Source organism: Papio anubis, chromosome 3, assembly GCF_008728515.1.
Source record: "Papio anubis isolate 15944 chromosome 3, Panubis1.0, whole genome shotgun sequence".
In the NCBI taxonomy this organism is placed as follows: domain Eukaryota; kingdom Metazoa; phylum Chordata; class Mammalia; order Primates; family Cercopithecidae; genus Papio; species Papio anubis.
Window position 1 is genome coordinate 126,256,007 of NC_044978.1, and position 116,321 is coordinate 126,372,327.

Below are 116,321 nucleotides of genomic sequence, written 5' to 3' on the forward strand. Positions count from 1 at the left end.
TTTCATTAATTCTTAAGAGAGACCTCTATTATCTATTTCACTAATGAGTCTAAGTTTGCTTTACTTTTTTTTTTTTTTTTTTGAGACTCGCTCTGTCGCCCAGGCTGGAGTGTAGTGGCCGGATCTCAGCTCACTGCAAGCTCCGCCTCCCGGGTTCACACCATTCTCCGGCCTCAGCCTCCCGAGTAGCTGGGACTACAGGCGCCCGCCACCTCGCCTGGCTAGTTTTTTGTATTTCTTAATAGAGACGGGGTTTCACCGTGTTAGCCAGGATGGTCTCGATCTCCTGACCTCGTGATCCGCCTGTCTCGGCCTCCCAAAGTGCTGGGATTACAGGCTTGAGCCACCGCGCCCGGCCGAGTTTGCTTTACTTTTAATTGAGACGGGGTCTCACTATGTTGGCCCAGGATGGTCTTCAACTCCTGGTCTCCAGTAATCCACCCACCTCAGCCTCCAAAGTGCTGGGATTACTACAGGCATGACCCATCACGTCCAACCTAATGAGTCTGTAATTATTGGTCTCATTAAATTTGCACGTATACATGCATTTCAATTGATAAGGCACTACACCTTATTCTTAATTCCTTTCCTATTTTGAACAAAAGTCTCCTTTTAATCTGGATTTCTTCCTCTTATTGTCTGTATTTAAGAATGCTTGCCTATTTCATCTTTGTATACTCTACCCCAGCAATACTTTGCATAGAGTAGGTGCTCAATGAAAAAAACGCATCATCCAACCTTCAAGACCTGCTAATAAAGTATTTACAACATCCTTATTCCAAAACAAATCACACAATCTGCCCTAACAGCTCTGAAAAGCCAAGTGACTCTGAGTCCATAATGGGACAATCACATTCACACTAATTTTGACATAAACTGGGTCAAAACATTTATAACATACCTCACCAAAACCACCAAAGTACTCTCTTATTTTCTCTTCAGGTGTATCTGGAGAAAGGCCACCAACAAAAATTTTTTTAACCGGCTCTTTTGTTTTCATGGCTTTGGCCCTTTTAGGATCAATCACCTTCCCATTCAATTTATGTTCTTTTTGATCCATGACCTAAGAAAATTGAAGTTTTCATTTAAAAAATATATATCTTAACTAAAGTTCAGAGAATATTAATTTACTTAAAAGTAACTATAAATACAGATAATGCCAAGCATGTGTTGACTTGCTCAAGATTAAACTGTCAAGTCATGGTGGTGATGCAGTATCAACTAACATATACTAGTGTTTAAATCTAAAGGTAAGAATGGTAGGACATACACAAATTTAGCCAATTACTAGATAACCATTACCTTTTAACTGCAATATATACAAACATGACTGCTACTTCCCTTTAGCCCAGGATCAAAATAATGATTCAGTTAAAAGTTGCTTGCCTAACAGAATTTCAAAATATGTACTTCTGTGAACTGTTAAAACACATCCTTTTAACTAGGCATATTTAAATCTATAATATCGTTAAAGTTAATTTCAAAATTTAGCAGAGCCTGGAACCCAAATTATTCAGGAAACAATTCCTGAACCTATCTCTATCTTCATAAAATGTATTGGGGCAAGAAACTATTTTCTTCCTTCCTATACTATCAAGAGGGGGAACCACAAATAGGCAAACTCATTGTATCAAACTATCCATATGTTAATATTTTATATTATTAACTGATCAGAACACGTAACACACTACCTTATCTACACTCTCCGATTCTTTAAATAGCACAAAGCCAAAACCCCTTGATCGCCCTGTGATAGGATCTAACTTCAGAGTGCAGTCTACAACTTCACCAAATTTGGAAAAGTAGTCCTTCAGATCTTTCTTTGTAGTGTCCCAGCTAAGGCCTCCTATAAACATTTTCCTGTAAAGACAAAAAGCAGTATTAAAATGCTTAAAAAAAAAATTGCCTTAAATATTATCCACATCAATAACACACCTTTTCCAAACTGCACCAGTTTACTGGGCAGTATATTAAAACATCATTCTTCCTACATAACCACACATCAGGAACATCATATTCCAAAAAGCTGGCTTATTACTGCTGCTCCCGGATAATTACAAAATAGTGAGCAAGCAGCAAACTAAGTCTTTTAACTTGCTAAAAGATAAGCGTATACCCAAAGTAAAAATACTGTATATAAAGGTTTTCCTTAGATTACAAATTAAAAAGTTAAGAACAAAAAAACAGAATCTTAGCTTCAAATTTCTCTTCCAAAGTTCATTAAACTTGTTAAAATGCTATGCAGTTCCCCACTGATCTCAGCAACCAGCATTGGTGTCTATGCTGAAGCTCCTTTTCTATGTTAACAGTTCTCTCATGAACAAAACTCTTAGCACATAAAATGGAAAATTCTACATCTCACAATTAAGTTGTGAACCAATTTTTTTGATGTGCTAAGAGTCCTTAAGACAAAAGTAATGTGCAATATAAACAATTTAGTGACAATTATCCATTGAAGCACAATCCACTAATTAACTTAGATGATTCATTTACAGTAGAACCTCAGTTAACCAGCAATAAAGTATTTAAGCCTTTAAAATGCAAAAAGTGATGGATGGTAAGCAGAAAACCACCAAGACACTTTAAGACCAAAGGTATATACTCAAAATAAAAGATTTTAAGGTGAAATCTTACTAACATTACAGCAAAACACCAGAAAGTTCAGATCTGGCAGCTTTACACATGCTCCCTTTGTGCAAAAATGAGTAAATAAATAAATAAATAAAAGGCTACCCTACACCTAACCTTCTTTCAACCCTTTAAAAAGACAGGACTGGAAGTTTTTAATTTTAAGGGTAAACTGTCAGAATTTGTTATGTAATGGCTAAAAATGTCACCATGGGAATCAAATCAGACTTGCTCAGCATTTTCTCATCTTTTTAACTGGGGAGGGGTCCTGGGTGGGGACTGGGATGTGACACCAACTCAGCTCCATAAAGAAATTAAACGCCTTTCATTAGGAAACATCTCCATCTTGTGGGCTTTTAAGATATTGCCACTAAGGCCCATTCTTGGAATAAAAGGCAATTGTCCCTTGAATTAGGGTCTTTCTTCACTTCCTCAAAGACACCTGATTAACTGAGGTGTTACTGATCTTACTATCCTACCACAGTCCTGTTTCACTTCTAATGACAAAGCAAACTTTTAGTGCAGAGTAAGTCCTAGGTATATACTGCACTTCCCACTTCAGGTTAGCTTTTCAACTCACATGTATTCTAGAGCTGGGCCATTTATATGCTTAATATTCAGGACTTCCTCAAAGTTTCCAGGCTTGAAGTAGCATTTATTAAACAACTCTGGCATTTTATAAGCAAATGAACAAAAACACCCATCATGTTTTGTGTGTTTGAAATGTTTATTTCTTGCCAATTCCATGGAAGAAATTGGAGTTATTTTCTCAATATACATTGTCTTTAATTTGAATAGTGTGTACCTTTTAGTATACAATCTTTATTTACATAATTTGCTATAAACGCCTTATTTTTAACTTACAGGTCCAGAATACTTCCTTCACAGACAGAAGTTATTTACCAACATTCACCCTGTAAAGGTGAGGACACTATATTTTTAATGAGAAAGAGAACTGACTATAAAGCAATGACCTCTTGCTAAGATGCCCATGACAAGTTCCACCAACAGAAACAACTTCAATTGAGATTTAACTATTAAATTACCCTTTCCGTGATTACAGAAATTTCTCAATAATAACTAACAAACTTTGCAAGTATTTCAGCCTGAACACAACAGTTCTAACAAAAACATTTTTTAAGCTGTTGAAAGGCAAGAAAATTCTCTGTCTGGTCTATTCAGATATGAACAGAACTAGTTTTGATTTTATTTAACCAAAAAGCAATGTTTATATTGGGAAAATATCCTTAATTTAAAATTATTAAGAAACAAAACAATTACAAAGAAATAAAACACCAAGAATAAGGTATGTGGTATTATTATTCTGAAGCCCCAAATGTTTTTCAGACAAGCAGCAGATTTTCTTAAATACTACCTAAGCATCATCAGCTGGCCCAGCAAAGTGCTCTCCAAATGTACGCCCCACCTTTAGTATGGTAGTTGTTTAATATGCCTACCTTAGAGCTACAAGGGTTCATTAAAGATGCCTTCACTCCTAAACTAATAATCAAATATCACTTATCCAGAATATTAAAAACTTCAGCTATACAGCACTTTTGGAGAATAAGGAGCCAGATATTATTCCACCTCCCTTAAAGCACTGCCTGCCTTCTCTTTTCCCAATTGTTTTTAACCTTCAACCATTTGAAATGAGATTTTTTTTTCTAACAGCATCACACTTTCCTGCCTTCTTATACTTCAAATACAGTAATCATAATTTAACACTATGGCTCAGTCATCACTATTTTGCTAATTCAGAATACGCACAGGGTCTTCTAAACTTAGCTCCAACTCCACCTCATTTCTTCACAAGTTCTACTTTTCATTTTTGCCAGATCAATCACCAGTTGCTGTTCTAAAATGTCTCCCTTCCATTTTGTAGAGTAAATAGCTAGCGCTCAAACTTTTCAAATTCTGTGTAAAGTAGAAGTCTCTAAGCAAGCACCTAAGTGGCTCTTCTTTGAGACAAATGTATTAATATTGTGGCACACCAAGAACACTCTGGCTTTTCCTTCTGCTCTAATTTAAAAAGGATGCTGTTCTCAGGCTATGCTTAGGCTTAAAAAAAAGGATGCTGAACAAATAGTTGAATATGCTACAATGAACATAAACTGTACCAATTCCATTCCATCTTTACTAAATGGAACATATTAATTCCATTCCATCTCTTTCTGGTTTTGGTTTTTTTTTTTTTTTTGAGACAGTCTCACTCTGTTGCCCAGGCTGGAGTGCAGTGGCACAATCTCAGCTCACTGTAACCTCTGCCTCCCAGGTTCAAGTGATTCTGATTTCTCAGCCTCTGTGGGAGGGATTACAGGCTGCACCACCACGTCTGATTTAGTTTTTATATTTTTAGTAAAGACAGGGTTTCCTCTCGTTGGCCAGGCTGGTCTTCAACTTCTGGCCTCAAGTGATCCGCCCGCCCCAGCCTCCCAAAGTGCTGGGATTACAGGCGGAAACTACCATGCCCGGCCCCAAACTCTATAGTACAGTGAGGAAAGATCTGCTAATCTTAATTATGGATAAATGGGCACTTAGTCTCTACAATGTTGGCATACATGCTCTCCCTCAAACTGATAGCATAAGGTAATAATTTTTTATATATATATATATATTTTTTTTCTTTTTTAAACGGAGTCTCACTCTGTCACCCACGCTGGAGTACAATGGCATGATCTAGGCTCACTGCAACCTCCGCCTTCTGGGTTCAAGCAATTCTCCTGCCTCAGCCTCCTAAGTAGCTGGGATTACAGGCACAAATCACCATGCCCAGCTAATTTTTTTGTACTTTTAGTAGAGACAGAGTTTCACCATATTGGTCAGGCTGGTCTCGAACTCCTGACTTCGAGATCCACCCGCCTCGGGCTCCCAAAGTGCTGGGATTACAGGCGTGAGCCACTATGCCCGGCTAAATTATATACATATTTTGTATGACTTATCTTGCTTTTAAAGCACATCTACTGTCTCTCCAGATTACCTCTGCTGCCTCGAATACAAAGCATTTCATATTGCTGTCACTCCTACGTAAGTGCAAACACTTTCCAATGAAGTAGACAGAACTTCAGAAAATACGCTAAGCAGCCACGTTAAAAACAACCAAGACTTGTTCAATTAACAACAAAGATGGCCCCTAATGCTGCAATAAAGTTTAAACTTCGATCCCTTAGTTCTAAGTGAATCAATTCCAATTAAAATGTAGGACTTCATCTACAGTATTTTATTAACATAGCTGAATTTCTTAATCCTAGCTGTGAACTAAATACTCAGCACCCCAAGGCTGAATGTGGTATTCAGTTTAAAACACCTACTCAACAATGTAAGTCTCCTTGCTTTCACATTGGCTTACACCAAATTGTAAAATTAAATGACAAGCATAAAGTTATACAACTCAGCATAGATGACTATCCAAGTGTTATGTAGTATCATTCAGGAATTTAGACTGTTTTGTGGGACATTTTATCATCTTTTAATGCAAGTTTAGAAGCAATAAAGACAAAATGTTGGAGTTTAAACCCTACCCCTGACTTTTTTAAAGACAGGGTCTCGCTATGTCTCCAGGCTGGAATGCAGTGGCTCCGTGACAGCTCACTGCAGCCTTGACCTCCCGGGCTCAGTTGGTCCTCCCACCTCAGCCTCACCAGTAGCTCAGACTACAGGTGCCCACCACCACACCTGGCTAATATTTTTGCATTTTTTCATAGAGATCAGGTTTCACTATGTTGCCCAGGCTGGTCTTGAACTCCTGGGCTCAAGCTGCCCACCTCAGCCTCCCAAAGTGCCGAATTCCAGGCATGAACCACTCCACCTGGCCCCCTGCCTCTTACTAATTTGTGTAACATTAAGAAAAAAATATGAAAGTCCAAGATTGTCTGCCCATCTGTAAAAAGAGCATACCTCAGATATTCGCAGAGGGTTAAACTAGTTAACACACTTAAAGGACACCGAATAGTCTGACACACATCCTAAATGATTGACAAAAGTTACTATTTTGAAGGGGTAAAGCATTATAAGCACTCTCTAAACATAATTTAATGAAGCAAAATTTTTATTTACTCAATGGCTTAATTTTTTAAAACTGCATAGGCTTTATAAACTTTCCAATATTAAAAGGAAAAGGCCACAATGAGTTTTATATAAACATATTCTAATATTTTCAATGCTGCCAACCTGAAATAACGCAGAAATTTTTAAATAGTTGTGTAAAAAATATATATTAAAAACTAAAAAGTAGGTGGTATTTCAACTAAGACCTTTTAAATGTAGCTTCTAAAATCACCTTGATGACTTGGTCTACCCTACATTTATGCCAGTAATTTAGTAAAGAATAATTTAAAACATAAAAGGCAATATATATGGAGCAATCCTGGCTGCTGGAAAATGTTCCGATTTAATAATCCTGGCCTTTCCCCATCAATAAACTTATTCTCTGGACTATTTAGGTCACTAGGTTTTTAACATTCCCAGTCAATACTAAGTATTTCATTCCAAGATACCTCCCCTAACAAGTCTTTATCGTCAAACAACTTATTCAAGGTAAAAAGTTAACCATCATACTCCCAATTTTGGAATAGTATTCTTTTTGTGTTCTATAACTTCATTTTTATTTTTTTAGAGATGAGGTCTTGCTGTGTTACTCAGGCTAGCCTCGAACTCCTGGACATAAGCGATCAGCCTCCTGAAGTGCTAGGATTATAGGCATGAGCCACCACACCCAGCCAATCCTTTTAACTTTTAAACTTTTTAACTTTTAAAACACTTCCTAACAACTTATGATCTTACATAAGTTTATAACAAGTTCTGACAGTTTAAAAAATATAACAGAATGTCAACCTGACACACATTTCAGGTGTATAACTTAAATGACCAATCACTGTCATCTTTTAAAGTAATGTTACTCAGGCACACCACTAATCCTTACTGAATTTTTCCACTATTTTATCCATCATAATTATTCTTCTGAAATCCTAAAATGACAAACTAAAGCTAAGTCACTAGTTACCCAAGGGGAAGGGAGGAAGTTACAATACAACTAGATAATATCACACATTAGGGTATTTTAGAAGTTGTATAAAAACTACCTTGGGAGAGAGCTAGACAAGCTTTCATCGAGTTCAAATACTAACCAGCCTTTTTAGATCTGATCTGGTATATAATTCATGAAAACTACTTTTTTGAGACAGAGTCTCGTTCTATTGCCAGGCTGTGGTGCAATGGTGCAATTCTGGCTCACTTCAACCTCTGCCTCCCAGGTTCAAGCAATCTTCCCGCCTTAGGCTCCTGGGTAGCTGAGACTATGGGCGCACACCACAAGGCCCACCTTTTTTTTTGGAGGGGGGGGGGGACAGGGTCTCATCTTGTTGCCCAGGCTGGTCTGGAACTCCTGTGCTCAAGTAATCTGCCCACCTCAGCCTCCCAAAGTGCTATATTACAACCGGGAAGCACCGCACCCAGCCCACTTTTTAAAAACTATTTAAAACTAATCAGACATTAAGGTTAGCCAGTAACAAATCTTTACCAAAAAAACACTTTAGTCAATAAAAATATAAATTTTGGTATTATTTCCCCATTATTAAAGAATAGGTATTCCTCTCCCCCAGCTTTCTATATGACGTTTTCAAGGTAAGTGTGAAAAATTCTATTTTTAATTCAAGACTAATATACAATGGACCAAACATTTTCAAAAAGATTTCCCTGTGTTAAATCTCATTAGCTCACACTTTAGAATGAACCTAACTAAATGACTACTAGAAAGCGAAGTTGAAAAAATAAACATCTAATAAATGAAACACAACATTTTTTGAGGGAGGGGGACGGAGTCTTGCTCTGTTGCCCAGGCTGAAGTGCAGTGGCGCAATCTTGGCTCACTGCAACCTCTGCTTCCCAGTTCAAGCTCTTCTGCCTCAGTCTCCCAAGTACATGGAACTACAGGTGCCCACCATCAAGCCCAGCTAATTTTTGTATTTTTAGTAGAGACGGTGTTTCACCACGTTGGCCAGGTTGGTCTCGAGCTCCTGACCTCAGGTGATCTGCTTGCCTCAGTCTCCCGAAGTGCTGGAATGACAGGCATAAGCCACCGCGCCCGGCCAACAAGACAGTTTTTTAAATAAACTTATTTTTCTTTTTTTGAGACAGAGTCTTGCTCTGTCGCCCAGGCTGGAATGCAGTGGTACAACCTTGTCTCACTGCAACCTCTGCCTCCAGGGTTCAAGTGATTCTCCCGCCTTCGCCTCCTGAGTGACTACAGGCGCGTGTAACCACACGCCTGGCTGATTTTTGTATTTTTAGTAGAGAGGGGTTTTGCCATGTTGGCTAGGCTGTTCTCCAACTCCTGACCTCAGGTGATCCACCCATTTTGGCCTCCCAAAGTGCTGAGATTACAGGTGTGAGCCACCACGCCTGGCCTAAAAATAAACACTTTTTTTTTTTTTTAAGAGACCAGGTCTCACTATCAGAATGCAGTGGCTCCCCTATAGCTTCCTGCAGCCCTGAGCTCCTTCCTGGGCTCAAAAGATTCTCCTGCCTCTGCCTCCTAGGTAGCTGGAACTACAAAGCACACCCCCAACACGTTAATTTTTTTTTTTTTTTTTTTAAAGAAACGGGTCATACTATGTTACCTAGCTGGTCTAGAAATCCTGGCATGAAATGATCCTCACACCTCAAGACTTCTGAGTAGCCAGTGATTACAGGCACGAGTCACTAATTAACTTTAAATGCTTAATCCAACATCTCCCTTTTTTCACTTCACTACAAGGAAGCAATGACATCTTGTATGTTTACATTTTAAATAAGCTCTCAATCAGCTTTGTAAGGTAAACTCCCATTTACCTAGAGGTTAAGGAATAAGTATTTTCCTTAACCTGAAGGTTAAGGTTCTGGTTAACTGAGATTACTACATATTCACAATTCTATAAAATTGTGTATTGGAAGTCAATTTAGGTATCAATGTTGAAGTCAGAAAATGATTTGTACCTTGGTGAATTTTTAGAATTTTCTTATGTTTTAAAATCATGTTACTTTTCAAAAGCGTAAGGAAAAATCTGTAGGAGATTCATTCCATGACATTGTCTGTTGGTTGCTTTTTGAGTATATTTTCTCATGGCTTCATCTATCTTACTCATAAGACTAAATGGGGAGACAGACTTCCTGGCTGTGTGGGCTCTGTGCTAGTCTGAAGTCTAGATAAGCAGGAGTTTACAGTCCAAGACCCAATACTTAAACTGTCACCTTGATTACTGGACAAACACCACCAGTAAATAGGAGTCTTCCCTCCCCACCCCCAAATATTCTTAAATACCTAGCTCCAATGTACAATATAATACTCCAGAAACTAAAACATGCTTACCTTTACTCCACAGGAGTAAATCACTGGCAGTATCAACTATTAGGGCACTGGATAAATACACACAAGCTATGAAAGCAGGCTATGGAGTCAATCTTCCTGTGGTGAGCATTGTTTCCAACACACAGATCAGCAAACCAAGTAACAAACATGTTGTATTACCTGAAACCATACTGTTGGAAGTGAAGCAACAGAAAGAGATCCCACGCTTTCAGCATCCAGTTCAGTGCCCTATCTACTAAAACGTTGAAGCAGAACTGAAGTCAAATCAAGCTTGGACTAACACAAGTTATGTTTCACTCCATTTGTAAATGTGCACACACTTGAGGTACACAGCTTCAAGTGGAATGGAAAAAAAAAGTTATTACTCTATTCCTTTTTAAATGCTTTTCAAGCATGGCATGTATTATCACTTGAAGGCTAAAACTAATCACATCCTTCATGTCGGCCATAAATCACACACCGAAATAGTATACTCAAAATGTTCTCGTATTAGGGCAGCCTTACCCTAATATTATGTGTTAGGACGATGGCAGAGTACCCAGGAAATATTAAAAACATAACACTGAGTTTGTAGAAGGGGTCACATGGCTTAAGGGGAAAAAAACCCAGATTTAAAGCAAAGTATGTGATCTCAAAAACTACCACTGAAAAACTTCAATGACATTCTCCAATCCCAAACTTAAAAAAGCAGATGATTTAGTATCTTTCATAATAGATGAAAATTTACAATGAAAAGTACTTAATACTCCTCCCCTAAACAGTTCATCTAAAGATCTGGGGGCATCAATTTCTGGAATTTTTAACTCAGGAAATTTGTCAAAGGCTCCCAAGAATGCTAACACTGAGACCAATCTACTCAGGGTCTCAACTTTACTACATACAGTAAACCCAACTCTACTGAATCAAAGACCAGTAAATTTGGCATGAGACTACTCTAAAAGCGATTATTTTACAAACCAAACAATGTTCAGATTGCCCCAGAAGCCTAAGGTATAAGATCATAATTTCAAACATTTAAAGCAAAAACAAGAGCCTAGTCTTTTATAATTAGACAGGCGACAACCTACCACAGGATTCACAAAATTCCCAAATGGGAAGAATCACACTTGGGCTCATTATACACTAACCGTTAATAGGACCAGATCTACTGTCCTGTTATTAAAGAAGTATTGCTGGACTTTTAGCTGATAAGTGAATGGGGGGACTTTTTTGCTTCCTACCCAATCCAACGCAGGAAAGTCTATGTACCTACCTTGTAAAACTACCTCAAAGTTAACGCAACATTGTAGTTTCCATTGATTTTTAAATTTTAAAAACTCTGCCCTCAGATAGCTTGCTACATGGCATGTATATTTTGCCAGACACTAAGTAATTTTAAAGTACCTACCCCAAATGAACTGCAGCACTGCAGAGAACAGAATGGGTCCACACCACAAAGTAAAACGAGAAATTTCAATGCTTGTAAGTAAAAACTACTGACGTTAATGTTGGAAAGAGTAAATCAAAGTGAACTCAGGAGGGCATACTATGGAAATAATTACTGATTCTAAAGTCCCATAGTAAACTGTAGAAACATCCACTAAAGGTGTAACAGGCATGCCTTCCTAAAAATAGCTGTCCATTCTTACATGCAAAAGGAAAAAAACCTATTTCTAAAACCAACTGATTTTTAAAGTATTTTAGGATGAAACTGTAATCACTTTATTCTCAGACTTGTAGAAGGAAATGCACACAGAACCGTGTTTAAGAAATTCAATTTGGATACTGTATTAACCAGTCTTATCCTCAATATTAAGGCTATAAAACTGTTGCCCTTTTAATATCCCTCAAAATGGGAGAAAGAGAAAGGGACAGATATGGTGGCAAGCGCAGACACCCAAAAAAAAAAAAAAAGAGTCTGAAAGTTTTCATTAAAAAAGAAAGCCTTAATATCTGGAATACGATGGGGCTGCATAATTGCGCAGTTAAGAAAAATCAAGTATTAGATCCCTTAAAAATGAGGACTACATTATTTTTAAGTGTAATTCTAAAATCAACCTGGGTAGGCCGGGTGCAGTGGCTCAGGCCTGTGATTACAGCACTTGGGAGGCCGACGCGGGCGGATCACCTGAGGTCAGGAGTTCAAGACCAGCCTGACCAACATGAAGAAACCCTGTCTCTACTAAAAATACAAAATTAGCCGGGCGTTGTGGAATATGCCTGTAATCCCAACTACTTGGGACGCTGAGGCAGGAGAATTGCTTGAACCCGGGAGGCAGAGGTTGCGGTGGGCAGACATCACACCATTGCACTCCAGCCTGGGCAACAAGAGCGAAACTCCACACCAATTTTATCTTCAGTAAACGACAGCTGGTCACTATCTAAAATGTTTATTAACTATGAATATAAACATTTCTCCATTTTTCCTGAGATTATTCAAAAAAGTTGTAATATTACATCATTTTAGGTAGCAGGACAAGTGTAATTACTTGAAAGAGTCAAAACACTGACCTTCAAATTTAAGTTTATGATCATTTCAAATTACTGGAAACAATTACATGAGATTCAATGTACATAATGGAGTAATGTCAAACACAGTCATAGTTTAATCTTAATTTGCTACTCTTAGCTAGCAGTGAAATCGGGCTGTTAGTGCCCACCACTCACCAAATATAGGGAATAACATTCATCGAAACTGTGACCCCAGTCTTTTGTTTTCTCTTTTTTGCTTTTCCCCTTGCCTGTTTCCCATCTGCTTTTTCTCCAACGTAAAGCTGGACAGATTTCAGTGGATGAGACTACAGTAATAAGCAAATCTTTAAATGTTACCCTAAATGGGCTCTTAAAATAGAATGTAGCTTGTAAAGATATAAGGTAACTGCCTGCAAGTTAGTGGCCTTCTACTCTCCAGTGGTGGTGTATAAACCCCTGAAAATTCAAATATAATCCTAAAGGCAGAAAGACTTGACATTTAGGGGAAGGGAAAGGATGGATAAAAAGAACAATACTCAACCTACCAGCCTCCAAAGAGAAGTCATGCAATTGTGAATACATGTCAACCAACTGTTATTAATATTCCAGCCAAATCACACTGAAAACAAAAAATCTGGTAAGAGCTGTAGTGGAAAGCCACATTAGCCCACCTTTGAATGGTATATATATACACACACACACACACACAATTCTTATGAAAAGTCTATTTACAAATATGGTAGGTAAAAGACAAACATTTTTCCATAATACACAGTGCTGCTTAAAGAACTGCTTCAGACATCTCCAGAATATTTCAGTATAACATGCATGACATTTTAAACACAACATTTTATTTCAAGTAGTCTTCATATTTAGCCATTAAACTTAGAATTCCAACAAAAATATTTTTCATCTTAAATCAAATGCGAAGATTACAGTAATATTTTTTCTTGCTCGATATAAAAATATCGTTACTAATTGTTTAGCTTGAATTGCCAAACTGCAACTACATGCATTACCACAGACCAAATACCATGTAACGGCATCAGTTTTGCCCAAAGATTACACATGATGCCTAAAAAAGTATATATCCCAGGTACAAGCCTACTGTATGTACTATGGTCTAGAATTTCCTGGGGATCAATGGGCAACTAACCAATACACAGCCTCTGCATATTATGACTACTGAAACCTTTATAATACAGAAATAAAATTTAAAAGTTTTACCATTCTTCCCGCTGTGCCGTCGCTGCTTCAGAGTGTCGTGGGGAGGAGTTTGAATGGCTAGGGAATTAACAACCGGTACAGCAACCAATCAAAATTCTAGTTTTAGTTTTTGACACTGTTAGGGTTAAAAACTTTAATTCATTTACACTTCAACAGTAGGTAACTATAAAGTCAGCTGCTTTGCGATTTGAATTATCAGGGCTAACAGAAAGCCTGCCCCAAACAGGAAGTTATACAATTAATCATTTTGGTGCCTCTGTCCAAAGAACAGAATTCAGCAAACGAAAACCAAAATGTTAAAGATTTTAAGTTTCCAAATATCTAACATCTTCCTTTCTCAAATAAGCTATATACAATTCGAGTTAGATCTGTTTAATTTTTAAAAGTTTGTTTCCCTTCCCACCACCACTCCCCCAAAACCAGCACTATCATCAAACAGCCTGACAAGAATCTGCCTAGGCTGGGTTTAACCCTATATTCCAAAGTGCTTCTCCCCTCCCCACTCTCCCTCCAAATCCTGGACTCTTTCTCAGTAAAGGGAATCGTGTTTTCTAACACTGGGTTAAAGCGACATCTTACTGTTATATCCATCAACATCTTTCTCTTTACAGTTTAAAAAAAAATTCAGACACACACACACCCCTCCCCATTACAAAAAGGAATGGAAGCGTGAACCCACGATCATCACTCAGTAATCGGAGCTAAGAAAACTCAACCAAGAACCCCGATTTAGTCCCTCCTGCAAACTCCCGTATTATGTTCCCAATCCCAAATGCTGCATTTTAATACACTAAATGCAGATTTAGGTAGTATATACAACTGTTATTTCAATCAGAGGAAGCAAGTTAATACTAAGAAATTTGCACCAAAAAAAAAAAAGTATCCCACAGCACAATACAGGATTTGCTTCTCTTAAGAGGACTATAGGCCTCCCTTAGTGGGCGGGAAAGAGAAATCAAGACAGCAAAATAGGATCCTGGGCACCGGGAAAAAAAGGGGACTGGAGGTTGTAAAAAATTAGGTTGCACATAAAAAGTAAGTTACAATCTGTACTAATAGTTGGGGAACCCAATAGCTGAGGGCGCGAAAAGGGTGCGCGGTTAGAATAACTCAGGGGGGTGGGGGAAGGGTAGACACTAGGCCGGAGATAGGAACAGCTCCAGTCAAGTGCAGGCCCCATCGACTAGGAACTTAACCTGAGCCCGCGGAGCAAAACCAACGTACCAACAAGAAAGTCGCAACATTTCACCGGAGCTCATTTGGTCTGCACGTCAAAATATAGGGCCTATATGAACATGCCATTGTGCGATAGCGTATGGTGAAGAAAATGAGTAAGTCCTTAGGCAAACTTATTCAAAATCCCAAGAAAACATTCGGCCTGAGGCCGACAAGGGAGAGGCAGAAGTGGACAACCTACGCGTTCCCCAAAACATGCGCTTATAAACAATCGCATCGTTTCAGGATGGTGGAGAAGCACCAAATAAACCTTAGCAATACAAACAGGGAAGCTTTTTGTGTCTCTCTGCGTTTTTATGCCCAAGACTTTAGAATTTGGGAAAAAGAGGTGACAGCATGGAAAGAAAAAAAGGTACCCCTCGACAGGCGGGAAAAAATCCTGGCGGCTAAGTCGGTGGGAGGAGACCCATGGCGAGGGAGGAAAGGAGGGCGGGCCGAGGAGCAGCATGGTGACGGCTAAAGGTGGAAACGTGTGTGATGGGGGAGGGGGGCGATAAGCAGGCAAAGGAAGGAGGAAATGAAGGTCCGGGGAACCCAACATAGAAAAGGGGACACCAGAACAAGAAGGCTACTTGGGGGCCCGGAGAACGGGCTGAGAGCGGGAACCAGGCCTAATGGCGGGGGAATGAGGGGGAGGGGGACTAGTTGGGCCTGACTATCCTGGGCTGCCCCTTACTCACCCTTCATCCTCCTCGTTCTTACTGGCGTCAATCTTCGCCCCCTCCGACTCGGCGCTGCCCCCTTCAGTGCCTCCAGACGCGGTTCCGCCCCCGGTCCCGGCTCCGCTTCCCGCCGCCGCCGCTGCCCCCTGTGTCGCCGCCACCATGGCTCCCTCCTGCTCGCCCGCCGAGCCGCCTACCGCCGCCGTTGCCGCCGCCGCTGCCCCGTCCCCGCCGAACTGCTCCTCCGACATAGTGCTAGTGTCTCCGCCGCTGCCGCCGAGACTACACCCGCCGCTGCCGCGAACCGAAACTAGCAGCAAAGTAATCCCCGCCGCTGCCGCGCGCCCGCTCTACCTCGCGAAGCACACAAGACAGGGAAGGCGCGCGCGTGGCTGCAAAGGCTCCTGCGCCTCTCCCTGGCCTGCCCCCTTCGCCTCCCACTCTCGCGCGGCGCACACTCCCGCTCTCTCCCGCTGCACTAAAAAAGAATAAGCACCAGCGGCGGCCGCTCTTGCCTCCTCCTCGCTTTAATGGCGCCGCCGCGGACCACCTAAAATGGCCGACGGAAGAACGGCGCGTCCCGGTCACGTGATGCAAGAGCGCGCCCTTCGCGCGTCCCCCCCACCCCTCTCCCCCTAGGTTTTTTTTTTCCCTTTCCTCTTCGGTCCCGCCCTCTCGCTCCCCTTTATACCTTCCTCTCACGCTCGGCGTCGCACAGCCTGTGGGGGCCTTTAAAAGGAACCGGAAGTGTCGTGAGCTAAGACGGTCGCGCGGGGACCATCGAGAACAAGGAGTGCTGTTTCGAAGTAGCGGCTAGAGGGGCCCCTGCCTCCGCCCCCGCCCTTCCGAGGATTCCTGGAGTCCACTCACCCCTCCCCAACACTCCAGTAGCAGGCGGGAGCAGCAGCATCAGGCCGGGGTGTGGCTGCACCTCCGCGAAGGCGGCAGTTCCCCGTGCAGCTGCGGCGTTCAGGTGGGGGAGGGGAGGCTCACACCCTGCGGCGGCTTAAGCCTGGATGTACGCACTCGAGGAGGGAATTAGCCCTGAGATGTCAGCCCTGTGCCCCTGGCTCTGTCCACCCGGACGCCTGCGGAGCGCCAGGCGCCGCAGCGGACCGCGCGCGCACTGATTGCCGCAACTCCTCTTCCTGCCGTCGCCGCCCGGGACCGGGTGACATTGAGGTTTTCGTCTATCGCCGCTGGGCCGATAGGGCTTCTTTTTAAGATTTGACTTTCCGAGTAAGATTTTTGTTTGCCTGCTTTTCTCCTGAATTTTTTTTTTTTTTTTTTTGGTCGAAGAAGCAGGTAACTTGCATATCTTAAGGAAAACATCGTTTTTGCTTTGCTTTTGTTGTTTAAAGATCCTAAAAGGTACCGTGATTCTTTTACGTCAATTGGAAAGTGTGTTAAATCAAGGGTTCGCTTAATGTTCTTTAGTCCTACATAGGATATATAAATGTCGTGAGTCATCTTTACGAGCTTTATGAGTTTGTGTTCGGGTTTGGGTTTTTTTGTTGTGTGTGGTTGTTTTGTTTTGTTTTCTTGTAACACCGTTAGGCGTTTCACTAAATTACTAAATTACTTTTTATACACCTATTAAAAATTCCCGATGCCTCGGCTGGAGACTGGATTATTCGGGTCCTTAGAAGAAAATGAAGCTTTTAGGTACTTCGGTAGTCAACAAATAATTATTTGCCTGTTTAGTAAGTGTTCGGGCACGGGGGAGACAAAGACGAGTTTGCAGAATCCAGCAAAAACCTTAAGAGTTTAAGTATTTGGGCCGGGCGCGATGGTTCACGCCCATAATCGCAGCACTTTGGGAGGCCGAGGCGGGCGGATCATGAGGTCAGGAGTTCGAGACAAGCCTGACCAACATGGTGAAACCCACATCTCTACTAAAATTACAAAAATTAGCCGGGCGTGGTGGCGGGTGCCTGTAATCCCAGGTACTCAGGAGGCTAAGGCAGGAGAATGGCTGGAAGCCGGGAGACGGAGCTTGCCGTGAGTGGAGATCGCACCATTGCACTCCAGCCTGGGCAACAGAGCGAGACTCCGTCTCAAAAAAAAAAAAAATTAAATATTTGTTTTTCCACTGTAGTTAAACGAATTTGTATTAATTGGGCACTATCCAAAAATCTCAAAGGAAGATTATAAATAAGTTTTGTTAATCAAATTAGTAGAATTTACATTAAAGAATAATTAAAACTTAAGAACACAGGTCAAATTCTGAAAACGTCCTAAAAATATAACTTACCAAACTCCTGTAATAGTCAAGTCATGTAAAGATAATACCAAGAATGTTTATCTTAAAGTGGTAGTGACTCCACATTTGTCTCCACCTGCCAGAATATTAGCAAAGGATAAAGTGGGTATGGTGCTGAAACGTATATTCCTGGTTAGAAACAACTAAGATGATTGACTGAAGGGAAGTCTGTTTAATCTTTCTGGCTTCAGGCAAGGGTAATTATCATTTATTTTGATCTTAAGATATCATTAGACGTACCCACCTTTTGGTAATAGTGACTTTTCCAAAAGGTTCATCTTGATTTCCCATGTAGCTTAGGAGCTTCTGGAATTCTTAGAATTTATGTCAAAAATTCCAGACAACCTCGGAATGATTTTAAAGCTAACAACTTTACTATATGCTTTAATGAGGATGTATGATGTCTATATCACCGATAGCTCTTCATATTATGGCCAAGATCTCTACATCCAGGATGTGCTCCTGCATCTACGCTATATTCCTCTTGGAACTCACTTAACTTCTGGCAGACGTAGTGACTCACGCCGGTAATCCAGCACTTTGAGAGGCCAAGTCGGAAGGATTGCTTGCCTCCAGGAGTTGGAGATCAGCCTGGGCAACACGGTGAGACCTTGCCTCTACAAAAAGTCAGAAAATTAGCCTGGCGTGGTGGTTCCTGTTGTTCCAGCTACTCCGGAGGCCGAAGTGGGAGGATCACTTGAACCTGGAAGGTGGAGGCTGCAGTGAGAAAGGCAGAGTGAGACCCTGTCTCAAAAACAATTGTTACTATTTATGTGAAGTCTTCCCAGGCTTCCTGAGGCAGAATTAATCATCTCTTTTCACAGCCCTTTATCTTTACCTCTGTTATTCTTAATTGTTTTCTACTAGACCATGAGTTCTTAAAAAACAGAGTGTCTTCTATGTATCCCTCCCTCCCTAACACACTGTCTCTCTCTCTCACACACACACACACACACACACACACAGCAGTAATATATCCACACTATATAATTGCTAGTTGAATTATTAAATGACAAAATACTAGGTATGTCCAACTTGCTAGGCTAAGGGGCTTTCAAGCACACTAGGTGTTCTTCCAGGGACTTGAAAGTCTCCACACCATCTCATTTCATCTCTGGCATTAAAAAAAAAAAAAAAAACCGCTTTTGGCCAGGTGCTGTGGCTCATGCCTACAATCCCAACACTTTGGTAGGTCAAGGAGGGAGGATTGCTTGAGCCCGGGAATTTGAGACCAGCCTGGGCAACATAGCAAAACCTGTCTCTACAAAAAATTTTAAAAGTCAGTTCCTGCCCACCCAGGGGTGCGTTGGGTTGTGTTTAACCCGTTTCTGTTGCCGGGTGTGGTGGCTCACGCCTGTAATCCCAACACTTTGAGAATCCGAGGTGGGTGGATCACTTGAGGCCAGGAGTTTGACATCAGCCTGGGCAACGTGGTGAAACCGCATCTCTACTGAAGATACAAAAATTAGCTGGGCATGGTGGCACACACCTGTAATCCCGGCTACTGGGGAGGCTGAGGCAGGAAAATTGCACGAACCCAGGAGGCAGAGGTTGCAGTGAACCGAGATTGCACCACTGCACTCCAGCTGTGCAACAGAGTGAAATTTTGTCTCAAAAAAAAAATTACCTAGGTGTGGTGGCCTGAGCCTGTGGTTCCAGCTGCTCAGGAGGCTGAGGTGGGAAGATTGCTTGAGTCCAAAATTCAAGGCTGCAGTGAGCAGTGTGATCATGCCACTTCACTCCAGCCAGGACGACAGAGCAAGAGCCTGTGTCAAAAACAAAAAACAAAACAAAAAAATGCTTCTTCAAATGACTTGCTGATTGATGTATGAAATTTCTTGAGAATTAAATAAAACCGTTATTAACACATTCATAGGTAACAATTAATTGTTTAAGTGGCTGGAGATACTGTATTGGACTTGCCCCAAATGCTAGAAGGAAGCAATATCCCCTGTCAATGTACAGGGCATGAACTGTTCCACTGCTTCAGGAGGTTCCCAGTGTGTTTCAGATAACACTGAAATGCTAGATCATCATTGAATTTAGCCTTCGTAAAGCAATTATTCTCTGCAGCAAAAACTAGAGTTCTTATAAAAGGCCAAAAATGAAGTCCATTTGAGAATTAAACTGGAATCACTTTTACCTAGAACAAGATGCGTACACCTAAGCCAAGGAAATCGCAGTTTTCATCTGCTAGATGCACTCTACAAACGCAGCAGGAGGTTTCCCTATGTTCAAATTTTTAAAGTATTAGTAGGATATGTATGCCAGTTGGCAACCTGGAATAAACAATGTGGAAGAAACAGCCGAAGAACCCATTTTTTAATACAAGGTACACATACTTGAGCTGCTTCTACAACCATGTTAAACAGCCTATAACCTATCTGGACCTATTTGCAGAACACCTTCAGTGGGATTTAAGCGTTTTGTTGGAGAGTTAGTTTGTGATTTTACGTGAAGTGACCAATTGCCCATGCAGTGAACATTCTCTGTCATCTGCCTTGGTTATCAGGAAGCTTCACTTTATTCAATAAATAAAAGCCCTATCAACTCTGAAAAGTCAGGTTTTACTTCAGCAGTAAAGTGTAATACTGTAGTCAGTTCTGCTTACTCATGAGGATGTCACTAGTTTGCTTTTAGATATCGTTTTTTAAAACCTAGCTAAAAGAATTCAGACAAAGCTGATCACATGCCTGTAGTCCCAGCTACTCAGAAGGCTGAGGGAGGAGATTCCCTTGAACCCAGTAGTTCAAGCCCAGCCTGGGCAATAGAGTGAGACCCCCATCTCTTTAAAAAAGAAAAAAGAATCAAATAATAAGGAAATACACTGCTCTCACTCCAGACCTACATATCCAACTGCCTATTTGACATCCCCACTTGAATGTTCACAGGCATCTCGAACTTTAGATGTTGAAAACTGAACTCTGCTTTCCCTACAAACCTGCTTACTTGGTCTTCCTCTTCTCAGTAAATGACATCTCCACCCACCCATATGTTCCTGCCAAAATCCAGGGAATCATCTTTGATATCACCCCTCCTTCACCCCCCACATCCAATCAATCACCAACTCCTCCCACCTCCAAAATATATCTTGATTCATCTAAATTTTTCCTAGAACATAAATACTGGGGTAATTTCTAGATAGCTATTCACATTCAACCATGCAACACATTAATGACATGTACATTTCTAGTGCTGGGAAATATAAATGATCAAAATAGGCAAGGTCTCTGGCCTCATGGAGCTGACATTCTAGTGGCAGAGACAAAGGACAGACAAAATAGATATGTAATGTAATTTTAGGAAGTGATAAGAAGAAAAAAAATGCTAGACATAGGGTATGTGCTATAGGGCAGTCAGAGGAAACTCTTCAAGGAAATAACTTTTCAAGTAGCACCCTGAAGAAAGTAAGAGAGCAAGCCATATACTTAACTTAGGGAAGACTTTACAAGGCAAAGGGTACACTTGAGGCAGGAGTGTGATTTGTGCTTGCAATGAAAAATGGAGTCCAGTGTGGCTAAAGTGAAGGAAAACAAATATAATAGATCATACCTGAGAGGTATCCAGTAATGAGGTTACTCAGGGTCTTGTAAACTGGTTAGCACTCTACTTTTATTATCAAAGTCATGAGAAACAATGGAAGGGTTTTGAGCAGATGAAGAACATGACCTGACTTTAAGTGGAAGATTATGGATGCTGTGTGGACAGTGGACTGTGGGAGGACATCAGGGAGATGAGTTAAAAGGGCACTGTCATGAATGGACTTTTTTTTTTTTTTTTTTTTTTTTTTTTTTGAGATAGGATCTCACTCTGTTGCCCAGGCTAGAGTACAGTGGCACAATCATGACTAACTGCAGCCTTAACCTCCTGGGCTCAAGTGATCCTCCCACCCTCAGCCTCACAAGTAGTTGGGACCACAGGTGTGCACCACCACACCTGGCTAATTTTTGTATTTTTTGTAGAGGTGGAGTTTCGCCATGTTGCCCAACCTGGTCTTGAACTCCTGAGCTCAGGTAATCTGCCTGCCCCGGCCTCCCAAAGTGCTGGGATTACAAGCGTGAGCCACCGTGCCAGGCCATGAATTGACTATTTTTTTAGCCTTTCTTGGTTAATTTCTTCTGAGAAGACAAATCTACAAAGAGGGTGTTATTTACACGTGGTCATGTGACTGTTTTTCCTAGAAAGATATTTTTCTACAAAGAAAAATGCTCTAATGACAATAAGGAATCATTCAAAATTAAATAAGACTTGAATTAATATATATTGATCATATTTCCAGTAAAAACTCAGACTAGTGTTTTCATCCAATGCAATATTTTTTGCTTCATTTTCTACCCCTTTCTGAAGTTCTGGAATGAGATTTTGATTCGCTACCGCAGGTAGGGTTTGTTCATAATGTCACAGGATCCTTTGGGTGTTGCTTTGCCAGCTGAAAACCTCTGCAGTTGGTGGTTTAGCCTCTGCTACAGTTTTGCTCACGCCCTCTGGGCATGAGCTTGGCCCAGCAGGCTGCACTCCACTTGCACTACCAGCCCAGATCTCATGCCTGCCAAGGGTGAGCCAGGCACGGAGCAGCGAGGGGTGTGTGAGTGAGTGATGCAGTCCGGCCACTGTGTACAGTCAGGCACACCGGCTGCTACAGCAAGGTCGGCAGCTCCAGGCACCAGCACAGGCACTGGCTCCATGCGAGGCTGCAGCTGGACAAGACGTACTGCAGGTGGTTTCCACTGCAGGCATCAGCGTCTGGACAAGGGCAACACAGTGGCACCTGAAAGCTCAAAGACACCAGGAACCACAGAACCCCAAAGGGGGTGTTACAGCATGTCACAGCCCTAGCCCAGAACCCTGAGGTCTGGGCTCCCAGAAGGGTCACAGCTCTTCTCTCTTGGCACCCCCAGTGCGGAGAGTGGGGGGACATATTTCAGCCCATTTGTGTTACAGCTCTTTCAGTCCTGCCACCCTGCTCCAGCCTGCAGCTCCTGGACTGGCCCAGCTCCACCACTGCTTACCATTGTGTGGGGCAGCTGCCTAGTGCCAGCAGAAGGCAGGAAGGCTATAGAGTTACAGCTCTGACTTGGGGAATCATGAGGTCTGGGCCCGCAGAAGGGTTGTCACTCTTCACTACCACAGTCTGGGAGAGTGTCACTGCCCGCAGCTCGGTGAGCCAACCAGAAAAGTGTTATAGCCCCTTTAGCTCCCACCCGCAGCCACAGCTCCTTCCACTCCCACCATTTGGCACGTCCCAAGTTCTTGTCCTACATGCAGGAAGAATGAGGTTATGCGGGCAACTGGAGGGTAAGCAAGGCAGAGAAGAGCTTTATTGGGAAATCAAACAGCTCTCAGTGGAGAGGAGACCTGAAGTGGGTATTTCCTATCCGCAGGCAGGCAGTCCTGACCAGGGTCTGAGTATCCAGGGTTTTTATGGGCTCGGAATGGAGTAAGTGCATGCTGATTGGTCCATGGGCGGGAGGAAGTGCATGCTGACTGGTCCATGGGCAGGCCTGGAAAAAGGTGCCTGGCCTATCCAGCCACTTTTAAGGTTCTTTTAGCTGCTATGTTTATAATTGTCCCACTTCGTTTGCGGGAGTTGCAGTTCAAGAGAATAATTATTGAAAGAGAATACAGAAGAGTCAGGGTTTTCAGATTAAGGTTCAATTTAGAAATATTGAAAACCTAAGAACATGTTTGGGAAAGTGTCTCTGCCCTGTGGCTCTTTGGGGCCTTTTCCTTTGTTGCAGTGGCTCTCAGTTATTTGATACTCCTTACTCCATAAGAGCTGCCTCCAAATAATCGCTTTCTCATGCCAGGGCTGAGAGTTCTCAGGCTCTCAGACTCAGTACAATTGCTTAAAAGTCACACTTCAAATATAGTAACACATAATTAGATAGTACCTCTGTAGGAGGGGTTTTTCTGTTTAATTTCTATCCTTGATGTTTTGGCTACTGTAGTAGACATTTGCTACTTGGGGCTCCCCAGCATCAATTTTTCCTTGTCTTAATAATAAATAACATAGGAGAAACAAGTGGAGCAAGAGGAGGGAATAAAGAACAGCAAGCCAGCTCATCAGAATGAACTCATCACCACTGGGAGCATGCACAGCCCCTAAGTCAGCCAGTCACATTTGAAGAACTTCCCTTTGATTTTTTGTTTTTTTGTTTGTTTGTTTGTTTGTTTTTGTTTTTTTTTTGAGAAAGAGTCTTGCTTTGTCACCCAGGGTGGAGTGCAGTGGTGCAATTTCAGCTCACTGCAACCTCCACCTCCTGGGTTCAAGCGATTCTCATGCCTCAGCGTCCTGAGTAGTTGCAATTACAGATGTGGACCACCACACCTGGCTAATTTTTGTATTTTTAGTAGAGGCAGGGTTTTGCCATGTTGGTCAGGCTGATCTCTAACACCTGGCCTCAAGTGATCCACCCACCTCAGCCTCCTAAACTGCTGGGATTACAGATCTGAACCACTGTGCCCAGCGCCCTTTGATTTTATTTATTTATTTATTTATTTTAGATGGAGTGTCGCTCTGTTGCCCAGACTGAAGTACAGTGGCCCAATCTCAGCTCACTGCAACCTCCGCCTCCCGGGTTCAAGCAATTCTCCTTCCTCAGCCTCCTGAGTAGCTGGGATTACAGGCGCCCACCACTATGCCTGGCTAATTTTTGTATTTTTAGTAGAGACAGGGTTCCACCATGTTGACCGGGCTGGTCTCAAACTCCTGACCTAGTGATCTGCTGGTCTTGGCCTCCCAAAGTGCTGGGATTACAGGCGTGAGCCACCGCACCCGGCCCCCTTTTGATATTTGAGTGAAGAAATACTCTCCTATTGGTCATAAACAGAGCATGTAGCTAAGGGAACCAGCTACTAGCAGCCATTTCACAACAGAAAAATCCCTATGAAGACAGGAATCAAAGAGCAAGGAAGAGTTACTGAGATGTGGTAGACAGGATACCAGGTCATGGTCACATTCTTTGAACTACCGGATCAACTTCTCCCTACAGCTATCTCTGCCTCTAGGCTTAGTCACATGATTCAATACATTCCCTTTATCATTTAAGCTAGTTTGGCCAGTTTATTTCTCTAAATCAAAGGTATCCTAACTGATTTGTTGGTTGTCAACTTTGCATTATACCGCCCATCTCTGCCTTGAAAAGGAGAAACCGGGAACATTTCCTAGAGTCCCCTTCCTGTTATGATTCCAAGTTAGGATCATGCCAGTGAGTGGTGCTGTTTTAGTCCCTTTTGCCTGCTATGACAACATGACACAGACTTGGTAGCTTATAAACAACAAATTTATTTCCCACACTTCTGGAGGCTGGGAAGCCCAAGATCAAGGTACTGGTAGATTCTGTGTCTGGTGAGGGCTCATTTTCTGATTCATAGATGGCACCTTCTCAGGAGTCCTCACATGTGGAATTGATAACGCAGATCTCTGGGATCTCTTTTGTAAGGGCACTAATCCCATTCATGAGGGTTCATAATCTAATCACCAATCAAAGGCCCCATTTCCTGCTACCTTTATCGCAGGAGTTAGGATTTCCACATGACCTCTGGGGAGGCACATTCAGCCCATAGCAGGTACTCACAACAGAATACGAAGGCAAAGCAAGGAAGCTTTTATTCTCGGGATGTGGAAGCATCACCCACTTCTCCCAGTAAGTTGTGGCCATTTTCAGTTTCCCAGTTTCTCCTCCAGCTCCCACTTTGCAGTTGTGTCAGCCAATCACAACAGCTTTCCAGACTTCCATGTAAGCTTCTGCTTTGAGTCCAAGGTGGCCATAAATGGCAGCTCCTCAAGCTCCTCCATAGTTTCTGGTTTCTTACGTTTCTCCATGAGCTCAGCTTTTTGATTGACTCCAATGCTTCAAGCCAAAGTCATTAGTGAATGTTCTACAGTCTTTCAGTGGCAACTCCAGACCTTCACTCCTCCAGCTTCTCCTACATCCATCTAACCCTCAATTCCTGCATTAAATGTCTTTGTTCTAGAATACTTGCAGTGACTGTTTTCTCACTATACCCAGTTATTAGTAAGAGAAGTGGTTTCCAGGAAGCTACACTTTAAGGATAAAAATTTTCTGATCCCATTGGATTTAAAGGTATTAATGACTTCATTGCCAGTGATAATGGCATTGGTGGTCCATGGCATACAGTGGCAAAATAGTTACTACCTTGGATGACCAAGAAGTTGCTGCAATAGGATTATATAATGGAAATAAAGGGTACAAGGGTTGTGGAGTGGGTTGACTATTTCAAAGTACACCAGAGAACTTAGAGAAAGAAAAAGATAAGCTTAAGGCTTTAAATTACTACTTCAAGGCCTGGACAAGAAACCAGAATGTTTCTTATCTGCCTGGAAAAAAAATCTTGGCCGGGAGCGGTGGCTTATGCCTGTAATCCCAGCACTTTGGGAGGCCAAGGCGGGCAGATCATAAGGTCAAGAGATTGAGACCATCCTGACCAACATGGTGAAACCCTGTCTCTACCAAAAATACAAAAATTAGCTGGGCGTGGTGGCACGCATCTGTAGTCCCAGCTACTCGGGAGGCTGAGGTGGGAGAACCGCTTGAACCCAGGAGGCGGAGGTTGCAGTGAGCCGAGATCTCACCACTGCACTCCAGCCTGGGCGACAGAGTGAGACTGTCTCAAAAAAAAAAAAAAAAAAGAAAAGAAATGAAAGAAAATAAAATCTTGCCTTATATAGTTACATGGTCAAGATTTTTTAAAATTGAACCCCAATTCTGACCATACAGATGGCTGAATTATAAAGCAAATGGAATTAACTTACACGATCTCTTAGGCTGAAGTTAAGGTATTGATCAGGAAACAGTGAAACTTTGGAAATTAGAGTTTGAACAAATTCCAATGAACCAGAGGACCCTGAACCTCAAAATTCTGCCAAGCCTTCATTGTGAACAAACATTCTTCCTCTACTATGGTAGACAGAATAATGGCCCCCAAAGATGTCCACGTCCAAATCCATAAAGTCTGTGAATATATATCTTTACATGGCAAGAGGGACATTGCAGATTCCTGAGATGGAAAGATTATCCTAGATTATCCAGGTGGGCCCAAGGTAATCATAAGGGTCCATGTAAGAGGGGGACAGGAGGGTCAGGGTCAGATTACAGTAGGAGAGATTGAAGGTGCTGCACTACTGGCTTTGAAGATGAAGGGAGAAGGCCACGTGCCAAGGAATGCTGGTGGCCTCTGGAAGCTGGAAAAGGCAAGGAAAGAAATTCTCCCTGAAAATCTCCAGAATAACGCAGCCCTGCTGACACCTTAATTTAGTCCCATGAGACCTCCAGAACTGCAAAATAATAAATGGGTTATTTTAAGTTACTAAATTTGTGGTAACTTGTTACAGCAGCAATAGAAATCTGGTCCATCTACTGCTATAGAGATTAGTCTTTCCTTGCCTAAAGAACCTGTGATGACCATTCCTGAAGTAGCTGCTTTGCAGAGCAACACTGATGTGCCTTCAGACCCACGCCTATCACCTCTCATGTCATTGCTTCTAGATGAATAACTAGACTCGAAACCAAACTCAAATCCTTGGTGACCCCAAAGGAACAAGTACATTGCATAATATTCTATAATGTTGACCGTAGTTAAACACATTCAGAAAGTGATTTGTAAATATTGCTAAAATATATTTTTTCAGCGGGGACACAGTATTTGTTCACAGGGACTAGAACATGAGAAGTAGCTTTTGGGTCAGCTGATAGCTTAACTTCATAGCTAGCTGGCAGCCTGGGTAACATACAGCTTTATTTCTGGGGGCTGATTTTTTTCGCTTCATATTACACCATGGTTGTAAGATGATGATAATGATCCAGTAGAAAGAGAAAAACTGGTGATGTAGGGGTAGAAGTTGGGGGATACTTGCAGAAGCCAAGTTCTTAAGTAGCTGAGAGGAGATGGAATCCAGCACACAAGGTGAAGCAGAGACAGTTCATGTGTTCTATAGGAAGGAAGGAAGCTTATGTGAACTGATGTAACTCAATTAGTAGGTTTGGTGTTAAACATAATCAGTTCTGATTCCTTTCATTTTTCTCAGTCAGTTAAGAAATCTGTCATTAGCTGAGAGTGTGGACAGGGGAGGAGATTTAAGGATATTAGAGAAAGAGGAAGAGCAAATTCACTAGCCCCAGTGAGTTCAAGGCTAATAAAGATAACAGAAAAAAGACAGGACCCACACAGAGCCTTGCTGAGTACTATTAGAAATCTGCCTCTCAGATCTGAGAACCACTACCTCCAGAAACCTCTGGCAGGATATCATTGATTTATCTTTTTAGGTTCTGGTCATTTAAGCAGTTACAATCTATCTTCTGGTCTCTTCCAACCCACTCTCATTTCTCCACCTTGATCCTGAGGGCTCCTGAGAAACCCAGAAAGTAAAATATCTTTTGAGTTGTGTACCAAAGCGTGACTCCCTTCTCTGAACTCTTCTCCTAACCAGATGTGGTCCCTCGCAGCCAATTTTACATGACCCCACCCCCATCTCTCTTGCCATTGCCAAGTCCAGTGGTGGACACCTGACCCAACCTTGTCAATTGGATTTTTTTTTTTTTTTTTTTTTTTTGAGACGGAGTCTCACTCTGTCGCCAGGCTGGATTACAGGCAAACGCCACTACGACCAGCTAATTTTTGTATTTTAAGTAGAGATGGGGTTTCACCATGTTGACCAGGAAGGTCTCGATCTCCTGACCTCATGATCCCCCAACCTCGGCCTCCCAAAGTGCTGGGATTACAGGCATGAGCCACTGCACCCTGCCAATCAACTGGATTTTATGTCCTAGAATGGAAATTGGGATACTGGGTCTCTAAGCAGTTGGCCACAAGTGCTGGAGATGGGAAGAAATTTTATTATAGGACTGAGCAGCATTTTTCCACCATGTGAATTAAAGAAGCTGAGAACAGGCCGGGCGCAGTGGCTTACACCTATAATCCCAGCACTTTGGGAGGCTGAGGCAGGCAGATCACGAGGTCAGGAGATCAAGACCATCCTGGCCAACATGGTGAAACCCCGTCTCTACTAAAAATACAAAAATTAGCTGGGAGTGTTGGCATGCCTGTAATCCCAGCTACTCAGGAGGGTGAGGCAGAAGAATCGCTTGAACCCGGGAGGCAGAGGTTGCAGTAAGCGGGGATCATGCCACTGCACTCCAGCCTGGCAACATAATGAGACTCCATCTCAAAAAAAAAAAAAAAAAAAAAAAAAAAAAAAAAAAGGCTGAGAACATAGATTTGAGGGTGAAGGGCAGAGAGAGAAAGAATGAAGCAGATGTGTAGAAAGAACCAGGGACAAGAGGCCATGTGGTCCTTACAAGATGCAGATGGTATCTGCCTTGATTCTCAATGACATTTCAGTCATTGATTTCTGTCCTCAACTGAACTTCCTCCCTTGGATTATATGCAGTGCTCTTAGTTCTGTATCCACATTTTTACATGAGCAAATCTGAGTACATTTCTGTAACTTGTAACCCAAAGAACCTTGATGAAGAGATTTATCAAATGCTGTGCTAAAATCAGGATATACTCTGTCTATAGCACTTTGTTAATCTACTAGTCTAATAACCAATTCTGTCAGAAAAAAAAAAGGAAGTGACACGAGGCTGGATGATTATTTAGTGACTCAATGAATACTCCTGGAAGACTTGAAAAGAAAAGAAAAAAACAAGCGCCGGGCCCGGTGGCTCACGCCTGTAATCCCAGCACTTTGGGAGGCCGAGGCGGGCTGTCAGGAGATCGAGACTGAGTGAAAACCCCGTTTCCTACTAAAAATACAAAATTAGCCGGGCTGTGGTGGTGCCTGTAGTCCCAGCTACTCAGGAGGCTGAGGCAGGAGAACATGGAACCCAGGAGGCGGAGCTTGTGAGCCGAGATCAGCCACTGCACTCCAGCCTAAGGACAGCGCCAGACTTCCAGTTCAAAAAAAAACAGTAGCCACTAAGCATTCTTACAATACAGCTTTTTTGAGACGTAGTCTCGTCAGCCCAGGGCTGGAGTGCAGGCTGATCTCAGCTCACTGCAAGCTCAGCCCCGGTTTTACACCATTCTCCTGCCTCAGCCTCCCCGAGCTGGGACTACAGGCATCCGCCACCTCGCCTCGCTAGATTTTTGTATTTTTAGTAGAGACGGGTTTCACCGTGTTAGCCAGGATGGTCTTGAACTCCTGACCTCGCGGATCCCCGCCTCGCCTCGCCTCCCAAAGTGCTGGGATTACAGGCCTAAGCCTCCGCCAGCCTGCCTTTTGAGACGGAGTCTCTCGCTTCTGTAGCCCAGGCTGAGGTGCAGTGGCCAGATCTCAGCTCACTACAAGCTCCGCCTCCCGGATTTACGCCATTCTCCTGCCTCAGGCTCATTAGTAGAGACGGGGTTTCACCGGGTTAGCCAGGATGGTCTCGATCTCCTGACCTTGTGATTCGCCCGTCTCGGCCTCCCAAAGTGCTGGGATTACAGGCTTGCTACAGCTTATTTTTAATCATTAAAAATCTTTTCAATTTGAAAAACATGAAAATATGGCTAGGCACGGTGGCTCACGCTGTAATCCCAGCACTTTGGGAGGCTGAAGTGGGCGGATTGCCTGAGCTCAGGAGTTTGAAACCAGTCTGGCCAACATGGTGAAACCCTGTCTCTACTAAAAAATACAAAAAATTATCGTGTGGTTTGATGGCACACGCCTGTAGTCCCAGCTACTCGGGAGGCTGAGGCACGAGAACCGCTTGAACCCGGGAGGCAACACAATGAGACTGTCTCCAGAAAGAAAAAAAAAGAAAGTGGAAGGAGGGAGGGAGGGAGGGAGGGAGGGAGGGAGGGAAGGAAGGAAGGAAGGAAGGAAGGAAGGAAGGAAGGAAGGAAGGAAGGAAGGAAGGAGAAATCACTTGTAAGATCACATAACTACTCTGAGCAGTTTTATGTATTTCACACCAGTTTTTTCCTTATGTGTTTGGTTTAAACAATGAAATTAGAGTACAAAATACAATTGCATATCCTGCTTTTCTTGTTAGATATTATGCCATATATATTTCCTATATACCTTGCTGCATAGTCTTCATAGCAAATATTATAATGGATGCCTAAAATTCTATCGAATATAGTATAAAAATAACACTGTGGTGATTATCTAGCACTCACCAGCTTGAAATTCCAAACTTAGTGAATATGGCTATTTTCGTCACTAGAGAAGTCCTCCTTGGTAGGGTTAGAAATAGTTAATCAGGCCGGGCGTGGTGGCTGAAGCCTGTAATCCCAGCACTTTGGGAGGCCGAGGTGGGTGGATCACGAGGTCAAGAGATCGAGACCTTCCTGGCTAACATGGTGAAACCCCATCTCTACTAAAAATACAAAAAATTAGCCGGGCATGGTGGTGGGCGCCTGCAGTCCCAGCTACTCGGGAGGCTGAGGCAGGAGAATGGCCTCAACCCAGGAGGCAGAGCTTGCAGTGAGCCGAGATCTCGCCACAGCACTCCAGCCTGGGCGACAGAGCGAGACTCAGTCTCAAAAAAAAAAAAAAAGTTAATCAGACTACCATTTCATGCTTCCCTCAAGATTAATGTTCATCATCTTTCTCTTTTTTTGTAGGTTAATCACTCTTTGATAAACAATTCAGCCTCCTAGTTATCCTCCTAGTTACTCATACAAGGAAAGCATCACCTTTTATGGCAGCTATAAAGGTCAGGCCACTGGAAAGAAAGCCTTCTCTTGTCCTTACAATTGCACATTACTAAATAAATGAATTGGTGTTTTGGATTTTGCAGTGGTGCCTTGTGAGTTTGTGCGGTAGCACAATCTGAGAACTAGACTTTGGTCTGTGGTAGGCATACTAAGATGCCACCCTGTGGCCCTTCTGGGGAGGCTGGCCAGCCCCCTTCATTCCCATCTCTGTCTTCTGAGCTTTGTCCTTGCTGACTATGGAAGACCTCAAAACTGAAACTGACAGAAGAGAGCCAAACAATTGCAGATTAACTTGCAGAATGTAGTAGAGAAGAGGGAAGAGTAACCTCATCTGTACTCAGAGCCTCAAATACTGTCTCATATTGATAACTTTTAAGGTGTCGGATTACTGCTCATTGTTATTCTCTGTCATTTCAGGTGTCTTCTATCACATACAGACTGGGCATTATCCTGATTTTCCTCCTCTCCTTCCTTCAACATTTTACTTAAAGCCCTCTTGATCAGTTTGTCAGGTTTCTAGGAAAATGGGTTTTCCCATAGTCCTTTAGGGATGCGCTCTGCCCCTAGCCAAGATTATCCAAAGATGTGATTCAGGAAACCAAACTCTATGCAGCTGTGCATCTACATACCATACCCCTCTTCTTCCCTCCCATTGCCAATCTTCTACTGAAAACACTGTTGAGAATGCTGTTTGTATTTCCAAGTACTTCGTGTTCTGGCCCAGCACCTCAAAGTCTTTAATATACATTCTAGGTTTCTTCCCTCAAAATCAGTGAAAGCGAATAGTGACCATCACATTTGATAAGACTGTAGACCCGGGGTCCCCAACCCCTGGGCCACAAACACCATGGTACTGGTCTATGCCTGTTAGGAACCAGGCTGCACAGCACAAGGTGAGCGGCAGGTGAATGAGCATTGCAGTCTGACCTCCGCCTCCTGTCAGATCAGCTGTGGCATTAGATGCTCATAGAGGTGCGAACCCTACTCTGAGCTACTCATGTGAAGGATCTAGGTTGTGCACTGCTTATAGGAATCGAATGCCTGATGATCTGAGGTGGAGCTGAGGCAGTGACACTAGCGCTGGAGAGTGGCTGCAAATACAGGTTAATATTAGCAGAGAGGTTTGACTGCACAGAGACCATAATAAATTAGTTGTTTGCAGACTCATATCAAAACCTTATCAGCAAGTGATAATTAAGCTTCATCAAGTGGCAAGCTTTAAAGTGGCAAGTGAGTCGATGTACTTCAGTTGTACAGCTGCATCTGGTGGCAGGCTTTTAGTCAGAATCCGACATTTGTTTTAGTCCATATGTGGCCTGCCCGTTATTTGATATACCACTTCTGTCTTTGCCTCTTTCCATCACTGTGCACTTGTCTTAGTCACAGTTTTGGTAAGTCCACAAGCTAACCCTAGCCAAAATGAGAAAAAGCAAATGTCGCTGGAGAGCTTCTTTTATTTTTATTTATTTTTTATTTTTATTTTTTGAGATGGAGTCTTGCTGTGTCACCTAGGCTGGAGCACAGTGGCGCCATATCGGCTCACTACAACAAGGGATTCTCGTGCCTCAGCCTCCTGAGTAGCTGGGATTACAGGCGTGCACCACCACACCTGGCTAATTTTTGTATTTTTAGTAGAGACGGGGTTTCACCATGTTGGTCAGACGGGTCTCAAACTCCTGACCTTGTGATCTACCCGCCTGGGCCTCCCAAAGTGCTGGGATTACAGGCATGACCCACCATGCCCAGCCAAGAGTTTCTTTAAAAAGGGGGAAAGACCCAATAATGAGATAGCAGAAGACTCTAAGACTGCCAACAAAAAGAAAGGTGCATTTCAAAGAAAATGCCAAGAGTCTTACTTAAATTATGGGTTCATTGCAACAGGTGATTTACATTCTCCAAGCCTGCCTTGTATAATATGTGGTGACCAGCTATCCAACAAAGCCATGAAACTTTCAAAACTTCTTTGCCACATGGAGACGAAGCACCCTGCACTAAAAGACAAGCCTTTGGATTTAAAAAAAAAAATTTTTTTCAAGATGGAGTCTCCCTCTCTCACTCAGGCTGGAGTACACTGGCATGATCTCAGCTCACTGTAACCTCCGCCTCCTGTGTTCAAGCGATTCTCCTGCCTCAGCCTCCCAAGTAGCTGGGATTACAGTTGTGCACCACCATGCCCAGCTAATTTTTATATTTTTAGTAGAGATGGGGTTTCACCATGTTGGCCAGGCTGGTCTCGAACTCCTGACCCCAAGTGATCCACCCACCTTGGCTTCCCAAAGTGCTGGATTACAGGTATGAGCCACTGCCTTTGGAATTTTTTCAAAAGAACAATAACAGGCCTGGCGCGGTGGCTCACACCTGTAATCCCAGCACTTTGGGAGACTGAGGCAGGTGGATCACCTGAGGTCAGGAGTTCAAGACCAGCCTGGCCAACATGGCGAAACCCTGTCTCTACTAAAAAATACAAATATTAGCCAGGTGTGGTGGTGGGCGCCTGTATTCCCAGCTTCTCAGGAGGCGGAGGCAGGGAGAATTGCCCGAACCCAGAAGGTGGAGGTTGCATGAGCTGAAATTGCACCACTGTACTCCAGCCTGGGCAACAGAGCAAGACTCCATCTCAAAAAAAAGAAAAAACCAAAAAAAAAAGGAAAAAAAGAAAAGTGAACACGAAGAACAAAAGCAAGTATTGAAGGCCACCGCTTCGTCAAATGTGTCTGCACTGAGAGCATCACTCTTAGTGGCTAACCACATTGCTAAAGCTAAGAAGCCCTTTACTATTGGTGAAGAGTTGATCCTGCCTCCTGCTAAGGACATTTGCCATGAGCTTTTAGGAGAGGCTGCAGTTCAAAAGGTGGCACTAGACGAATTGATGAAATAGCAGAGGATATTGAGGCACGATTGTCAGGATTAATGAGTCACCATGGTATGCCATCCAGGTTGATGAGTCTACTGATGTTGACAACAAGGCAACAATGCTTGATTTTTGTGTGATATTTTTTCAAGAGGATGTGCATAAGGATATGTTACATGCACTTTTGTTGCCAGCCAACACCACAGCTGCAGAACTATTCAAGTCTTTGAATAATTACATATCGGGAGAACTGAATTGGTCATCTTGTGTTGGTATATGCATGGACTGAGTGACTGCCCTGACTGGACAGCTTTCTGGTTTCACTACTTGGGTGAAAGAGATCACTTTTTTTTTTTTTGAGATGGAGTTTCGCTCCGCTCTTGTTGCCCAAGCTGGAGTGCAATGGTATAACTTCGGCTCACTGCAACCTCTGCCTCCTGGATTCAAGCAATTCTCCTGCCTTAGCCTCCCGAGTAGCTGGGATTGCAAGCATGCACCACCATGCCCTGCAAATTTCATATTTCTAGTAGAGACAGGGTTTCTCCACGTTGGTCAGGCTGGTCTCGAACTCCCAACCTCAGGTGATCCGCCAGCCTTGGCCTCCTAAAGTGCTGGGATTACAAGCGTTAGCCACCATCCCTAGCCATGAGGTCAGTTCTGAATATGAGTCTACACACTGTGTCATCCATAGAGAAATGCTGGCTAGCCAAAAAATGTCACCTGAACTTAACAACGTTTTGCAGGATGTGATTAAAATTATCAACCACATTAGGCCGGGCGCGGTGGCTCAAGCCTGTAATCCCAGCACTTTGGGAGGCCGAGACGGGTGGATCACGAGGTCAGGAGATCGAGACCATCCTGGCGAACACGGTGAAACCCCGTCTCTACTAAAAAATACAAAAAACTAGCCGGGCGAGGTGGCGGGCGCCTGTGGTCCCAGCTACTCGGGAGGCTGAGGCAGGAGAATGGCGTAAGCCCGGGAGGCGGAGCTTGCAGTGAGCCGAGATCGCGCCACTGCACTCCAGCCTGGGCGACAGAGCGAGACTCCGTCTCAAAAAAAAAAAAAAAAAATTATCAACCACATTAAAGTACATGCCCTTAACTCATCTGTTCATGCAGCTCTGCGAGGAGATGGATGCAGAGCACACACATCTTCTCTCATACACAGAGGTGAGATGGCTTTCTAAAGGCAGGTCACTGGCCAGAGTTTTTGGGTTATAAGAGTTGCTCCAGAGATTTCTTTTAGAAAAATGGTCACCACTGGCAGCACATTTCAGTGACACAGAATGGGTCACAAAACTTGTTTACTTGTGTAACTTATCAACCTGTTCAAGAAACTCAATCTGTCACTTCAGGGGAAAACAACAACTTTGTTCAAGTCAGCAGATAAGGTGGCTGCATTCAAAACCAAACTGGAATTATGGGGCTGATGAGTGAACATTGGGATTTCTGACGTGTTTCAAACATTAGCAGAGATTTTGAAAGAGACTGAGCCAGGGCCTTCTTTCTCCCAGCTGGTGCATGATCACCTCTCTCAGCTTTCAAAAGAGTTTGAGGCCAGGTGCAGTGGCTCACACCTGTAATCCCAGCACTTTCAGAGGCTGAGGCGGGCAGATCACCTGAGGTCAGGAGTTCGAGACCAGCCTGGCCAACATGGTGAAATCCTATCTCTACTAAAAATACAAAAATTAGCTGGGTGTGTTCGTGCGTGCCTGTAGGCCCAGCTATTCAGGAGGCTGAGGCAGGAGAATCGCTTGAACCTAGGAGGCAGAGATTGCAATGAGCTGAAATGGCACCATGGTACTCCAGCCTGGGCGATTTCCACTTCTTGGCTATTATGAATAATGCTACTATGAACATTCATGTACAGGTTTTTGTGTAGACTTTCATTTTTCTTGCTCTATGAGGAGCAAGAGCTCTGCGAGGAGATGGACACAGAGCATCCATGTATAATAGAGAATTTGGCCTCGTCCCTGGTTCCTGGGGGGAAACTCTAAATCCTGGTAATTTCCGAAGTAATAGGAGTATCTTTGTTTTTCATGAGACTCTCAGATCACACCTGAGTTTACACTAGTGAGGTGATGGAGCAAGATTCCGTCTCAAAAACAAACAAACAAACAGGAAAAAAAACAGTATGTTGGAGTCAACTTCAAATCTCCGTATGTTCTGGATTAAAGTCAAGGTGGAATATCCTGAGATTGCCACAAAAGTACTGGAAAGCCTGCTTCCATTTCCAACATCTTATCTTTGTGAAGCAGAGTTTTCTGCAGTGACAGCAACCAGAACGAGATTACGGAGTAGACTGGACATAAGCAACACACTTCGGGTGTTACTGTCCCTGGTGCCAAAAAGGTTGGGGATCGCTGCTGTAGACCATGGATCACTTTCCAGCTAGAGGCTCAGGAAGATAGCATACCTCCCTGTGCGCCACAGCAGAGACCAAGCTTGCCTCCGCAGGAAGTTGCCAACATCACTACATCATTCAGTTCACAAACAGTTCATTGTGGCCTCTTGCGTATTGCAAATAGCACGAATGGCCCAGCACATAGCATAGCCCATCTCTTCTTCCAGTCTCCTTCTACTGTCTACCACTGTGTTATTTTATTTTGTACTATACATATATTTTTTTGAGACAGAATCTTGCTATGTTGCCCAGGCTTGTCTTGAACTCTTGGGCTGAAGGGGTCCTCCTGCTTTAGGTCCCAAGTAGCTGAGATAAGAGGACCATACCCAGTTTATGTATTCTCATTTTTACTTTAAAAGTATTTTATGTATTTTATTTTATTTTTGAAACAGGGCCACTCCTATTGTCCAGGCTGGAGTGCAGTGGCTTAATCACGTTTTACTGCAGCCTCAACTTCCCAGGTTCATGTAACTCTCCCACCTCAGCCTCCTGAGTGGCTGGGGCTACAGGTGTGCGCCACCATGCCAGGGTAATTTTTGTAGAAACAGAGTCCCACTCTGTGGCCCAAGTTGGTCTTGAATTTCTAGGCTCAAGCAATCTTCCCACCTTGGCCTCCCAAAGTGTTGGGATTGTAGGTGTCAGCCACCACACCAGACCTAAAATAATTTTAAAACACACAAGTACTATATGAATACAATTTAATTCTAAAAATCCAGACACATAGAAATATACAGAGTAACAAAAGAGAGTCCTCTACACTCCACCCCCAACCACTTTCACTCTGAAAATAGGCACATAAAGTTTAGAGTGTTAACACCATTCCTGAATTCTGCCACCAAGATCTTCTGGTCAGCTTTCTCTGTTCTCTCTCTCTCTCTCTCTCTCTCCCCCCCGCTTCTCTCTCCTCTCTCTCTCTTTAAGAGACAGAGTCTCCGGCCGGGCGCGGTGGCTCAAGCCTGTAATCCCAGCACTTTGGGAGGCCGAGACGGGTGGATCACGAGGTCAGGAGATGGAGACCATCCTGGCTAACACAGTGAAACCCCATCTCTACTAAAAAAATACAAAAAACTAGCCGGGCGAGGTGGCGGGCGCCTGTAGTCCCAGCTACTCGGGAGGCTGAGGCAGGAGAATGGCGTAAACCCGGGAGGCGGGGCTTGCAATGAGCTGAGATCTGGCCACTGCACTCCAGCCTGGGTGACAGAGCTAGACTCCATCTCAAAAAAAAAAAAAAAAAAAAAAAAAAGAGACAGAGTCTCACTCCACAGCCTCAGTTGGAGTGTAGTAGCACAATCATGGCTCACTGTAGCCTACATTTCTGACCACCTACACTTCTGACCTATGGCTATATTTGGAAATTCCCACATCCCCTTAAGGTCTGATAATTCACTAGAATGACACAGAACTCAGGAAAGTTCTATATTTGTGATTACGATTTTATTATAAAGGACACATATCAGAACCAGCCAAATGAAGAGACACATGGGGAGAGGTCTGGGAGGGTCCCAAACACAGAGCTGCTGTGCTGTCTCTGGGTGTGTCACCTTCTTGACACACTGACATGTTCACAAACCAGGAAGCTCCACTGAGGTTCAGTATTCAGTATTGGGGTTCCATGAAGTAGGCACGATTAATTGAATCAACAGCCACAGGAATGGACTCAGACTCCAGCTTCCCTCCCCACTCTTCCCCTCCCAGGACACTGGGTGATATCACATGCCTCAAAGCCCCAACTCTAATCACATGATCAGTCCCCATCCTGAAGTTTTCTAAGGTGCCCAGCATGAGTCACCTCATTAGTGGAAACTCAGGTGTGATCTAAGAGCCTCGTGAAAAACAAAGATATTCCTATTACTTCAGAAATTACAAAGATTTAGAGTCTCTCCCCAGGAACCAGGGACGAGGCCAAATTCTCTATTATACAACAATAACCAAGAAAAATGAAAGTCTACACAAAAACCTGTGCATGAATATTCATAGTAGCATTATTCATAATAGCCAAGAAGTGGAAATAATCCACATGTCCATCAGCTAATGAATGGGTAAGTAAAATAAGCTATATTCATACGTCTTGGAGGCCTCCAAGCTCACCCCTATATTTGATGAGAGGACCCACAGGATGTAGTCATACTCATGGTTAAGATTTATTACAGCAAAAGGATACAAAGCAAAATCAACTAAGGGCAAAGTCAAGAGGAAGCCAGGCACAGGCTTCCAAGAGTCCTCTCCCGGTGGAGTCACACAGGATGAGATTAAATCCCCCAGCAATGAATTGTAATAATGTGTGAAATGGTATCTCCAAGGAAACCCATTAGTGACTCAGTGCCTAAGGTTTTTACTGGGAGCTGATCATGTAGGCACCCTGTGCCTAGCATGTACCAAGACTGCAGACTCCAGGAGGAAAACAGGTGGATAGCACAAACTACAGAGTTCATACCAATAGTTAAGGCAGAGTAAACCATTCATATCATTTAGGGAATGGTGGGCGGGAATCTCCCCAGATTCAAGGTCCCAGACACCAGTCAAGGGCCAATCTGGTGAGCAGGCTTTTCTACTTATTTATTTATTTATTTATTTGTTTATTTATTTTGAGACAGAGTCTCGCTCTGTCGCCCAGGCTGGAGTGCAGTGGCGCGATCTTGGCTCACTGCAAGCTCCACCTCCCGGGTTCACGCCATTCTCCTGCTTCAGCCTCCCGAGTAGCTGGGACTACAGGCGCCCGCTACCACTCCGGGCTAATTTTTTGTATTTTGGTAGAGACGGGGTTTCACCGTGTTAGCCAGGATGGTCTCGATCTCCTGACCTCATGATCCGCCCACCTTGGCCTCCCAAAGTGCTGGGATTACAGGTGTGAGCCACCGCGCCCGGCCGTAAGCAGGCTTTTCTAAGGATAACAGTCTCCAGCTTGCTGTGTTAATGCTTTTTTTTTTCACACCACAGGATAGACTATTATTCAGTGATAAAAAGGAATAAAGTACTGATAAGTGCTCCAACATGGATGAAGCTGAGAACATCACGCTAAGTGAAAAAGCCAGTAACACAAGGCCACATATTGTATGATTCCATGTATATGAAATGCCCAGAAGCAAATCCATAAAGACAGAACAGACAGTAGTGGTTGCCTAGGGCTGGGAGGCCAGAGGGAAATAAGGAGCAATTGCTAATAGGTAAATAATTTCTTTTTGGGGCGATACAAATGTTCGGAAATTGATTGCAGTAATGGGTACACAGCTTTGCCAATACATTAAAAACCGTAGAATTGTACTCTTTGAATAAATTAATTGCACAAAATGTGAATTATAGCTCAAAAAAGCTGTTAAAAATAAAGAATGTGGCCGGGCGCGGTGACTCACGCCTGTAATCCCAGCACTTTGGGAGGCCAAGGCGGGTGGATCACAAGGTCAAGAGATTGAGACCATCCTGGCCAACATGGTGAAACCCTGCCTCTACTAAAAATACAAAAAACAAGCAAACAAACAAACAAAATTAGCTGAGCGTGGTGACCCGTGCCTGTAGTCCCAGCTACTCAGGAGGCTGAGGCAGGAGAATTGCTTAAACCTGGGAGGCAGAGGTTGCAGTGAGCCAAGATAGCGCCACTGCACTCCAGCCTGGCAACAGAGCGAGACTCCATCTATAAATAAATAAATAAATAAATAAATAGGCCGGGCGCAGTGGTTCATGCCTGTAATCCCAGCACTTTGGGAGCCCAAGGCAGGCAGATTACCTGACATCAGGAGTTCGAGACTAGCCTGGCCAACATGACAAAACCCTGTCTCTATCAGAAAATACAAAAATTAGCTGGGCGCGATATCATGTGCCTGTGATCCCAGCTACTCGGGAGGCTGAGGCAACAGAATTGCTTGAACCCGCGAGACAGAGGTTGCAGTGAGCTGAGATCGTGCCACTGCACTCCAGCCTGGGCAACAGGGCGAGACACCGTCCCCCCACCCCCCAAAAAAATAAAAAATAAAGAAAAAGAAGTTGCTCATTTTAGTATAAGTGCCCTTTTTTTTTTTGCCTTTAGGAATATAAATTCAAAAATATTTGTAAGCAAAAAGCAAGAATAAAATCCCAAAGGAGAATGTAATTAGCTGAGGTTTTATACTTTTTGGGTGAACTTATAGAAATCTTCAATTTATTATATAATTTTTATTCATAAAGTTTATATTTCCAATTATTGAATCAGCTGTTGATTTTAAGCAATGTGTGTCACAACTGCTAATTGACAGGAGTAACATCAGTGCTAGAAGAGAAAAATGCACATATATATTTGTGCTAATAGTTGTTATGCATGCCTCTATCCTTTTTTCTATACAATATACTGTACTACTGGCTAACATCAAAGGTCCTCCTTTAGAACAAAATACAGTAAATTAAGAAATTCCCAGAGGCTGGGCGTGGTAGCTTACATCTGTAATCCCAGCACTTTGGGAGGCCCAGGCAGGCAGATCACTTGAGCTCAGGAGTTCAAGACCAGCCCAGCCAACATGGCGAAACCCTGTCCCTACTAAAAATAAAAATTAGGCTGGGCACGGTGGCTCACACTTGTAATCCCAGCACTTTGGGAGGCCGAGGCAGGCGGATCACAAGGTCAGGAGTTTGAGACCAGCCTGACCAACACAGTAAAACCCTGTCTCTACTAAAAATACAAAAATTAGCTGGGCGTGGTGGCGGGCACCTGTAATCCCAGCTACTCAGGAGGCTGAGGCAGGAGAATCGCTTGTACCTGGGAGGCGGAGGTTAACAGAGCTAGACTCCATCTCAAAAAAAAAAAAAAAAAAATTAGCTAGGCATGGTGGCAGACACATGTAATCCCAGCTACTTGGGAGGCTGAGGTGGGAGAATCACTTGAATCAGGGAAGCAGAGGTTGTAGTGAGCTGAGATCACACCACTGCACTCCAGCCTGGGCAACAGAGCAAGACTCTCTCAGAAAAAAAAAAAGTCCCAGAGACTTTAGCCATCTTAGCAGATCACCCTTGTGAACTCAAAAGAAAAGTGGAAACATGAGTTCTGAGTAGGTAAATGGATCTGCTGACATTACCAGCCCAGCATTCTCCAGGCTTTTCATTTGATGAAGAAAGACCTAGCCTTGCCTCTTGATATTCGCAGCAGAACTACTGGGTGGGTTCTCCTATACACAAACTTCTGGGCATTCTTTTCTTCCCTTTTGTCTCAGAAGTATTATTGTATATCCTTCACTGGCTCTGTGCTGTATCCAAAGCAGTTTTTTCTGTTTCATTTTCCTGTGAAAAAAATTAAATTCCCCATTTTTTGTTCTTTCTAACATCCCCCTTCTACAGCAGTCTCTTTATGACTCCAGATTCCCACAGTCCTTTTTTTTTTAATCCCAACTATTTCTCTACATATCCGAAAATTATTTCAACCAACAGCTTCCCATTTTCTTAATGCATGTCTTCCAGCTGTTGGCTTACCAAGAGAGATTTAGACAAACTAAAATACATTAAATATGTGTATGATTGATATGCTCTTTAACTTTCTATTTTTAAGTAATATTTTTAAGTAAATTTCTATGTTCTAAGTAATATCTTTTTTTTATTTTTGGAGACGGAGTCTCGCTCTGTCCCCAAGACTGGAGTGCAGTGGCACGATCTCTACTCACTGAAAGCTCCGTCTCCCGGGTTCACGCCATTCTCCTGCCTCAGCCTCCTGAGTAGCTGGGACTACAGGCGCCCGCCACCACGCCTGGCTAATTTTTTTGTATTTTTTTAATAGAGACGGGGTTTCATCGGGTCAGCCAGGATGGTCTTGATCTCCTGACCTCGTGATCCGCCTGCCTCGGCCTCCCAAAGTGCTGGGATTATAGGCGTGAGCCACCGTGCTGTGCTGAGTAATATCTATTTTTAAGTTACTTATTTTTAAAATAAAAATGTCACATTATAGAAAATTCATAAAATACGGGTTTTTTTCTTCTCTTTTTCCTGTTTTTAAAAAATATTTGCTGTTAAAAAATAGTCCTCACCATTGTTTAAGTTTGAAAAACGCCCACACTTATTTCTTTCTTTCTTTTTGTTTTTTTGAGTTGGGGTCACCCAGGCTAGAGTGCAGTGCCATGATCTCTGCTCACTGCAACCTCTGCCTCCCGGGCTCAAGCAGTTTGCCAACTTCAGCCTCCCAAGTAGCTGGGACCACAGGCATGCACCGCCACACCCAGCTAATTTTTTGTATTCTGTATTTTTCGCAGAGACGGGTTTCACTGTGTTGCCCAGGTTGACCTCGAACTCCTGGCCTCAAGTCATCTGCCTGCCTCGGCCTCCTAAAGTGCTGGGATTACAGGTGGGAGCCACCACTCCAGGCCAAACAATTATTTCAATTATTCTTCCTGCATAGAAAGTGAAGGAGCAAATATTTGTGATACCTAACAGTCATTTCAGGAAGCCTGAAGATATTTTAAGGATAAAAGACATCTTAACATTTTTATTATTCTGAATTTAGGGCCTAAAATAAAGGCAGAGTGAAGAAGAATTGTCAGAAGATATAAGGTATGAACAGAAATTATAATTTTTAAAACCCAAGACCTCTGGGTGCAGTGACTAATACCTGTATTCCCAGCACTTTGGGAGGCCGAGGCGGGCTGGTCACTTGAGGTCAGGAGCTGGAGACCAGCCTGCCAACATGGTGAAACCCCGACTCTACTAAAAATACAAAAATTAGCCAGGCATGGTTGTGCTCCTGGTGGTGTAATCCCAGCTACTCGGGAGGCCAAGGCAGGAGAATCACTTGAACCCGGGAGGTGGAGGCTGCTGTGAACCTAAATTGCACCACTGCACTCCAGCCTGGTCAACAAAGGAGACTCTGTCTCAAATTAAAAAAAAAAAAAAATTATCTGCACATGGCTGCACATGCCTGTAGCTCCAGCTACTGGAGAGGCTGAGGTGGGAGGATGGCTTGAACCTGGGAGGTCAAGGCTGCAGTGAGTGGAGACTGCACCACTGCATTCCAGCCTGGGTGACAGAGCGAGACCCTAACAAAACAAACAAAAACTCCAAAAGATAGTTAAAGTTATTATACATATTTTAAAACCACATCAGTAGGTAACAGTTATTACTAGCAACTTAACTGAAAAGTGAGGAATTTTTCGTCAAAATTATTCCAGAGTATGCCAAGAAGTCTAGAGAATTAATAGAATATTTGGTGTTTAGAAAGAATAGCTGTTATCTGGTCACAGACTATCTTGGTCATTTTCCAAAAAGAAAACCCAAATTCTAATTTTACTCTTTTTAATAAATCTACTAACACTGATTTCACCTTAAATTTTTTTTAACCATTTATAGATGATTCTTCGATTGATCTTAATATACATTTATATGTGTGTGATTAGACATATATAATTACATGGCTATGTAAATAAGTTACAAAATTAAAGCTTTTAACTTTAAGATAAAATTAATCCAATCAGTATATTAAATAAATCAATGTATTTATACTTGAAATTATAATGTAAATATATCAAGAATTTATTTAATAAACTAAATTATCTTGCATACATATTCATATTTCTCTGTAATTATTATGAGTACAGTCTTTATTGTTTTATTAATTATCACCTTTAACCAAAGCAACCAACTTCTGTTTTTTGCAGGCAAGTCTAGAAGACAGGAAACCAAGAAATATCTACCTAATTTTTTTGGTACACATTTTAGACTATCTTCCTAAATGTTAAGCTGGCAAAACAAACCCACATATGATATCATCCAAAGCATTTGCACAGTTTATTTTTGCTTGTTTGTTTGCTTATTTTATGTTTTATCAGATCCCCTGTTCTGAAAAGCACATTTGCACATCCTTTGTACAGTCATTTTATAACGTTATAAAAATAAGAATAGATAAAATCTGTATTTAGTGACCAGAGGTTTTTTTGTTTGTTTTTGTTTTTAATCACTTGACACTTTCTTTTTTTTTTTTTTTTTTTTTTTTTGAGACGGAGTCTCGCTCTGTCACCCAGGCTGGAGTGCAGTGGCCAGATCTCAGCTCACTGCAAGCTCCGCCTCCCGGGTTCACGCCATTCTCCTGCCTCAGGCTCCGGAGTAGCTGGGACTACAGGCGCCCGCCACCTCGCCCGGCTAGTTTTTTGTATTTTTTAGTAGAGACGGGGTTTCACCGTGTTAGCCAGGATGGTCTCGATCTCCTGACCTCGTGATCCGCCCGTCTCGGCCTCCCAAAGTGCTGGGATTACAGGCTTGAGCCACCGCACCCGGCCGACACTTTCTTGAATGCAAAGCAAGATTTAGCATCTTTGCCTTCGTTGTACACAGCTGAAGCGTGAGCCCAGAGAGGAGAGGACTGCCTGGCTTTCCTTGGTGGGGGAGGTGTGCACCCTGCAGCCCATGTTCTGGTGGTTGCTGTAGCCCCAAGGATGGGTGTCCTTCCAGTCATCCCACTCCCGAGCTCTGTAGAGTGTTTATTCATCATGCTTTTTCTCCTTTTCTTCTTGATGTTCCTGTTGCTGAGCTGCTTTTCTGAATTTCTCTGGTGTTGCCTTGGCTATTCCCTGATCTGGTAATTCTCCATATTTCCGATGTTGCTCATACCAGTCACTCACCGTCATAGTTGCCAGACTTGGATAACCTGCTCCAAACGCTTTGACTTGGGCGGTATTCTGAGTGAGAATGAAGGGTTTCACTGGAGGCTTCTCCTGGTGAGATGAGTTAGAAGTTGATGCCTCTTGGGCCCGGTATGGTGGCTCATGCCTGTAATCCCAGCACTTTGGGAGGCCAAGCCAGGAGGATCACCTGAGGTCAGGAGTTCGAGACCAGCCTGACCAATACAGAGAAACCCCATCTCTACTAAAAATACAAAATTAGCCGGGTGTGGCGGCACATGCCTATAATCCCAGCTACTAGGGAGTCTGAGGCAGGAGAATCGCTTGAACCCAGGAGGCGGAGGTTGCCATGAGCCGAAATCGTGCCATTGCACTCCAGCCTGGGCAACAAGAGCAAAACTCCGTCTCAAAAAAAAATAAAAAAATTAAAAAAAGTTGATACCTCTTGAAGAGTCTCTTTCTCTCAGGATCTTAATTTCCTGGTCAATGCTCTTAATCTCTTCTAAGATGATATCCACCTCTGAAGGTAAAGAAGATAATATTCACAAACATGCTCATCATCTGCTTGACCACTTTCCACAGCAGATTTCACTTCAGACAACCTATGCTCCAACTCCTTCTTCTGCTTGTATCTCTCTTCTTTACTCTGTCTTTGAGATGCCATAGCAACGAGGCTAGGATAAGCCATGGAGGAATTAGCAGTGTGATTTTCGGCTGAGTTGCTCTTGGCTTTGGTCAGCTCAAACTCTGCCACATGACAGCAATGACACTGAGTTAAGTAGTTTAAAAGTGTTCTCGAGCCCGCTGCAAATGATCTAGACGCTTGCTGGGGTTGACTTGTTTCACGGTGAGGGCTCCTTGAAACGCTGGCACCAACAGGCACTTCAGGTCGGTGGAAGCAACCTCTTCCAAATCTTCATTTCGGCTGAACAACTCGAGGGGCGGTAACGTTTCGGCAGCCTTATCAAGCAGGTCCAGGCCCTTGAACACCTTCTCCTGGACTATCCGGGAACCGGCGGGTTCAGTCGCTACTTCTACTTCGTCCAGAATCTGTTTGCCGGTTTCCAACAGCCTGGGGGGCAGCGGGAGCAGTAGTTCGTCGTCAGCAGCCATCTTAGGGAGGGCTTTTTTTTACCTTTCTTTTTCTTTATATTATAAAATTTCCACACATGCATCAGTGGTTCCTTTGAGGACATCACAAGTCTCAGAAGATTAAGATTTTTCCATCATATGCTATGACCAGAGTTTTATATCATTTTTTAACTTAAAATTGTTCAAGTATCCAAAGATCACATATCAATTAATTGTTGTATAAGTTCTTAAGATTTTTAAAACTTGGAAATTAAAATTTTAATTAACACATTTTATAGTATTACAGGAATTTCACGTAATCAAAATCTTTTAAAAGACATCTGTAATTAATTACATTTTTATTTAATTAAGCACCATATTATATTTTCAATCTTACACAATTTTTGGAAATAATAAGTTATTTGACTCTGAAGCCCAATATAAAAATTTAGAAAGTTTAAAGCATTAGAAATTTAACTTTAGTATTATGAAAATTAAAATACAGTGTTAGCATTTTTACATAACAAAATACTATTTTTAATTTTTTGTTTAGAAATTTTTTATTATTTATGTGGACTAGATTTTCTAGAGTGCACACATGACAACAAAATGATTTTTTCTTTTTAGTCAATTCACCTTTAAAATTTCTTGAGGGAGGATAGGAGGGAGAAAACAGGAAAAGAAAGTGAAAAGAATCCAGGCACAGTGGTATGCACCTATAGTCCCAGATACTCAGAAGGCTGAGGCAGAAGGATCGCTTAAGGCCAGGGGTTCCCGGCTGTAGTGTACTATAATCACACCCGTGGATAGCCACTGCACTCCAGCCTGGGTAACATAGTGTGACTCTGTCTCTTTAAAAAAAAGAAAGAAAAGAGAAGAAAAAGCAGGAGCCAGCTATAGATACATATACAATTATTGGAGAAAAGCTAATAATCTTTCTGCTCTAAGGAGAGGGAAAAAGTTTAGATATAGAAAAACCCATTTCAGGATACACATGCACACACACGAGTTTCACACCTGGTTGGTTGAAACAGTAACTTGGGCCCTTCACAATTTTGCCAACTCATAGAATAAAGCAGCCAATATTTATTAAACCCCTACGAATGGAAATGAAGGATGTTTTGGGAGGGAGGGAGTCTTTCATTAAACTAAATGATCTCTCTTTTAGAAAGATAAGACAAAAAGGAAAAACATTTAAAAAAAGAGAAAAAAATTAATAAAAAAGAAAAAGAATAGAGAAGACAGTCTCCTCATGAGACTTGGGTTTTTTTTTGGTTTTTTTTTTCCTTTTTCATTCTAAGACATGTCTAAAATGAACCATCTTATTTGAGCCAAAGTTCTCCAGAGTAGCCTCTACAATTCACTGTCCTCTGTGAAGTTATGCCAGGAACTAGTGTAAGTATCTTGGAGGCAAACCACAAGAGGCTGGCTTGTGGTCAAAAATAAAAATATTACTTTTATAAGTAATATAAAAAGCAACTGTTTTTAAATACATTGTCTCTCTCTTTTTGAAATACAAAATATAAAAGAAAAACTCATGAATTTGGGCCCTAACCCCAAGGATAAATTGCTCTGCCTGCTGACTCAAGAAATCAGCATGACTCTAAAGGGCCAAAGAGATAATAAAAGTCCAGATTCAATGCAAGACCCATGTAATCAAGGACAGAGAGGCCTAAGGCAGGGGAGACTCAAGAAGTCTCAGATGTGCATATTATTACCAAGGGTTCTGGTTCATGGCAGCAAGGATCTTGGCCATACCTCCATGATATTGTTCCAACCCAATCGGCCTCAGACCATCAGGGACAAACCTGTAGTTGAAAGAAGTACGGTTTACTGACTTGCTACAACAAGAGAGGCTGCACATCAGAGAAACTATGAGATATGTCACCAAACAAAAGAAAAGATAAGATAGGGGGCTGGGCGCGGTGGCCCAAGCCTATAATCCCAGCACTTTGGGAGGTCAAGGAGGTCTGATCACTTGAGCCCAGGAGTTTGAGACCAGTCTAGGCAACGTGGTGAAACTCTGTCTCTACAGAAAATACAAAAATATTTAGTCTGGCAAGCTGGCATATGCCTGTGGTCCCAGCTACTCAGGGGACTGAGATGGGAGGCTCACTTGAGCCGAGGAGGTGGAGGCTGCAGTGAGCTGTGATTGCACCACTGCACTCCAGCCTGGGCTACAGTGAGAACCTGCATCAAAAAAAAAAAAAAAAAAAAAAGATAGGATTTGGGGAAGAGAGACATTTAGGTGAAAATTAAATAAAGATAGGATCAAAGCAAAATAGGGTTGTATGTAAAGTGGGACAACATCAGATCTGGACTGCAAAGGAGAACAGGTTCCTATTTCTTTTATTTATTTTTTCTTTTCTTTTTCTTTCTTTCTTTTTTTTTTTTTTTTTTTTTTTTTAACGGGTTTCCCCTCTTTCACCCCGGCTGGTTTGCGGTGGTCCAATCTCGGCTCACTGCAGCCTCTGCCTCCTGGGCTCAAGCGATCCTCCTGCCTCAGCCTCCTGAGTAGCTGGGACCACAGGCACCCGCCACCACACCCAGCTAATTTTGGTATTGTTAGTAGAGACAAGGTTTTGCCACGTTGGCCAGGTTGGTCTTGAACTCCTGACCTCAGGTGATCTGCCTGCCCTGGCCCCTCAAAGTGCTGGGATTACAGGGGTGAGCCACCATGCCTGGCCATGGTTCCCATTTCTTTGGGTACTAGAAAGTTAAGGTGGAATGTTGTTTTCAGAAAGTCCTCTGAAGCTTTGCACCTGGATTGGAAATTGAAGTTGCTTCTTTGTGCCTTAGATGTTCCAAGTAAGGGTGGCATATTTCATTCTTTCTGACATAATTTCAAACTGGTTTCTAGTCTATCATTTCAGAGAAGCAAGCTTCTCAGTCAGAGAGAAAACAGTAGTCACTCCAGGAAGCGGGTGTTTTGATGCTTTACAGCTGCAGCATGTCCTTGAGGGAAAGATTATTGCTCTTTAACTTTGCAGCTAACTTTATTTGTATGTGTCCTCCCAGATTCATGCATAGCAGGGCATAGTTTTATTTTCTCAGTCCCAGTTAATTTATTTTCTCGGTTTTAAAGTCTGAAGAAATGGGCCAGGCACCGTGGCTCACTCCTGTAATGCCAGCACTTTGGGAGGCTGAGGTGGGTGGATCACTTGAGGTTAGGAGTTCGAGACCAGCCTGGCCAACATGGTGAAACCCTGTCTCTACTAAAAATACACAATTAGCTGGGCGTGGTGGCAGGTGCCTGTAGTCCCAGTTACTTAGGAGGCTGAGACAGGAGAACCGCTTGGACCTGGGAGGCAGAGGTTGCAGTGAGCCAAGATCATGCCATTGCCCTCCAGCCTGGGTGACAGAGTGAGACTGTCTCAAAAAAATAAAATAAAATAGCCTGCAGAAATGGTGAGATAGTGTTCTCTCTAACACCATTCAGGACAGAAAGAAAAAAAGAAAAAGAATATGAATAAGCATTGAGATTTTACAGATCAACTCTTACTAGTCTAACATAGTTAAGGGATATGGACTGGTATGTAGATGGTCTTGCTAAACTTTTCCACAGGAATCCAAGCTAGGGAAAACACCTTTGAACACAATACTGGCATGCAGGTTGATGTACAGAAAAGGGCACAGGCTGTCTAGCCAGCCAGGTTTGAATTCTGTCTCTAATGGGACAAGACACGGGCAAATTATTTGTCCCTGCTGAGGTTTTCATTAACAGATGTTCATGGAGCTAGTTACTCTACACACTCTAAACTGGATTTCTCTCATCAGGGTTATTGTGAGAATTAAATAGGTTAACAGGCAAATATATTTAGCACTGTTCCTGTCCCCCAAAATATGCTACCCTGAGTCTTGAAATGTAAAGAAAATTCTGGAGGAGGAGACTGTTGACTTATTGGCATTCAGGATCCTAACAAATAGGGGCAGAAATGATTGCAGCTTGCATGAGGGGAGCAGGAGTCTAAGGATAATCTTTAAGAACCGGAGACATATGGTATTTTTCCTAAAATGACCTTTTTCATATATTAATATTTCTGAAATCAGGATATAATATAAAATCTATTATGTATATTTAATAGGGTATTTCTTAATTTCGACTAGAATAGATCACTTTTAAAAATATATATATATTCTTTCTTTTTGCAGAGATGGGGTTTCACTACATTGTCCAGGCTGGTCTCGAGCTCCTGTGCTCAAGCAGTCCTCCCATATTAGCCTCCCAGAGTGCTGGGATTATAGGCGTCAACCACCACACCCCGTCTAGCATGGATAGATCTCTCAATGGTTGTTATTTTCTTTTAATTTCTAATTTTACTGCATTGCAAATAGTGAAATGGCCTGATTTCTGTCTTTTGAAATGTGTTGTAATTTTCTTTGTGTCTTAAAGCATAATCAGTTTTTTATATTTCCTTTTTTTTTTCTTTGAGACAGAGTCTTGCTTTGTTACCCAGGCTGGAGTCCAGTGGCAAGATCTTGGCTCACTGCAACCTCTGCCTCCCAAGTTCAAGCGATTCTCCTGTCTCAGCCTCCCTAGTAGCTGGGATTACAGGCATGTGCCACCATACCCAGCTAATTTGTGTATTTTTTTCAGTAGAGACAGGGTTTCATCATGTTGGCCAGGCTGGTCTCAAACTCTTGATCTCAGGTGATCCCACCTGCCTTGGCCTCCCAGAGTGCTAGGATTACAGGTATGAGCCACTATGCCTGGCCTATATCTATGCCTTTAAATCAAACTTGCTCATTACATTACTTAAATCTTTTTTTTTTTTTTTTTTTTTTTTTTTTTGAGACGGAGTCTCGCTCTGTCGCCCAGGCTGGATTGCAGTGGCCCGATCTCGGCTCACTGCAAGCTCCGCCTCCCGGGTTCACGCCATTCTCCTGCCTCAGCCTCCGGAGTAGCTGGGACTACAGGCGCCCGCCACCACGCCCGGCTAGTTTTTTTTTTTGTATCTTTTAGTAGAGACGGGGTTTCATCGTGTTAGCCAGGATGGTCTCGATCGCCTGACCTCGTGATCCGCCCGTCTCGGCCTCCCAAAGTGCTGGGATTACAGGCTTGAGCCACCGCGCCCGGCCTACATTACTTAAATCTTAAATAGCCTTATTTTTATTTATTTGATGTGTTGATTTTGTGAGAGATGTGTGTTAAAATCTCCCATTATGATTCAGAATTTGTTCAATTTTCCTTGATTACTAAAAGTGTTGGCATATTGTTTGGTTCATAAAGATTCAAAACTATCGGCCGGGCGCGGTGGCTCAAGCCTGTAATCCCAGCACTTTGGGAGGCCGAGACGGGCGGATCACGAGGTCAGGAAATCGAGACCATCCTGGCTAACACGGTGAAACCCCGTCTCTACTAAAAAGTACAAAAAACTAGCCGGGCGAAGTGGCGGGCGCCTGTAGTCCCAGCTACTCAGCTACTCGGGAGGCTGAGGCAGGAGAATGGCTAAACCCGCGAGGCGGAGCTTGCAGTGAGCTGAGATCCGGCAACTGCACTCCGGCCTGGGTGACAGAGCGAGACTCCGTCTCAAAATAAATAAATAAGATTCAAAACTATGATATCTGCCAGGTGTTTTAGACTTTTATTAATATGAAATATCGCACATTATCTCTGTTACAGCTTTTTACCCTGAATGCAGTTTTCTCTGTTACCAAATATTGTTAGTACTGCAGTTCTGTATGTTTTCTAATGCCAATATTTTCAGTCTTCTTGTATCATTTTCTTTTGGGTATGTCTCCTAGACACAGCACATCCAAGTCTTCTGTTTATTTTTCCTTGTGTATTTTTTAGGTGAATTTAATTCATTGACACTGTGATAACTGTTATGTTTGGGCATATTCTGGTCATCTTATTTTGTACCTTCAATTTATCATGCTTTCTTCTTGGAGTATTATCATTTCTTTCTTTCCAGCTATGATGGACATACTGTAAGGTGGTGTCCCGTTATCCCCACTTCTAATATTCATGCATTTGTGTAGTCCCCTGCCTTGAGTGCAGGCAGCACTTGTTACTTGTTTCCAACCAACAGAATATGGCAAAGGTGATAGGATGTAATTTGTAATGATCTTACCCTACTTGAGACTCTGTCTTGCTATCAGACTCCCTCTAGAGACTCTTTTTGCTGGCTTAAAGTGGATCAGAATAGTGTTAGGTTTAAAAAAGAAACTTATATTGTACCTCAGAGTATTATTTTATTTTATTTTATTTATTTATTTACTTTTATTTATTTATTTTTTTGAGACTGAGTCTCGCTCTCTGGCCCAAGCTGGAGTGCAGTGGAGGGATCTCCCTTCACTGCAAGCTCCGCCTCCTGGGTTCATGCCACTCTCCTGCCTCAGCCTCCTGAGTAGCTGGGACTACAGGTGCCCGCTACCACTCCCTGCTAATTTTTTGTATTTTTAGTAGAGACAGGGTTTCACCGTGTTAGCCAGGATGGTCTCGATCTCCTGACCTCATGATCAGCCCGCCTCGGCCTCCCAAAGTGCTGGGATTACAGGTATGAGCCACCGCGCCTGGCCTAAAATTTCTTTTTTGAGACAAGGTATTGCTTTGTTGCCCAGGCTGGAGTGCAGTGATGTGATCCTGGCTCACTGCAGTCTCGACCTCCTGGGCTGAAGCTATCCTCCCGCCTTAGCCTCTGGAGTAGCTGAGACTACAGGCACACACCACACACTGAGGCGGGAAGAGGCTGAGGCAGAACGGTTGCTTGAGCCCAGGAGTTTGCAGCTGCAATGAGTAGTGAATGTACCACCGCACTGCAGCCTGAGAAACAGAGCAAGAGAGCCTGTTAAAAAAAATAGATAGGGCCAGACACGGTGGCTCATGCCTATAATCCCAGCACTTTGGGAGGCTGAGGCCGGTGGATCACCTGAAGTCAGGAGTTCAAGACCAGCCTGGCCAAACATGGTGAAACCCTGTCTCTACTAAAAATACAAAAAAATTAGCTGGGCATGGTGGCGGGCGCCTGTATTCCCAGCTACTTGGGAGGCTGAGGCAGGAGAATCGCTTGAACCTGGGAGGCGGAGGTTGCAGTGAGCCGAGAATGTGCCAGTGCACTCCATCCTGGGCAAAACTGTGAAACTCCATCTCAAAATAAAATAAAATAAATAGATAAGTTACAAAAAAAAAAAAAAAGGCCTGATTCTGATTAAATAATTTCAGAGAAATAAAAAGGACATTTATGGCCGGGTGAGGTGGCTCACGCCTATAATCCCAGCACTTTGGGAGGCCAAGGCGGAAGGATCACTTGAGCCAGGAGGTTCAGGCTGCAGTGAAAGAGAAAAGATGTTCATGAGAGAACATGAACCAGAAAAGAAAATAAATAAATAAAAATTTAAAAAAGAGATGTTATTTTTAAAATAAAATACATGTATCATCAATTTTACCATGTGCAGTTTTAGGTAAAATCATTTTTATTTGATGTCATTACTAACAGTAGTATTCATTTTAAATTTGACAAAAGACTGAGTCTCACTCTGTTGCCCAGGCTGGAGTGCAGTGGCGTGATCTCTGCTCACTGCAACTTCTGCCTCTCAGGTTCAAGCAATTCTCCTGCCTCAGCCTCCCGAGTAGCTGGGACTACAAGTGCCCGCCATCACACCGGACTAATTTTTTGTATTTTAGTAGAGACGGGGTTTCACCGTGTTGTCCAGGCTGGTCTCCAACCCCTGAGCTCAGGCAATCCGCCCGCCTCGGCCTCCCAAAGTGCTAGGATTACAGGCATGAGCCACTGCGTGCCCGGCTGATAATTTGCACTTTTTCTTAGAAAATCCATGAGAAATAATGAGTAATTCCTTTTTCGTCATTCAGGCTTCATCCATTGTGCTAGATGCTCTAATACATTACTAATCTGATTTTCCCACATACTTATTAAGCTTCTGTATAAAGTAGTAACTGTCCACACTGTGACGAATACAAATAATAAATCATGGTATATTAAATATTCTCAATGGTCAAATTGACAGTCAAAATACCCTGCTTCACTGTCAAACTTATAAGGCAAATAATCCAATTTTTTTTTTTTGCGTTTTGGGAACTACTACTTAGTTCAGTCATATTAAAATATAAAGAAAGAAAACTAGGCCAGGCACACTGGCTCACATCTGTAATCCCAGCTCTTTGGGAGGCCTAGGCGGGTGGATCATGAGGTCAGGAGATCGAGACCATCCTGGTCAACATGGTGAAACCCCGCCTCTACTAAAAATACAAAAATTAGCCGGGCATGGTGGCGGAGGCCTGTAGTCCCAGCTACTCGGGAGGCTGAGGCAGGAGAATTGCTTGAACCCAGGAGGCAGAGGTTGTGGTGAGCCATTGCACTCCAGCCTGGGTGACAGAGCAAGACTCCCTCTCAAAAAAAGAAGAGAGAGAGAGAGAGAGAGAGAGAGAAAACTAAAGGAACTTTAAGTTACCATTACATCTGTCTTAAGCTAAAAAAAAAAAAAGTTAAGACCAATGTTGGCAAATATAACAAAATCAAATTAATTAATACAAAAATTTTATAAGTGGCTCTGTAGATTATTCAGCCTTTTTGGAGAGCAATACGGCAACAGTGATAAATTATACTACTTTGGGAAATGTACAACAAACAATTATTGCAATCCAAAGGAATAAGGAATATTGTACAATGAGGTTTATAGTATAGTCTTCATAACAAAACTCTGAAAACTAAATTTTATCCATGATGTTATAAAAGCAGTGGAATGTATACAAAATATATACTTATCTATGAACATTTAGTTGTTTTTTTTTTTTGAGACGGAGTCTCGCTCTGTCACCCAGGCTGGAGTGCAGTGGTGTGATCTCGGCTCACTACAAGTTCCGCCTCCCGGGTTCATGCCATTCTCCTGCCTCAGCCTCCCGAGTAGCTGGGACTATAGGTGCCCGCCGCCACGCCCGGCTAACTTTTTGTATTTTTAGTAGAGACGGGGTTTCACCGTGTTAGCCAGGATGGTCTCGATCTCCTGACCTCATGATCAGCCCGCCTCAGCCTCCCAAAGTGCTGGGATTACAGGCTTGAGCCACCACACCTAGCCAAACATTTAGTTTTTTACAGTAGTTGATGTCATTTACATTTTCCCACATTTATACCACGTTCTTTCCCTTTCATTCCTTTATGTATCCCAGGGGATTCTATGTGGGATCACTTGTCTTCTACAGTTAGTATTAGCTTTAGAATTTCCGTTGGTGACAGCTTTCTGGTGATTACGTGTTAATTTTTTTCTTGCAGAAGATTATCAGATGTCTTTTATCACCCCAAATCTTTTTTTTTTTTTTTTTTTTTGAGACGGAGTCTTGCTCCTGTTGCCCAGAGCTGGAGTGCAGTGGCGCCAATCTCGGCTCACTGCAAGCTCCGCCTCCCGGAGTTCTGCATGCATTCTCCTGCCTCAGCCTCCGAGTAGCAGGACTACAGGCATCCCGCCCGGGCGCAGCGGCTAATTTTTTCTATTTTTAGTAGAGACGGGGTTTCACCATGGTCTCGATCTCCTGACCTTGTGATCCACCCGCCTCGGCCTCCCAAAGTGCTGGGATTACAGGCGTGAGCCACCGCGCCCGGCCTTTTTTTTTTTTTTTTTTTTAAGAGACAGGGTCTTACTCTGTCTCCTATGTTGGAGTGGAGTGGCACTATCATAGCTTACTGCAGCCTTGACCTCCTGGGCTCAAGTGATCTTCCCACATCAGCCTCCTGAGTAACTGGGACCATAGGCACGCACTACACTCAGCTAATCTTTTAATGTTTTGTTAAAACAGGATCTTGCTATGTTCCCCAGGCTGCTCTCGAACTCCTGAGCTCAAGTGATCCTTCCCTCTCAGCCTTCCAAAGTGCTGGAATTACAGGCATGAGCCATTGCACCTGGAGTCACCTCCAATCTTAAAATAATTTTGACTGATTGGCAATTCTCAGCTGTAGTTATTCTCACCACATTCAGCACATCATTCCACTGTTAACTGTTTTTCACAGTTTCTATTCAGAGGTCAAAAAAGTCAAAAATCAGCTTTACTGTTGCTCCTTTTTCTTTTCTTTCTTTTGTTCTTTGTTTTCTTTCTTTCTTTTTTTTTTTTTTTTTTTTTTTTTTGAGACAGGATCTTGCTCTGTCACTCAGGCTGAAGTGCAGTGCCATGATCACGGCTCACTACAGCCTCGACCTCCTGGGCTCAAGTGATCCTCCCATCTCAGCCTCCAAAGTAGCTGGGACTACAGGTTTGTGGCCACCTTGCCCTGCAATTTTTATTTTTATTTTTATTTTTTATTAGAGATGAGGTCTCCCTATGTTGCCCAGGCTGGTATTAAACTCCTGGGCTCAACCAATCCTCCCACTTTGGCCTCCCAAAGTGCTGAGATTACAGGCAGGAGCCATTGCACCCAGCCAGTTGTGGGGTGTTTTTAGATAGTCTTTATCGGGTGGTGAAAGTTCCTTCTGCATTAGTCTGCTCAGGCTACCATAAGAAAAAACCACATATTGGGTAGTCTAAACAACATACATTTGTTTCTCATAGTTCTGGAGACTAAAATCCCAAGATCAAGGTGCCAGCAGGATTGGGTTCTGTTGATACCTCTTTTCCTGGCTTGTAGATGGCTGCATTCTCACTGTGTCCTCCCATGGCCTTTTCTCTGCATTTGTGTTGGTGAAGTGGGGGAGATCTGATGTCTCTTCCTTTTCTTATAATGAGAGTAGTCCCCTCACATTAGGGCCCCACCCATATGACCTCATTTAACCTTTATTTCTTTTAAGACGGTGTCTCGCTCTGTCACCCAGGCTGGAGTTCAGTGGCGCGATCTCGGCTCACTGCAACCTCCACGTCCTGGGTTCAAGCGATTCTCCTGCCTCAGCCTCACGAGTAGCTGGGATTACAGGTGTGCGCCACTATGCCTGGATAATTTTTGTATTTTTAGTAGAGACGACGTTTCACCATGTTGGCCGGGCCGGTCTCGAACTCCGACCTCAAGAGATCTGCCCACCTCAGCCTCCCAAACTGCTGAAATTACAAGTGTGAGCCACTGTGCCCGGCCTCATTTAACCTTCATTACCTCCATAAAGGCCCTGTTTCCAAATACAACCACATTGGAGGTTAGGGTTCCAACATATGAATTTGAAGGGGGAACACAATTCACTTGATAACACCTTCTATTTCTAGTTTGTTGTGTGTATTTGTTTTTATCATGGAAGGGTATTATATTTTGTCAAGTGCTTTTTCTGTATCTGTTAAGGTTAGCATGTGGTTTTTCTTTATATTAATATGGTATGGTATATTGATTTTCAGATGTTAAACAAACTTTGCATTCCTGGGATAAATCCCATCTGGTCATCGTGTATAATCCTTTTTATACGTTGCTGGATTCAGTTTCCTAAGTTTTAGGGTTTTTTGCTTTTGTTTTTGTTGAGACAGAGCCTTACTCTGTCACCAGGCTAGAGTGCAGTGGCGTGATTTTGGCTCACTGCAACCTCCACCTCCCGGGTTTGAGCAATTCTCGTGTCTCAGCCTCCTGAGTAGCAGGGATTACAGGCATGCGCCAATGTGCCTGGCTAATTTTTGTATATTTAGTAGAGATGGGGGTTTCATCATGTTGGCCAGGCTGGTCTCGAGCTCCTGACCTCCAGCAATCCACCCACCTCAGCCTCCCAAAGTGCTAGGATTATAGGCATAAGCCGCCATGCCCAGGCTTGGGGTTTGTTTTGATAATTTTTGTGTACATATTCATAAGAAATATTGGTCTGCAGTTTTCTTGTTATGTCTATGTCATTCTTTAATATCAGAGTAATACTAGCCTCACAGAATGAATTGCAAAGAGTTCCCTCTTGTTTTTTGGAAGAATTTGTAAGAACTAGTGTTAATTCTTCTTTAAACATTTTGGTAAAATTCACCTCAGAAGCATCTAGTCCTGGGCTTTTCTTCATGGAAAGTTTTTTTTTTTTTTTAAATTATTAATTCAATCTCATTACTTGTTGTATATCCATTCAGATTTTCTTTTTGTTTTAGTTTTTATTTTACTTTATTTTTTTGAGACAGGGTCTTGCTCTATCACCCAGACTGGAGTTCTTTAGATTTTCTATGTCTTCTTGAGTTAATTTTAGTACTTTTTGCTTTCTAGGAGTTTACCCATTTCATTTGGGTTATCTAATTTGTTGATATACAATTGTTCATTGTATTTTCTTATATTCCTTTTTATTTCCGTAAGGTCTGTCTTGATGTCTCCTCTCTTATTCCTGATTTTAGTTATTTAAGTCTTCTCTCTTTTGTTATTGGCCAATATAACTACTGGTTTGTCAATTTTGTTGATTTTCAAAAACCAACTTTTGGTTTTGTTGATTTTCTCTATTGTTTTTATATTCTCCATATCGTTAATTTTCACTTTAATCCTTATTAGTTCATTTCTCCTGCTGGCTTTGAGTTTGATTTGTTCTTCTTTTCCTAGTTTCTTAAAGTGGAAAATTAGTTATTGATTTGACATCTTACTTTTTATTTTATTTTGTTATTATTATTTTTTTGAGACAGGGTCTCACTCTGTTGCCCAGGCTGGAGTGCAGTGGTGCCATCTCAGCTCACTGCAACCTCTGCTTCCCAGGGTAAAGTGGTCCTCCCACCTGAGCCTCCTGAATAGCTGGGACTATAGGCACAAGCCACCAAGGCCCTGCTAATTATTGGTATTTTTTGTAGAGACCAGATTTCACCATGTCACCCAGGCTGGTCTCAAACTCCTGGCCTCAAGCGATCCACCCGCCTTGGCCTCCCAAAGTGCTGAGATTACAGGTGTGAGCCACTGTGCCCAGTCCTAATATTATTTAAAAAGCAAGATGTTGCCGGGCGCGGTGGCTCAAGCCTGTAATCCCAGCACTTTGGGAGGCCGAGACGGGCGGATCGAGGTCAGGAGATCCCGAGACCATCCTGGCTAACACAGTGAAACCCGTCTCTACTAAAAATACAAAAAAAGATGCTTGGTGGTGGCGGTAGCCTGTAGTCCCAACTTCACTTGGGAGGCTGAGGCAGGAGAATGGCGTAAGCCCAGGGTGGGCTACAGTGAGAGCCGAGATCCCAGCGCTCCCACTGCACTCCAGCCTGAAGCTGACAGAAGTCGCCTCAAAAAAAAAAAAAAAAAAAAAAAAATACAAAGATGTCAGGCCGGGCACAGTGGTTCACACCTGTAATCCCAGCACTGTGGGCTGAGGTGGGTGGATAGCTTGAGGCCAGGAGTTTGAGACCAGCCTGGGCAACATGGCAAAACCCAGTCTCTACAAAAAATACCAAAAATAAGCTCACATGGTGGCACATACCTGTAATCTCAGCTACTTGGGAGGCTGAGGCAGGAGAATCACTTTAACCTGGGAGACGAAGGTTGCAGTGAGCCAAGATTGCACCAGTGCACTCCAGCCTGGGCAACAGAGCGAGACTCTGTTTCAAATAAATAAATAAATAAATAAATAAATAAAATATAGGAATTTACACCTATATATTTTCTTCCATGAACTAACTTAGCTGGATCCCATAGTTTCATATGCTATTTTACTTTTGTTTTTGTTTTTGTTTTTGTTTTTGAGATGGAGTCTTCCTCTGCTGCCCAGGTTGGAGTGCAGTGGCACGATCCTTGGCTCACTGCAAGCTCCGCCTCCTGGGTTCAAGTGATTCTCCTGCCTCAGCCTCCCGAGTAGCTGGGACTACAGGCGCCTGCCACAACACCTGGCTAATTTTTTTTTTTTTTTTTTGTATTTTTAGTAGAGATGGGATTTCACTGTGTTAGCCAGGATGGTCTCAATCTCCTGACCTTGTGATCCGCTCACCTGGGCCTCCCAAAGTGCTGGGATTACAGGCAAGAGCCACCGCGCCGGAGCTGTTTTAGTTTTTATCCATCTCAAATTACTTCTCACTTTCTCCTGTATTTCTTCTTTGACTTACTGGCTATTTTGGAGTTTGTTGTTTAATTTCCACATACTTGTGAATTTCTCAAATTTCCTTATGTTAGTTAAGTCCTTATTTGATTTCATTGTGGTCACAGAAAATACTCTGTATGACTTCAATCTTTCTAAATTCAGGCTTTAAAAAAAAAATAATGTAGCATACAGCTTATGCTGGAGAATATTCCATGTCCATTTGAAAAGAATATGTGTTCTGCTATTGTTGGGAGACGTGTTCTATAGATGTCTATTAGGTCTGGTTGTTTTAGTGTTTAGTCTGTTGTTCTGAGTCTTCTGTTTCCTTGTTGATTTTCTGCCTGGTTGTTCTATCCATTATTGAAAATGAAGTTTCATTGTTTACAACTGTTGTTCTTCAACTCTGTCAATTTCACTTAATGTGTTTTCCTTAAATGCTCTGAAGCAGTAAGACTCCAACCCTGGCCGGGCGCGGTGGCTCAAGCCTGTAATCCCAGCACTTTGGGAGGCCGAGACGGGCGGATCACGAGGTCAGGAGATCGAGACCATCCTGGCTAACCCGGTGAAACCCCGTCTCTACTAAAAAATACAAAAAAACTAGCCGGGCGAGGTGGCGGGCGCCTGTAGTCCCAGCTACTCTGGAGGCTGAGGCAGGAGAATGGCGTGAACCCGGGAGGCGGAGCTTGCAGTGAGCTGAGATCCGGCCACTGCACTCCAGCCTGGGTGACAGAGCGAGACTCCGTCTCAAAAAAAAAAAAAAAAAAAAAAAAGACTCCAACCCTTTGCTGAGGGGCTCTCTGAGTGTACTGGGGTAGTATGACTTTGATGCTCTAGCAGTCTGGTAACAACTCTGCCTTAGCTTTCCCTTCCTGCTTGTGTAGACCCTCACGGTCAAGCAGCAGTGAGAGATTAGCCCGTTCTCAGCTGTTTCCTGGGCATGTGTACAGCTCTGGCCATGAGTATGGCCTTCTAGAGTCCCAAGAATGTGTTGGAGATTTTTAAAGCCCTCAATGGGTAATTTATTCCCCAGTTTTTCTTTCTTTTTTTTTTTTGGTAGTCTCTAATTAGCCCTAACTCATATTGCCATCTCAGATGGGTGTGATGTTAAACAACTGCCATCGAATGTTTTTGAGACTCAATCTAGGGCTACGGCTTTTTGCATAGAGTGAGCTCTGAGTCAGGTGAGATAAGGACAAATTTGAGTATAGAGCTTGTTTCAGTGAATAACCAGGTAGGTCAAATAGCTGCAATTCTGTAGGAATTGGTGTTTGTGGGGTGCTCTAAATCTATTGTGTCCCAGTGGTTCCTAAGCATCTGGTTTTTGTACTCACTGTAGTTGCAGAGATGTTGGTTTTCAAAGCTACCATGGAGCTGGAGAGAGAAGGATGAGAATACACAAAGCTCCCTATTCTTACTGAAATAAAACCCTTTTTTGGGGGTGCGGGGGTGTGGATAATCTCACTCTGTGGTCCTGGCAGGCTGCAGGGCAGTGGCATGGACATTGCTCATTGCAGCCTCTAACTTCGGTCTTAAGCAATCCTGCCTCAGCCTCTTGAGTAGCTGGGACTACAGGCATGTGCCACCATGCCCAGCTAATTTTCTTTTTTTAGACGGAGATTCGCTCTGTCACCTGGGCTGGAGTGCAGTGGCACGATCTTGGCTCACTGCAACCTCCGCCTCCTGGGTTCAAGCGATTCTCCTGCCTCATCCTCCTGAGTAGCTGGGACTACAGGCATGTGCCACCACGCCTGGCTAATTTTTTGTATTTTTGGTAGAGACGGGGTTTCACCGTGTTAGCCAGGATGGTCTTGATCTCCTTACCTTGTGATCCTCGCATCCGAAGTGCTGGGATTACAGGCGTGAGCCACCACGCCCAGCCAATTTTCTTTTTTTAATTTGTTGTAGAGATAGGATCTTTCTATGTTGCCCAGGATACTCTCGAACTTCTGGCTTCAAGTGATCCTCCTGCCTCAGCCTCCCCAAATGCTGAGATTATAGGCATGAGCTACCACACCTGGCCTTGAAATAAAGCCTTTGAAAAAAGGTACTCCTTGGATTGTTGCAAGACTATTATCCAGAGTTCTGAAAATGCTGATTTTGACCATTTTTGCCACTTGTCCTCATTGCTTTTGAGAGGTGAAGCCAGCTGGGCTTCCAGGTGGGCTGGGGACTTGGAGAATTTTTCTGTCTAGCTAAAGGATTGTAAACACATCAATAAGCGCTCTGCGTCTAGCAGAAGGGTTGTAAACGCACCAATCAGCACTCTGTAAAAATGGACCAATCAGCACTCTATACAATGGACCAATCAGCAGGAAGTGGGCGGGGCCAAATAAGGGAATAAACGCTGGCCACCAGAGCCAGCAGTGGCAATCCCTGGGGTCATCTTCTATACCATGTAAGTTTTGTTCTTTCGTTCTTCACAGTAAATCTTGCTGCTGCTCACTCTTTGGGTCCTCACTACTTTTATGAGCTGTAACACTCACTGTGAAGGTCTGTGGCTGCACTCCTGAAGTCAGCGAGACCATGAACCCACCGGGAGGAACAAACAACTCTGGACGTGCGTCACCTTTAAGAGCTCTAACACTCACTGCGAAGGTCTGTGGCTTCAGTCCTGAAGTTAGGGAGACCATGAACCCACCGGACACATCTGAACATCTGAAGGAACAAACTCTGGACACACCGTCTTTAAGAACTGTAACACTCCCGGCGAGGGGCCGCGGCTTCATTCTTGAAGTGAGGAAGACCAGGAACCCACTGGAAGCAACCAATTCCAGACAACCTTTGACAGAGCAGATTTTTGGATGTCCTTACTCTGCTATTGTGGAAGTGCTTCTGATTAATATGTTTGTTAAATATCCATTCTTAATTCCCATGGGTTTTTTGTTTGTCTTTGTTTTAGCTAAGAGTGATTTTAATAATGACTATTTTGGTATCTCAGGCTCTGCAGGGGGGTTGGAAAGCCACACTTGGAAACTGTCATCCAGGAAATATTTTCAAAATTACACCAGAACTGGAATCATAAAGACACCTGTTTCTGCTGCTGCTGCTGCTGCTGTCTCGCTACACACAGATACTGCTCCTTTCAACATTATCAATGTAGATACTGGATGTTGTTGCTAGAACCACTGCTTCTTCTGAAAACTCATTGCCACCATGGCTGCTCCCTAACTCAGCACTGATTCCACGAAATTCCTACTTCTTTTGATTCACCAGCTTCAGGCTCAAAGTCCAATGCAAGAGAATTCTAATCGATAGAGCTGAGTTAACATGTCTATGCTCTGGGTATCAGGGAGCCGGGGAAAGTGATTTTTAAATTTCTATATTGGGTGGTACTCTTGGTACACCATGACTCATAGGATGGGAATTCTTCAAACATGGGGAAGTAACTCTCTATTTTCCATAAAACCTGTACAATGTCATAATAAAAGTGATTTGTACTTAATTTTTTAAAAGTTTTAATTGACACAATAATTATACATATTTATTGGATACAATATGTTTCAATACCTGTATACATTGTGATCAAATCAAGGTAATTAACATACCCATCACCTGAAACATTTATCATTTCTTCGTGGTGGAACATACAAAATCCTTTCTTCTAGCTATTTTGAGATATACCTTATTTTTTACTGTGGTCACCATACTGTAAAATAGGATACCAACACTTACTCTTCCTAATCGCAGCTTTGTACTCATTGACCATCCTCTCCTCATCCCCTCCTTCTCCCTACCTTCCCCAGTCTCTGGTAACTGCTGTTCCATTAACTACTTCTGTGAAATCAACTTTTTTAGATTCTACATGTAAATGAGAACGTGTTCATCTTTCTGTGTCTGGTGTATTTCACTTAACATAATGTCTTCTAGGTTCATCCATGGTGTCATAGATTTGGGAAGTTTCTTCTTTTTATCTTTTTTTTTCTTTTTTTTTTTTCTTTTTTGAGATGGAGTTTCACTCTTGTCATCCAGGCTGGAGTGCACTGGCACGATCTCGGTTCACTGCAACCTCCGCCTCCTGGTTTCAAGTGATTCTCCTGCCTCAGCCTCCTGAGTTGCTGGGACTACAGGTGCACACCACCACACCCGGCTAATTTGGGGTTTCGCCATGTTGGTCAGGCTGGTCTCAAACTCCCAACCTCAGGTAGTCCACTCCCCTTGGCCTCCCAAGGTGCTGGGATTACAGGTGTGAACCACCGTGCCTAGCCCTACCATATTTTCTTTATCCATTCTTCTGATGATGGACACTTAGGTTGATTCTATATCTTGAGTATTGGGAATAATGTTGCAATAAACACGAGAGTGCAGATATCTGTTCGACATATTGATTTCATTTTCTTTGGATATATACTTAATAATGGAATTGCTGGATCATATGGTAGCTCTGTTTTTAATATTTTGAGGAGCCTCTATACTGTTTTCCATAATGGCTGTACTAATTTATATTATCACAAACAGTGTGAAAGGGTTCTCTTTTCTCCACATTCCTTGCCCACGCTTACCCCCCCCTTTTTTTTTTTTTTTTGAGACAAAGTCTGGCCCTATTGCCCAGGTTGGATCCTTTGTCTTTTTGATCATTAATTTGCACTTTATATTCTTGCTTACTATAATAAAGGTTGCTTACCACGTCTCTTTTAATCTTAGATCCACCTACATTTCCCACTTCTTTTCATGTCATTTACTTGTTGAAGAAATGGGACATTCTTACGAATTTTCCACATTTTAGATTTGGATGGTTGCATCTTCATGGTAGTTTAACATGTGCCTTTATTTCTTTTCCTGATTACCGGTAGTTGGTTCTAGATGTGGCTGCTTTTAAGGTTTTGTTGTTGATTTTTTTTTTTTGGTTTTGCCATAGTGCATCTTCATGGAGATTTTTATTTTTCCTAATTGCAATTGTAGGGTATATTGAATTTGTAGATTCTATTGTCACTTCTGGAAAATTTTAAGCCATTACCTCTTGAAATGTTGCCTCTTATTCTCACTTCTATTTTTTTTTTTTTTTTTTTGAGACGGAGTGTTGCTGTGTTGCCTAGGGGCTGGAGTGCAGTGGCACAATCTTGGCTCACTGCAACCTCTGCCTCCCAGGTTCATGCGATTCTCCTGCCTCAGCCTCCCGTGTAGCTGGGATTACAGGCATGCACCATCACACCTAATTTTTGTATTTTTAGTAGAGGCAGGGTTTCACCATATTGGCCAGGCTTGTCTCGAACTCCTGGCCTCAAATGATCTGCCCGCCTTTGCCTTCCAAAGTGCTGGGATTACAGGTGTGAGCCACCATGCCCAGCCAGCATTTTTGGTATTTTAAAAGCCTGTTAGATGTTACATTCATTAAAAAATGGACACAAGTTAACAGAAATATTCTTGATTTGGCTGCCATTAAATTAACTTGGTATGATGCAGATTATCAGATTGTAAGTTCTGACAGCTATATATCTTTGATTAATAGAAATGTTATTACATAATGAGAGCAATATATTTGACAAGTAAAGCCATTCAAAACACATTGTCTATAGGGAGAAGAAATTTAAAGGGTTTCCTGGTGATGAAATATTGAAACTATTCTATAATATCATTTAACCCCCACTACTCATACCCTCCTTTCATTCCTCTGCTTGCAGTGTCTATGAAAAAATATATGCCCCAGATGTTTCATGGTCCAAGGGCAATCTAAATAGTGAGTCAATTTCATAGGCCATGTCTTTCATGGGAAGAGTAGTTGCTCCAGATTATCCAGGCTCAAATTCCATTAGAGGAACAAGAATGGATCAATTGTAATATAATCCAACTTTGCTACAATAGATCTCAACACTCAGAAACCAAGTGTATTAAAGATTACTGACTGCCAGGCGCGGTGGCTCACGCCTGTAATCCCAGCACTTTGGGAGGCCGAGGCGGGCTGATCACTAGGTCAGGAGATCGAGACCGTCCTGGCTAACACGGTGAAACCCCGTCTCGGCGCGGTGGCTCAAGCCTGTAATCCCAGCACTTTGGGAGGCCGAGACGGGCGGATCACGAGGTCAGGAGATCGAGACCATCCTGGCTAACAGGGTGAAACCCCGTCTCTACTAAAAAATACGAAAAAACTAGCCGGGTGAGGTGGCCGGCGCCTGTAGTCCCAGCTACTCGGGAGGCTGAGGCAGGAGAATGGCGGGAACCCGGGAGGCGGAGCTTGCAGTGAGCCGAGATCGCGCCACTGCACTCCAGCCCGGGCGACAGAGCGAGACTCCGTCTCAAAAAAATAAGTAAATAAAAAAATTAGCCGGGCGTGGTGGCGGGCGCCTGTAGTCCCAGCTACTCGAGAGGCTGAGGCAGGAGAATGGCGTGAGCCCGGGAGGCAGAGCTTGCAGTGAGCCGAGATCTCGCCACTGCATTCCAGCCTGGGCGACAGAGCGAGACTCCATCTCAAAAAAATAAGTAAATAAATAAAAATAAAAATAAACAAAAATTAAAAAATAATAAAGATTACTGACCAATCTTAATGCTTAAAGTATGCCTGATAGGAGTTTTATAGTTTAATAGACTGCAGAATGTAATCAGCATTGGTACATTCAATTAGCTGACTTCCCCATTTTAAAATCAGGGGATTAAAGCTAAAGCTGGACGTGGTGACACATGCTGGTAATCTCCCCACTTTGGGAGGCCTAAGTGGGAGGATCACTGGAGCCAAGGAGTTTGAGACCAGCCTGGGCAACATAGTGAGTCTCTGTATCTAAGACAAGAAAAATAAAAAAGCTTTAACTTGGACAATATAGCAAGACCTCATCTCTACTAAAAATCAAAAAAATTAGCTAGGTATGATGGCGTGTGCCTGTGGCCCCAGCTACATGCAAGGCTGAAGTGGGAGGATTGGTTGAGCCCAGGAGGTTGAGACTGTAGTGAGACGTGATGGCATCACTGCACTCCAGCCTGGGCAAGAGTGAGACTCTGTCATCAATAAAACAATCCCCTGTGTTCACCAGCCAATACAAATACCCAGGTGGAAGGTGGAGAGCATATGAAGAAACCCTTTGTGCAACCTCATCAACTACAACAAATTCAATCAATTTTAGTCAGTTTGTTACCATAAAAGCCAACAGCTTCAAGAGCATTTTAGAACAGTTTTCTAAGTCTCTAATTTTCCTGAAACTACATTGAAAATATTTACAGACATGCATTTTTTTGGGTTTGAAGAGAATTCACTTTTGGTCAGACTCCCAAAAGGAGATTACCATTGGAACAGTATGAGAAAAACTTGCAAGTAAAGTTTCTCACATTTTCTAGCTTGTGCTGGTCTTTAAGAAACCAAAATTAGCCTTTTTGGTTATTTGGATTTTAAGTGACAAGATTACGTTGAATATACTTTTTTGAGACGGAGTCTTGCTCTGTCTCCCAGGCTGGAGTGCAGTGGTGCTATCTTAGCTCACTGCAACCTCTGCCTCGTTCAAGTGATTCTCCTGCTTCAGCCTCCTGAGTAGCTGGGATTAGAGTTGCCCACCACTACGCCCTGCTAATTGTTGCTAGAGATGGGGTTTCACCATACTGACCAGGCTGGTCTCAAACTCCTGACCTCGTGATCCGCCCGCTTTGGCCTCCCAAAATGTTGGGATTACGGGCATGAGCCACTGCGTCCAGCTGAATATACTTTTTCAAACTACACTTTAGTCTCACTACCCTCTAAGATTATGATACAGTTCCCCGAATGGGTACATCTCTTTGAGTGGTAAGTCTCTTTGAAGTGGTAAATCTCTTTAAAGGGTAAAACCAGAGATTAAACTGACACTTAAGAATAGCACAATTCTGGCAGGGCACGGTGGCTCATGCTTGTAATCCCAGGACTTTGGGAGGTGGAAGCGGGTGGATCACCTGAGGTCAGGAGTTTGAGACCAGCCTGACTGACATGGCGAAGCCCTGTCTCTACTAAAAATACAAAAATTCTAGCCAGGCATGGTGGCAGATGCCTGTAATACCAGCTACTTGGGAGGCTGAGTCAGGAGAATCGCTTGAACCTGGGAAGGGGGGGTTGCAGTGAGCCCTAATCAGATCACTGCACTCCAGCCTGGGCAACAAGAGTGAAACTCCGACTCAGGGAAGGAAAAAAATAAAAAATAAAAAACAGCACAATTCCAAGCTCATTCTGGTTGGGGGTGGAGGGTGGTGGGGAAGGGAAGAACAGCAGAAGTTAAGGTCTTCAAAATGTTCAGCCTTACTCTGTAATACCCAGAACATCACTATATCCTTTCCTACAGTTTATAAAAACTAGTAAAGTCAAAGGTGTATTTTTTATTTTTTGCTATTAACTAAATCTTGCTGAAATTCCGTATCTATTTCAAGACAAATGTAAGAGCCCAACCAATCCTAAAAGAACAGCCTATATTTTTATAAACAATATTTTCAAAAAAAACCCCAGTATTTTCTAGTGACTATAAAAAATACATAGAATTTGCATTGTGTTTGCTTAAAAGTTGAGACCACAGATTAGATGCCAACTCTATTTGGCTGAAAGTTTAAGGAAAGGGGGTTTTCTATGAATGACCCTTTGTAACTACTCAACACTAGAAACAATTGAAATGGTATACACACACATCTATAACTAAAATTATTCATACACTTACATGTTTTTGAATCACCTTTTAAAAAAATTGAGACTGGGTCTCATTCTGTTGCCTAGGCTAGGTAGAGTGCAATGGAGCGACCATAGCTCAACTGCAGCTCAACACACCTGGTCTTAGTCTACTTTTTTTTTTTTTTTTTTTTGAGACGGAGTCTCGCTCTGTCGCCCAGGCTGGAGTGCAGTGGCCGGATCTCAGCTCACTGCAAGCTCCGCCTCCCGGGTTCAGGCCATTCCTGCCTCAGCCTCCCGAGTGTCTGGGACTACGGTACCTTACTTGCCGCTAGTTTTGTATTTTTAGAAGAGCGGGGTTTCACTATGTTAGCCAGGATGGTCTCGATCTCCTGACCCTCGTGATCCCGCCCGTCACCGGCCTCAAAGTGCTGGGATTACAGGCTTGAGCCACCAGCCCGGCCCTTTTTTTTTTTGAGGCGGAGTCACCGGCTCTGCCACCCAGGCTGGAGTGCAGTGGCCGGATCTCAGCTGACTGCAGGCTCCACCTCCTGGGTTCACGTCATTCTCCTGCCTCAGCCTCCCGAGCAGCTGGGACTACAGGCACCCACCACCTCGCCCGGCTAGTTTTTGTATTTTTTAGTAGAGACGGGGTTTCACCATGTTAGCCAGGATGATCTCGATCTCCTGACCTCATGATCCGCCCGTCTCGGCCTCCCAAAGTGCTGGGATTACAGGCTTGAGCCACCGCGCCCGGCCAGTCTACTTTATTTTTGAGAGGTTCTCACTTTGTTGCCCAGGCTGGAGCACAGATCTCACTGCAACCTCCACCTCCTGGACTCCAGCGATCCTCCCAACTACAGCACCATGCCTAGCTAGCTAATTTTTGTATTTTTAGTAGAGTTGGGGTTTTGACATACTGGCCAGGCTGGTCTTGAACTCCTGGAATCAAGCCATCCACCTACCTTGGCCTTCCAAAGTGCTAGGATTACAGGCATGAGCCCACTGCGCCCAGCCAGCTTAGTCAGCTCTTTAATTGGTGAAGTTTAGCATCCTGCGATTTTTTGAGACAGGGTCTCACTTTGTCGCCCAGGGTGGAGTGCAGTGGCACAAACATGACTCACTGCACCCTTCATCTCCCTGGCTCAAGCAATCATCCTGCCTCAGCACAAGTAGCTGGGACTACAGGTGTGCACCACCACATTGGACTAATTTTTGTAGAGACTAGGGTTTTGCCATGTTGCCTAGGCTGGACTCAATGCACTTGCCTTGGTCTCCCAAAGTGCTTGGGATTACAGGCATGATCTACAGCATGCAGCCTAGCATCCTGATTGACACTAAATCAAATCTTGGTAATGGAAAGTGGCTTAATTGTTCAGATATGCCCTTATATTAAATTTTGTGAAGATTAGTGAGGCTCTCTGCCATTATGAAAATAAAGATGCACTGAAGAGTAATGGAATAAGCTATGCTTATCCATGCTAGCATCCCAACAGACATCTCATTTTAATAGTCCTCATACTATAAAAATGAGCGAGATTACACATTAACATGTTAACCAATGAAATTACTAACGTCTTTTGTTAGGATAACATCACACAGAATTTGGTCTAAACAATGCAAAAGGCAAATACAATGTATGAAAACATATACAAACCGAGTATTTGTTTGTTATAGGTACTTCAGAAGAATTCATTTCTATCCCCTCCCCAATAAACTTGTCCAATTACTTTGTTCTAAATTAATGTTTGGGAATGAGATCTTGATACCAGCTTCACAGTTCATCCAACCTAGGACACTTAGCCTAAGAGTATCTATTCAAATTTGCATCAGTTGGTGAACTGATGGGCCCTGAAATCTTAATTAAATCTAGAGTTCAAAGCCCCTGCAAGAAAAATCAAGTGAATTCTTACTCCCCCTTCAATTGTTTGTAAAACATCTCAATCATCTCTAGATGTAATATATTTTTTCTCAGTCATACATATGAAGACTTGATTAAAAGTTTGGATTTTGTTTAAAAAGCCTTTATTCATTTTTTGATCAGGGAAAAGGACAATCTCAATGTCAACTTGTCACCTAATCATAAATTTGAACTTACAGGATTCACCACCCTAGACACTGCACCTGACAACACAACTTAAAAATGAACTTCCTTCCATTCCCTAAAGTTGCATGTTGAATGAACAGAATCCCTTCTAACAGCCAACACTGGTACTTGGCCTAGGTGTGTGTGAGAATAGCAAAACAGCAGCAAAAAAAGGCCAAGAGCATTATAACGTGATAGCCCAAGAAGTATAATCATTGTAACCAAGTTGTAAGCACCAAATTAAAAAAAAAAGGAGGGGGCTCATCAGCATAAGAAACACCAGTTTTGTGAGATGACCCGTTGTGTGAGATCAACTACTCTGCCTGTGAACACATCTGCCAATCCCAGTAGCTAACAATGAGGCAAAGGTCCCAAAATCCAACTACACTGAATGCAAAATTCAAAGCTTTTATTTATTCCAGGTCTTCTCAAACCTGGATATAAAACGGCTTTTCAGTGCACCCAGAGGGTCCACTGTAATGACTCAAGTCACATTTGGATTGACTGACACACCTCAGATACCTTTTCCACTATTCCTATGTCTGAATATGGACATGTTTAACTACTCAGTTCATGCACTGTGTTAAAAACTAGATTTACTATCAAGACTTTTTCTAAACTCACACAGCATTAACAGCTAACTGTAATACAATTTCCTCAGAAAGCCCAAACAGAAAACATTTTGTTCAATCTTGTGGTGACTGCGAGAAAACAACACAACTAAATCTTTTGCCACTATTTCAAATTTTAATCTAACTTTTGACCACACTCATACCTTTCTACCAAAATCCTTGAGTTATAACTACTTTAAATGCTCTTAAACCATAGATCCTACCAGTTTTACAGTGCTCCTGTGTGCATCTGAATTTTTATCAAGAATTAAGTGATTGTGTTATGATTACAAAGCTTTTACCAGGTGACCACTGATTAAAGCCAAAGTAATTAGCGATTCAAAAATGGCTTTCCAGAGACAGGCACAAAGTAAAAGGAGCTACTAACAATTTTATTACAATCCAGAAGAAACATGGTCTACTAGAAAGCTTCTACTAATCACAACACTTACGTCTTCCTCTCAGGACAGTCTTCAGATAACCAGAGAGGAGAAAGAACATTGTTCAAAGGTGTGGTAGAAACCTCACTTAATAGGGAGAAGATGAAGCCTTAAGAGCATAGAATACACCTACAAATTGGGGAAGAGGGTGATGCTGGCTGGCTATTTATAAAGGACCACAGTTTCTCCGTATGAACCAATACTCTCTACAAAATCAACTGTGCCTTAATTATTGCTTATTTTAAATTACATTTTTACAGAGCTATGTAGTACCTGACGCAAAAAAGCAATCACATAAGGAAGCATTTATTTGAAGTTTAACATGAAATGATACAAATAAAATGTGTATAAACAAATCCACATTGAGTCATAACACAGATAGCAAAGGACAAAGTAAAAACAAAGAAAACTAATTGGCAGCTATATACAGTTGGACACAATCGTGTCTTGTACACTAGAAAGTCTTTTACAAAATAATCATCTTAGATCAACAGAAGACCAATCTTCAATGTCGTCCTGCAAGATGGGTTACTTTAACATCTCCTCCTAAAAACAAAAACAAAATACCAATTAGATTTGTGCAACTCTGACAAGCTTTTAAAGGTCCACTTTCATGAACTGTTTTAAGTCCTCACTTTATTCTTTTCTTCAATAATTAAAGATCATATGCATATTTATTGGCAAAATACAGTTTGGGTAGTCAATAAACTCACCCTGGAGTTCCCAAATAATAATAAATTCAAATCTATTCAGGAAAGAATCTGGGAATACAATCTTCCCATATTCACAGGTTCAACTATGCTAGATTAAGGTCTACTAGAAGCATCTCTAGTAACCCAAGTAAAATGCTATCACAAACACCAATTTCTAATAAGCTTATTACAAGAACATAAATTGAATTGTGCATATGATCTTTAATTTATATCCCAGATTTAAAAGTTCTTGTTTTGGTTTGTAGATTTCACTATTAGCTATAAAAAGAAAAAGCAAGCATTAAATCTTAAAAGAATGAACACTTAAAATGAGGCTCCACAATTGAAATACAACACTAAACAGAAGACCAAAATGATTAAGCTGTAAAAAGGCATTTATGTATTTTAACTCCTGTAAAAAACCATTTAAGTTAAGTTTAGACACTTAATCTCCAAAAAGATTAAAAAAGAAGCCAAAGTCTGAAGTTTTCCACTTTAATCTTTACGCTGGTACATGAAGTTGGAAGAGACCATACCACAGGACAGCGTTTTCTGGTGTATGCCTTGCGCTCTGCCCGCAACGTGCGACCCCCAGAGATAGACGTGGTCAGGGTGACACACGGCCTGCAATGAAGTTCCCGCTGGCGGGTACAAACAAGGTATAATGTCAGAGTTAGAAGACAACATTCTTGTTTTCCTTAAGTTGTACCCATTTCAGTACTTTACCTGTTAATAGTTCTAAAATGTTTAATTATTCCTCTAGACCACCTGGTACACAAAAGCAAACAGAAAAACTCTTAAGTTTTTCTGCAATACTAAAGAAAGTGAGATAAGACTTTAAAGTTAAAGATCTATAGACACTTTAGGCAAAACAGGCTCATAAAGCAATTAAAAAAATCAACAATTTAGTAAGAACAAGCTACATAGTATTTTGTTTTTACGTTTGTCTATTGATCTTTAAATTAAATTAGACATTTCTACTGTTTTCCTGTACTCTTATACACACCTGTTTTCTCCAATGTTCTCCTTTAGTATGGCTGGTAATTGTTTTGGTGATTGCCACCCCCTCGAGATGCCTTGCCATAAGTGCTCTGTTGACCTATTTTGAAAACACAGAAATTTCATTAAGACAGTTTTCTACAAAACTGTTTCTTTACAAACACACTGAGAAATGATTAAATCTACAAATCTTTGCATGCTAAATAAAAAGTATTAAAATATTAAGATATTTTAACACCCACTATAAGCTAGTTGTAAATCATACATCCTAGTTCATTTATAACCACCAGGCTATGTTAGTATAATCACCCTATGATTGTAACATGCCTCAAACACTTAACTCCAAACAGAAAGCCCATACACACAATTTCAGAACAGGATTGTATGTTAACAATGAATTTTAATACCACTGGTTTATAAAATTAAGTTAAATATTCTTACCACTGTAGTCTGCATATCCCTGTCCATATCCATAGTTCCCATAGTTATACCCAGTATAATCATATCCGCCATAGCCACTATAGTTTTGATCACCACCATAGGCACTATTGTAATTTCCATATCCTTGATCATAATAGTTATTAAATCCTTGGTTCCAGTTTTGGCCCTGACCTGAAACAATGCACAATGATTGTTAGGAAACAACTTCTGACCCCCAATTCTAACATAAAATGATGCGTTCTTGTCTCTCACTCTGCAAATCTTAAAGGGCAGAATGGACATATATATTGCTATCTGCTTGAAAAACTATTCTTCCAGCTGTTATAAAAAAAGGGGGCAGAAAGTCCAATTGTGCCAGTATCAAACTTCCTAAATTTAATGGAAAATCATTCAATTTTCCATTAAAGCTGAAGACAGGTATACTGTTCTGTTTAAAACAAGGACTCCTGCCCAAGAAAACCTATCACGCCATGGCGCATCATGTAATGGTACACTTTTCCTGTCAGTAATGACACTAATTGTCAAAGTGGCCATACTTTTAACAGTTTTTTGAAACCAGTGAGCTCACAACAAAAACCACCACACACAACCCCCACTAAGCTGAACATTTTCCTCCCGCTGGAATTGTTTTAAGTTTAAAGTTTTAGTTTCGTACAGGACTACTCATATTTAGCAGTATACAGCTTAAACCATGGAGTCATATTCCAAGAATTAAGTCTCACCTCGGCCACGACCCCTCGTACCACCTCGGCCACCAGCCGCAGCACCTCTTCCACCTTTTTGTTGTTGCTGTTGCTGCCTATATACCTCTTTGGGTTGTGCAACTTTGATTTCACACTATAAACAAATTAAAAAACACGAAAATATAATTTTTACTCGAGTTCTAAAATTTAATCATTTTATTTTTCTCAAACACATTGAGAAATTTCAAAAACTAAAAGATAAAAAAATAAAAAAGAAAAAAGAAATCCTTAAAATTTTCATTTAAAGTACTTAAATGGCTTTACCTTCCCAGAACCAATTTGATGGTATCTGCTTTCTAACAATTTTTTTACTGGCTCTTCATCGGTGTATGTGATAAAACAAAATCCTCTTCTCTCATTTGTTTTTGTATCCATGGGAAGTTCAATATTTTCAATCTGAAATCGAGATGCACACTCAAGGTCATCCCATAATTGTAAAATGCTACCAGAGTGTCAGAATGCCACAGGTACTTTTCAGGCTTCAACTTAAACATGTTATTCTTATCAGGTGACTTCTATACAGACATCACTGCTTTATGATCAACATCAGCCTTCAGTGATTTGTTGTATATTTGAAGCATTGAGGGAAAAGCAAAACATCCTTTAATATTATTTTGTACCCCAAAGATGCCACTAGCTAACAAGTCCAAACACCGACCACATTTAAGTGCCCATGTTTTGGCTAAATTAAGATAGTTGGGTTTCCATCAGAGCAGCAATCAAATCAAGGTACAGTCCCTGGAAGCGACTTGAGCAGTCATTTAATCCTACCCTCACACGAAACATGAATCTGCCCTGTATAAATCGGACCAGGATTAAACATTTTATAAACACATCAAGCTTAACATGTGTAAACATAATCACACACCTCTCCAAAGGCTCCAAAATATTCTTTAATTTGTTCTTCAGAAGTATCCGGGCTCAATCCACCCACAAAAACCTTTTTGGGGGGTTCTTTCCCTTTTAAAGCTTTGGCCCTTTTGGGATCTATCAATTTGCCATCCAGTTTGTGTTCTTTCAGTTCCAAAACCTACAAGACAGATTTATTTAATCTGACAGCAGCATATAAGCCCCAGAAAAATGTGCAAAACACTACAAAAGCAGCACAATGCAAAACACAGTTCCTACCTTATCAACACTAGCAGCATCTTTGAAAAGCACAAATCCAAATCCTCTTGATCTCCCAGTGACTGGATCTGTTTTAATTGTGCAGTCTACAACTTCCCCAAATCGAGACAAATACTCTGTCAGATCTTTTTTGCTTGTATCCCAGCTCAAGCCTCCAATAAACATTTTACTAGAAATAAAAGATTTTTTAAAAAATTAACAATAACTCAAATGATCCTTCAGTTCTGGAATTAAATCGTAGAATAAAAACAGGGACATTTATCCCCTAAGTGTAAGCAATTTAATCCATGTTTACACTTAATCTATGTCACACAAAAATCCCAATATCCCAACAAAGTTACTCAAACCAGCGGACAGCTCGCTCTCCGCACTACATAAAGCAAAACTCAAAGGAGACCAATAAAATATAGTAAAGGTTCTGCCCAGATTGCTTCAGCTACAAGGCCCAACTTCCTAGATGAATCCCTCACATCTTATCTTAGGTCCATCCTCGTCCTCCGCTGTCAAGCCAACGTTCCACCCAGAGAACTCATCAATCATAATACGTTTTGTGAATCTGGGTACCAGTCGCCTGCTTGTGCCCGAACTCAGAGTCCTCTAAAACTCTTCCCAGGAAAACCGCGCCGAGTGGTAACAGAGACACAATGAAGAGGCGGCGGCAGCTGCAGCGAGCGGCGCTGGGAGGCCGGCCCCTCCCCCCCGGGTCCCACGCGGCGCCTGCGCGCTCGGGACAGAGACGCCGCCGCCCTACTCCTCCAACCCCTCCGCCCTTCCCCCACTCTTCCCGGGTCTCTCCAGTCACCCCCTCGATCTTTTACTTTCCTCTTCCCTCCAAGCTAGTGGGGCCCAGAGGGCACGCGGGGAATCGACTCTGAGAAAGAATGGGGGCAGCGCGCGGCTCACGAGGGACGAAGGGCGCGTGCGGCGCGCTGGGGGAGGGGGAGCGGGGGAAGAAGCGTGCGGTACCCGTCATCCTGCTGATTCTTGCTCGCGTTTATCTTGGATCCCTCTGCGAATTCTTCTATGTTGCTGTACTCGTTCATATCCTCCATAGTGGCGGAGCTGTCGGCAGGGGGGTGCTGGCGCGCAGTCCGGGTCGCGGCAGCAGCGGCGGCGGAGCGTTGTATGGAGCTGGATTTAAAATGGCGGCGGAAGAGATCCGGGCGCCGCCTGCGCCCTCCCTTTATAGTCGCCCCGCCCGCCAATCGGGAGGGCTGCTGGGCGGTGACGTGGCGCTGGGCCCGGCGCGCCCCCTGCCGGGCGGAGCTGGGAGCGAGTGAAGGGAGGAGCGGGGCTAGCTGCCGCGGCGCCCGCGGCCGCCAATGGGAGAGGCTGCGGGAGGCTAAAGTAGCGGGAGCGGAGGGGAACAATGGCGGCGGCACATGGGAAAGCCGGGGCGGGACCTCCATCGCGGCCCTCCCGGCAAGGAGAGAGGCCACGCGTGAGGGGACGCGGGCTTGGGAGAAGAGAAGAATCAGAAGAGAAAAACGAAGGGGCGTAAAGTCCTGGGGTCAGCAGTCCCGAACAGAGCCGACGCAAGGCCACAGTCCCTCTTGCCTTGGGAGCCTTTGTCTCTGGCGTCCGGTCCAGCCCACTCCTACCAAAGAGCCGTGAACCCCGCCTTTTTCTGCCCTCGGTTCGCCAGTGCGGAGCCGCTGCGGCGGCCGCTGCTACCGACTAGCACCGCGGCCGGGCTACTCCGGAAAAAGGCGGACTGCGCCCGGCGCTGGCGACTGAGGCGGCGAGCGCGCTCGCCCGCCGCGCGCACGCGTGTTTTGTCCTCGAGCTGGCAGGAACCAGCCGAACAGGAAGCGGGCGCGCGACGGCCCCTCCGGGCAGCGGAGCGCGGGCGTCTCTTCTGCTGTGGCCACGGGCGCGCGGGCCGAGGGGGCGCAGCGAGGCCTCCTGGCTGATCGGCCGAAGCCCGAGCCCCTCGCGACCTCTCTGGCAGGTTGAGGCCGGGAGGAGGGGCGGAGGCTGGCCAGATGACTGTATCTATGCAAAGACGGAGGCGGTGGGCGGGGAGGGGGCTGGATGCAGTAGAGGGCAAGGGGCACTCACATCCCCGGCGCGCCACTCGCGGGGCTCCCTTCTGCACGTGCCCCGGGCCTCTCCCGCTCGCTCAACCTGTCTGCGGAGGGCGCGCTCTCGCGCATCCTGCTCCCGCGTTCGCTTCTTTGTTCCCGCCCACGCGAGGCCCATTTTGACGGATCGCGTTCGAGGCCCGACGGCGACCAATTGGCGCTGGGGTTTCGCACCCCGCCCCGCCGAACCCAGCACGGCCCGCCCCTTTTCCTGCCCACGTGGTCTCGGGCTCCTGCCCCGTCCTGCTCACGAGTTCAGGGGCTCCTGGGAGGCCGCCTTTTCCAGTGCCAGGTGTGCAGAGGTGTTCTCTTCCCTACGCGCGGCGGGCTGCACTTGGTCTCTGGCTCCAAGATCGCGCGGGGCCGTCGGAAGCCCAGGACGGTACCGGGGGCAGCAGCCGCAGCCGGCGCCGCCCTCCACCCTCCCCGACTGCAGGCCGAGTCCCGTAGCATCCGGTAGGGAAATGGTCGTGCTTTCGGTCCCCGCCGAAGTCACCGTGATCCTGTTAGATATCGAAGGTACCACAACCCCGATTGCTTTCGTGAAGGTGAGGGGCGGAAGGGAGCGGGGATGTTACTTTTCCTTAAAAACAGTTATTTTTTTTTCTAAGTATTGCAGGCCTTGCATTAGAGACGAGGGTTAGGAGAGGCGGTGTGGCTTTGACTCTTCTGTGGAATGGGGAGGGAGGAGAGAAAGCCTGCGGCGGGTGGCGGGGATGCTTTTCCTCGCGGCACTAGCTTCTCCCTTCCCCGCCCTTGGGCTTGGTTGGATCCAGATGGGTGGGAAGGGATGGAAGTTGAAGCTAAAAATCGCCGAAGGGCAGGTAAGCCGGGGCGGGGTGTGACCGTGCGGGCCTCGCGACCCGGCAGGTGTACACCCGGTCGCTTCCGCCGGTGAGCGCAGCCTTTCTGCTCCGTCGGGCCTGGTGTGGCAGCGGCAGCGATTTAATGGTCCTTGAAGCTTCTAATCTCAAAATGGAAAGACTGAAGTGTCAAGATGAGTCTTCAGGTGGCCCTGGTGTCGGGCAATCAAGGTTCCTCTTTGCCCCTTCCCACTCTTGCTGTTAGTGGCCAAACTGCACGCTGTATTATTTTACTCTGTTAGGCTCTGTGGTCCACAGCGCTGATTTTTTTGAGCGATAGGACACGTTTAGATTCCGTTCACTTTCCTCAGAAAACCGTAGAAGCTTGAAGCTCTTATCCAGAGCGTTCCTTCTAGGATGTCATTGTGAACCAGCACTTGTCTGCACCTCAGCTTACAACTTAGCGGATACCTTCTTTATTCTTTGTCTGTTAGAATAAGTAAATATGAAATGTTACTTTAATTTTTGAAAGAATTCCTCAGGCCTTGTCTTTTTATTTGGCTCCCTGAGGTTTAAGAATTCATTGCAGGCCGGGTGCGGTGGCTCACACCTGTAATCCCAGCACTTTGGAAGACTGAGGCGAGCGAATCACGAGGTCAGGAGATCGAGACCATCCTGGCTAACACAGTGAAACTCAGTCTCTACTAAAAATACAAAAAATTAGCCGGGCGTGGTGGTGGACGCCTGTAGTCCCAGTTACTCGGGAGGCTGAGGCAGGAGAACGGGTGAACCCGGGAGGCGGAGCTTGCAGTGAGCCGAGTTAGAGCCACTGCACTCCAGCCTGGGCGACAGAGCGAGACTACATGTCAAAAAAAAGAAAAAAAAAAAAGAATTCATTGTAGATACAAGTACTTCTTAGAGGTGCTTGCATACACAATCATAGTCGAGATATACAAAGTATATTACAAAGTAGGAAAAATCCATTTTCCAAGAAACCGAGCAGCTTGGGTTTTAAATTCTATTTTAGTTTCCATTTAAAAAAAAAAATTACCTGTGAATGAGGCTTTTTTTTTTTTTTTCTTTGAGACAGTCTCACTCTGTTGCCCACGCTGGAGTGGAGTGGAGTGCAGTGGTGCAATCACAGCTAACTGCAGCCTCGACCTCGCTGGGCTTAGGGCATCCTCCTGCCCCAGCCGCTGGAGTAGTTGGGACGGAAGGGAGAGCCACCATGCCTGGCTAATTTTGTATTTTTTGTAGAGACGGGGTTTTGCCATGTTGCCCAGGCTAGTCTGGAATTCTTGGCCTCCCAAAGTGCCAGGATTACAGGCATGAGCTAAGGCGCCTGGCCTGAATGAGTTTTCTTGATGTAGGTTATAATATAAAATCCATGTATGCTTTTAGGACACCAAACATAACAACCACTTAAAATTCTTTTAGAAGAATCACAGTACCTTGACATCTTAGCATATGTTCAGAAGAAATCGAGTTTAGCATTTTCTCCACGGTTTTCATTTTTGTTTTGAGGCGGAGTCTCGCTCTGTCACCCAGACTGGAGTGCAGTGGCATGAGCTCAGCTCCCTGCAACCTCTGCCTCCCAGCTTCAAGCGATTCTTCTGTCCCAGCCTCTCCAGTAGCTGGGATTACAGACATGTGTCACCACATCCAGCTAATTTTTGTATTTTTAGTAGAAAGATGGTTTCACCAGGCTGGTCTCGAACTCCTGACCTCAAGCGATCCACCCACCTGAGTCTCCCAAAGTGCTGGGATTACAGGCATGAACCATGGCGCCCGGTCTCTTCCCCACATTTTGTTTTGTTTTTTTGTTTTGTTTTGTTTGAGACAGAGTCTTGTTCTGTCTCCCAGGCTGGAGTACAACGGTGCACCTCCGCCTCCCGTGTTCAAGCGAGTACAGTGTTGTAGCTCCGCCTCCTGCCTCAAGCGATTCTGGTGCCTCAGCCTTCTGAGTAGCTGAGATTACAGATGTACACCACCACGCCCGGCTAATTTTTGTATTTTTAGTAGAGACACAGTTTTGCTATGTTGGCCAGGCTGGTCTGACTTCAGGTGATCCGGCCTCATCGGCCTCCCAAGAGTGCTGGGATTACAGGCGGGAGCCACCGTGCCTGACCTTCTCCACGTTTTTAATCACACCAGAGACCTTTGCGGAAAATTCCAGGACAAATACTGATGATTGATTAATTTCCTTTTTTTTGGATTGTGACAGAGTAACTGCTTTCTTGGTTTTCAGAGAAAAAAGGAGTCCTCATTTTTGTTATTTATAGTTAACAGCTCACTCGTTCCATTCTGACTCTCTCTTGCTTTCTACTGTCATCAGGAGACCAAAGATAAGAACAGGAGAGGTAGTGATGTGGCATTAGATCATTAGATACTACCATTATCTGAAGGTAGATTTAGGGAATAAGAAACCTCAAACAAAATCAATTTTGCATCAAAACATAATACCCCTCCCCCACCTTTTCCCCCAAGTGTGTCTTCTGCTAGATGACATTATGAGCCACTTCTTGGAATCTTTGTGTCTGTGGCAGACTTATTCTGAAATCCGAAAATAAAAATGTCTTAGTTGCCTGAATAAATTTTTCTGAGTTTGACGCTAGGCAATGTGCAAATTCAGTGCAGGCTGCAAAAGAATGATTCAGGGATCTCATTTAAAGGATAATTTCTTATGCCCTGTCCTATAATACTATCTATTGTTAGTTATTAATATTGTTGATCTATTATAATCTAATCTATTATTATGATTTGTTAGACATGCATTTATCAAAACCATTGTTCCTAAAAGTATGTTTAAAAGAAAGGTCTATGTGGATGTTTGGTAATTATGGTAATTATGTAATAAAGGATTCCATTAAATGCACTTTTGGGAAATGCTAGTCAGAATGAATGCAAATAGATTTCTTTATTGCATGACTTCTCAGAACCTTCAGTATCATACATATATACACACATACACACTTTGTGAGATTTCAAGAACAAAAAACTTAGTAGAGTATCTCAGTGACTAATCTTTTAAATACCTTTTAAAGAGATGCTGAGTTACATTCTTGAATCTGAGCACGGACGGAGAGGTTGAGCATGGGAGTTGAAAGATAATCTACTTGGAGCTTTAAAGTCAGAGTAGGTGTGTGAACTTGTAGCCCTTCCTCCTGTGGAATGATGGAAGGAAACATTGAGTACTGTATACATGCAGTACTCGATCCTTGACTCATTCTAAAAGACTGTGTACGCACTGTCTACACTTTACTTAGGATGGAACTGAGGCTCTGAAAAGTTGAAGAAGATGCCTGGGATTTGAACTCAGATTGTCTTATTCATAAAAACTCTTATTTTTTCCATTACTGCACTCAGCCTTGGAAACGGGACCCTCCTGTTTGTCCTGTCTCCTTTGCTTGGCTGCTGTGTATGTTAAATGACACAGTTAGTATGAGAGTCCTTTAATCAACGTGAAGTACTGTACTATAAAAGTATATGGTAACAAGCTGGATGCGGTGGCTCGGGCATGTAATCCCAGCACTTTGGGAGGACAAAGCAGGTGGATCTCTTGAGGTCAGGAGTTCAAGGCCAGCCTGGCCAACATAGTGAAAGCCAGTCTCTACTAAAAATACAAAAATTAGGCCAGGCGTGGTAGCTCATAATCCCAGCCCTTTGGGAGGCTGAGATGGGATGGGTGGATCACTGAGGTCAGGAGTTCAAGACCTGGCTGGTCAACATGGGGAACCCCCCGTCTCTACTAAAAATACAAAAATTAGCCAGGCATGGTGGTGAGCACCTGTAATCCCAGCTGCTTGGGAAGCTGAGGCAGGAGAATCACTTGAACTCGGGAGGCAGAGGTTGCAGTGAGCCGAGATTGTGCCACTCCCTTCCAGCCTAGGCAACAGAGCAAGACTCTGTCTCAAAAAAAAAAAAAAGAAAGAAAGAAAAAAATTAATAAATAATTCAAAAATTAGCTGGGCATGGTAGCGCACGCCTGTAATCTCAGCTACTGGGGAGGCTGAGGTGGGAGAATTGCTTGAACCTGGGAGGCAGCAGTTGCAGTGAGCTGAGATCGTGCCACTGCACTCCAACCTGGGTGAAAGAGCGAGACTCTGTCTTAAAAAAGTATATGGTAACAAATTTTCAGTTTATACCACGTCTTTGTGTCTTGCCTGAGGATCATTGCAACTTGTAGGGAGTAGAGCTGCAGCAGAGCCCAGTTTTCCTTAGATGTTCCCGCTGCATCTAAGTCCACCACTACCATTCTTGCCCTTTACCACAGGACACATACCTCTGGTGTTTGTTCTTTTTTGTTTTTGTTTTTCTGAGACCAGGTCTGCCTCTGTCCCCCAGGCTGGAATACAGTGGCACGATCACAACTCACCGCAGCCTCGGCCTCCCAGGCTTAAACAATCCTCCTACCTCAGTCTCCTGAGTAGCTGGGACCACAAGTGTGCACCACCACGCCCAGCTAACTTATTTTTTTTTTTATAGAGATGGGGTTTCACAGTGTTGCCCAGACTAGTCTCAATCTCCTGAACTCAAACAATCTTCCCTTCACGGCCTCCCAGAGTGCTGGGATTATAGGCATGTGCCACCATGTTCAGCTAGTTTTTAAAATTTTTTGCAGAGATGAGGTCTCACTGGGTTGTTCAGGCTGGTAAAGCATTTTCAGAAATAGTGAATTCATTCTTGATTATTTAACTGTGCTTATAATTTATGTCCTCTTAAATATATTCTAATAATGTATTTTAGAAGATAATAATTGGGGAGTGTTGCAGTTGACATCTTTCTTATGAAAACTGCTATATTAAATTATGGTCTTTCTAGGAAGGCAGCTTGAAGTCTGATAGTTATCTCCCAACTTTGGTTAAACATCCATTTGATAAGTATTATTACTTGTGTTATTGCCAGCATTGAGAAGTGTATGATGTGCACTCTGCCCACACAATGAAACAGCTAGAATAAAGCCTACAAAGGATGGCAAATTGGAAGCATTCTTCTACCTGTACTATTTATTACTGACACCAGTAACTGTAATAGGATCTCTTTCCCTATCTTCATTCAGTCTACAGATTTAGGCTTTTTCATCTGCAAGGATGGGTTACTAGGATATGTTTTGTTTATAAAGGTGGTAATGAAGGTTAAATGCAAAAGCCTTTGAAAATTATGAAGTCCTATAGAAACACTGATTATAACGCAGGAAGTATCAGACTGGAGGAAATAGAAAGTACTTATGAAGGAAGGATTGGTAAGGAAAAGAGGGAACTTACATTTCCTGAAACCCACCATGCTTCCAATTACTTCCACCATGTTTACTCCCAGTTAGTCTGCTCCTTATTGCCCTACCCAGAGATACATTAAAAATAAGATGCAGGATATTGTTGATCTCTAAGAATTTGTGGAAGCACTGGAATGGCAGATAAGTAGTTACTGATGGGTTGATAAACCACTGCCCCCTTCTCCCCAACCTTTTCTACTGCTTAGGGCAGTGTTTCCCAACTACATTCATGGTAGTATGTGAGAGGATTTTTGTTGACTCGGCTTGAAACAAGGTGAGGAGTCTTTGGAGAATCACTGTCTTGCGTATATCAAGAGGTGGATAGAGCCTTAGCCTTGGTAGTTCACACCTGTAATCCTAGGACTTTGGAAGGCCGAGGTGAGAGGATTGCTTGAGTCTAGGAGTTGAAGACCAGCCTGGGCAACATAGCACGACCTTGTCTCTACTAAAAATAAAAAAAGTTAGCCAGGTGTAGTGGCATGTGTCTGTGATCCCAGCTACTCAGGAGGCTGAGGTAGAAGGATCATTTGAGTCTGGGAGGTCAAGGCTGCAGTAAGCCATGATTGTGCCACTGCAGTCCAGCCTGGATGACAAAGCAAGACCCTGTCTCAAAAAAAAAAAAAAAAAAAAAATGGTGGATAGAAAGCACCTCTAGCCTCCTCTGGAAGGAAACTGTCCCACCTAGCTGGGAGGGGCCTCACCTAGGATTCAGGAGACCTGGGCTGCCTACCACACGAGCCTTAGACAATCTGCTCACCCAGCCACCTGTTAGTTCCCTAAAGCTGGGACTGTCATGTTCATCCTACTCTCACACAGAATATGTTGTAATGATCATCATCATCATCATCATCATCGTTGGAACTGAAAGAATCTGCATTAAGTAAATAATTCAGGCTGGGCACGGTGGCTCACCCCTGTAATCCAAACACTTTGGGAGGCAAAGGTTGGAGGATCACTTGAGGCTAGGAGTTTGAGACCAGCCTGGGCAACATAGCAAGACCATGTCTTAAAAAAAAAAAATTATAAAAATAGAAAGCACCTCTGGCTTTGATTTCTGGTTCCTTATTTTTCTAGAACCTTCAGTATTGTAGCATTAGCATAATCTTTCCAGCCTAATCAATCCTTCTTTCCTTTCCCTCACATTTAATTGAATACCTGTCATGTTCCAGGATATGGTAGGGATCCAGAGTCCTTAAGACCCAACCGTCACCCTCAGGGAACCTAGAAAGGAAGACAGTTACATAAATAGGTTACCTTTGCACAATCACAGTCCTCTGTAGTCTCCCATTGGCTGTGAGATGAGAGCTCAACAAATTGGGTTTTCCAACTTTCTATCCCTCTCTTCCTTTACACTTTACATAGCTGAACATGCACATTCCAATCATGCCCTTTCTTGCTGCCACCATTCTTCCAACTTGGAATGTCATACCTTTTCCTCCCCAAGTGTGGGGCTCATGCACTCATTAACTTAAAAAAAAAATTACTTATTGTGCTAAGCTGTGGGAATATGGAAGTAAGAGCTACCTCTGCTTGTAAAGGACCTATTTAAGCACGTCCTCTGCACTCATTGCCAGTACCACGTATAGTATTTGCTACTGGAGCCAGTAGCTGACTTGTGATGTTGCATGTGTGTCCTCTTTTCCAGGCTATATGGAACGCTCCTCAAGGGCAAGGACCAGAGCCTCACACAGTGCTTACATATCAGGCATGCCGTACATGCTGGGTGATGGTGATATGCATTCTGGAATGGGTGTGGGAGGGACTGGGATTCAGTTTCTTCCACACTCTACAATCCTTGCTATTTCAGATTTCCTCAAGGTGGTACTTTATTGTATTTGGACGATTTAACTGAAAGTGTTTCTAGAGTGGCATTGGAATTCATTGACTCAACATTTCCAAAACCTACAAGTTTTAGAGGATGAAACCAGCTGATAATGGAAATTAAATGTCATAAAAGAGAAAATTTTATTAACAAAATTAAGATAAAAAGTGAAATGTGTTATTCTATAGAAACTTGCATCTGTTAATGTAAGACTAGAGGAAAGGTTTTCCTGCCCTCCCCAAATATTCTTCCTAGAAAATTAGTTCACCTTGATTATAAAATTGCAGATAAAAAAGAGTATGATATAGAGAGTGAATGCCCTGATATGCTCCTACCACCCAGAGGTGACCATTAAGAGTTTGGTGAATATTCCTTCTGTTTTTTTCCCTAGGTACATAGTAAAGTCATAGAGATCTTTGAAAGATATATAGTCAGACTGATTGAGTAAAAGGGGTTGGACATGGTGGCTCACACCTGTAATCCCAGCACTTTGAAAGGCCGAGGCAAGGAGATTACTTGAGTCCAGCAGTTCAAGACCAGCCTGGGCAACATAGGGAGACCCCATCTCTACAAAGAATAAAAAATTGGCTGGACATGGTGGTGTGCACCTATAATCCCAGCTACTCAGGAGGCTGAGGTGGGAGGATCACTTGAGCCCAGGAGGTAGACTGTGGTGAGCCATGATTGTGCCACTGCACTCCAGCCTAGGTGACAGAGCTGGAATGCAGTGGCATCAAAAAAATAAATAACAATTTTTAAACGGGGCACCAATTTTAAGCTATAACCCCTATATTTTAAATACATAGGCTGGATTTTATCTTGCTCATACAGACTTAAAATGATACCCTGTGTTTAGCTCTGAAAAGTGCTTGCTGCTTTGTCTGATGGGTCTTAACATTTTCTATCCTTACAGCTTACCCTGTGTTACCACTCCACTAAAGAAAAAAAAGTATTCTTTTTTACAATAAAAGGTTATTTCTATATGAAACTTTGAATTTCACATTTATCAACTCATTTGATTTTCAAAATTGGTTTTGGTGGAGGTGCAGGTCAGAAGAGGAATGGAAACCAACCCGCCCTAATCCTATTGCACCATTTTCCCATCAGCTCACTAAAGAGTTGTGTGGAAACTTGGTAGCTTTATCCTCAGACGCCTTCCTGGCTCCTCTCTGGACCTTTCCTAGGTGACACCATTTCAGGAAAATGGGTTTCTTTTCGAAGACAGAACATGTTTAGGACAGAAGGGGGTTGTCTGCCTTCTACGTATGTGCATGAGGGGTTCATTTCTTAGCTTGATTTTCTTTCCAGTGATTCATGATGTGACCTTCTAACAAGTTCATTTTCTTAAGTCTAAAAAGTGTGGACCTGATACCCCTTTAGTGAGTAAAGAGAAACTAAGGCGTGCGGTTTGGAAACTAATGGTAATTTCAGCATTGAGACCTTGGGTGGGACTTTGGAGCTCACTATCAGAACAGTGTTTGACAGTTAAGCTTGTGTATACTTGGACTCCAAGAGACTCGATAACTCCCGGGGCTGGTCTCGTATGGGTCCAAGTCGTTGTAAGTTCAGGAAGCTAATTAGATCCCTTTGATGGGGGTAAAGATCTTCACCCCCTGATCTGATAGGGGGTAGATTCCAGGGATCTGACTCTACAAACTCAAAAAGAAAGACCTGATTGATAAACTGTAATCCCAGTTTGTTAATTTGTACTTAAACTTTATGTGTCTTTGAAAAATGGAGGAAGTAGGAGCTCCTATTTCATAGGGTTATTATGAAGATTAAAATGACATTATTCAGGCCATGCATTATCAGTAAGTTGAGTAAATTTTGAATGCTTCGTGGTGGCAGTGGTGAGAAGTGATTGGATCTGAATATATTTTGAAGGTAGAACTGATGGAATTTGCTGATGGATTGGTTGGATGTGGAGTTTGAGAGAAAGAGGAGTCAAAGATGACTCTAAGGTTTTTGGCCTGAGCATCTAGAAGGATGGCTCTGTCATTTACTGTGATGTGGATATGTAGGGGGAGAAGGAGGATTAAGGGATGGAATCAAGAGTGTGGTTTCAGACGTGTTTAGTTTGAGATACTTAATAGACATCCAAGTGGGGATATTGGGTAGGCATTTGGAAAAGGTCCAAGCCAAAGGTAAGAATTTGGGGATCATTAGTATAAATGGTATTTAAAGTCATGGAATTAGATAAGATCACAAAGGAGTGATTATAGGTAGAAAAGAGAAGTGCTTGTCATACTAAGTGCTCAGTAAATGTTGGCAATTACTCCCATTACTATAACTTCTTGAATTATTATTGCTGATACTTTATAGGAAATGTTACAGAACTGCTGGGTGAACCATAATCTCTCATTTTCTTAGTATGAAACCTCTTTGGGGAATCAAAGCTATATTAGAAATTTCCATAAAGAATATGCTGTCAAGATCCAGGGAGTTAGATGATCCTAGTGAGTAGTGTTCCTTGAAGTCATTCACCCGTGAAAGCTGGATGGCTTCAGGTGTTGGGGTTTGATAGGCCTGGGTTTGAGTCCTGGCTTTACTCTGCACCCGCAGTGAAACGTCTTTGAACCTCAGTTTCTTCATCTATGAAAAAGGGCTTACCTTGCAAGGATGTTAGGCAGATTCAAGGAGATGAATGTGAATGCCTTCCTTTCCACTCCACTGTTAAGGACTAGGACTCTGGGCCAGTCAGTTTCCCTCTCTGGAACTCATTGGAGATAATGGAGATATTCTGTCTCTTTTGTGCTGCTGCTTAAAACCTTACTCCAATTACTAGCCCTTCTGTACTGATAACCATCCCTTGTTCAGTGTGATTCATTGCACTTAATTAGATAACAGCATATCTTTTGTTAATTATAATTTAATCTCCTTAATGAGATTATCTTTTGTCTTATCAGCACAACATTGATTGATTCATTTTCAATGCACATGTGAAATCTGATGTTCATTCCTAAGGTTTCAGTTTTCAACTTACATCCCTTGTGTGGGTCCAGCCCTGTTAACCCCCATGAAGATGAGGACAGTAGGATTTTAATTCCTGAGACCATGTGGCAGCCAGAACACAGAAACTTCTTGATAGCTCCTACTATGGTCTTCAGGAAGCCTATTTGAGGAGCAATTCTAATACCACAACTGCTGAAACTATCTGGCAGATAGCACGGACCACTCCAAGAAGTAGCAATTTTCATTGTTAGAAGTATTTAAACAAAGCTTGGTGTATTAGTCTGTTCTCATGCTGCTAATAAATACATACCTGAGACTGGGTAGTTGATAAAGGAAAGAGGTATAATGAACTCACAGTTCCACATGGCTGGGGAGGCCTCACGATCACGGTGGAAGACAAAGAGCAAAGGGACGTTTTACATGGTGGCAGGCAAGAGGGCATGTTCAGGGGAGCTCTCCTTTATAAAACCATCAGATTGCCGAGCGCGGTGGCTCACGCCTGTAATCCCAGCACTTTGAGAGGCCGAGGCGGGTGGATCATGAGGTCAGGAGATCAAGACCATCATGGCTAACATGGTGAAACCCTGTCTCTACTAAAAATACAAACAATTAGCTGGATGTGGTGGCGGGCACCTGTAGTCCCAGCTACTCCAGAGGCTGAGGCAGAAGAATGGCGTGAACCCGGGAGGCGGAGCTTGCAGTGAGGCGAGATTGCGCTACTGCACTCCAGCCTGGGTAACAGAGCGAGACTCCCATCTCAAAAAATAAATACAATAAAATAAAACCATCAGATCTTGTGACAGTTATTTACTCCCAGCACTTTGAGAGGTTGAGATGGGAAGATCACTTAAGCCCAGGAGTTCAAGACCCGCCTGGGCAATGTAGTGAGACTCTGTCTCTACAAAAAGAAGAAGAAGAAAAAAAACAGTAAATTAAAAAAACCAAAAAACCCTAATATATTACATTCTCCTAATATTATTATCACAGACATCTGACAGTAAACATCTGTGGGAAGACTGCATGGGAAGGCTAACTTTAATAGAGAAAGATGCTAGGTGGCAAGATCATCAAAGTAAGTGTATTTGAGCCAGGGAAGAAAAGTGGCTCAGCACAAATGTGGTTCTTCAGATTGATCATAGTATAGCTGATTCACTACCTGTGCTGATAAGCTCTGTTCTGTTGAAGTCACAGTCTAGTCACTCTGATTGGAATTTGGATTTTGCTAAATTCCTCAGTCATACTGCCTCAGATAACTGGCTCTTCTTGTCCGTTGCATGTAATTTCCCGTAATTTTATTCTCTGGAGACAGCCTTTAATTATTTTTCTTTGTAGGGGGTGATTTTGTTTAAAACACTGTCAGCAGGCCAGCTTGGTGGTGGCTCCTGTAATCCCAGCACTTTGGGAGGCCAAAATGGGGGGATCTCAGAGGTCAGGAATTCAAGACCAGCTGGCCAACATGGAGAAACCCCGTCTCTACTAAAAATACAAAAATCAGCTGGGCGTGGTGGCACACACCTGTAATCCCAGCTACTCAGGAGGCCAAGGCAGAATTGTTTGAACCCAGGAGGTGGAGGTTGCAGTGAGCTGAGATCGCACCACTGTATTCCACCCTGGCTGACAGAGCAAGACTGTCTCAGAAAAAAAAGAGAAAAAAGAAAAGCACTGTCGGCAATCTCTGATTTTTTTTTTTAACATTTAATTTTGCTAACTTTTTGCACTATTAAGGTTGTACATTTTTATTGTAGAAAAGAGATATGCAAAAAAGTTTCTTTTAATGTCATAACCCAGAGAGAACCTTTGTAAACATTTTTCATGTTCTCTTATATTTTGTTCAGTGTGTTAAATATCCCCCTAAATAAGATTATGCTTTACATACTGTTTGTAACCTGTTTTATTAATTGTTTGTATGATGTGATTTATATTTAGGAACCATCAAGCCACTTAATTTTGTTTGTTGTTGTTGAGACAGAGTCCTGCTCTATCGCCCAGGCTGGCATGCAGTGGCGTGATCTTGGCTTACTGCGACCTCTGCCTCCTGGGTTCAAGCAGTTCTCGTGTCTGGGATTACAGGCGCCAGCCACCACACCTGGCTAAGTTTTTGTTTTTAGTAGAGACGGGGTTTCACCATGTTGGCCAGGCTGATCTCAAACTCGTGACCTCGAGTGATCGCTGGCCTTGGCCTCCCACAGTGCTGGGATTACAGGTGGAGCCACCGAGCCCGGGCCTATGTCTCTATTAATGTTAGAGAATAAAAAGCAAAATAAATTTATGTGGAGCTGGGCATGGTGGCTCATGCCTGTAATGCCAGCACTTTGGGAGGCTGCGGTAGGATGATTGCCTGAGTCCAGGAGCTTGAGATGAGCCTGGCCAACGTGGCGAAACCCCATCTCTAGTAAAAATTAAAAAAATTAGCTGGGTGTGGTGGCTCATACCTGTAGTCCCGACTACTCAGGAGGCTGAGGTGGGAGGATCACCTGAGCCCAGGCGGCGGAAGTTGCAGTGAGCCAAGATCATGCCACTGCACTCCAAAAAAAAAAAAAGAAATAATAGCCCACCAATGGGGGCCGGGTGCGGTGGCTCATGCCTGTAATCCCAGCACTTTGGGAGGCGGAGGCAGACGGATCACGAGGTCAGGAGATCGAGACCATCCTGGTCAACACAGTAAAACCCCGTCTCCACTAAAAATATACAAAATTAGCCGAGTGTGGTGGCAGGTGTCTGTAGTCCCAGCTACTCGGGAGGCTGAGGCAGGAGAATGGCGTGAACCCGGGAGGCAGAGCTTGCAGTGAGCCGAGATCGCCCCACTGCACTCCAGTCTGGGCGACAGAGCCAGACTCCGTCTCAAAAAAACAAACAAACAAAATAGCCCACCAATATTGCCTTTGTGTTGTTTAATTTGTTTTCTAAAGAATATTAAGTTCTCAAGTACTATAAATCATTTGCGTTGTATAGTTCCCTTGGAGGGCTTTTATTATTTATTATTTTTATTATTTTTTGAGACAGTCTGCCCGGGTCACAGACTGGAGTACAGTGGTGTGATCTGGGCCCACTACAACTTCTGCTTCCGGGTTCAAGTGATTCTCCTGCCTCAGTCTCCCAAGTAGCTGGGATTACAGGCTGGTGCCACCGCATCCAGCCTTGGAAAGCTTTTTTTTTTTTTTTTTTTTTTTTTTTGGGAGACGGAGTCTCTCTGTGTCGCCCAGACTGGAGTGCAGTGTTGCGATCTCAGCTCACTGCAAGGTCCGTCTCCCAGGTTCACGCCATTCTCCTGCCTCAGCCTCCCGAGTAGCTCGGACTACAGGCGCCCGCCACCGCGCCCGCCACCACACCCGGCTAATTTGTTGTATTTTTAGTAGAGACGGGGTTTCACAGTGTTAGCCAGGATGGTCTCAATCTCGTGACCTCGTGATCCCTCCCAAAGTGTTGGGATTACAGGCGTGAGCCACCGCGCCCTGCTGGAAAGCTTTTAAAGTAGTTTGTTTATGTAGCTGTATTCTCAGCACTATTCTTTTCTTTCTTTCTTTCTTTTTTTTTTTTTTTTTTTTTTGGGAGTCTCACTGTGTCACCCAGGCTGCAGTGCAGTGGCACAATCTCAGCTCACTACAACCTCCGCCTCCCGGGTTCAAGCGTTTCTCTTGCCTCAGCCTCCTGAGGAGCTGTGACTATAGGCGCGCACCACTACGCCCCGACTAATTTTTGTATTTTTAGTAGAGACGGGATTTCACTATGTTGGCCTGGCCTCTCAGCACAATTTTTAGGAAGTACCTTTTATTACCTGTTTTATTCAAAGGAGATAAGTAAATATTGTAACAACAGTTTGATTTTTACTGATTCTATGACCTTTTCATTAAAACAACCACGTGACCATAAAGCTTATCCGTAGGCCGGGCGCGGTGGCTCAGCCTGTAATCCCAGCACTTTGGGAGGCGGAGGCAGACGGATCACGAGGTCAGGAGATCGAGACCATCCTGGCTAACACTCTGAAACCCCGTCTCTACTAAAAATACAAAAAATTAGCCGGGCGTGGTGGTGGGCGCCTGTAGTCCCAGCTACTTGGGAGGCTGAGGCAGGAGAATGGCGTGAACCCGGGAGACGGAGCTTGCAGTGAGCCGAGATGGCGCCACTGCACTCCAGCCAGGGCTACGGAGGGAGACTCCGTCTCAAAAAAAAAAAAAAAAAAGCATATCCATATTTGAACTTCTAAACATTTACAAGGCAACTAATGTATTTTTTTTGGGGGGGGGGGCGGAGCGGGGACGGAGTTTTGCTGTGTCGCCCAGGCTGGAGTGCAGAGGCGCAATCTCGGCTCACTGCAAGCTCCGCCTCCTGGGTTCACGCCATTCTCCTGCCTCAGCCTCCCGAGTAGCTGGGACTACAGGCATCCGCCACCACACCCGGCTAATTTTTTGTATTTTTAGTAGAGACAGGGTTTCACCGTGTTAGCCAGGGTGGTCTCGATCTCCTGACCTCGTGATCCTCCCGCCTCGGCCTCCCAAAGTGCTGGGATTACAGGCGTGAGCTACTGCGCCCGGCCAAGGCAACTAATGTAATTAGATCTTCAAAATTTCTTGGCTCTTTCAGTAAGCTATCACTGAGCTGTGTAGAGTAATATAATTGCTGCTTGCACAGTGTCCCCTGTAACATCTAGTGGAATTTAATCATATTCCCCTACAAGGCAAATAACTCTAGTTCTATAGGCTTTTGTTGTATGTACTGCTAAATCACGGTAACTCCTTAAGTGCCTGATGTACTGAAAATATTCCCACGTTTATTTGTAGAATCCTGAGTTTATTGTAGCATATTTGTCATACTATAGTGTTCTGAAATTATCTGTAAGTGGATTATAATGAAGATAAAACATTTATCATCAATGGGTACGATGGTTTATGCCTGTAATCCTAGCACTTTGGGAGGCTGAGGCGGGATGATTGCTTAAGCTCAGGAGTCAAGACCAGCCTGAGCAACATAGCGAGATCTTGTCTTTACAAAAAAAATTTTTTTTTTTTTTTTTTTTTTTTTTGAGACGGAGTCTTGCTCTGTGCCCCAGGCTGGAGTGCAGTGGCGCGATCTCGGCTCACTGCAAGCTCCGCCCCCCCGGGTTCACGCCATTCTCCTGCCTCAGCCTCCCGAGTAGCTGGGACTACAGGCGCCCGCCACCTCGCCCGGCTAATTTTTCTTGTATTTTTAGTAGAGACGGGGTTTCACCGTGTTAGCCAGAATGGTCTCGATCTCCTGACCTCGTGATCCGCCCGTCTCGGCCTCCCAAAGTGCTGGGATTACAGGCTTGAGCCACCGCGCCCGGCCTACAAAAAAATTTTTTAAAAATTGGCAAGGCATGGTGATGCACACCTGTAATCCTGGCTACTCAGGAGGCTGAGGTGGGAGGATCTCTTGAGTCCAGGAGTTCTAGACAGCAGTGAGCTGTGATTGTCACCACTGCATTCCAGCCTGGGTGACAGATCAAGACTCTGTCTCAAAAAAAAAAAAATTCTTATAATGTATGATAGCACATGCCAGGCTATTTTATAAGTAACTTGAAGGCATTGTATTTGTCTTACAGATATTCTCAATAAGTATGTTTAAAGATTGGATAAAATTTTCATAATTTAGTTGATTATTCCATGTACATACATTTATGCAGTAACCCTTTTGCACTAAAATAGTACAGTCTGCTAACATGTTGACTGCAAATAATTTTTTTTTTTTTTTTTGAGTAGGAGTCTCGCTCTGTCACCCAGGCTGGAGTGCAGTGGTGCAATCACAGCTCACTGTAGCCTCAACCTCCTGGGTCAAGTAATTCTCCTGTCTCAGCCCCTCCAAGTAGCTGGGACTACAGGTGTGCATCGGCAGCCCAGCTAGCTCTTTAATTTTTGTGGAGACAGGGTCAGGCTGGTTTTGAACTCCTGGATTCAAGTGGTCTTCCTGCCTTGGCCTCCCAAAGTGCTGGGATTACAGGCATGAGCCACCATGCCCGGCAGCAAATAATATTTATAGTCCAGATGTTATACTAAATTCTAGCTTTGTGTGATGACTCAGTACAGTGGCGCATTTTATAGATGAGGGGAGGGGCATATTGGATGATCAGGAAGGAACTCTAAAGTAATTTCCAACTTCTAAAGCTGTTCCCAAATGTTCAGTATTGTTTGAAACCTTGCACCTTTTATTTCCTTGAGTTCTCTGAGAAGATTGGCTATGGTTCATAACTCCAGTGTCCTGCTCTCTGTAGGTCCTCAGGAAAGTTGAATTAATAAGTTGGTTCTGCTTGTGATTTATCTTCTGGGAACTTCTCTGCTATTATTTATCATGAAATTTGGGTGATCCTTGCTCAGTTTAACTGTGTGTGCTGGAGAATATGTTAAGAATATATTGCCAGGCACAGTGACTCACGCCTATAATCCCAGCACTTTAGGAGGCTGAGGCCAGTGGATCATTTGAGGTCAGGAGTTCAAGACCAGCCTGGCCAACATGGTGAATCCCTATGTCTACTAAAAATACAAAAATTAGCCAGGTGTGGTGGCAGTTGCCGTAACCCCAGCTACTTGGGAGGCTGAGGCAGGAGAATCTCTTAAACCCGGGAGGCGGAAGGAGGTTGCAGTGAGCCAAGATCTGCAGTGAGCCGAGATCTCACCACTGCGCTCCAGCCTGGGCAACAAAGCAAGTCTCCATCTCAAAAAAAAAGAAAAAAAAAAGAAAAAAAAAAGAACATATTAATGGTAAGATATCAGGTGCCTTCCATTAGAAAGTCCAGTCCTCCAGTGACTTTGCCTCATATTATTCCTGTGTAGCAAATGAGAAAACTGTGGCTCAGGAGCATAAGTTATTTGAACACAGCTAGTAAAAAGAAGAGGTAGAAGCCTGACTGGGAAAGAAATTCCTAATGCATGGATTACTGACAGGTTATTTATTACTGAATTGTTTTGTGTATCTTTTTTTTTTTTTTGAGACGGAGTCTCGTTCTGTCCCCCACGCTGGAGTATAATGGTGGGATCTCGGCTCACTGCAACCTTCGCCTCCCAGGTTCAAGTAATTCTCCTCCCTCAGCCTCCCGAGTACCTGAGATTACAGGTGCCCGCCACCACATCTGGCTAATTTTTGTATTTTTAGTAGAGACAGGGTTTCAGCATGTTGGCCAGACTGGTCTTGAACTCCTGACCTCAGGTGATCCGCCCACCTCCGCCTCCCAAAGTGCTAGGATTACAGACGTGAGGCACCACGTCCAGCTGCATGTCACTTTCTTATAGGATACTCCAAAGGTAGTCTGGTTACCAAGAAAGAGTCATGGTGATCAAGTTTGTTTGTTTGTTTGTTTTTAAATACTTGTCATGCATGGGTGCCATTCTTTTCAGCAGATTATTTGAGTGATATGTACAATAACGTGGTATGCTTTGGGGATATAGCTGTGAGCAAGACACACTTGATCCATGTACTCAAGGACCTTTGGTCTAGCCATCTAGTTCCATAGTTGGGAGACTTTTTCTGTAAAGGACAAGACAGTGAAGATTTTACGCTTTGCAGGCCCTATGGTCTTGGTTGCAAATACTGAATTCTGCCATTGTGATGTAAACGTAGCCACAGACATTATTTAAATAAACGAGTGTGGCTGTGTTCCAATAAAACTTCATTTACAAAAATAGGCAGTGCACTTGATTTGGTCTGCAGGTTGTAGTTTGCCAACTCTTGGTCTAGTTTATTTGTTTCTTGGCCTCTGTCTCTCTTTCTTGCTCTTATATTCACAGCAGCAATTTTTATAAAGAGTTCCATTGATTTATTTGTTACAGTTATGTAAGGTAAGATTGTGGAAGAACTGGATCTTGCACAACTGATACAAGCTAACTCTTGTATTTTCTTTTACTCTTTTATCCAGGACATTTTATTTCCTTACATCGAAGAAAATGTTAAAGAGTATCTGCAGACACATTGGGAAGAAGAGGAGTGCCAGCAGGATGTCAGTCTTTTGAGGAAACAGGTTGGAACATTTCTGGCTTACATTCCCAAGTGTCTTAGAAATGAGAGTACCTGGAGATTTAGAACATGCTATGAGCATTTTGTAAAATAAGTGCCCTGGTTTGATAAGGGATGGAAGTTGCAGTGACTTAGTGAGTTGCCTGCTTAGGAATTCACAGTACATAATTAAAGGCTGGATCATGTCAGTTTGTTGTTTCTGGAGTTGCTGTTTGTTTTTTTTCTTTCTTTCTTTCTTTTTTTTTTTTTTTTGAGATGATGTCTCGCTTTGTCGAACAGGCCGGAGTGTGGTGGTGCGATCTTAGCTCACTGCAACCTCTGCTTCCTGGGTTCAAGCGATTCTCCTCCCTCAGCCTCCCGAGTAGCTGGGACTACAGGCGCCTGCCACCATGCCCAGCTAATTTTTTGTATTTTTAGTGGGGATTGGGTTTCACCGCATTGGACAGGCTGGTCTAGAACTCCTGATTTCAAGTGATCCACCCTCCTCGGCCTCCCAAAGTGCTGGGATTACAGGCATGAGCTTACCACCCCCAGCCCACCCAGAAAGGGCTTATGTTTGCAAATATATGGCATTTTTAGGCAATTTAAATAGCTCTAGGAATAGGCAACTCTAGGCTGGGCATGGTGGCTCACACCTGTAATCTCAGCACTTTGGGAGACTGAGGTGGGTGGATCACTTGAGGTCAGGAGATTGAGACCAGCCTGGCCAAAATGGTGAAACCCTGCCTCTACTAAAAATAAAAAAATTAGCTGGATGTGGTGGCAGGCACCTGTAGTCCTGGCTCCTTGGGAGGCTGAGGCAGGAGAATTGCTTGAACGTGGGAGGCGAAGGTTGTAGTGAGCCGAGATGGCGCCACTGTACTCTAGCCTGGGCTACAGAGCAAGACTCCGTCTTAAAAAAAAAAAAAAAAAAAAAAAAGTCCTTCCTGGGTAGAATGCAAAAGGTTTTGAGCAGTCTCTACATTTTTTATTAACATCTCTATATTAGTCTGTTCTTACATTGCTGTAAAGAAATACCTGAGAGTGGGTAATTTTTAAGAAAAGAGGTTTAATTGGCTCACAGGTCTACAGGCTATGCAGGAAACATAGTGGCATCTGCTTCTGGGGAGACCTCAGGAAGCTTCTAGTCATGATGGAAGGCAAAGCAGGAGCAGGCGTCTCACATGGTGAAAGTTAGGAGCAAGAGAGTGGGGAGGGGAGGTGCTACACACTTTAAAACAGCCTGAACTCATTATTGTGAGGACAGCATCAAGGGGGATGGTGCTAAATAAACCATTCATGAGAAGTCTATCGCCGTGATCTAGTCACCTCCCACTAGGCCTCACCTCCAACATTGAGGATTACATTTCAATGTGCAATTTGGGCAGGGACACACATCCAAGCTACGTCATTCTCCATGACAGTACTTCATCATTTTGCACTCCCTCCTTCCTCACTGCAGGCCCCTGCTGCCCCCTCTCCAGTGCTCCTGGGTCCTCACACCCACACTCCTTTTCCAGACTCCTCACCCCAGCTCACTCTGACCCAGCCCTCATACCTCCTTTGGTCTCCTGTGCTTTGTTCTGCTCTCTTCCCACCAGTTGTCAGTCTGTCTTTTCCTTCCGCATTGTGTGCTACGGAACTCCTGCTCTGTTGTTTTTATTGTTAAAATTGCTTCAATGGCAAAGATCTTAAAAGGTCTGCAGAGCTAACTCACTGGCAGTTATTTTCTAGTTAGTTCTATATTGGATACTGTGGAATGCTCTCTGTAGGTGTTTTACTGTTAGGAATTAGGATTCGAAATGTAGTTATGTCCTTTGGGCATGGAATATTTGGGTTTGTTTAATTTTCTGGATAACTCAGGGTTAATCTGAAATACAATGAGTCCTTACTTAGGTTTTTTTTGGGTTCTTGGAAACTGACTTTAAGTGAAATGGCACTTAAATTTCAATTTTCAATTTTAAACCAACTATAACAAAACCAATTTTTTTCCCCACATAAATGTTATAACAAAATGATGTTGAAGGAAATGACATTATTTGAGAAGGTCATGTCACTTGAAGTCACAGTTTCCAAGCACCTTTTGAGGATGCTTTTGATGATGTTAAATGAGGACTTACTTTACTTTCCTCCCTTACCTTTTTTTGTTGTCAAAACCTTGTTGAAACATACATACATAGTCCCCCATTATTGTACATAAATATGTATATATGTATCTTTAGAAATTGGACTGCTTTGTCACAAGGTCATTGTTCTAAGTGGCTATTAGGATTTTTGCAAGATGTGGGAGATCATAGGAGACTGAATGTGAACCAACCTCATTACTTCACTAGCTTCTTTTCACTGAATTGCAGGCATAAACTAATTTATGAGATTTTCTTTGCTTCTTTCTCAATTAGTTATAGTGCAGAGAAAATGATCAGATTGAGTTAAAGTCCTGGTTTGTTGATCCCAGTAGTGAATCAACAAATCAAGTCTTTTTTTTTTTTTTTTTGAGACGGAGTCTCGCGCTGTGTCACCCAGGCTGGAGTGCAGTGGCGCGATCTCGGCTCACTGCAAGCTCCGCCTCCCAGGTTCAGGCCATTCTCCTGCCTCAGCCTCCGAGTAGCTGGGACTACAGGCGCCCGCCACCACGCCCGGCTAGTTTTTTGTATTTTTAGTAGAGACGGGGTTTCACCATGTTAGCCAGGATGGTCTCGATCTCCTGACCTCGTGATCCGCCCGCCTCGGCCTCCCAAAGTGCTGGGATTACAGGCTTGAGCCACCGCGCCCGGCCATCAAGTCTTAATTCTATCTTTATGTGCTCTCTCTTCTCATAAACAACATGCCTCTCAGTTTAAATTTCAGCTTTTAGCAAAAGAAAGGTAATGCAAATTTATTAATCCACATTCTTTTAGGAATCATTTGTATCAGCTCCAAAGTATATGCTATTTCAATTTGCAGCCATACTAGGGCTAATGATGGAGAAAGTTGTTCTGCTGGGTTTTTGGGTCTTGTTTTAAATGACTCTTTTTTGAATAAGCAAAAAACAAACATCATGTTGTTTCTGACTTAAAGGCTGAAGAGGACGCCCACCTGGATGGGGCTGTTCCTATCCCTGCAGCATCTGGGAATGGAGTGGATGATCTGCAGCAGATGATCCAGGCCGTGGTAGATAATGTGTGCTGGCAGATGTCCCTGGATCGAAAGACCACTGCACTCAAACAGCTTCAGGGCCACATGTGGAGGGCGGCATTCACAGCTGGGCGCATGAAAGCAGAGTATGTGCTCGAGTCAGCCTAAACATTTCACCAGTCCCAAATCCAAATATGTTTTTTCACTAGTCCTCCCTTTCCAGCGTAAGTCACATGATTGGTAAAATAGATAAAAATCCACATTCTTCTTAAGTCTAACAAGTGAGCTTTGTTTCATTTTTTCAAAACTGGGCTAAAATATTTCAGCTGACTAGATTACCCGGACCTGCCTGTCTGGTCTTTTGGGTTGGTTGAAAGACTTGTCAAAGTCTCCGTTTAAAATAGCTTCCTAGAAAATGGTGATTTCCTTGAACTAAGTCATATTTGATTCTTAGCACATGAGTGACAGCTCTGTTGGGCTGCTTCCCTGGACTGTGAATTACCTGCTTTTTGCTCTATGAGACATAGGAAATTGTTTCCCCATCATGTTGAGGTTACTCAGAGGATGTCCTCACTACCACATTCTTCTTTGCTCTTTTGAGCAACTTCACAGATTCTTTGAATCTTGGTTATGGAGTTCCTAAAAGCACTCCAGCCTGAGGAGACTTTGGAGTATTATACTACTGAGAAATTCTTGATTGATTCAGACAGGATCCCACTCTGTTGGCTGGAGTGCAGTGGCATGATCATGGCTCACTGCAGCCTTGACCTCCCCCAGTTCAGGTGATCCTCCCACCTCAGCCTCATGAGGAGCTGGGACTAGGCATGTACCACTATGCCCGGCTAGTTTTTGTATTTTTAGTACAGATGGGGTTTTACCATGTTGCTCAGGCTGTTCTCAAACTTCTGGGCTTGAGCGATCTGCCTGCCTTGGCCTCCCAAAATGCTGGGGTTACACACATGAGCAACCATACCTGGCCTATTTTTTTTTTTAGAGCTGGGGTCTTGCTCTGTGATCCACACTGGAGTGCAGTGGTGCCTTCATAGCTCATTGTAGCCTCAAGTGATCCTCCCGCCTCAGCCTCCTGATTAGCTGGGACTGCAGGCATGCACCGCCACATTTTTGTAGAGGTGTGGTCTTGCTATGTTGTCCATACCATATTGCTGAGAAAATCTTTTCATTTGTTTGTTTTTGTTTTTGCTTTGAGACCGATTCTTGCTCTTCACCCAGGCTGTAGTGCAGTGGTGCAATCTCAGCTCACTGCAACTTCCACCTCCTGGGTTCAAGCGATTCTCCTGCCTCAGCCTCTGAAGTAGCTGGGATTACAGGCGCCTGCTACCATACTAATTTTTGTATTTTTAGTAGAGATGGGGTTTAACCATATTGGCAGGCTGGTCTTGAACTCCTGACCTCAAGTGGTCCACCCCGCCTCAGCCTCCAAAACTGCTAGGATTATAGGTATGAGCCACCTCTCCCAGCCTATTTTTGTTTTTGGAGACAGAGTCTTGCTCTGTTGTTCAGGATGGAGTGCATTGACATAATCTCAGCTCACTGCAACCTCCGCCTCCCGGGTTCAAGCAATTCTTTGTATCTCAGCCTCCCGAACAGCAGGGACTACAGGCCACCACACCTGGCTAATTTTTTGTATTTTAGTAGAGACAGGGTATTACCTTGTTGTCCAGGCTAGTCTTAAGCTCCTGAGCTCAGGGCAGCCTACCCACTTTGGCCTCCTATAAAGTGCTAGGATTACAGGCATGAGCCACTGTGCCCGGCCTGCTAAGAAATTTTTTTATTTTTTTTGAGACGGAGTCTCGTTCTGTTGCCCAGTGATCTCCGCTCGCTGCAAGCTCTGCCTCCCGGGTTCACACCATTCTCCTGCCTGAGTCTCCCGAGTAGCTGGGACTACAGGCACCCGCCACCACGCCCAGCTAATTTTTTGTATTTTTAGTAGAGACAGGGTTTCACCGTGTTAGCCAGTATGGTCTCTATCTCCTGACCTCATGATCCACCCACCTCGGCCTCCCAAAGTGCTGGGATTACAGGCGTGAGCCACCATGCCCAGCCGTGAAATTCTTAATAAGACTTTGCCTCTAAGGATTTTGGGCCACTGCCTGCTGTAAACCCTAAGATCCAAGATTGTTTCCAGCTGCGTATATTTCTTTTGTGTTTCTATCAAATGAGATGTTGTTTCTTTATGTACTTTACAAGGAGCTTCTACCTTTTAAAGGATAGACTGGAATTTCAGGATATGCCAGTGATCTGGGAATATCAGCCAGGTTCACTTTGTAAAGCACTCAAAAAAGTGGAGACAGGAGACTGTGCACCCGGTAGTTAGCCCTTACTTCTCTTCGTCTTGGTTCCTTAATTATACAACTAACTGCTGAAGACAGGAGAAATCCTGTCTCCATGAGTGCAAACTAGTACTCAGAATAACATACTTATATGTCTACTGGTTTTGAATATGTTGATCTCTTTCCTTCAATTAGTGCAACATATTAAGCATGTTAATACATACAAAGCGGAAGACTCCACTGACATTTTCCAGGTAATTTTTTAAAGATGACTGGTTCTACAACCCAGGTTCTTTGTGCTTCTCTTTTCACCTTTCTCCTGTGATGTTAATTTCCTCCATGAATATGGAAGACACTGTGGAATTGGTAAAAGAGACAGTGTCAGAAGTCAGAAAAAGACACCTTTGGCTGACTGGTGTGAGATGGTACAAGTCTCAACTAATTTGTTACGTAATTTTTTTCCCCATATAATAAAACGTTGTTTTCTTAGTTCTCAAGAAATGCAGGCCAGGTGCAGTGGCTCACGCCTGTAATCCCAGCACTTTGGGAGGCTGAAGTGGGTGGATCACTTGAGTCGACGAGTTTGAGACCAGCCTGGGTGACATGGCGAAGCACCATCTCTACAACAAATTTAAAAAAATAGGCCGGGCGCGGTGGCTCAAGCCTGTAATCCCAGCACTTTGGGAGGCCGAGACAGGCGAATCACAAGGTCAGGAGATCGAGACCATCCTGGCTAACCCGGTGAAACCCCGTCTCTACTAAAAAATACAAAAAACTAGCTGGGCGAGGTGGCGGGCGCCTGTAGTCCCAGTTAGTTGGGATGCTGAGGCAGGAGAATGGCGTAAACCCGGGAGGCGGAGCTTGCAGTGAGCTGAGATCCAGCCACTGCACTCCAGCCCGGGCGACAGAGCGAGACTCCGTCTCAAAAAAAAAAATATATATATATATAGTTGGGGGTGGTAGCACCTGCTTGTAGTCCCAGCTACCTGGGAGGCTGAGGTGGGAGGATCACTTGAGCCCAGGAGGTGGAGGTTGCAATGAACTGAGATCACACCACTGCACTCCAGCCTAGGTGACAGAGCAAGACCCTGTCTCAAAATAAAAAAAGTAATTCCATTTTCTAGCTAATCATAAGTTTATAGCTTTGAGCCTTCAAACTTTGTTTTGATTATTTTGGGTACAGATCTTTTTAAAAAAGCATTTCCATGCTTTAACCTTTCTTTGTCATGAAGAACATCTGAAATTATATTATTGCTGTTGTTTGCTTTTTTGAGTTTTTTGGGAATTTAAAAAACACTTTCCCATTTCATCCTTTTATCTGTAGTCCCTTTTTACTGTCACTAGTGGCTGTCTGTTCAAAACTATCCTCCTTTCCACATAGATTGTTGCTTCTAACCTGCTGTGAGCCTGGAACTCGGACAATATGTTTATTAGAACTGCAGGAGTTTGTAGTCTCAGGGAGCTGCTTCTCAGGTTACCATTTGGGCACAAATAGAGAAACATATGGCATCTGTTTCGACAGGTTTTCATCTGGCTAGATGAGGTGTTCCTGTATTTTAACTTAGTGGTCTTCCCTCTAGGTTCTTTGCAGATGTAGTTCCAGCAGTCAGGAAATGGAGAGAGGCCGGAATGAAGGTGTACATCTATTCCTCAGGGAGTGTGGAGGCACAGAAACTGTTATTTGGGCACTCTACAGAGGGAGATATTCTTGAGGTAGGTTACCTAGTTTACTTTGTTTTTTGATGCTATCAAAGCATGAAATAATGAATGTTAAAGAAAAACTAATTGGAACTAATAGAATGCTTTTTTTTTTTGATTGTTTAAAGTTAGGTAAGAAGAAAATAATCACTTTTAATTATATTGTATTTACAGTTTCTTCTATATAAGGTTGTTACATAAAGTTTATTCTGTATCTTCAAAAATAAAATCAGTTAGGATGCAAAACAGGATTGTGCAGTGCTGAGAAATACATAAAGACTTTTTGAATACAGCAGAGGACAAGGTGCACTCATTTGTTTCTGGCTCTTTGAAGAAGTATAGATTTTGTTTAAGAAGAAACAGCATATTATAGGAGAACCAGGCACATTTTTAAATGTAGTGATAAGTTAAGGTTGTCACCTGTTGCATTTCGTGTACATGAGAAAATTCTTGCTAGCCCCTCTGTGTCATCATCCCTGCGCCCCCTGGAGGATGGGGTGATCAATGAAAGAAGTGACTACATGTAGGGTTTTAAAAAGAAGTGCTGATTAGCTGAATGTAGACCAAACTTACAGTAGGTAACTTGAAATATAGACAACTTAAAATAGGTTACTTACAATAGGTAACTTGGCCAGATACTTTTTAAAAATAAATATTTACCGGCCAGGCGCTGTGGCTCACGCCTGTAATCCCAGCACTTTGGGAGGCCAAGGTGGGTGGATCATGAGCTCAGGAGATTGAAACCATCCTGGCTAACATGGTGAAACCGCGTCTCTACTAAAAATACACACACACACACACAAAAAAAATTAGCCTGGCGTGATGGCAGGCGCCTGTAGTCCCAGCTACTTGGGAGGCTGATGCAGGAGAATGGCGTGACCCGGCAGGCGGGGCTTGCAGTGAGCAGAGATCGCGCCACTGCACTCCAGCCTGGGCGATAGAGCGAGACTCCCGTCTCAACAACAAAAAAATTTTTACTTATTTTAACCTACAATAGGTAACTGGAATATAGACTGAACTTGCAATTTTAACTTATAATAGGTAACTTGAATGTAGACCACACTTACAATAGGTTACTTACAGTAGGTAACTTGGCCAGAAAAGTTTTTAAAATAAATATTTATTGAGCACCTATCATGTGCAAAGAACACTTTGGCTTTGGAGGTTGTCATATTCTAATTTTAGGATTTTCCTACTTTCTGTCTTTTTTTTTTTTTTTTTTTTTTGAGACGGAGTCTCGCTCTATCGCCCAGGCTGGAGTGCAGTGGCGCGATCTCGGCTCACTGCAAGCTCCGCCTCCCGGGTTTACGCCATTCTCCTGCCTCAGCCTCCGGAGTAGCTGGAACTACAGGCGCCTGCCACCTCGCCCGACTAGTTTTTTGTATTTTTTAGTAGAGACGGGGTTTCAGAGTGTTAGCCAGGATGGTCTCGATCTCCTGACCTCGTGATCCGCCCGTCTCGGCCTCCCAAAGTGCTGGGATTACAGGCTTGAGCCACCGCGCCCGGCCCTTTCTGTCTTATTTTTAAATCAAATAGTAAATCAATAATGAAACCCTTTAATCCTTGGTGACTGTTCTCTTAATACAGATACAACTTCTTTTCTGCTCTCTCTGACAATCATGACAGGACAAAAGTACCTACTAAGTTCACTAATAAGAATTTTATTCTCTAGTTACTAAGTGAGGCAAACTGCGAGAAAAAGAAAATATGCAAAATCAATCTTGATTTTAAAAAAAAAACCTTAAAATTACTTTTTTTTTTTTTTTTTGAGACGGAGTCTCGCTCTGTCGCCCAGGCTGGAGTGCAGTGGCCGGATCTCAGCTCACTGCAAGCTCCGCCTCCCGGGTACACGCCATTCTCCTGCCTCAGCCTCCCAAGTAGCTGGGACTACAGGCGCCCGCCACTTCGCCCGGCTAGTTTTTTGTATTTTTTAGTAGAGACGGGGTTTCACCGTGTTAGCCAGGATGGTCTCGATCTCCTGACCTCGTGATCCGCCCGTCTCGGCCTCCCAAAGTGCTGGGATTACAGGCTTGAGCCACCGCGCCGGGCCTAAAATTACTTTTTATTTATTTATTTATTTATTTTTAGCTTCCCATAGGCCAAACCCAGTTTGTCTTTGAGTGCTTACTATGCTTGTTTTTAGTTTGTGAAAAGTTCTGAAAACATTCAAAAAATCACATCTTAGTAACTGACCCTAAATATGGACTTATTTTAATTACTGTTGCTTAAATTAGCAAGTTACAGATTTGACTCCAATTGTTTCCAAGAGGGCAGAGACATAGATGAGCCCTTGGGTAGAATTTCAAAATGTTTTAATTAGAAAATGAGAATTTCTTGTAAGTAAAATAATAGCTTATTCATAAGGCAGGTTAGAGAAATTTTTTCATCATAAGATTAAAGGACAGTGTTCAGAATCTTTCATCAGGAGTAAAATTCAATCCAGTAAGTAGTTGGAGTGCAAATCATCTTTAAGGGTAGGATGTAGGGCATATTTATTTTAAGCTATTTCAGATGTAAAATGAATGCTAGTGAAAACCAGGTAGAATATAAAATGACCTTATGTATATTAAGCTGCTACTTTTCTTCTTCCAAATGTCTGTTGCCATAAAATCTTTATTTTTACTTTGTGTAGCCTCCATAAAGTTCCCTATTAAGTAGATTTTCAGTAAATACTGAACGAATGAAGTAACTGTGATTATCATGTGTTTCAGAGAAAGGCATGAGGGGCACTGCAAGTGTATTTGTATTGTCAGTCTTTTGCCTTCTATTTGTTCAGCTTGTCGATGGTCACTTTGATACCAAGATTGGACGCAAAGTGGAGAGTGAAAGTTACCGAAAGATTGCAGACAGCATTGGGTGCTCAACCAACAACATTTTGTTTCTGACAGATGTTACTCGAGGTGAGTAATAGACTTCTTATACTCCAGGATATGAACTGAGCCTGGCACTACAAATACATTGCCTCTTTAAAGAAAGTCTATATGGGGATCCTTGAAAAATCAGTTTTACAGTTTTATATAAAGAAACAGTGTCTGGTTCATGTTTGAATTTAAAAAACAGACAAACAAAAAAAAAAACAGCAGTGAAGGTAGGCATGGTGGCTCATGCCTGTAATCCCAGCACTTTTGTGGTCTTAGGCAGGAGGATTGCTTGAACCCAGGAGTTCGACCCTAGCCTGGGAAACAATGTAAGACCCCTGTCTCTACAAAAAAATTCAGAAAGTTAGCTGGGTGTGGTGGCTCACTCCTGTGGTCCCAGCTGCATGGGAGGCTGAGGCAGCGGGATCAACTGAGCCCAGGAGGTCGAGGCTGCAGTGAGCCGTGTTTGCACAACTGCACTCCAGCCTGGGTGACAGGGCAAGACTGTCTCAAAAAAGAATGAACCAACTCTGGGGGTTGCACGTGGGGAAGTGGCATTGAAAAGACTAACTCGGCCGGGCGCGGTGGCTCAAGCCTGTAATCCCAGCACTTTGGGAGGCCGAGGCGGGTGGATCACGAGGTCAGGAGATCGAGACCATCCTGGCTAACATGGTGAAACCCCGTCTCTACTAAAAATACAAAAAACTAGCCGGGCGTGGTGGCGGGCGCCTGTAGTCCCAGCTACTCGGAAGCTGAGGCGGGAGAATGGCGTGAGCCCGGGAGGTGGAGCTTGCAGTGAGCCGAGATCGCGCCACTGCACTCCAGCCTGGGCGACAGAGCGAGACTCCGTCTCAAAAAAAAAAAAAGACTAACTCTTCTCGTTTAACTCCTTGTCCATGATCTCCCACCTATTGCTATGTACACACACATACACATTATGACACAGGAAATTAACAAAGGAAGACTTACAGGAATTGTCATGGGAAGGAGCACGCAGACGGAGGTGTGAGTATAAGGGGTGGTTAGTTGACAATAAAGTCACTGTAGACCTGCATCAAATGCGGTTAACAATAGTAAGATCAGCTATATGCACCCAGCCAAAATAGAGAGAGAGAGAAAGAGAACTGTAATTAGCTTAAGCAATTTTGCCCATCGTTCCAATTGGTGCACTTCCCCATTGTGAGTAGGTGAGTCACCCCTGCCAGATGGTCTTCGTTCCCCAGGAATCTCTGAGGTTGTGAATCTCAGGCTTTGTTATACATGATTCACTTCAGAGACGTATATATTTTTTACTCAGCATGGCTCTCTTTGTTGTTTATAGTAACAGTAGCATGTATATTATTACATTATGGGTTGAATGCACAAAACAGTGTATGCCATACTTTGTTGGTAATATACATTATTTCAAGAGTAGTTTTTTTTTTAGACAGGGTTTTGCTCTGTTGCCCAGGCTGGAGTGCAGTGGTGCAATCTCGGCTCACTGCCTCCTGGGTTCGAGCAATTCTTATGACTCAGTCACCTGAGTAGCTGAGATTATAGGTGCGCACCACCACCCCAGCTAATTTTTAAAATATTTTTAGTAGAGATGGGGTTTTGCCATATTGGCCAGGCTGGTCTCGAACTCCTAACCTCAAGTGATCCTCCTGCCTCCGCCTCCCAAAGTGCTAGGATCACAGGTGTGAGCCACCGCGCCTGGCCTTCAAGAGTAGTTTTGATCAAATGGAAAACATACTCGAGCATCTACCTAAGAATGTGAGTCCTCTAGAGAATTACAGAAGGAGAAAGTAGCGAATGAGGAAACAAGCAGGTGAAAGGTAAAGAGTGCTGGAGGAAGGTGGCCTCTGCAATTTTTACTGAAAAGCCCCTGGTTGGTGAGGCTTTCCCCTGGCTCCAACTTGTGATTGCGCATTTATTCTCCTTAGAGTGTTAGTGCATTACCTACTGAGCCTACTTTTGGTGGGTTTATAATTTCCCTTGCATTTGAGGGCAGCTCCACATACTTGTGTTTCTTCCATTCTGCGATGGGTTGCAAGTTTCTCCGGGCCTGAAATCATACCTTCTGTTTACCCCCAAAGCAGGGCTTTGTGTACTGTGCAGCTGCTCTTGGCAAACTGTGTCTGTGACAGGAGGCTGGGGAAGGGGATTAGGGAAAAGGAGCAGAGGAGAGGAGGAGGATGCTCTTTTGCTTAGTCAACTCCACATGACTCCTGGGGCCTCCTGGTAGCAGCTTCAGCAGTCTGTAAGCAAGAGTCCTCTCTCCAGCCCTCCCTATCTGTTACTATAGAACTAATGTCACTCCTGAGGTTTTCAGAGCTAGGACCCAAAGGAAAATCCAGGCTCTGGTAAAGGTGCCTTACCTGAGGTAGTGTGTTTGAACTGTTCTTTCTCTTCTGCTGACCCTTGAGCTTTTGGTTTATTGAGATAGGCAAGAGTTGTAGGTATATATGCAGATACTAATTTGCTAAGCGGTTTTAAAAAAAATAAATCAGCATAGGTCATCTAATATCTAAAAAAGTTTTAATAACTTTTTCTAGAGAAATAGAGGCAGAGCAGGCTTAATTTTACCTGACATACAATAGACATTCAGTCATTATTAATGTCTTTGTTAAATTTCAGTCCTTGGTTAATCTAGACTGGAATTTTATTTTAATTAATTAATTAATTAATTTATTTATTTATTTATTTTGAGATGGAGTCTGGCTCTGTCATCCAGGCTGGAGTGCAGTGGCCAAATCTCAGCTCACTGCAAGCTCCGCCTCCCGGGTTTATGCCATTCTCCTGCCTCAGCCTCCCGAGTAGCTGGGACTACAGGCGCCCGCCACCTCGCCTGGCTAGTTTTTTGTATTTTTTAGTGGAGACGGGGTTTCACCATGTTAGCCAGGATGGTCTCGATTTCCTGACCTTGTGATTCGCCCATCTCGGCCTCCCAAAGCGCTGGGATTACAGGCTTGAGCCACCGCGCCCGGCCTTATTTATTTTTATTTTTATTTATTTTTTGAGACAGAGTTTTGCTCTGTTACCCAGGCTGGCGTGCAGTGGCACAATCTTGGCTCACTGCAACCTCTGCTTCCCAGGTTCAAGCGATTCTCCTGCCTCAGCCTCCCGAGTAGCTGGGATTACAGGCACATACCACCACGCCCTGCTAATTTTTGTATTTTTAGTAGAGACGAGTTTTTGCCATGTTGGCCAGGCTGGTCTCAAACTCCTGACCTCAGGTGATCTACCCACCTCAGTCTCCCAAAGTGCTGGGATTACAGGCGTGAGCCACCACACTTGGCCTGGAATTTTAAATCTGGATGTTAATTGACGAGATTTGAAAACTCAAAAGATTTGGCAGGGATCAGCCCATGTCCTGTGTGTCCAAGCATTTCTACAAACTCTCAGCTCATTTTTTTCTACTTTCTGGAAAGCTTTATATTTACATATCTGATTGCACTGGAGGAGAGACTGACAGATGCACAGACACAATGCTTCAAGGGTCACTGTATAATGACTAGGTAGCCAGGCCATGTGAAATGTACTGTCAAAGAGCATTAGCCTTAGCAACAACCATTTCACCTGGCCTCTACTTTGAACTCTCTGTAAATGTTTGCCTATCATTTTTCTGTATAGAAACCTTTTCCTGATTTGAAACTTCACTATACCCTTGTGATTTTGAGGGGCTTAGAGTGGTAGGGTCGGGGGTCATTACTATCAATGAAGGGTAGGTATGTGTTATCAGTTCCTGTGAAGAATGATAATTTGAAAACCTTTTACTACGTTTTGCTTCTTATGAAAAGGAAATAGGCCTTGTTCTGGTGAGTTTAGCTGATTTAATCTGTGAATTGTTTTTCTTTAACCATTCAGGCTGTTGGAGATAAAAGTCTGTAGTTTTGTTTATATTTAATTTCCCTAGCACTTTGGATGGTAAATTTCTGCAGGCTTAGAATTAAGGGTCTGCTTTGTGGCGAGTGCTCTGCTCAGAGCCAGCCAATTCTGGGATTAAATGTGTTCAATTTGTGATCCCCGGACCTTTGCTCTATCTCCATATTAAGAATTACAACCCCTGTCCTTAGACCACTTACAGTTTCTTCATATTCTTGTAGCCACTTAGTTTTTGTATTTGGGATCACATAGTACGTCTATAATTTCAGATCTTCTCACTTAAGCCTTTTCCTCAGTTGTAGTTGTAGAAATTATACCTAATTTTGGAGAATAGAAATAATCCCTAAATTGGCTTCAAAATGAAATTGGCTCCCTTTGATTCTCTGTAAGGCAGTTTTATTCCTGCCCTTTGTCTTCTGCTGGCCCCATACATGCTTAGGCAGTGGGGCCAGAACTTGGGTCATTGGCAGATGGGATGAGGCAGGGAGCTGTCTGCCTGCTCGCTCTTTTCTCTCTCTCTGGTCCTGTTTTGGTACCACATGCCTTCCAGTGTTGAGGCAGAATGAAAAACTAAGTTAATATCCCAAATAATGGCTGGGCGCGGTGGCTCACGCCTGTAATCCTGGTACTTTGGGAGGCCAAGGCGAATGGATCATTTGAGGTCATGAGTTCAAGAACAGCCTGGCCAACATGGTGAAACCTTGTGTCTACTAAAATACAAAAATTAGCCAGGGGGTAGTGATACACGCCTGTAATCCAAGCTACTCGGTTGGGGGCTGAGGCAGGAGACTCACTTGAGCCTGGGAGGCAGAGGTTGGGATGAGCGGAGACCATGCCACTGCACTCCAGCCTGGGCGACAGAGAGAGACCCTGTCTGAAAAAATAAAATAAAAATAAAATCCCAAATAATACCCAAGTATGAAAATGTATCTCAGTATTATAATAGTAGAGCAAATAGATGCTTAGGGATAAAACTTGCCCTGTGGTGAATTAGATAAGAAGCCTGAATATGGAACAGCCACTCGTAGTGTCAAGTCCCACGTGGATTGTGATGGCTCAACTTGGTCAAATTCCCGGGTTGCCAGTCATGATGAAAACTTGGCTCAGGGCAGTCAGGCTAGGAAGTAGGGGTGAGTGGAAGCTAGCTGCCTTTCTCCAGTGGCATCTGCAAAGGTGGGCTGAAGAAGGCATTCCCACTCAGAGAGGGGAGTCTTGAATACTGTTGGCTCTGGGAAGGTGACAGGCCCTTTCATAGGCAGAACAGAAAATAGGCACTTGAGGTGGGTGGGTGGGTGGAAGAGACAGCTCAGCCCCAGTGTGTCTCCTGGGAACTTCTTAACTCTCTCAGCATGACTGCCCTGCAGTTAATCTATTCAGGTGCTGTGACTCTTCTCCAAAGGCTGAGAAACTATTGGGGATTACTCTTATACCAAATCTAAACTCCACAGGATGTATTCCAGATTTCTCACCAGTTTTGTTCTATCTGTCCTAGTAAGTGCCATCTCTCTTATCACAGTCCAGTATCCTGTTTCCCACTCTAACTTGCTCCGTTCTAGGCTGGGAGCATGACATATTTAGGGTCTGGAGGTAAGAGCAGATATCTTGGGCTGATTAGACCATAGGATTCCATTTGTCCCATTATCTTCTTTGTGTTTTTATTTTTTTGATACAGGGTCTCTGACACCCGGGCTGGAGTGCAGTATTGCGATCTCGGCTCGCTGCAGCCTTGACCTCCTGGTCTCAAGCAATCCTCCCACCTCAGCACTCCTGAGTAGCTGGAACTACAGGCACACACCACCACGCCCAGCTAATTTTTCTATTTTTCTGTTTTTGTAGAGAGAGAGTTTCGCCATGTTGCCCAGGCTGGTCTCGAACTCCTGGACTCAAGTCTGGCGTTCAAGTGAACTCCTGGGTCCACCTGCCTAGGCCTCCCAAAGTACTGGGATTATAGGTGTGAGCCACTGTGCCCAGCCCCATATCATTTTAATTGGTATTACCAACAGCCTGTCCTTTGGGAAACAGCTCAGTTCTCAGTATGGGCTGATGGGAGGAAGTGGAGGAAAGGTATAGGACAGAACATGGCTCCATCCTTCTGCATTCATAAGTACTTAATAAAGCTCAGAAGTGTAGGATACACTGCCATTCTCTTCTGTCAAGTACAGTTACGTATTTTTTAAATTTTTATTATGGAAAAATTAAAACGTATATAAAAGAGATAATAATATAGTCAACCCCAGGGTTCCCACCTTTTAACTTCAACAGTTATCAAATCAGGGCCAAATTCATTTCTTCCATCCCCACATCCCCCTGCTGGCTTTGATGCAAATCTCAGACATCATTTTTTGGTGTTTCTGACACACACACATATCCTTTGATTTTCACAGAGGCCAGTGCTGCTGAGGAAGCAGATGTGCACGTAGCTGTGGTGGTGAGACCAGGCAACGCAGGATTAACAGATGACGAGAAGACTTACTACAGCCTCATCACATCCTTCAGCGAACTATACCTGCCTTCCTCAACCTAGAGAAGGGTTGCTAAGGCAGACCGCACTGTTCCCAGAGTTGTCCCTGTAGTGTCTAGGTTTATTCTAATGGTAAAAGTAACTTACTTAAAAAACATACGTGTACACATATGTATGCAAGTATGTATATATGTGTATGCTCAAATTAACTTCCACAGGTACATAAGTGAAAGAAGTCTCAGTTCAGTGAACACAAAACTTATTTAAAGATGTTTTATATGTAGAAATTGTTTGAAATCATACCCTAACCCTTAGTGAGGGCAAAGTGTAGTTGATAGAAGAAATTGCTAAAAACCAATCTAATGTGCTATGTTTATCAAGTCATATACTAAAATGGAAAGCTAGTTTTGAGAGATTATTCAGAAGCCTTGTTATTTTAAAAATGAAATATTTCAAAGACTTATTTCTAATAATAATTCATTGCCCCGTTTGTGATTTAGAAGATTATAACAGCTGTATTTCATATTTGCATCCTTATATATATCAAAGACCAAGGTATTTCCTTCTGCTCCAAAAGATGAAAATTGGGAAAGAAAACTCACTTGAGTCTTGATCAAACAAGTGTCTTTTAAGAAGAAACTTGGTAATCATTGTGGCACCCACAACAAGCTGTTGCCTTACCAGTGAAAAAGGTGCACTGATGTAACAGCTAAAACAGAGATGTGTTCTTAATAGAACAGTTCTAATCCTGCCGGGTGTTATCATTATATATTTTATAGTTACCTTTCTAACTACTTAGCACAGTTTGAGAATATGTTAATTGCTATTTACTATTTAAAAAGTTTTACTGAAATCAGTCCATAAGATTAAGATGAGCCCTAATACGTAAGATTTTCCTCTGGAATGGATGTGAGAAATGTAAATTTTCTAACAGCAGTATTTATCCTGGTTTAATTCTAATAGGATGTCTGTTAATTTCATGTTGTGATTAATAAAAGCATTTTCTTCTTCACTCAGTTTTATATAGGTTCCTGAACTCTATCCACATGCTGCCATAGCAAAAGAGAAACTGAAAAACAAGAATATTTAGCTCTTACCTTAATTGTGTATGATGTGTGTGTTTTAATGGAGTGCCAGTGGCAATTCATTGGTTATTATTTGAGTTATGTATACATATAAGGTTACTATTCCATTTGGATAGTAAGCATTCAGGATATGAGTGGAGTTCCTTACATTTTTGAGAATCTTAACTTTGAGGTCTATAAGGTAATGCTTGAAGGAGGGAGTTAACTTTCCTAACTAATCAAGAAAAACTCATGAATCCTGGAGGAGTAATTTTAAAAATGCTTTGAATAAGGAAAAAGAAGTCTTAGAACTATGAGAGGACAGGGGATATAAAATATTTTATGTTAATAATTTTGATCTAGTAGCCAATTAAGAAATCTAGGGATTATGAAAATATATGAGTAAAAAAGAAAGGAAATGAGTTTAGGTAAATCTTAGAAATGGGAATAATTTGTAAATGATGATAAAACCACAAATGGTAATAAAAGGATGAACTTGATACCTTTTTTGGAAAGCTCATAGGCAGATGGCAGAAAGGGGTATATCTTGATACTTAAGGAGTAGTTGGAAAAGGAAGAAATGAGAGAAGATTAGGCACTCGGATCTAGATTAGAAAGGAATTGAATAACACGGAAGGCACACAGCATCTAGCCAGCAGAGGATTGAGGTGGAGAGGCATTTTACCACCCATGTACACTGAGTAAGGAGGACAGAAAATAAATAGATTTCAGGAATGAAGAGAAAGTTGAAATACCAGATTTATTTTGCAAAGTAATGGAAAACTAGTTGAATGGAATCGTTTTTAGATCCTGAGAAACCCATTCACAAATGATGGAGAAAGGTCTTAGGAAGAATTTGAAAGATAAAGTAGATTGGCAAGAGAGGAAAATAGCTATTTAAGAATGTAAGTAGTGATACACAATGTACACATGTACTGAAACACCACCGTGTACCCCATAAATATGCACAGTTGTTATGTGTCATTAAAAAACTTTTTTTTTTTTTAATGTGGATAGTAAGCTAGAAGGTGAATTCAGATGAATTCATAGTCCTTATGAGGGAAAGGAAGGGAAAAAACTTCTGGAATTTCCAAAAAGAGGACAAAGGCACTAAATTTTCTCAGCCTCTCATTTGCAGAGAATACGGGGGACAAAGGCCTCTTAAAGTTGTGACTCTTTTTATTCCTGTTTATTAATCCAGATGTGCTTCTGTTGTTCTCTTTCCTACAGTGGCACTGATTTCCAATCTTGGATCAAAGCCCAGGTTGGTTTTTTAGAAGAGAAGCCTTTGACAGAAGATTCTCTAATCTTATCAACATATTCTGGAGTAGCAGGACTTCCTTTTGGTCTTCTGGAAAGCTGGTTTTCGTTGCTACGCAGAACATCAAATGTATAGTTGCACAAGGAAAGGTGTAGTTGCACAAGGCTTCTTGCCAGGGCAGATGCACGGCAGCCTTTCCCCAGCAGGTGGTGCTGTTTCTCCAGACTTGATATCAAGTATGAGGCTCCACCCACCCCCTCCCAGCTGCTCGCCAAGTACAGCAGATGGAGCTGAGAGAGAGAAAACTGTATATTTTGTTTATCCTTACAAGCCAAAAGTATGATGTTGCAAGAGTTGGAGTAATTTGGGAAAAATGGCAGTATTCCTGAATGAAATCCAACTATCTAATATTCCTCTTCCTCAATAAAAAATTAGTGATTTTTAGATAGTCCCTTTTTCCAGTGGCAGTGTTAAAAAGGGATCGTTTTCAGGGTTTTTTTTATTCCCCTGAGTACAAAGTTGCGTATAATATATTCAAAAAGTTTGTTATCCTACCACCTGTGCACAGATGGCAAAGTGATATTATCCTCAACCTAATATTTAAGAATGTGGAGTTTTTACTAAGACACTTGGAGTAACTAACAGAAGTAAAATTTCTACCTTACAAATTTAACCCAAATTTATTCCTTAAATATTTATTAAGCATTTACCTTGCATCCCAGATCTGCTATGAGGGGACAGAGTTCCTCCCTTCTCCCATTGTGCATAGATTCTTGGAAAAGAGAGACAATGGTGACTAATGACAAGAAAAGATTAGATACTAGTAAGTGCTCTGCAGAGAATATAGGGTAGAATAACTTCACGGGGGTGGGGGATGATGAGAAGGTGACATCTAATCTAAATGACATAGAAGACATGTAAGAAACTGGG

The 116,321-nt window shown here is 43.2% G+C and overlaps 3 protein-coding genes, 1 non-coding gene and 1 pseudogene across 18 annotated transcripts in view; 1 reads left to right on the forward strand and 4 right to left on the reverse strand.

The window, feature by feature from the left end:
• HNRNPD (heterogeneous nuclear ribonucleoprotein D) overlaps positions 1-16,152 on the reverse strand; it is a 20,389-nt gene extending 4,237 nt beyond the window's left edge. For 2 of the 6 annotated variants that reach the window (XR_001902507.3, XR_001902506.3), the window contains exons 1-4: positions 15,565-16,044; positions 13,649-13,705; positions 1,692-1,860; positions 902-1,063 (exon numbers count right to left, since the gene is read on the reverse strand). Coding sequence is in view for 4 of the 6 variants with exons in the window: in XM_003898697.4 (XP_003898746.1) it covers positions 902-1,063; positions 1,692-1,860; positions 13,649-13,705; positions 15,565-15,797 (621 nt within the window). In the remaining 2 variants the exon portion in view is untranslated. Of the gene's footprint in view, positions 1-901; positions 1,064-1,691; positions 1,861-13,648; positions 13,706-15,564 lie in introns of all 6 variants that reach the window. The other 4 variants (XM_009206849.3, XM_003898698.4, XM_003898697.4 and 1 more) reach the window with 3 other exon arrangements.
• Positions 16,153-44,856: 28,704 nt separating this feature from the next.
• Positions 44,857-46,730, reverse strand: LOC101019847 (annotated as a pseudogene).
• LOC116274326 lies at positions 46,460-46,526 on the reverse strand. The gene has a single exon (XR_004182953.1). It is a non-coding gene; the product is annotated as a small nucleolar RNA SNORD42 (small nucleolar RNA).
• Positions 46,731-72,189: 25,459 nt separating the features above from the next.
• HNRNPDL (heterogeneous nuclear ribonucleoprotein D like) lies at positions 72,190-77,588 on the reverse strand. Of its 9 annotated transcripts, XR_646926.4 has the most exons (9): positions 76,873-77,588; positions 75,907-76,075; positions 75,647-75,808; positions 75,043-75,174; positions 74,758-74,872; positions 74,036-74,206; positions 73,602-73,694; positions 73,132-73,236; positions 72,190-72,449 (listed from the first exon to the last, which is right to left on the reverse strand). XR_646926.4 is itself a non-coding variant. In XM_003898694.5 (8 exons), exons 1-7 carry the CDS (start codon positions 77,313-77,315, stop codon positions 73,624-73,626), a joined length of 1,263 nt encoding a protein of 420 aa, XP_003898743.2. In that variant the 5' UTR covers positions 77,316-77,588; the 3' UTR covers positions 72,190-72,449; positions 73,602-73,623. The 9 variants fall into 9 exon arrangements, 6 of the variants coding, with proteins under 6 accessions (XP_003898743.2, XP_009205107.2, XP_009205109.2 ...); XR_646927.4 differs by lacking the exon at positions 74,036-74,206; XR_646925.4 differs by having other exon boundaries at positions 73,132-73,694.
• Positions 77,589-77,850: 262 nt separating this feature from the next.
• ENOPH1 (enolase-phosphatase 1) lies at positions 77,851-114,082 on the forward strand. 2 transcript variants are annotated; one of them, XM_031664563.1, is made up of 6 exons: positions 77,851-78,538; positions 96,704-96,805; positions 99,838-100,040; positions 103,766-103,898; positions 106,660-106,783; positions 112,990-114,078. In XM_031664563.1, exons 1-6 carry the CDS (start codon positions 78,455-78,457, stop codon positions 113,127-113,129), a joined length of 786 nt encoding a protein of 261 aa, XP_031520423.1. In that variant the 5' UTR covers positions 77,851-78,454; the 3' UTR covers positions 113,130-114,078. The 2 variants fall into 2 exon arrangements, with proteins under 2 accessions (XP_031520423.1, XP_031520424.1); XM_031664564.1 differs by having other exon boundaries at positions 78,184-78,509; positions 112,990-114,082.
• The last annotated feature ends 2,239 nt before the right edge of the window (positions 114,083-116,321 follow it).

Coding starts and splice junctions, on each gene's coding strand:
- ENOPH1 (XM_031664563.1), top strand. CDS start 78,455: ATGGTCGTGCTTTCGGTCCCCGCCGAAGTCACCGTGATCCTGTTAGAT. Junction 78,539..96,703: donor CCCCGATTGCTTTCGTGAAG/GTGAGGGGCGGA, acceptor TCTTTTATCCAG/GACATTTTATTTCCTTACAT. Junction 96,806..99,837: donor TCAGTCTTTTGAGGAAACAG/GTTGGAACATTT, acceptor TCTGACTTAAAG/GCTGAAGAGGACGCCCACCT.
- HNRNPDL (XM_003898694.5), bottom strand. CDS start 77,315: ATGGAGGTCCCGCCCCGGCTTTCCCATGTGCCGCCGCCATTGTTCCCC. Junction 76,076..76,872: donor AAGAATCAGCAGGATGACGG/GTACCGCACGCT, acceptor TTTTATTTCTAG/TAAAATGTTTATTGGAGGCT. Junction 74,873..75,042: donor ATCAAATTGGTTCTGGGAAG/GTAAAGCCATTT, acceptor ATTTGTTTATAG/TGTGAAATCAAAGTTGCACA.